Consider the following 111681-nt stretch of genomic DNA (forward strand, 5'->3'; position numbering starts at 1 on the left):
AGCAAAGTCAAACATACAATTTGTATCTTAAAGAAACTACATTATCATACGATCATTACAAAATGTTAGCAAGTGGAAAATGCTCTTTGTTAAGGATTATGATTTCACACATACAAGAAATTTGTGATTTTATAATTTTATAAGGAGACTGTTTCTACAACTCCATATGAAGACAATATCTCAAGATCTGTTAATTTGGAGAAAAGTACGAAGATATATCATATTTTTCTACAAAGTCACCGCCAATTAAAGATTTTGAGTAACTAATGTGAAAGATTATTTAAACTTCTTTGTTGTCTTTATGAGGGGGAGACAAAAATGTGTTCTGCACTTTTTTCCCTTAATCATGGTTTTATCCCACTGGGTTTTTCTGGTAAGGTTTTTAATGAGGCAGATTATGACACAAGGATGTTTTTCTATAGTAAGGTTTTAATGAGGCATATCCAGATGGACATCCAAGGGGAAGTGTTATGAATAATAAGTTTAGTGGATGTTCATCCTTAATCTTTCACCTTCCATCTTCCTATAACCACTATTAGTGAATGTATACTTAATAGTCCTTAATGACTTTGATCATTCACTTGTTCATTTGTGTCATATAAATAAGACCTATATTGTAACTTGAATTACACACTTCTGAAGAGAATAATACAAAAGCTTTCATCATCTTCTTCTTATTCTTATTTGATATTGTGTTTTGTAGTTTATTTCATTTTGAATCCCAATTTTTGTTTGACATATTTAAAATTAAAGACTTTTGAATGTATACCCTTCTTATGTATGATTATTATCCCAATGATTTTTTTTTTTTTAATTTTATTATCCCAATGATTTAAATAGGCAATTATTAACTTTAAATCTAAAGATTTCAACTTGCTTAATTGCACTTTTAGTCCCTTTATTATTAGCATTTTGCAAAATTGATCTCCTTATTTTTAAATTCGATAATTTTGGTCCTTCTATCAAATATTTTGTCTAAAATATTGTGATATGTTTTAAATGAAATTTTCAATGAAATTTTGTTACAATTTCATCAATGTTGATCTTTTTCCATCTTCAGATCATATTGCACCGCATTTAGAATTTATCTCATTCATATATTTATATTTCAAAAATATGATGGAAGGACCGAAACTGTCGAATTTTAAAATAAAGAGACTAATTTTATAACTTTAAATTGAAAGACTTTTGAAAGTATACGCTTCTTATCCCAAAGATTTCAATAAGTAATAATTAACTTTAAATCTAAAGACTTCAACTCGTTTAGTCTTTCTTTTTATCTTTTTTTTTTTTACTAATTGCAATAACTCTTCATATGGATCATGTTCATACGGAAAATGATATACAAATTTTTAATTATCTTAACAACCATAGTATGATCATAAGTCTAATCCACGATCATAAAAAATAATTATGCAATTTAAAATGATATACAATTTTTTTTCTGAGAAAAATATAAATCGTAGTTGTCGACACAACTTTACCAACTACCTTCCGCAAGTTGGCCAACACATTGGAAAGAATTTTATAAAAGCTACTCACCAAAGAGACTGGACGAAAATCAGCCACCCATTGCGGACTGTCGACCTTTTGGATCAAAGCTATAAAGGTAGAATTAAAGCCCTTAGTAAGCTTACCATTACGGAAGAAATCAGCAAAAAAATCCAGCAAATCAATCTTCAACACATCCCAAAAATCCTTAAAGAAACCCAGATTAATATCGTCTGGTCCATGGCATTTGTAGCTATCACATTCCCATATTGCAGCTTTGATTTCTTCTAGCAGAAAAGGTTTAATGAGATCAGCCCCTTCCGCTACAGATATCGAATTGAACACCAACCCACCAATATCTGGTCGAACCAGCGGTGACCTCTGGAAATGATTTTTGAAATGTTGAAAGACAGTCTACTGCACCTCTGTTACCCCTTCAATTGTAACCCCATTAACATTTAAAGAAATTAGCGCATTAGATCGCCTAGTAGAGGACATAATACCATGGAAAAATTTATAGTTTGCATCTCCTTCTTTCAACCAGGTAACTCGCGACTTCTGCCACACCATACTAGCTTGCAACTTTGAGAATGCCATGATATCAGCTGATAAACAATGCAACTCTGCCTCCTCTTCAAGCAACAAGTCGCGGCCCTCCCCAATGTTATAAAGAGCCGCCAACCTATTTTTAGCATCCTGTATTTTACTACCAATATTCGAAGTATGATTCAAATGCTAATTCCTCAACTGCTCCTTTAACATCTTCAATTTTTCCTTAATAACAAAACCGCTCCAACCATGTACATGAGTAGACTACCAATATTCTTTTACAAAATCAAAATAGCCAGGAACATCTGCCCAACAATTTAACATTCTAAGAGGTCTTGGCCCCCAATTTTGATGATCAATTGTTAAAACGATAGGACAATGATCGGACAACCCTCTCGGATGAGCCGCTTGGAACAATTAGGAAAAACATAAATCCAGACTTCTGATAATAAAAAACGATCAAGACGGCTCATTGATAAACCATCTTCGTGATACCAAGTAAAGTTTCGACCAGAGAGAGGCAAATCAATAAGATAATAACCATCAATAAAGTTGTTGAAAGGTGTGAAATTCTCATTACCATTGATTGTTGAACGACTTCTCCTCTCTTTACAAGAACGAACAACATTGGAGTCACCAAGAACACACCAAGCATCTGTACTATGCCTCTGAATCAGAACACTTAACTCATTCCACAATAACTCACAACCTCTATTATCACACGGCACATAAACATTGGCAAAAATAAAGTCAACATTATTTTTCATAAACGTCCCTTTGACAATCAAAGCATTAGATAAATTCAATGTCATGCAAATGTCCACCACACTAGTATCCCACATCGTCAAAATACCCCCTGACGCACCAACTGATGGTTTAAAAGAATAAGACACATCTTCAGACCCCCACAAAGAACGACCCAAAACATCATCCGCCACTTTCAACTTGGTTTCCTGAATATAAAAAACATCTGGTCTCCTCCCTGAAATCAACCTCTTCTTTTCTACCGATCCCAACCCGCTAATATTAAAGGAAAAAATCTTCATTGCAAACCCCCTACCCCTACCTCCTCCCAACCTCCACCCTCACACCCTACTTACCGCCTCCTCTAGCCAACTCCTGAAAACTGTTTTTACACCTAACACCAATAACCTCACCAACATCCACAATATCAACCTCCTCCCTCTTAGCATCACCATGTAAAGTAACCCAATTTGTCCAATCTTTGGAATTTGCAGAATTTCCAGAACCCGCAGACAAAGATACACATTTTTTGTTACATGATGAGGATTTGGATGTACTCACCTTCACCTTCTTCTTTTTTGAACGTTTCAGAGAACGAATCAATTCATTTCTATCTGTTGCGGATAACCTTGCAATCTTTTTAAAACAGTCAACGAAGGAGCCACCTTACTTCTTATACTAACTTGTTGAGATTTGTTAGGAACATTGCACGGCTTAACCATGGCTTTTTCTTCAATGCAATTGGTCATAGTCTTACCATCAGGACTAGTACTATTTTCCTTCTCCACAACTTGAACGGTGTCTGACCGATGCATCGTAGGATGTTGATTTATAGTATCACTCCGAACCTCCTTGTCTTCATATGGTTTTAGAACGCAATCATCATGTATTTGTTGCACAAGGGCATCTACAATTGGCTCATCCTCTTTTAAACATTCGGGAACCGAATGCTTTGAATTATTATCATCTTCACATTCAAATAAACAAGCGTCCTCAACAAAACCAAAATCTACATCCTCAATAATGCGAATTGGAATCATTTGTCCATCAATCCACACCTCTTCGGAAACATTTATTTCTTTCAACAAAGGAGTAGCAATTAGAAACCGAGGATAATCCATCCTATCTTTGTTAATAGTACAATCATTTATTTTAAGAAGTCTACCTTGTGTTGTTGCCAGCTCCAAAAAGAAGATATTGTTCCATGCTTAAAGAGGCACCCCAAAACATGTCACCCAAGCAACCCTCTAATAATTAAAAACCGTCTCCTTCGTCCAAGGTAGCGATGGCAATAGGACCCAGACCCCATGGGCACCTGCAAAAAATACCCGCTATGGGTAGGGTAAAACCCCGCTTTCCTGGGTCAGGAATTGGGTATGGATAATTACCCGCAAATTTAAATGGATATGGGCACGGGTATCGGCCTTGTTTTACCCAGCCCCACAACCTGCATATATGTATTTATATAATATGATAAATAATTTATTTATTTTTTGTGTACAATTAATTAATTAATTAATATATTTAACTATTTAAGCCTAACCCTAAAATAGCTTAATGCAACTTTATAAAAACTTTAGTAACAGTTCATTATGACTTTAACATGCAACTGGAACTTTTTAACGTATAATTGATGTAAAACATCTACTTTTTCTTTCTTTCTAGGAATATTTTGGATGTTTTTTAGTTGGCTAAATACTACGATTTATACTATTTTATTAGTTGATTTGAAATTTTTTGGATCATAATTTTATTTCAATTGTAGTGTTTTCTATTGTCTTTAATTTGCATGGTTAAAGTGCGGGTAATGGGTGCGGGTATGGGCACTTAAGTACCCATAGGGTATGTGGAAAAACAATAAAGTTGTTGCCCACAAGGGATACGGACTCGGATACGGGTATTTTATACAAACGCGGTTATGAAAATAGATACTATTGTACTATGCTCATTGGGTATCTATTACCATCTCCAATCCAAGGTCTACACTCGTCCAAAAAATTACCAATCAAATCAGCCGCCGTATTAAAGCACTCTTCCGTATATAAAAATAAAACAGAGAAATGAATATTATTGAGTTGTCATTTGAAAAAGCACTCTTCCTTATAAAAACTACTATTTCTTGTAACCAAAAAGTAAAAACAAGTATTTCTGAATGACTAATAATTGTATTATAATTAGTCATTAATTATTACATAATCGTTGTTTTTCTATGCATACTATATTATTCATATGTAAGCATGGGACGTCATGCATTAACTTTTTTAATTATAAGAACATCATGCAATTATGAAAACAAACTAGTATTAAGTCTTTTTTTTTTTTTTATAATATAAAAATAAGTCATTTGTTATGCACTACAAACGTAAATATATTTTCATTTATTTTACACATGAAAAAATAATACATTTTATTTCTCTCAGAAAATGTTAAAGATTTTACCTTGTAAGTATTTTAAAATATAATATAACATATATTTTTGATTCCATAAATTCTTTTGTTTATGATCATGGATCAGAGTTATTTTCACACTATGGTTGTTAAGAGAATTAAAAATTTCATTTATCAAAGATTGTGGAGGATGGGAAAAAGTAAAGAGTCTCGGTTGCTGCTGCTGCTGTGATGTATGAGTACAGACAGAGAAACATGAGTAGGAAAATAGGACAAAATTTGAATATTCTACATATTACAAAGTACAAAAATCAAATATGAATTAATTTTGTAAAGACTAAAACAAATAGTTATTTGAAAGGATTAAACTAAATATTTTCTTTCAATGACTAAAACCAACACGCTTGATAGTTATAGGGACCATTTGCAAATTTAAACCTAACTTTATAAGGGATTGGAGGGTAGAGGAAACCTAATGAATCTCAACCATATTTGAAGAATTCATTTTGTGGATAAATTTTTGGTTGGAAGGTATTCGTTACTAAATATAGTCGGTCAATTCTTACTTTGGAAAAAAAATATATAGTTAGTCTGATTTTCAACTTGGATCGTAATTGTAGCTTTTTATAGTAGAGAGATTGAATGTCTATAAGTAATGATTACACGGTTGTTCAAAAAGTTTATTTTGACGGAAAAAGAATATATGTAGAGGTACGAATATATAGAGTAGGTAATGAGTATTATAAGACTTTCTCATTTCAAAAGGTGGTATTCCTTACAATCTCCCATCGACTCTTGCAAATGGTCCTCACAAATATTACGCGTGTTAATTTTTGTCCTTGCATTGTTTTCGTTTTGTTTTAGTCCTTGCAAATGTAAAACAAAACGACAAGGACAAAATAAAAAAAAATATAAGTATTTGCAAAGACTAAAATAAATATTTTCTTTTAAGGACTAAAACCAACACGCTTAATGGTTGCAGAGACCATTTGGAAATTTAAGGCTAACTTATTTGAGGAGGTGTTCACACTATATAAAATAATTGAAGCAATAGTGTTATAAAAGGGAAGCAAGAGTTTGTGATAAATTCCAACCACAAACCGATCAAGCCCATAAAAGCCAATTAATTTGCATTAATCTCCCCCTCCTTTGAAATTGTGAGAATGTCTAAAATCTTCAGGGAATACATTGGTGTGAAACCATTCTCAACAAATTTAAGGGATTTTCCAGTTGAAATAATCAAAACCAATATCTCAGAATTCCACTTCATTTTGGGATTTGCCACTGAGGAGTATGACGCTCAAAATAAAGGCACAGGAGTTTTCAAGGAAACTTGGAATACTAGAGCATTCGGTCCAGAAGCAGTGAGAAATTTGAAGGGAAATAATCCAAATGTGAAGGTGGTAATAAGCATTGGAGGTAATGACACCGTTAAAACTCCATTCAATCCTGTTGAGGAAACTATCTGGATTACGCGGGCTGTGTCTTCACTCAAAGTGATCATCCAAAAATACAAGGATCAAACCGGCAACATAATTGATGGCATTGACATTAATTATCTTAACGTCTTCCATACTACAAATGACACAGGTAAGCTTCGTTTTGCCAGGTGCATAGGGGAAGTTATAACTCAACTTAAGAATGATAATTATCTACGCATCAAGATCGTGTCCATTGCTCCATCCGAGACCAATGAAATCCACTACCGCAACTTGTTTTGGCAAAATGAGGCCAATATAAATTGGGTTAACTACCAGTTCTACAACCAATCTAAAGCTGTATCCACACTTGACGACTTTCTAAAACTCTATGACCAGGTATCAAGAAACTACAAACCTAGTATAGTCCTTCCAGGAGTTAGCACCGACAAGCTTCACATTGAGCCTGTAGACAAGATGCCAAGGGAGCACTTCATTGCTGGCTGCAGACATCTCCTCCAGATAGCATCACTCCCTGGTGTTTTTCTTTGGAACGCTGATGACTCTACAATTCCTCTACCCAATGAGAATAAACCTTTCGTTTTAGAGGATATTTTGCAAAGCCTCCTCATAGGTTAATTAATCTCGTCATTTGCATCTATAATTTTATGGGTCAAATTAGACTAGAATATCGAGCTAGATCATACATACGTTCCAAGCTCTATAAGCTTTAGTCTCTTATTATATTTTAAATAAGACCTATGTGTGCAATTTCATTTTCTACTTATTTCATGTGTGTTTATTTATGTATTATGTTGTGTGTGGAGAATAAATGACTTCTCTTGTATCATTATTATATGTGCTTTTAAGTAATAAACGTTACGTTCATATATTAAGATAAGATAAGATGCATTTATTTTTATTTTTATTTTCGAAAAACTCAAAAACATATCAAAAATATACTCTAGATATATGATTAAAGGAGAATGCTAACCATTGCCCATAGGGCATTGGATAAGGGGATAAAAATAGAAATATAGCATTGAAAATAGTGAAAAATGATAAATGTAACTTTTTAAAAGTCAAAATATTGTTGAAACCAATGCAAACATGCTACTTTTGGCTTCCTTAACCATTGCCCCTCCTTAAGGAGGGAGGTTTGGGAGTGAGGAGAATGAGAGAATTTAATTTGGCCCTTCTAGGTAAATGGTGTTGGAAGTTGTTAGGAGATAGAGAGGGCTTGCGGTATAGAGTGGTGGTTGCCCAGTATGGTGAAGAACATGAGAGGTTGTGCATGTGAGCACCAATAGTGGCGGAGGTGTCAGAGATGGTTGGTTTCGCGATAATGTTTCAAAAGTGGCGGGGAACGGACGAGACACTTTTTTTGGATTGATCCATGGTTGGGTGGTATTGCGTTCTCAATTCGATTTAGACGCATGTATTACTTAAGTGTTAACAAAAATTGAACAGTGGAGGAAATGTTTGTGAAGGGCCGGGTGGGGCGAGGGCGGTGAGGAGTGGGAGTGGCGTATGAGGTTGTAGGATTGGAAGGAGGTGTTAGTGGGGGAGTGTAGGTTGTTGTTGGCTAATGTTGTTTTGCAGGATAATACTCCAGATCATTGGAGATGGTTACGTGACCCTTCAGGAAGCTATACTGTTAGATCGTCTTATGATATGCTCACTTCATATGGTAATAGTATGGTTACGGAGGCTTCAGATTTAATTTGGCACATGCATGTTCTGTTGAAGGTGTCAATCCTTGCTTGGCGTCTCCTTCGCAATCCTTGTTGTAATTATGGTCGGTCTCTTTTAGCACATCCTTGTTGTAATTAATGTTAAACACATTTTGTTCCAACATATTATATCAACAAATTTGACCAAGAGTTTATTTTAAGAACTTTTCAGAAAGCATTTGATAAGTATCATTTGTCAAATTGATATTGAATAACCGGTAGCATATGCTCATAAAAATGGACTTGAAGATCCATTCTTTAGACGTCAAAAGTTAATTGTATAATTGATACTTATCAGACCATACCTTATAAACTCTATTTTGGTTATGAGACCATGTCTTATAAACTGAATTTTGGGAATCAACAAGTTGTTGAGATATTGATTCACATCAGACAAACACAATACTATGTATAAGTTCTCCCCTTAATTTATCATTGGTTTTAGGTTAACAACCTAATATTTCTCATCTAAGTGGATGTTTGGATGTGTTGTGTATATCACAGTTGCTCCAATATAATGCACTACGATAAATCTCGAAAGAATATTGGGAAAAAATATTTGATATGAATCTCCATCTATCATTAACTGTATTAAGTCAACTTATTTATAACCTAGTAGGCTGATTATCAATTGATGGATTAGTTTTCCCAATATTAGGGGGAGATAATAAGCATCTGAAAATGTGAACCTGAAGTTCAAATAAATTATTTGAAAGGAAATATTATTGTCTCGTCTTGATCCTCAAGGTATAACTCATTTGCAAAGGTAAATAAATCAAACATCAGCTGCTAATGATCCAAATGAAATAGATGTCCTTGTCGGATAATCTAATATGCAAATGAGTCTTAACTGTGCCAGAAGTATGGTAGATCAATCTGTTCCAAATATAAAAATCCTCGAATAAGAAAAGGAGCTTAAAGGAATGATAACCGAAACGAGGATAGAAACTCAAAGTGTTTTATGACATAATTGATTTATTTGTTCCAGAAGAACTATACAGATACTTGAAACTTATTAAAGGTTAATAAATTAATTGTGTCATGAATGAAAGATCTCAATAAAATGAGATGGAACCGAAGTAAAGTCAATGTTGACGTGTCTTTGGATATAATATAGCGCTATATCTGATAAGTAATAATGAGGATCATGAATTCAAGTCTATTAAAGATTATAGAAAAAGAAATATCTGCAGATGGAAAGAGACAATTCCAGTGAAATCAAACTCGCTTTGTAAAGCTGGATTTTTTGGACCTGTAGTCCAGACACTCGAAGATGTGAAGTTAATTAGATATATATGATTTTCCATGCAAAAAGAGAATTAGAATGGTAAAATACATATATATAGATTTTGATATATTCACATGAAGTGAATTGGTAAAATTGTCTATCATTTTTTTTTTAAGAGACATATTCTTTAGACACATTTTCACCTGAAGTGAATTCAAGAACTTTTTCATACTTGATTAAGTTTAGTAGCACATGAAAGGCTCAAATTATATAAAAAATGTGCTACAATATATTTGTATGGCTCACTTGATAGTGATGATTATATCAAACTCTCTGAAGGATTTCATTTGCGTAAGACATACTATCAAAGTTATTGACAAGATGACATCATTTGTCCAGTTTAAGGATATGGAAATGAATTTTTTATAATCAATTTTATGATAATCGTAGAAATATTATTAGAACTCCTGATGAGATTCTAAAATTTGTTATATAAAGATTGATATGAACAAATTCAATTGATTATGTAATAGAATGATTTTGATGTCACTTGATATGAGTAAAGATCACGTCGTCAAGAAAAATATGAACAATTTGAATTGGTCAGATATTGCAGCAAAGTCAAACATACAATTTGTATCTTAAAGAAACTACATTATCATACGATCATTACAAAATGTTAGCAAGTGGAAAATGCTCTTTGTTAAGGATTATGATTTCACACATACAAGAAATTTGTGATTTTATAATTTTATAAGGAGACTGTTTCTACAACTCCATATGAAGACAATATCTCAAGATCTGTTAATTTGGAGAAAAGTACGAAGATATATCATATTTTTCTACAAAGTCACCGCCAATTAAAGATTTTGAGTAACTAATGTGAAAGATTATTTAAACTTCTTTGTTGTCTTTATGAGGGGGAGACAAAAATGTGTTCTGCACTTTTTTCCCTTAATCATGGTTTTATCCGACTGGGTTTTTCTGGTAAGGTTTTTAATGAGGCAGATTATGACACAAGGATGTTTTTCTATAGTAAGGTTTTAATGAGGCATATCCAGATGGACATCCAAGGGGAAGTGTTATGAATAATAAGTTTAGTGGATGTTCATCCTTAATCTTTCACCTTCCATCTTCCTATAACCACTATTAGTGAATGTATACTTAATAGTCCTTAATGACTTTGATCATTCACTTGTTCATTTGTGTCATATAAATAAGACCTATATTGTAACTTGAATTACACACTTCTGAAGAGAATAATACAAAAGCTTTCATCATCTTCTTCTTATTCTTATTTGATATTGTGTTTTGTAGTTTATTTCATTTTGAATCCCAATTTTTGTTTGACATATTTAAAATTAAAGACTTTTGAATGTATACCCTTCTTATGTATGATTATTATCCCAATGATTTTTTTTTTTTTTAATTTTATTATCCCAATGATTTAAATAGGCAATTATTAACTTTAAATCTAAAGATTTCAACTTGCTTAATTGCACTTTTAGTCCCTTTATTATTAGCATTTTGCAAAATTGATCTCCTTATTTTTAAATTCGATAATTTTGGTCCTTCTATCAAATATTTTGTCTAAAATATTGTGATATGTTTTAAATGAAATTTTCAATGAAATTTTGTTACAATTTCATCAATGTTGATCTTTTTCCATCTTCAGATCATATTGCACCGCATTTAGAATTTATCTCATTCATATATTTATATTTCAAAAATATGATGGAAGGACCGAAACTGTCGAATTTTAAAATAAAGAGACTAATTTTATAACTTTAAATTGAAAGACTTTTGAAAGTATACGCTTCTTATCCCAAAGATTTCAATAAGTAATAATTAACTTTAAATCTAAAGACTTCAACTCGTTTAGTCTTTCTTTTTATCTTTTTTTTTTTACTAATTGCAATAACTCTTCATATGGATCATGTTCATACGGAAAATGATATACAAATTTTTAATTATCTTAACAACCATAGTATGATCATAAGTCTAATCCACGATCATAAAAAATAATTATGCAATTTAAAATGATATACAATTTTTTTCTGAGAAAAATATAAATCGTAGTTGTCGACACAACTTTACCAACTACCTTCCGCAAGTTGGCCAACACATTGGAAAGAATTTTATAAAAGCTACTCACCAAAGAGACTGGACGAAAATCAGCCACCCATTGCGGACTGTCGACCTTTTGGATCAAAGCTATAAAGGTAGAATTAAAGCCCTTAGTAAGCTTACCATTACGGAAGAAATCAGCAAAAAAATCCAGCAAATCAATCTTCAACACATCCCAAAAATCCTTAAAGAAACCCAGATTAATATCGTCTGGTCCATGGCATTTGTAGCTATCACATTCCCATATTGCAGCTTTGATTTCTTCTAGCAGAAAAGGTTTAATGAGATCAGCCCCTTCCGCTACAGATATCGAATTGAACACCAACCCACCAATATCTGGTCGAACCAGCGGTGACCTCTGGAAATGATTTTTGAAATGTTGAAAGACAGTCTACTGCACCTCTGTTACCCCTTCAATTGTAACCCCATTAACATTTAAAGAAATTAGCGCATTAGATCGCCTAGTAGAGGACATAATACCATGGAAAAATTTATAGTTTGCATCTCCTTCTTTCAACCAGGTAACTCGCGACTTCTGCCACACCATACTAGCTTGCAACTTTGAGAATGCCATGATATCAGCTGATAAACAATGCAACTCTGCCTCCTCTTCAAGCAACAAGTCGCGGCCCTCCCCAATGTTATAAAGAGCCGCCAACCTATTTTTAGCATCCTGTATTTTACTACCAATATTCGAAGTATGATTCAAATGCTAATTCCTCAACTGCTCCTTTAACATCTTCAATTTTTCCTTAATAACAAAACCGCTCCAACCATGTACATGAGTAGACTACCAATATTCTTTTACAAAATCAAAATAGCCAGGAACATCTGCCCAACAATTTAACATTCTAAGAGGTCTTGGCCCCCAATTTTGATGATCAATTGTTAAAACGATAGGACAATGATCGGACAACCCTCTCGGATGAGCCGCTTGGAACAATTAGGAAAAACATAAATCCAGACTTCTGATAATAAAAAACGATCAAGACGGCTCATTGATAAACCATCTTCGTGATACCAAGTAAAGTTTCGACCAGAGAGAGGCAAATCAATAAGATAATAACCATCAATAAAGTTGTTGAAAGGTGTGAAATTCTCATTACCATTGATTGTTGAACGACTTCTCCTCTCTTTACAAGAACGAACAACATTGGAGTCACCAAGAACACACCAAGCATCTGTACTATGCCTCTGAATCAGAACACTTAACTCATTCCACAATAACTCACAACCTCTATTATCACACGGCACATAAACATTGGCAAAAATAAAGTCAACATTATTTTTCATAAACGTCCCTTTGACAATCAAAGCATTAGATAAATTCAATGTCATGCAAATGTCCACCACACTAGTATCCCACATCGTCAAAATACCCCCTGACGCACCAACTGATGGTTTAAAAGAATAAGACACATCTTCAGACCCCCACAAAGAACGACCCAAAACATCATCCGCCACTTTCAACTTGGTTTCCTGAATATAAAAAACATCTGGTCTCCTCCCTGAAATCAACCTCTTCTTTTCTACCGATCCCAACCCGCTAATATTAAAGGAAAAAATCTTCATTGCAAACCCCCTACCCCTACCTCCTCCCAACCTCCACCCTCACACCCTACTTACCGCCTCCTCTAGCCAACTCCTGAAAACTGTTTTTACACCTAACACCAATAACCTCACCAACATCCACAATATCAACCTCCTCCCTCTTAGCATCACCATGTAAAGTAACCCAATTTGTCCAATCTTTGGAATTTGCAGAATTTCCAGAACCCGCAGACAAAGATACACATTTTTTGTTACATGATGAGGATTTGGATGTACTCACCTTCACCTTCTTCTTTTTTGAACGTTTCAGAGAACGAATCAATTCATTTCTATCTGTTGCGGATAACCTTGCAATCTTTTTAAAACAGTCAACGAAGGAGCCACCTTACTTCTTATACTAACTTGTTGAGATTTGTTAGGAACATTGCACGGCTTAACCATGGCTTTTTCTTCAATGCAATTGGTCATAGTCTTACCATCAGGACTAGTACTATTTTCCTTCTCCACAACTTGAACGGTGTCTGACCGATGCATCGTAGGATGTTGATTTATAGTATCACTCCGAACCTCCTTGTCTTCATATGGTTTTAGAACGCAATCATCATGTATTTGTTGCACAAGGGCATCTACAATTGGCTCATCCTCTTTTAAACATTCGGGAACCGAATGCTTTGAATTATTATCATCTTCACATTCAAATAAACAAGCGTCCTCAACAAAACCAAAATCTACATCCTCAATAATGCGAATTGGAATCATTTGTCCATCAATCCACACCTCTTCGGAAACATTTATTTCTTTCAACAAAGGAGTAGCAATTAGAAACCGAGGATAATCCATCCTATCTTTGTTAATAGTACAATCATTTATTTTAAGAAGTCTACCTTGTGTTGTTGCCAGCTCCAAAAAGAAGATATTGTTCCATGCTTAAAGAGGCACCCCAAAACATGTCACCCAAGCAACCCTCTAATAATTAAAACCGTCTCCTTCGTCCAAGGTAGCGATGGCAATAGGACCCAGACCCCATGGGCACCTGCAAAAAATACCCGCTATGGGTAGGGTAAAACCCCGCTTTCCTGGGTCAGGAATTGGGTATGGATAATTACCCGCAAATTTAAATGGATATGGGCACGGGTATCGGCCTTGTTTTACCCAGCCCCACAACCTGCATATATGTATTTATATAATATGATAAATAATTTATTTATTTTTGTGTACAATTAATTAATTAATTAATATATTTAACTATTTAAGCCTAACCCTAAAATAGCTTAATGCAACTTTATAAAAACTTTAGTAACAGTTCATTATGACTTTAACATGCAACTGGAACTTTTTAACGTATAATTGATGTAAAACATCTACTTTTTCTTTCTTTCTAGGAATATTTTGGATGTTTTTTAGTTGGCTAAATACTACGATTTATACTATTTTATTAGTTGATTTGAAATTTTTTGGATCATAATTTTATTTCAATTGTAGTGTTTTCTATTGTCTTTAATTTGCATGGTTAAAGTGCGGGTAATGGGTGCGGGTATGGGCACTTAAGTACCCATAGGGTATGTGGAAAAACAATAAAGTTGTTGCCCACAAGGGATACGGACTCGGATACGGGTATTTTATACAAACGCGGTTATGAAAATAGATACTATTGTACTATGCTCATTGGGTATCTATTACCATCTCCAATCCAAGGTCTACACTCGTCCAAAAAATTACCAATCAAATCAGCCGCCGTATTAAAGCACTCTTCCGTATATAAAAATAAAACAGAGAAATGAATATTATTGAGTTGTCATTTGAAAAAGCACTCTTCCTTATAAAAACTACTATTTCTTGTAACCAAAAAGTAAAAACAAGTATTTCTGAATGACTAATAATTGTATTATAATTAGTCATTAATTATTACATAATCGTTGTTTTTCTATGCATACTATATTATTCATATGTAAGCATGGGACGTCATGCATTAACTTTTTTAATTATAAGAACATCATGCAATTATGAAAACAAACTAGTATTAAGTCTTTTTTTTTTTTTATAATATAAAAATAAGTCATTTGTTATGCACTACAAACGTAAATATATTTTCATTTATTTTACACATGAAAAAATAATACATTTTATTTCTCTCAGAAAATGTTAAAGATTTTACCTTGTAAGTATTTTAAAATATAATATAACATATATTTTTGATTCCATAAATTCTTTTGTTTATGATCATGGATCAGAGTTATTTTCACACTATGGTTGTTAAGAGAATTAAAAATTTCATTTATCAAAGATTGTGGAGGATGGGAAAAAGTAAAGAGTCTCGGTTGCTGCTGCTGCTGTGATGTATGAGTACAGACAGAGAAACATGAGTAGGAAAATAGGACAAAATTTGAATATTCTACATATTACAAAGTACAAAAATCAAATATGAATTAATTTTGTAAAGACTAAAACAAATAGTTATTTGAAAGGATTAAACTAAATATTTTCTTTCAATGACTAAAACCAACACGCTTGATAGTTATAGGGACCATTTGCAAATTTAAACCTAACTTTATAAGGGATTGGAGGGTAGAGGAAACCTAATGAATCTCAACCATATTTGAAGAATTCATTTTGTGGATAAATTTTTGGTTGGAAGGTATTCGTTACTAAATATAGTCGGTCAATTCTTACTTTGGAAAAAAATATATAGTTAGTCTGATTTTCAACTTGGATCGTAATTGTAGCTTTTTATAGTAGAGAGATTGAATGTCTATAAGTAATGATTACACGGTTGTTCAAAAAGTTTATTTTGACGGAAAAAGAATATATGTAGAGGTACGAATATATAGAGTAGGTAATGAGTATTATAAGACTTTCTCATTTCAAAAGGTGGTATTCCTTACAATCTCCCATCGACTCTTGCAAATGGTCCTCACAAATATTACGCGTGTTAATTTTTGTCCTTGCATTGTTTTCGTTTTGTTTTAGTCCTTGCAAATGTAAAACAAAACGACAAGGACAAAATAAAAAAAAATATAAGTATTTGCAAAGACTAAAATAAATATTTTCTTTTAAGGACTAAAACCAACACGCTTAATGGTTGCAGAGACCATTTGGAAATTTAAGGCTAACTTATTTGAGGAGGTGTTCACACTATATAAAATAATTGAAGCAATAGTGTTATAAAAGGGAAGCAAGAGTTTGTGATAAATTCCAACCACAAACCGATCAAGCCCATAAAAGCCAATTAATTTGCATTAATCTCCCCCTCCTTTGAAATTGTGAGAATGTCTAAAATCTTCAGGGAATACATTGGTGTGAAACCATTCTCAACAAATTTAAGGGATTTTCCAGTTGAAATAATCAAAACCAATATCTCAGAATTCCACTTCATTTTGGGATTTGCCACTGAGGAGTATGACGCTCAAAATAAAGGCACAGGAGTTTTCAAGGAAACTTGGAATACTAGAGCATTCGGTCCAGAAGCAGTGAGAAATTTGAAGGGAAATAATCCAAATGTGAAGGTGGTAATAAGCATTGGAGGTAATGACACCGTTAAAACTCCATTCAATCCTGTTGAGGAAACTATCTGGATTACGCGGGCTGTGTCTTCACTCAAAGTGATCATCCAAAAATACAAGGATCAAACCGGCAACATAATTGATGGCATTGACATTAATTATCTTAACGTCTTCCATACTACAAATGACACAGGTAAGCTTCGTTTTGCCAGGTGCATAGGGGAAGTTATAACTCAACTTAAGAATGATAATTATCTACGCATCAAGATCGTGTCCATTGCTCCATCCGAGACCAATGAAATCCACTACCGCAACTTGTTTTGGCAAAATGAGGCCAATATAAATTGGGTTAACTACCAGTTCTACAACCAATCTAAAGCTGTATCCACACTTGACGACTTTCTAAAACTCTATGACCAGGTATCAAGAAACTACAAACCTAGTATAGTCCTTCCAGGAGTTAGCACCGACAAGCTTCACATTGAGCCTGTAGACAAGATGCCAAGGGAGCACTTCATTGCTGGCTGCAGACATCTCCTCCAGATAGCATCACTCCCTGGTGTTTTTCTTTGGAACGCTGATGACTCTACAATTCCTCTACCCAATGAGAATAAACCTTTCGTTTTAGAGGATATTTTGCAAAGCCTCCTCATAGGTTAATTAATCTCGTCATTTGCATCTATAATTTTATGGGTCAAATTAGACTAGAATATCGAGCTAGATCATACATACGTTCCAAGCTCTATAAGCTTTAGTCTCTTATTATATTTTAAATAAGACCTATGTGTGCAATTTCATTTTCTACTTATTTCATGTGTGTTTATTTATGTATTATGTTGTGTGTGGAGAATAAATGACTTCTCTTGTATCATTATTATATGTGCTTTTAAGTAATAAACGTTACGTTCATATATTAAGATAAGATAAGATGCATTTATTTTTATTTTTATTTTCGAAAAACTCAAAAACATATCAAAAATATACTCTAGATATATGATTAAAGGAGAATGCTAACCATTGCCCATAGGGCATTGGATAAGGGGATAAAAATAGAAATATAGCATTGAAAATAGTGAAAAATGATAAATGTAACTTTTTAAAAGTCAAAATATTGTTGAAACCAATGCAAACATGCTACTTTTGGCTTCCTTAACCATTGCCCCTCCTTAAGGAGGGAGGTTTGGGAGTGAGGAGAATGAGAGAATTTAATTTGGCCCTTCTAGGTAAATGGTGTTGGAAGTTGTTAGGAGATAGAGAGGGCTTGCGGTATAGAGTGGTGGTTGCCCAGTATGGTGAAGAACATGAGAGGTTGTGCATGTGAGCACCAATAGTGGCGGAGGTGTCAGAGATGGTTGGTTTCGCGATAATGTTTCAAAAGTGGCGGGGAACGGACGAGACACTTTTTTTGGATTGATCCATGGTTGGGTGGTATTGCGTTCTCAATTCGATTTAGACGCATGTATTACTTAAGTGTTAACAAAAATTGAACAGTGGAGGAAATGTTTGTGAAGGGCCGGGTGGGGCGAGGGCGGTGAGGAGTGGGAGTGGCGTATGAGGTTGTAGGATTGGAAGGAGGTGTTAGTGGGGGAGTGTAGGTTGTTGTTGGCTAATGTTGTTTTGCAGGATAATACTCCAGATCATTGGAGATGGTTACGTGACCCTTTAGGAAGCTATACTGTTAGATCGTCTTATGATATGCTCACTTCATATGGTAATAGTATGGTTACGGAGGATTCAGATTTAATTTGGCACATGCATGTTCTGTTGAAGGTGTCAATCCTTGCTTGGCGTCTCCTTCGCAATCCTTGTTGTAATTATGGTCGGTCTCTTTTAGCACATCCTTGTTGTAATTAATGTTAAACACATTTTTTTCCAACATATTATGTCAACAAATTTGACCAAGAGTTTATTTTAAGAACTTTTCAGAAAGCATTTGATAAGTATCATTTGTCAAATTGATATTGAATAACCGGTAGCATATGCTCATAAAAATGGACTTGAAGATCCATTCTTTAGACGTCAAAAGTTAATTGTATAATTGATACTTATCAGACCATACCTTATAAACTCTATTTTGGTTATGAGACCATGTCTTATAAACTGAATTTTGGGAATCAACAAGTTGTTGAGATATTGATTCACATCAGACAAACACAATACTATGTATAAGTTCTCCCCTTAATTTATCATTGATTTTAGGTTAACAACCTAATATTTCTCATCTATTGGATGTTTGAATGTGTTGTGTATATCACAGTTGCTCCAATATAATGCACTACGATAAATCTCGAAAGAATATTGGGAAAAAATATTTGATATGAATCTCCATCTATCATTAACTGTATTAAGTCAACTTATTTATAACCTAGTAGGCTGATTATCAATTGATGGATTAGTTTTCCCAATATTAGGGGGAGATAATAAGCATCTGAAAATGTGAACCTGAAGTTCAAATAAATTATTTGAAAGGAAATATTATTGTCTCGTCTTGATCCTCAAGGTATAACTCATTTGCAAAGGTAAATAAATCAAACATCAGCTGCTAATGATCCAAATGAAATAGATGTCCTTGTCGGATAATCTAATATGCAAATGAGTCTTAACTGTGCCAGAAGTATGGTAGATCAATCTGTTCCAAATATAAAAATCCTCGAATAAGAAAAGGAGTTTAAAGGAATTATAACTGAAACGAGGATAGAAACTCAAAGTGTTTTATGACATAATTGATTTATTTGTTCCAGAAGAACTATACAGATACTTGAAACTTATTAAAGGTTAATAAATTAATTGTGTCATGAATGAAAGATCTCAATAAAATGAGATGGAACCGAAGTAAAGTCAATGTTGACGTGTCTTTGGATATAATATAGCGCTATATCTGATAAGTAATAATGAGAATTAGAATGGTAAAATACATATATATAGATTTTGATATATTCACCTGAAGTGAATTGGTAAAATTGTCTATCATTTTTTTTTAAGAGACATATTCTTTAGACACATTTTCACCTGAAGTGAATTCAAGAACTTTTTCATACTTGATTAAGTTCAGTAGCACATGAAAGGCTCAAATTATATAAAAAATGTGCTACAATATATTTGTATGACTCACTTGATAGTGATGATTATATCAAACTCTCTGAAGGATTTCATTTGCGTAAGACATACTATCAAAGTTATTGACAAGATGACATCATTTGTCCATTTTAAATATATGGAAATGAATTTTTTATAATCAATTTTATGATAATCGTAGAAATATTATTAGAACTCATGATGAGATTCTAAAATTTGTTATATAAAGATTGATATGAACAAATATAATTGATTATGTAATAGAATGATTGTGATGTCACTTGATATGAGTAAAGATCACGTCGTCAAGAAAAATATGAACAATTTGAATTGGTCAGATATTGCAGCAAAGTCATGTATTTGAAGATTCAGAGGCCAGGAGAAAAGATAATCATGTATTTGAAGCTTGAAAAATTCATATGCAAATAAATCAAAATGACAAAAATGCAATGAAAAAAAAGGTAAAAAGACTTAACAAATCAAACTTAAAGATTTTGAATCCCATTATTTGTTTGACATATTTAAAATTAAAGACTTTTGAAGGTATACGCTTCTTATGTGCTAGGAGTATGATTATTATCCCAATGAATAGGTAATTATTAACTTTAAATCTAAAGACTTCAACTGGTTTAATCTTTCTTTTTCTCTTTTTTTACTAATTGCAATAACTCTTCATGGATCATGTTCATATAAAACTCTTATTAGCCTACTATTTTTTTACGTATACTCCTAGCATTCACACGGAAAATGATGATACAAATTTTTAATTATCTTAACAACCATAGTATATGAACATAATGATAAAAGTTTTAGTGTTTAGTCATGGATAACTAGATACAAATTATAGCATATCATTAATAACAATAAAAGGAATAAGAAATTGTGTATATTTGAATTAGATTGATGAAGGATAACCGCCGACAACTATAAGAGGGATGACTACCCTCATTCCGTCTAGTTTTATGTTTTCACAATGATGTTCATAATAATTAACCGTCTGATGGGATGACGGTTAAATAGCTTAACGGCTGAGGGCAATGACCTCTCATCGGGCTTAGCTAAATGGTCCAACTCAGCACGGTCCATTTAAAAAGAATAACTCAATCACACATATTCATCAACTAATTAGTGCTTAGCACAGTAGACCATAATTTATAATATAATATTAACTTATAATAATTGATTATTGTCAATCCATAATTAATTAATTGAATAATTAATCCAACACATAAGTCTAGATATGTATGTTACCTTTCATATGCCATTAGTTTCGCTAAATTTTGAGACCTAAACTTTAGATATAATGAAAAATATCGCACAAAGGTCATGTTGCATATTACGTCTCTCTCTAACACGCCTTACGTCTCTATGGATATACACCAACAGATAACTTGATTTCTCTTTTAAAAACCATAATACGTCTGATGAGTTGTCTGCTTTGAGTGAATTCAAGAACTTGTTTGCATATTACCAAAATAATTAAGCTGGTTTCAATTTATAGTATTGTTTTTTAATGCATGGACCATGTTCACATAAAACTCTTAGTCTTATATTTTTTAGGAAATACTCCTAGCCTTTACACAAAAATTGATGATCCAAATTTTAAATTCTCCTAACAACCATAGTGCGAACATAAAAGTCTGACCAATGATCATAAAAAAAAAAAAAAAACATTATGCAATTTAAATATTTGTGTTTTCCTTGTTTTGCGATTCACAGTTCTGCGATTTTGTAAACTCAGTTTAAGTAGGTTCATGTAAACTCAGTTTAAGTAGGTTCATGTTAACTCAATTTAAGTAGGTTCATGTAAACTTAGTTTACATGAACCTACTTAAACTGAATTTAAGTTAACCTTGCCAATGTAAATTAAAACCGTAATCGTACAGTGCATCAGTGCAGTTGAAGGAAAAAAATTGAAACTAGCAAATAGAAGAAGAAATTCACTTACTTATATCCAATTGAGTATGGATGAAAGATATTTTGATTCACTCTTTAATTTTCATGGAGATTGATATTGAACATCAAATTGTTTGATCGATCGCTTTATGGGATGAAAGAGGGTGAAACTCACTGACAATGAATAAAATTAGGGTTTTAAGAAAATTTATATAAAAGGGCAATTTTGATATTATAAAAAAAAATTAAGAAAATTTGGGTGTAACCAAAAAAACATGGGGTGTAAATAGAAAAACTCATATTTTTTTAGTGGAGGTAAAATATATAAGTTGATAACGTGTAGAATATAAACCGTAGTTGTCTTTCAATTTATTATTTCTCAAATAAAGTCATGGCCTTTTAATATTTATTATTATTACAAGTTTCATTGAGTAATGAATAATAAAATTGCAAATAATTCTAAGCATAGCTGAATTGATAGATGGTGACAGATCATTTTACGTTATTCTTAACATATTTTTCAGTCTAATTTAGTAGGTTTTAACAGCAAACCGGAGGACTATTAGAGCACTTTGCATATGATTTTGGGACATTTGTAATATTTTCTATATTTGAATATTTGTAATTCGATTCTTCTCAAAACATAGCAATTTTAGGGTTTTTTGAGGTAAATCACGAAGAAATCATGCAAATCAGGCAAAGCAAGACCTCTGAAGATTATTGGGTCTTGGGAAGATAAAGAATGAAGATTCAAGAGGCCTAATAAGAATTTACAAAGGGAGGAATTTTGTTCCCAATGTCCAAGACAACTTAACTATGAAGAAAACACCTCAATAGACGAAGAACAAATGAAAACAGGAAAGTGATGAACTAAATCGCCTCGCACATGCATGTAGGCGCCTGAAAGTCTCAGGCACATGCGCTAGGTGCATGGACCTAGGCGCAAGGCGCATGTGACTTGCGAAAAAGGTAACTTTTGTGATATTTTCGCCCCTGAAAGCCCATGATTTTAACCCAAGTTAGGTGGAAACTTTTTCTATAAATACCAGCCTTCCTCACTCACAATTTCTCGTTCAAATCTGGAGCAGTTCAAGAGGAAGGCGATTCTAGGAAGCCAAAGAGGAGCTCTATCTTCTCCTATCTTTTCTAGGGTATCTTTTCATCTTTTAGTATTTTTGTCTTAGTTATCATGTGTAACTAGATATCTATAAGTTATGGTTCTACGATTAACCTCTGTTTATTTTTGTTGGGTAATTATTTAATTTAATGTCGTTTTATTTTTATTTATTTTCTGTGTGCTATTAATTTTTATTTAGGATTATTTTATTCTGGCGAAGTGCAACATTAGATTAGGTACTTAGGTTGTTACAGAGCTTAATATTGTTATTACTATCTGGTTGCTTATATCTTGATATTTATATCCTTATACTAATAACTACCTGTAGGAAGTAAATGATTATTAAACTAGACAAAAGATACCGAAAGCGAGTTGACCCTAGGAGTAAGTACTTAGAAGGTGACATTACTAATATTGAGTAAAATCTGTTGAACCTAGGATGTAACTAGTTTATTAATTAGGGCAACAAGCACCAAGGGGAATAAACCTAAGTAAGACCATTGTCCTCGACCTCTAGGTAAAGTAGACGTTGATAGGGCTGCCCGTTTGTAAAACTAGTTAGGGCGGGAAGGAGAGCGGGCTATGAGTGTCCTAAGATTCATAGATGGGTTGTCCTACAGGAACACTGGCCTTCATTTCCTTTGAAAATCTTGGAATGCCAATTTAAGTCTATGTTTCAATTACCTTTGAATTAGCAAGACCCCACACGTAAGGATCACCGTGCGATCATCAGGTGCAATTAGCCATCAGTAGATAAATCGAGATCAACCGAGATAATATAGACCCCGCACGTAAGGATCGTCATGCAATCAACAGGTGCAGTTTGACAACCAACTAGGTTAGAACTTCCCAACAGCCTCATCAGTTACATAATCTACTTAAGATAACTAAACTTGACATGAATGTTATTAATTATCCAACAATATAAACAGGGGGATTCAAAGAGTCTTAACCGCTATTTTGTTTTCTGTAACCAAAAACAGGTAACTTGCTCTGTTGCAAACAGATAAAAATTGCAATCTCTAACCCTTATCTCTTTTATTTTATATCGTCAATTTAAAATAAGTAACACGAGCTGTTTAGACGAAACGACAATCCTTGTGGATACGTTACTTTACTTATCACTTTATTACTTGATATTTCGACCATCAATAGACACCTCACATTATTATGTATGCAGTGGTTGAGCTTTAAACCTTGGATTTCTACTTATTCATTTTAAGGATGAATTTATAGTCATTAGATCATTTGATAAAAAAATTATATATATTAAATTCAGGTAAAAAAAAATGCTCATTTGTGCCGCCGGTAAAAAAAAATCAGGTGACATACAGTACTTTAAGCTTACAATTGGTTGGCCCTCATCAGTTATTGGAGGATTCAGGTTGTTTGCTACAAGTTTGATTCTTTCATTCAAATTTTAGATGTTATCATTGGGTGTGGTTCTCCGGTTGTTGTCTATTGTCTTTTGGTGAAAATTGTAAAATGTGTATGTATTGAGGTCCTTTGAGCTGCAATGGTGGCAAGTCTTTGGATTAACCTCTCAGCTGTGCGATTTGATCAGTGATAATTTGCTAATTCCTCATCTCTGCAGATAATTTTTTGTAAATTTGATGGCAAGTTTGTGTATTAGAGCTCTTGCTATTTCCTTTACTCGTGTTGCTAAGGATGCATTATTTCCCCAAGTGCCTTTGTCATCTTGATATATATTTGGTTAGTGTTTACACTACTAAAGAAACAAAAATTAATTAGTGAGGAAAATTTAGTGAGGGAAAACGTAAAATTCTTCTCTAATTCCGTTATTAAATTTTGCGACCAAAGAATTTGTGAGGAATTTCATTTTTTCCATCACTAATTTCCCTCGCTAATTTTTCTTTTTCTAGTAGTGTTACAAGCTGATAGAAAATCGAATATCTTGAGAATATTTGTATGTTATTTTGCAAGCTGACAGAGATATTATATTTTTCTTTTTGGGTTCATATTTTGAATATTATGAAAACATTTATTAAGTTGAGTTTGTAACTTATTTTCTTTTATTTTCATTAGGCTACAGAAGTTTATACTGCCCCTAACCAGAAAAATTGTCGTCTACGCACAATTTTGCTCATCTACTCTACTGTGTTCTTTGTAGATTGTTGTTGTTGTTATATAAAACCCAACTTTGTTAGTTTGATATGTTCTCAAGACTTGTTAGTTCACATCTTTGTAAGACTTGTTAATTTGAAAATTTAATTGAAATTTTCTTTTATTTGGCTTTAAATATTGTGTGGTGCATATAGAAAATAGTGTAAAACTTTTGTTATTAAAAATATATTTAATTTAGACAAAATATTATTTGTAAAAAGAAATGAGGCAGACCTATAGCAACAGATAGTCTGGTCCTATACCAACGGATTTACATGGTGGCTAAAGCTATTAAATAGGTGTAAAAATTCATTGCTATAGCTCCGGAATTTTTTCCTACGCCCTAATTTTCCATTGGTATAACCTATTGGGACGGCATTTTGCCGTTGGTATAGCGAATTATGTAGACGGCAACTAGTGTCTGTTGGTATACTAGTCCCTCCGTCTCAAAATATAAGTAAAAAAAAAAAATCACATTTATTAAGAAAACTAAAACATAATAATTTGGAGTATATTTTTTTGTGTTTTCTTTGGAAAAAGTTTTATAGGAATATTAAAAAACAATTTTCATTGGCTATTGGTTATGGAAAAAATGAAAGAGAGGGAAAATTAAATGTAATTTGCATTTAATTTTACGAGAATAAACAAAAGTTTTTCTTGAAAAAGAGATTTAAAAAAAAAAACAAGATTAAATAGAATAAAAGTTTGTAAAAATTAAATGTAATTTGCTTATATTTTGAGACAAAGAAAATGAGTTTTTTTTGTTAATTATGAAAGACGGAGGGAGTAGTTTTTATGATCTATACCAACGGTTTTTGGACCTTTACCACCATTTTTTTACCGTTGTTGTATGGCAAATTTCTTGTAATATATGTGAAAGAGGTAATCTATGTTCGACAACACTACACCTTTTAGAAAAACATCTTCCCTCCCATGATAATACTTTTATTGGTAACATTGAAAGAACGATACATGAATCTCACCTAATATATACATATATATATATATATATATATATATATATATATATATATATATTTTTTTTTTTTTTTTTTTTTTATTTTTTCGTACACTTGTGCCATTTATTTCTCTTTATCCTTTTTTCTGTTTACATATTTAAAATACCCATACGTTTCATTAATTCAAAACTACATGTTTGTTACTTTAAACCGATCAATTAAGAACCCTATCAAAAATCAGACTTAAAGTCTAGATCGATCTATCAAAGTCATTTTGTTGTATTGAAAATTTTCGACTCAACATGTATCTTATGCTTTGAATAGTATTTTTACATCCAATTATTTGGTTATCTCACAATAAAAAAAAAAAACCTATGAGAACCATAGTTCTTGCCTATAAAAAAACCATGGTTTTTCTTATATTTATTGTATGAACCCCTAACAACCATAGTGTGAGCACATATAAGCTGATGATGATATATAATATACTGCCAAGAGAAATGGTATATACTATATAGTATTATGTCAAACAAAAAAGTATATATACTTTATTAGAAGAATTTTGTCAAACAAAACAGTTAATAAGAGGAATAGGCAAGTGTATGCATACTTTATTTTGATTTATTTGGATTGCACATGATATGATAGAATGTCTGGGAAGTTATAAAAAAAAATTCTACTAGTACTGGCCTAATAAAAGAAATTAGTGTAGCCTGGAATTAACATATTTAATTTTTAAAACATTAATTGAAAAAAATGAATTTTAATCATTAAAAAAAATGAATTTAAATTAAATTGTAAGTGAAATTACAGAAAAATAAAGGCTTTATAGCAGTTTTCGCCCCCTAACTTTCACGAAGTTGCGATTTTAACCCCCTAAGAAAAGAAACTACAAAACCGCCCCCTAAGTTTTGCAACTGTAGCAGTTTTGGCCCCCTAAGGCAAAAAAAAAATAAAAAAATAACACGTAGCGTCTCACTTAGGGTGCCACGTCAGCGTAGACTGAGTCAAAATTGACCTTGGGGGCCAAAACTGTCACAGATGCAAAACTTAGAGGGCAGTTTTGTAATTTTTTTTCTTCTTAGGAGGCCAAAATTGAAACTTTAGAAAAGTTAAGGAGTTAAAACTGCTATTAAGCCAAGAACAAATATACTTCACACAAAAATAGTGTGTATTTCAATTATTCGACATGTAATTACTTTAAAGTAAATTTAGTATAAATTATAACGTTTATAGTAATAGTCTATAGATTTTGAAAAAAATAATTTTATATTGTTGTATTAAAGATATTTAGTTTCACAAATGTAAATATTATATGTGGTAAGGATGTTCAAAACTGAACCAATCCAATAGACAACCGCAAATCGAGCCAACCAAAATAAATAAATAAAAAATCGCAAAAAATTGTATTTGTTGGTTTCCATGTCACTAAACCATTTTTCACTTTAGGCAACAACACAAATCCGTGGTTAAATATCCGTTGCCTAAAGCCAAAAATGGTGTAGTGTGTGTTTCCGGGCAATTTTTCACTTCTTTTGAAGGCCGCCTCTGTTATTCGGGTCCATATCCGTCGTCGCTAGCTCTTGTTTGAGTTTTGGATTGTTAAGGTGTTTTGGATGCTTTGAGCGTGCGTGTTCTTCGAACTGAGCCTTTTCCTTTTTGATTTGATTGATGTTTGTACCATTGCAAATCATGTTATTGTCTTAAAAATTGTCTGCTGGATTCTGGTGGACCGGTTACTTTTGGTTCGAGATAGTGAGTTGGTGTCTAGAATTGCAATCTTGTTTGGCTGACTATAGTGTTTCTCTGGTGAACCGGGGGTGAGGGGTGCCCTTCTGATTAGACCCTGATGTCTGGTGAACCAATCACTTTTGATTCGAGATCGTAAATCAGTTCTTTAGTTCAAGTTCGTGCCTCTCTAAAATAAACATGGTTTTTCTTATTTTTATTGTATGAATCCGTAACAACCAAAGTATGAACACATATAAGGGGATGGTGGTATATATTATTATGTCAAACTAAAAACGTATATACTTAATACTTAATTTGAAGAATTTTGTCAAATAAAAATGTTAATTGGAAGAATAGACATAAAAAATAAAAAAGTCTACTAGACTAATTAGTTGGATCCGTTGGCTTATAAAAGGGCATAAGAGTTGGTCATTCCAACCACAACCAATCAAACACACAAAAAGCACTTATCTATCTATCTATCTATCTATCTATCATAATGTCCCATACTCATCAGATCAATGCTGTTGTGAAGCCAATCATTTTTCGCGAATACATTGGTGTGAAAGATATCCCAAAAAATTTAAAGGATTTTCCAGCTGAGATGATCAACGACGACATCGAAGAATTCCATTTTATTTTGGGCACTCTGAGGGAGGTGTATAGTGGAGATGGAAAAGGCAAGGGAGAATTCTATCGGACTTGGAATTTTAATAATTTCAGTCCAGCAAAAGTGGCGAAGCTGAAGAAAGATCATAAGAATGTTAAGGTGATAATAAGCATTGGAGGGTTTGGCGCTGAAAATCCATTCAATCCCAAAGAGATTGAATCATGGAGTACCAAGGCGAAACAATCGATCAAAAAGCTCATCAATGAATACCAAGAGTACTCAAAGGATAGCAGCAGCACCGACGAGTGCCATTGCGATGACATAATTGATGGTATTGATATTAACTATGAGTACAGCAATTGCAATCCGGATGAGTTTTCTTCCTGCATAGGAGAACTCATAAGAAAACTCAAGAAGAGTTCCAAATCCATAAAACTGGTGTCCATTGCTCCAACAGAGCTTCTCAAACCCCACTACCATAAATTGTATTGGGCCAACAAAGACATAATTAACTGGGTTGACTACAAGTTCTACAATCAGACTGTGTCCAGCGCGGATGAATTGGTAAATCTCTATAATAAGTTGCTTAATGAATACGGTACTGATGTTAAACTCTTGCCAGGAGTCAGCACTGATCCAGATAGTAACACTAACATGACACGAGATGTCTTCATTAAGGGTTGCAAATCCCTCCTCGAAAGCGAATCACTCCCTGGTATTTTTGTTTGGAACGCTAATGATTCTGCCATGCCCTCCAACGAAGACAATACTCCTTACTTCCTAGAGGAAGTCCTACAAGACCTCCTTACTGATAATTGAATGAATCACATTACAACAAACTACACTACGTTGGTACCTCCTCAAAATATATAAGACCTATTATTCCTATTGTCGTGTGCTCTATTATTATGCTATGTTGTGTGTGGATATTTAATAGCTTCTCTTGTATTGTATTAAATAATAAGAAGCAATTATATCCTTTTCCTATCTTAAAAGACTTTAATTTGTCTCATCTCATGTGTACAACTTAAATAGTCTTTCACCATGTACAAGTGTGTTTTTTCCCATTCTATTAATAAATACCATCATATTTCCTTTAATTACTATGCTGTTTATTTTCTTACTTTGCTTCACATATATTTCACAATTTTAAGTTTCAAGATTTGAGAAAGTTTAGAGCTAGAATTTTTGAAAATAATTAGAAAAGATTTGTAAATGCTCACTACTAGAGAAATTCTTTTCAAATTCAATTTTATCACAATTAAACTTCAATTAAATTTCAAATCATTTATTCATATACTTTGTGTTTCGTAGTGTTAGTTTGATTTACTGCATTTAGGTTTGGTTCAAGCTTGTCTAGTTATGTAAATTGTATTGTTGATTATTGATATTTAATGTACTTATTAAGATTCAACATTTGAACCTCTCAATTCAATATTGAATCTCGAGTGTTTTAATCATTGTCTTAATTTTTGTTATTGTTATCTTGCACTAATTCGAAAAGTCATACGTTTTCTAATCACGCTTTCACTAAACTCTTTTGAAAAATACTAATCACCCCCCCTCCTCTAACGCACCTTTTTGTTCGCCATATACACCAACCACAAAGCCCTTAAAGTATTGATGATAACAAGACAATATACGAAGCATATTTGAGAACAATTAGGATAGACTAATATGTGTCTAAGTGTGCGAGAAATTCTAAGTACAAAAGTAATATATTGCTTCTGGACAAGAAGTCAAAGCACTAGACAGAAATCCAAATATCTGGACCAAGTCAAAGCTCTGATTATGATTAGTCAAAGCCCTGCAAAAGCGGTCAAAGCTCTGGACCTTGATGAGCTTTGTGTCATAGATAAAGCAAGACTTTGCATCAAAATTAAGATCAACTTTGAGTCAATGCTAGTGTGCAAACCACTACGGTGAGATGCATGAATCATGATCACATAAAACTCTTAGAGCCTGTTTGATTCACTTCTCAAAATCTGTTTTTTAGTTTTTAAAAATTAAAAACTACAAAATTTGTTTTGCAAACAATTTTATAATTATAACATGTAATTTTTAGGCTAAAGTCCACTTTTCGCCCCTTAAGTTTTAAAATGTTGCGATTTTGGACCCCTATTAAAAAAAATGGCACAAGTGACCCCCTATGTTTCGGGAAATATGCTCTTTTGACCCCCTAACATAAGGGAAATATGTTTTTTGACCCCTTATCTTTACAAAAAGTTGCGATTATGACCCCTTTTCTGGGACACGTGGCATCTTCTGAGCAATTTTGGGATGAAAGGGGCCAAAATTGCTATTTTTTAAATAGGGGATCAAAATCGCAACATTATGAAACATAGGGGGCGAAAAGTGCACTTTAGCCTAATTTTTAAAACTAATTTCAATTTTTTTGTTTTAATTTTAGTGTTTTTGAAAAGTTTAAAAAGGCGGACTTATGTTACGTTTTCATTAATGGCACCTTTGGTAATTATAACAACATTATTTCGTTGCCTGCATTTTTTTTAAACAAGAATGTAAATCATACATACTTTAGAAAAAAATAGTCTCTGGCCATACATTTTTCTTGAATAAACAAGGCATAAACTTCATGTTACACCGTAGAAAAATATTTGGGACCAACATTTTTCAAGATTGTTTGTTTAATGATTTCCAACTTTCTCTAATTCATCTTACACTAAATTGTTTTACCATTTTGAAATAATTCATATAATAAAATTTTATTCCAATGATTTTATTTATTTGAATTATCACATAGTGTTTGAGTTCTTTTCACGTATTGCTAAACATTGGTTTTTGTTCAATTCCAGTTCCAATTCAAGCATCAAGTAACAATTTCGTGGGTTCTTCAATAATTGGGTTCTCCAATCACGTAAGCTTTCCCTCAATTTATTAATTTGTGTGCTGATTGCACTTGGAATCGTGCTATTGGAAATTCACCAATTCACGTTCTTCAAGACTTAATTGGTGTCAAGCTTAGGCATGGCATACATGTGTTTTGCAGCTGTTTTGGGAGGCAAAAATTCTACTACTAATACTGATACTGATCCGTTACCGACTCCTTGCAGCAAAGGAGATGCGCTGAGTATTCGAATTGGCCAGGATGAATATCAGCATGGTTTGGCTGATTGCTAGAATGCATTGAGAGCTAGACTGACCTTGCGCAAAGGGGACAAACCATATACAGCAAGGGACTTGAGCACAAAATTAGGCACGTTTTGGGAAACTACTGCTTAGTGGAAGATGGTACCGCGTGGCAAGGGCTACTATGATTTCCACTTTGATTTGGCGGATGATTTACGTAAAATTTGGGCAGCAGGCACCATAAACCTTAAACTAGGTTTGCTTCGTTTCTCTAAGTGGACCAAGGACTTCAATTATAACTCTCAAAAGCAGACGGACGCATTGCTTTAGATACGTTTGGTTGAGTTACCGCATGAGTATTGGCGGGAAAGAACTTTGAAAGAAATTGAAAGTGCGGTTGGCACTCCTATTGATTTAGATGGTCCGACACGCAACTGCTCTTTTGGCCATTACACAAGAATATTGGTGGATTTTGACTTATCAAAGAGGGCATATGACAAAATTCTTTTGGAAAGGGAAGGATTTGCCTTCAAGGTTGAAGTCCAGTATGAACGACGGCCTCTTTTCTACCATCATTGTTACTCTATTGGACATAATGTTACTACATGTCGATGCTTGCACCCACATGAAGCAAAGGAGAAGCAAGATCTTGGGAAACAACCAGTGGCTGCCGAAGCTGATCACCCTAGACATGCACAGGTGCGCCACGGTGATGTTGGTTCCTCCTCTTCGACCAAGGGTGGTACTTTGACTTGGGTTCCAGTTGTTGTTGCCTCTACAACAATGGTTGCTCCTACATAGATGATTGTTATCGAGCTCATTCAGACTTTGTCATACAACTCTTTCAGTTTTGTTCTTTATAATGTTAATGATCATATTCCTCAAGGAGAGTTGCCTCGTCCGGGTAGCCCGGTGTTGGGTGTTGTTTCATCATTAGCGCACGATGACATGCATTCCGATGAAGTGGAGCAATTGCATTTGATTCCGAGAGAGGTAGTAGAGAACACCAAGGTTTCTTATGCTACTGTTGCACTTTCTGATGTTGTGGAACAGGAACAATCGCAACCACGGGGCTGGTGGAGAGTCCCAAGGTTTTGGATGCGACTGCAACAAATTTATCCCCTTTAGCATAGAATGACGTTCTAGAGAGCAATTTTGATTAGGTTTCTTCCGCAGGTATGGAGTTGGCACCGGTTCATACGGATCATCATGTTGTAGAGCATGATGACGTGCATTCTAGTTCCCCAACTGGCAGTAACTGAGGAGATGTCTCAGATTGAGTCTTTTGTGCAAGATGCAGCCCCTGATAGTTTGGCGCAAACAACACATGAAGTCGTTCACAGTAATCCGAGAATTCAGTACGACATGGAATTATGGCGCCATATTCGTGAATATGATTAAAAGTCAGTTGAAGAAAACTATTGTTGGTAAGCCATACAAAACTCGCTCTAGGGGTGATGCTTCTCCAACTGATCATTGATTTAAAAAAAAAAAATTTTTGTCTCATTTGTTTTGACTGATGATAAGTTGGCTAATATGGGTCCCTCGTCCCATGTGGCGGTGTGGTTGTCAGTTCTTCCCCCTGACTTGCAGACGAATTTTTATTCAGACCGTTGTGGTATGCCTCGTTATAGGTTTCCCTACGCGGTTGTTTTCTTTCTGTTTCCGTTTTTTCTTCTGTTTTTTTGAGGGTTTTGGTCTAGTCCCCCCTCTTGTAACTTTTTCCCCCTTTTTTTAATAATATTTTGAGTTTGGCGGTAGAGGATAGGGGTTCATTGGGATGCCAACCTAGTTTGGATGTCGACGTTTCCCCTTGATATCGGTCATTTCTCCTGGTTTAGGGAAAATTTTATTTATTTATTTCAATTTAAATTAGGGATGACAATTGGACTCATACATTGAATATATACAAAATCAAAGAAATTTATTTATTTATTACTATTTAAAATCAAAGAAATTTTATGATTTATGATAGATTTTTAGCAAGTGCACTAAAACTATCGAAGTAATAAAATAAGTTCGTATCCACGAGGACTATGTTAATTTCAACTTAGCAATAAAGTTAATATCTAGGATGTGTAAATTTTAGAAGTGCCTAAGGCAGTAGGTTTGTGTGTAACAAAAGTAAGTGAAAGTTGTTTGAAAGATGATTGGTGATGAATGATTAAGCCGATGAATCCCCTATTGTTCTATATGAGTAGTTTACCTCCCTTTCTTAGTAATTACTATTTATTCTTTACGATAAATTAACTAAGTAGTTTTGATCAATCTCTTGACTCGAAACCCTTTCCTAAGTTATAACCTTTTAATCTCTTAAACCGATTGAATAACTGCGGAAGAGATGTCAGAACATTAATTCATATGTCATGATTCTCAATTTCCTATCTCTAGGTTCCCATATTGAATCAAACACTATTACTATTTCAAGATTAAAAGCTAGGGTTAATAGTCATTCAATTCCTAATATCAATTCATGTAATTTCAGGAAGTTAGGGTTAATAGTCATACAAGCAATTATATAAAAACAATGAACACAAATAATTCTAAATAAAGACTGAATAACATTAATAATAAAGAGAGTATCAACTTCTAATTCATATATTACAAAGGTTCATCATGGCTCAATGAAACTAAGAATTTAACTAGACATGATCAAATAAATAAACAACATAGTAAAGAAAATAAACCGATAGAGTTTCGTCGTTGATGACTTTGCTCCTCAATTCTTTCTCAATCGCTATTGTTGATGTTTCTTTTCATATCATGTGCCTCACTTCTTGTCCCGATCTTCGTGCCTTTTCAAAACCAAAGGGATATCGCCCCTCTGTTCCAAACCGCCAGTGTGCTTCCTTTTGTGTGTTACTTCTTTTTATATAAATCATGTTACCTTCCACTTGTTGCCAACGTACACACACACAAAGCCAATTGTTTTTTTTAATCTTTCTATTATTCACACCACCCAAAAGCAAAACACTTGTTCTCATCCAATTAATTCATATGTGGCAGTAACTTTATTTAATCATCGTGGCACGTTTCGTGGTTCATCGTGCCACAAAATTTCCAGAACGTATAAGTGAATTCTGAGTCCTTGCAACATGCCATGATCCTTGCTCAACGTAGCACGATTCTTAGGCAAATTTCTCTCTTTTCACCAATTTCTTCTTTTGAGCTCTTGTTCCGTTTTTTATCTGATCTCACCATGAATTACAAGTAATTGACTCTCTAAATGCCATAAAAATACCATAAAAAGACTATAAAAATAACGTGTTATCATGGTTTTTGGGTGCCAAGCCATTTAATTGGACTTGAACCTTTTGACCGTTGATATCTCTCTTTTTTCTTGGGAAGGGTAAACGGAGAAAAACCCTTAAAAAGTTCTAGATTCGGGGGTCGTTTTCGCTAAGGGAAGGTGTTAGGCACCCGGAGCGATTATGGTACTCCATAAGAGCCGTTCTCCTAAGTTCATTTCTACGCTTTATTTTTATTGCCTACTTGTGAAAAATGAAGGCGTGATTAGTTAAGAATGGGGGTGAGAAGAAGTAGAATTTGATTTTATTTCGGCTTGGAGGGGTTAAAGTCCCTTGCCTACGTACCGTGTTACGGGATCAAAACCGGCGTAGTTCTTGCTAAAAAGACTTGTTTTTTGGTTTTAATTGTTTGATTTTAAATTTTGAAAATGATTTGAAGAAGGGGATTGAGAGGCTTTATGAGCATTAGAATATGAAAAAGTGAGGGTTCGTTTAGTGATTTTGCAAAAAAGTCTTAATGATTAGGCTTATTTGAGAATTTGATTAAGAAAATAAAAGGGAAAAATTATTGGAGTTTTGACTCCATTTTTTTTATGAAAAATATTTGAAGTGAATTTGTTTGCATATTTTTTTGGAAAAAATTGGATTTTCTCTAAGTGTTTAAACCTAAGCATTCATCTAAACATGCAATCCTAGGCATACATCTAGGGTGAGTGTGTGCGTGCCGGTGCGTCATAGTGTCCATGGTCCATATTACAAAAATTGCCTAAATACATTCTATGGCCCCTTTGCCAAGCTACAAACCAATGATAACAAATTACATCACCAAATGAGTTAAAACTTGCAAAGAGAATAAATGCTAAGCTAAAGAAAGTGGAGGAGATAGTGGAATGCTATGAAATGTATGTCACATGAGATGAAATGGTTAGTAATCATAAAGCACGAAATAGTAGGAAATAAATAAAAAGGAAAGCATAAGAATGGCAAAAAGGAAGTAATTAAGTGGTAAAAACCTAAAAAATTGGATATGATACCTAAAGGTGCTTGTGACTCATATTATCACATCATGGCAATTTTGTAAGAGGTTTTGTTTCAAGCCATGACATGAAATTAATAGAGACACATGCAAGCAAAGTATCACACCAAATTCATAGAGAAATTTGACACTTTATTCCTTAAGACAAACACTTGTTGCTTGCAAAGCAAGAAATTCACAAAATTATATTCAAAAACAGCAAAAAAGGGCACATGACCAGAGGCATATTCATCACAATATTAGGCATCATTCATTCATGTCACATATCAAAGTGTCAAGAACAAAAACATAGCAAAAAGTATACCAAAAGTGTAAAAACACATGGGAATTAGTTCATGCCATTTTAACATTTTTTTACATGCAAAAACACCATAGAAATACCAAAAATATATCAAGAAACAACTAGGATTTTTAGGAATTTTTTGTAAAAAAAAGTGAGCAAGCAACAGGTTCAGATAGCAAGAAAAAACGGTGCAAATAGCAAGAAAAAAAACAAACGTGAAAAAAAAAACCTTAAGCCCAACCCAAAAACCCATACAGACTGGGCCTGGATCATCCAAAGGCCTCAGAGGCGTTGGATTGATCCAGACCTAGATCTGACGGTTCAAAACAAGCAGCGCATGGTAACACAGATCAAGCACATGGAAACAACGCATCACAACCATTCAAATGAAAAACCCTAGATCCTACGGTCCAAAATGAAAACAAAATGAACCGGACCGGTTCAGGCGTCTATATAAGGACATGGACACCGGTCCAGTTCATTTCTTTCATTTCCTTCTCTCTCTAAGCTTCTTCTCTCTTCTCTCACCTCCCACCTCTCACCTCTCACCGCCGGTGAGGATGAAGCTACGGCGGAGACCTTGAAGGTCCGCCGGAAACTTCATCTTCTCCGGCGAGCCTATGCACTTTCCGGTGAAAAATTTTCCAGAACTTAAAGATTTTTACATCTTTTGATTCGTCCTTTAACCCTAAACACGAATCCAGCAAAGATTTTCTCAAACGCAGCTTGAAACGACGTAGATCTGAAAATTTCGTACGGTTCTGAAATTGATTTTTTTGATTTTTTTGAAAGAAAACGTTTAGATCTTTAAAGATCTACATCGCTTCGTCGTTTTATTACTTCTCTGGTGCTTGTTCTTGCTTTCAAAACTTGGATCCTTATGGATCTAGGTTTTGTGTTTACGGTTATGGTTTCATCTTTGTGATTCTGGAAAATTTTTTGTTTATTCACGTGATTTTGCAGGTTTAAACTATGATATTATTTTTGAAGAGAAACTCTGAGTTTTACCTGAGTTTTGGTTGAAACTTTTGATAGAGAAAATCTTTGGAAAACTTGAATGTTCTTGATGATTTTTGATCTTCTCTGGACCGAAAATAAATCGGTTTACCGGTTCTGTTTATTCATCTTCTCCGATTCTTTCCCTACTTCTCTCTCTGTGATTACGTGCTTGAGCTTGCTTCTTAGATCTGCGTGAGAGAATCCCTGTGATCAGTGCTTGAGCTTGCTTCAATGTGAGCTCGCACTTAATTGGAATTGCAGGAGAATCTTCAATCCAGTGATGAAGATTCACACGAATCTCTGAGGATTGATGAGAAATTAGTTGATTTCTGATGAACTTTTTGATTTCTGGAAACGGTTAGGGTTTTGTGTTCTTGGTGTTCTTGAGAAATTCTGAGAAATTTCTCTGTTTTGATTCAATTGCTGGGAAAAAGAAAATTGAATTTGTGTTTGTGAGTTGGCGTGTGGTTATTGCTTCTGATTCTGACTTGTACAGTAAATGCGCCTTTTATAGGCTGCCATGTGTGCTTCTGAACCAATAGAATTGTGACATCTGGACCCTAACTGAAAAAACGCAAGTTTGACACTTTGAGCCCTTTTCTGCAAAATTGAAAAATTAAAGGACTAAAATGAAAATAACAAAAAGGACTAAAAAATGCAAAATAGAAAGAATTCTGGACTGAAATGCAAATTGGAAAGTATCTGGACTGAAATGCCATTTTGGGCCTCTTCGAGGACCAAAATGCAAAATAAAAATAAAATTGAAATAAAATTGGTAACCTGACAAAACGTAAAGCGAAACAAAAATAAAATTGACAAAACGGACTAAAACGAACCAATGGCTTAAATGAGGTACTTCAAAGTAACCTCTCTATGCCAAAATTTTGTGTGAAATGACCAAAATGCCCCTAGGGCTAAAAATGACCTAAACATATTCTAATTGACTTGACACTGACTCAGATGCAAGTTTGAAATGAATTTAACAAGGTTTACTGATGAAAGGTTTAAAAAAAACAATCTGAAAAAGACTCAGAGACAGTCACAAGGATGAAAATTGGTCCCACTGCAAGAAATGACCAAAATACCCTTCTGTATGACTTTTTGCAAATTTTGAAATAAACTGTAGAAAAAGCAATGCAATGATTCAGAGACACTTTTGAATGACTTACAAGACAAGTAAAGACATTTCGAAAGGTTTTATGCAAGAAAAACATAGGTAAAATTGTGATTGAAAATACTGCGAGGCAGAGACAATTTGAACTGTACAGTTGAAATCTGATAATTGACAAAGTTTGAAATGAAATTGGGCCCAGTATTTTTAGGTCCAAAAACAGGGTATAACATAACGTAATGACTACTGTCATCAATTTATGTTTAATAAAATTATTGAATTAAAAATAGTTATGAAAATGTATTCTTAATATTAAGTTTCCAAACAAGTTTTTTCATTTTTCATCTTTAAAACAGTTTTTGAAAATATAATTCCCAAATAGATTTTTTTCTTCTTCTTAAAAATAGGTTTTAAAAACAGATTTATGAAACAGTTTCCAAAAACAGAAAAGCAAAACACAACCGAACAACACCTTAGTCTTATGTTTTTTTTTTCTTTTTGGTACAAGAGAGGGCCGAAGCCCACCCTTAGTCTTATGTTTTATAGGTAATACTCCTAACCTTTATACAAAAACTGATGATTCAAATTTTAAATTCTCCTAACAACCATAGTGTGAACATAAAAGTCTAACCATTGATCATAAAAGAAAAAACATTATGCAAATTAAATATAATTGATATTAATCTTTAAAATATCTACGAAGTAAATATATAATTTTTTTAGAGTAGGTAAAATATATAATTGGATATGGATAACGTGTAAAATATATAATTGTTTTTAGAGTGGAAAATATGATGGTATATGGTATTATGTCTAAACTTTTGGGTCCCAATAATTATTAATTTACCGGTACTTAAAATATGAATTTTTTATTCTACTCGTTTGTACATATTAAGATATTTATATGTATAGATTTGTGGTAAAAATTTTTTTAGATATATACCATCCATATATAATTTTGGTCCTCCTTAACTATGTGTCTAATCCGGATAACGTTGAATAAATACACTAGTAGTTATAATTAAAGACTTTTGAAGGTAAAGGCTTCTTATTTATGATAAATCTATACCATTGATTTAAATACGCGATTATTAATTTTAAATTGAAAGACTACAACTAGTTTAGTTCTTTTTTTTTTTTTTGTACACGTGTGACTAATTGCAATAAAAGTAGTCTTGTTTTACAATGCATGGATCCTGATCACATAAAACTCTTAGTCTATTGTTTTATAGGTAATACTTCTAGCCGAGTTAAGATCATCTCCATTTATTATCCACTTCATTTTTACAATTCGGAGAGATAATGACATAATTTTTTTTAAAAAGTAATTAATGATGATGGAACCCACTTAATGGTAGGATCCACTATCTATTTTATATGTTTATCTCTCTCCAAATTGCATATTCCATTTATTTTGCTAAATCGAGAAGATTCTTACCCCTCCTAGCCTTTATACAAAAACTGATGATTCAAACTTAAATTCTCCTAACAACCATAGTGTGAACATAAAAGTCTGTCCATTGATCATAATAGAAAAAACATTATGCAATTTAAATATAATTGAAGTTTTTCTTTAAAATATCGACAAAGTAAATATATCATTTTTTTTAGAGTGGGTAAAATATATAATTGGATAACGTGTAAAATATAAATCGAAGTTGTCTTTCAAATTATTATTTCTCACATAAAATGTAAATTTTTTTAAGTATAACTGAATTGATAGACACGTCACATTAATATGTATGTACTGATTGATATTTAAACCATTAGAGGTGTTTACTTGGACTTGGCGGTGGTGGTTACAATCTTCGGTGGTCTCGACTCTCAATGAATTTTATGGGTGGAGAGTTTGTTTTTTGAGATCAGGGTGTTGACAAGGGTGTTAGTCATAATTAATGCTTGAGGGTGCTGATGAAGGGGAGGCATAACTGTATGTCAATTAGCGGTGTGACTTCTTTTGGAGGTCGCCTCCGTTATTCGGGTTCATATCCGTCGTCGCTAGCTCTTGTTTGAGTATTGGATTGTTAAGGTGTTTTGGGTGCCTTGAGCATGCGTGTCCTTCAAACTAAGCCTTTTCCTTTTTGATTTGATTGATGTTTGTACCATTGAAAATCATGTCTATTGTCTTACAAATTGTCTGCTAGATTCTGGTGGGCCAATTACTTTTGCTTTGAGATCGGGAGTTGGTGTTTAGTTGCAATCTTGTTTGGCTGACTATAGTGTTTCTCTGGTGAACCGGAGGTGAGGGGTGCCCTTCTGATTAGACCCAGATGTCTGGTGAACCAATCACTTTTGATTCGAGATCGTCAATCAGTTCTTTAGTTCAAGTTCGTGCCTCTCTTTCCTTATTTTTATTTTATGAATCCGTAACAACCAAAGTATGAACACATATAAGGGGATGATGGTATATACTATTATGTCAAACAAAAACGTATATACTATATACTTAATTAGAAGAATTTTGTCAAATAAAAATGTTAATTGGAAGAATAGACATAAAAAATAAAAAAGTCTACTAGACTAATGTAAGGAATTACCCCATTAATTAGTTGGATCCGTTGGCTTATAAAAGGGCATAAGAGTTGGTCATTCCAACCACAACCAATCAAACACACAAAAAGCACTTATCTATCTATCTATCTATCTATCTATCTATCTATCATAATGTCCCATACTCATCAGATCAATGCTGTTGTGAAGCCAATCATTTTTCGCGAATACATTGGTGTGAAAGATATCCCAAAAAATTTAAAGGATTTTCCAGCTGAGATGATCAACGACGACATCGAAGAATTCCATTTTATTTTGGGCACTCTGAGGGAGGTGTATAGTGGAGATGGAAAAGGCAAGGGAGAATTCTATCGGACTTGGAATTTTAATAATTTCAGTCCAGCAAAAGTGGCGAAGCTGAAGAAAGATCATAAGAATGTTAAGGTGATAATAAGCATTGGAGGGTTTGGCGCTGAAAATCCATTCAATCCCAAAGAGATTGAATCATGGAGTACCAAGGCGAAACAATCGATCAAAAAGCTCATCAATGAATACCAAGAGTACTCAAAGGATAGCAGCAGCACCGACGAGTGCCATTGCGATGACATAATTGATGGTATTGATATTAACTATGAGTACAGCAATTGCAATCCGGATGAGTTTTCTTCCTGCATAGGAGAACTCATAAGAAAACTCAAGAAGAGTTCCAAATCCATAAAACTGGTGTCCATTGCTCCAACAGAGCTTCTCAAACCCCACTACCATAAATTGTATTGGGCCAACAAAGACATAATTAACTGGGTTGACTACAAGTTCTACAATCAGACTGTGTCCAGCGCGGATGAATTGGTAAATCTCTATAATAAGTTGCTTAATGAATACGGTACTGATGTTAAACTCTTGCCAGGAGTCAGCACTGATCCAGATAGTAACACTAACATGACACGAGATGTCTTCATTAAGGGTTGCAAATCCCTCCTCGAAAGCGAATCACTCCCTGGTATTTTTGTTTGGAACGCTAATGATTCTGCCATGCCCTCCAACGAAGACAATACTCCTTACTTCCTAGAGGAAGTCCTACAAGACCTCCTTACTGATAATTGAATGAATCACATTACAACAAACTACACTACGTTGGTACCTCCTCAAAATATATAAGACCTATTATTCCTATTGTCGTGTGCTCTATTATTATGCTATGTTGTGTGTGGATATTTAATAGCTTCTCTTGTATTGTATTAAATAATAAGAAGCAATTATATCCTTTTCCTATCTTAAAAGACTTTAATTTGTCTCATCTCATGTGTACAACTTAAATAGTCTTTCACCATGTACAAGTGTGTTTTTTCCCATTCTATTAATAAATACCATCATATTTCCTTTAATTACTATGCTGTTTATTTTCTTACTTTGCTTCACATATATTTCACAATTTTAAGTTTCAAGATTTGAGAATGTTTAGAGCTAGAATTTTTGAAAATAATTAGAAAAGATTTGTAAATGTTCACTACTAGAGAAATTCTTTTCAAATTCAATTTTATCACAATTAAACTTCAATTAAATTTCAAATCATTTATTCATATACTTTGTGTTTCGTAGTGTTAGTTTGGTTTACTGCATTTAGGTTTGGTTCAAGCTTGTCTAGTTATGTAAATTGTATTGTTGATTATTGATATTTAATGTACTTATTAAGATTCAACATTTGAACCTCTCAATTCAATATTGAATCTCGAGTGTTTTAATCATTGTCTTAATTTTTGTTATTGTTATCTTGCACTAATTCGAAAAGTCATACGTTTTCTAATCACGCTTTCACTAAACTCTTTTGAAAAATACTAATCACCCCCCCCCCCCCCCCCCCCTCTAACGCACCTTTTTGTTCGCCATATAGACCAACCATAAAGCCCTTAAAGTTTTGATGATAACAAGACAATATACGGAGCATATTTGAGAAAAATTAGGATAAACTAATATGTGTCTAAGTGTGCGAGAAATTCTAAGTACAAAAGTAATATATTGCTTCTGGACAAGAAGTCAAAGCACTAGACAGAAATCCAAATATCTGGACCAAGTCAGAGCTCTGATTATGATTGTTATCGCGATTTCGGGTGTCAAGTCATTAATTTGGCTTGAACCTTTCAATCTTTGATATTCTCTATTTTTCTTGGGAAGGGCAAAATTGAGAAAAAACCCTTAGATTCTAAGTTCGGGGGTCGTTTTCGCTACGGGAAGGTGTTAGGCACCCGGAGCGATTATGGTACTCCATAAGAACCGTTCTCCTAAGCTTATTTCTACGCTTTATTTTTTATTGCCTACTTATTGAAAAGAAGAGATTTTATTTGAGTGAAGAATGGGGGAGAGAAGATGATTGAGGTTTTTTATTTTACTTGGAAAATGATTTTTGAAAAGGAGGAGAGAAGCCGTAAGGCATAGAAGAAAAATGTCGAATTTGATCTTTATTTTTATTTCACAAAAAGGCATTGGAGTTTTGACTCCAAAGTTTGTTTGAAAAAATTTAGCCTATTTCGAAGGAGAAATTTCACTAGGCGTCGGATTCCTAAACATACACCTAAATCGATAATCATGCAACGTGTGTGCGAGTGTCGGTGCTTGTGTCGGTGTACATTATTAGAGAGTCCATAGTCCTTTACATTGTCCTAGATACATTCTATGGTCTTGCAAAAATCTTAAAAGAAATTAAAACTATCTAAAATATTACATGCCAAAGTAACATTGAAATAAAAGAGATAAACCCTAAACTATGAGGAATAGGAATCGAATTGTGAAATGCTTATGAAATGTATGGCACATGAAATGAAATGGTTAGTAATCATAAAGCACAAAATAGTAGGAAATAAACAAAAAGAAATTGCATAAGAATGGCAAAAAGAAAGTAATAAAGTGGTAAAAACCTAAAAAATTTGATATGATACCTAAATGTGCTTGTGACCCATAATTCTCACATCATGGCAATTTTGAAAGAGATTTTGTTTCAAGCCATGACATGAAATTAATAGAGACACATGCAAGCAAAGTATCACACCAAATTCATAGAGAAATTTGACACTTTATTCCTTAAGACAAACACTTATTGTTTGCAAAACAAGAAATTTACAAAATCATATCCAAAAACAGCAAAAAGGACACATGATCAGAGGCATATTCATCACAATATTGTATATCAATCATCCATGTCACATATCAAAGTGTCAAGAACAAAAAAACATAACCAAAAGAATACCAAAAATGTAAAAACACATGGGAATTAATTCATGCCATTTTACCATTTTTTTTACATGCAAAACACCATAAAAATACCAAAAATGTATCAAGAAACACCTAGGATTTTTAGGAATTTTTTGTAAAAATATGTGAGCGAGAAACAGGTTCAGATAGCAAAAATAGGGGTGCAGACAGCAAGAAAAAACAAGAAATTCTCAGAAAACTAAGCCCAAACCTAAAGCCCAACACACAAAACTCAGATTGCACAGGAGACGTTGGATTGATCCAGGGTAGGAAACCCTAGATCCAACGGCCAGGAATGAAGGAGGTTGGACCGGTCCTGAACCGGTCCGGTTCACTGGCTTTAAAAAGGGGGAATCCGGTTTTTTCTCATTTCTCTTCCTCTCCTTCTCTCTCTTCTCTCATTCTAGTGAGAGAAGCTCCCACTTCTCTCTTCCCTCTCTCTCGCCGGAACTTCATGAGGAAGATGAATCTTCATCTTCTCCGGTGAAGCTTGCTCTTCCGGCGCGGTGGCCGGCCACCCAAGGGTGGCGGCGCCGCCGCCGGAGTTGAACAAACTTCTTCGTTTTCGAAATTTTTTTACATTTTTAAATATCCCTTTTCATCCTAAACACGAATATGGCACTGGATTTCTCATGCAAAGCGTGAATCAACGTAGATCTTAGGATCTTTTTTGCGGTTTTGAAAGAAATTTTTTTTTAAGTTTTTTTTTGCTTTTTCGGTTGGAAACTTTTGAAACTCTACAGATCTACACTTGATTCGCCTTTGTTGATGTTCTTGAAAAAAAAAAGATGAAGTTTGAGTTTTACCTGTGATTTTGGTTGGAGATTTCAAACGAGATCTTCGGAAAACTTGAATATTGGTGCGGTTTTGATTTTCTGGCTTGGATCCGAAAATAAATCGGTTCTTCTCTCCTTCTTCTTTGCTGGTCCGAACCAGTTCTTTCCCTCTTCTTCTCAAACTTTCGGATCCTTCGTGATCGTGCTTGGATTCGTTGCTAATGGCGACGGATCCGCACTGGAATTGTGAAGGATTCGGTTCAATGATGATGATTCTTTGATGAATCACTGAGAACTGTGATGAATTCGAGTTCTGGAAAATTTTCTAGGGTTTTTGTTCTTGGTGATTTTCTATGATTTTTCTGTTTTGATTTGTAACTGAATGGAGAGAGAAGAAAAAAATCTGTTTGTGATGTGTCACTGACCTTTTTTTTTTTACTGTGCATTGAATGCGCCTTTTATAGGCTGCCACTTGTATTTGAGACCCAATGGGACACTGCCACCTGGAATTGGACCTTGCTGCAAAAAGAAAAAATAAAAGGACTAAACTGCAATTAACAAAAAGGACTTAAAAATGCAATTTTTAAAAAGTATTGGACTAAAACGTAATAAAAAAATAAAATTGGACTAAAACTGGTAATTTGGACAAAACGTAAAGTGAAACCTAAAATAAAATCAACAAAAGGACTAAAACGAACCAAAAATTGACATGAGGTATTTCAAAATACCTCCCTGTCAAAATTTTGACAGGAAAAGACCAAAATGCCCCTAGGGACTAAACTGACCCAAATTGACTCAGATGCAATTTTGAAATGATTTTTTAAACAAAGACTCAACAATAATTCGTACAGACAAGTTGAAAAGACTCAGAGGCAAACACAGGGACTAAAATGGGTTCCACTGCAGGAAATGACCAAAATACCCTTTTTGTATGATTTTTGAAATAAAATGCAAGAAAAAGTAACGCGACGTTTCAGAGAGTTCTTAAATGACTTGGAATGTCAGAAAAGACAGAGGCAGTAAAATTCGTTTAAAAAGAGAGTAAAGATTCAGAGAAAAAACAACAGCGAATTGACAAATATCAGTGTTAAAAAGAAGTTTGAACGAGTATTTTTAGGTCCAAAATCAGGGTATAACAATGATTAGTCAAAGCCCTGCACTAGCGGTCAAAGCTCTGGACCTTGATGAGCTTTGTGTCATAGATAAAGCAAGACTTTGCATCAAAATTAAGATCAACTTTGTGGAAGTCAATGCTAGTGTGCAAACCACTACGGTGAGATGCATGGATCATGATCACATAAAACTCTTAGAGCCTGTTTGATTCACTTCTCAAAATCTGTTTTTTAGTTTTTAAAAATTAAAAACTACAAATTTTTTTTGCAAACTATTTTATAATTATAACATGTAATTTTTAAAACTAATTTCAGTTTTTTTGTTTTAATTTTAGAGTTTTTGAAAAGTTTAAAAAGGCGGACTAGTGTTAAGTTTTCATTAATGGCACCTTTGGTAATTATAACAACATTTTTTCGTTGCCAGCATTTTTTTTAAACAAGAATGTAAATCATACATACTTTAGAAAAAAATAGTCTCTAGCCATACATTTTTCTTGAATAAACAAGGCATAAACTTCATTTTACACCGTAGAAAAATATTTGGGACCAACATTTTTCAAAATTGTTTGTTTAATGATTTCCAACTTTCTCTAATTCATCTTACACTAAATTGTTTTACCATTTTGAAATAATTCAGATAATAAAATTTTATTCCAATAATTTTATTTATTTATCTGCTACTATTTGAATTATCACATAGTGTTTGGATTCTTTTCACGTATTGCTAAACATTGGTTTTTGTTCAATTCCAGTTCCAATTCAAGCATCAAGTAACAATTTTGTGGGTTCTCCAATCACGTAAGCTTTCCCTCAATTTATTAATTTGTGTGCTGATTGCACTTGGAATCGTGTTATTGGAAATTCACCAATTCACGTTCTTCAAGACTTAATTGGTGTCAAGCTTAGGCATGGCATACATGTGTTTTGCAGCTGTTTTGGGAGGCAAAAATTCTACTACTAATACTGAAACTGATCCGTTACCGACTCCTTGCAGCAAAGGAGATGCGCTGAGTATTCGAATTGGCCAGGATGAATATCAGCATGGTTTGGCTGATTGCTAGAATGCATTGAGAGCTAGATTGACCTTGCGCAAAGGGGACAAACCATATACAGCAAGGGACTTGAGCACAAAATTAGGCACGTTTTGGGAAACTACTGCTTAGTGGAAGATGGTACCGCGTGGCAAGGGCTACTATGATTTCCACTTTGAGTTGGCGGATGATTTACGTAAAATTTGGGCAGCAGGCACCATAAACCTTAAACTAGGTTTGCTTCGTTTCTCTAAGTGGACCAAGGACTTCAATTATAACTCTCAAAAGCAGACGGACGCATTGCTTTGGATACGTTTGGTTGAGTTACCGCATGAGTATTGACGGGAAAGAACTTTGAAAGAAATTGAAAGTGCGGTTGGCAATCCTATTGATTTAGATGGTCCGACACGCAACCGCTCTTTTGGCCATTACGCAAGAATATTGGTGGATTTTGACTTATCAAAGAGGGCATATGACGAAATTCTTGTGGAAAGGGAAGGATTTGCCTTCAAGGTTGAAGTCCAGTATGAACGACGACCTCTTTTCTACCATCATTGTTACTATATTGGACATAATGTTACTACATGTCGATGGTTGCACCCGCATGAAGCAAAGGAGAAGCAAGATCTTGGGAAACAACCAGTGGTTGCCGAAGCTGATCACCCTAGACATGCACAGGTGCGCCACGGTGATGTTGGTTCCTCCTCTTCGACCAAGGGTGGTACTTTGACTTGGGTTCCAGTTGTTGTTGCCTTTACAACAATGGTTGCTCCTACATAGATGGTTGTTATCGAGCTCATTCAGACTTTGTCATACAACTCTTTCAGTTTTGCTCTTTATAATGTTATTGATCATATTCCTCAAGGAGAGTTGCCTCGTCCGGGTAGCCCGGTGTTGGGTGTTGTTTCATCATTAGCGCACGATGACATGCATTCCGATGAAGTGGAGCAATTGCATCTGATTCCGAGAGAGGTGATAGAGAACACCAAGGTTTCTTATGCTACTGTTGCACTTTCTGATGTTGTGGAGCAGGAACATTCGCAACCACGGGGCTGGTAGAGAGTCCCAAGGTTTTGGATGCGACTGCAACACATTTATCCCCTTTAGCACACAATGACGTTCTAGAGAGCTATTTTGAATTGGTTTCTTCCGCAGGTATGGAGTTGGCACCGGTTCATACGGATCATCATGTTGTAGAGCATGATGACGTGCATTCTAGTTCCCCAACTGGCCCTTTCAGAACTTCGTTTTTGGAAACAGTAATTGAGGAGAGGTCTTAGATTGAGTCTTTTGTGCAAGATGCAGCCCCTGATAGTTTGGCGCAAACAACACATGAAGTCGTTCACAGTAATTCGAGAATTCAGCACGACATGGAATTATGGCGCCATATTCGTGAATATGATCAAAAGTCAGCTGAAGAAAATTATTGTTGGTAAGCCATACAAAACTCGCTCTAGAGGTGATGCTTCTCCAACTGATCATTGATTTAAAAAAAAAAAAATTTGTCTCATTTGTTTCGTCCCATGGGGCGGTGTGGTTGTCAGTTCTTCCCCCTGACTTGCAGACGAATTTTTATTCAGACCGTTGTGGTATGCCTCGTTATAGGTTTCCCTACGTGGTTGTTTTCTTTCTGTTTCCGTTTTTTCTTCTGTTTTTTTGAGGGTTTTGGTCTAGTCCCCTCTCTTGTAGCTTTTCCACCCTATTTTTAATAATATTTTGAGTTTGGCAGTAGAGGATGGGGGTTTATCGGGATGCCAACCTAGTTTGGATGTCGACGTTTCCCCTTGATATCGGTCATTTCTCCTGGTTTAGCGAAAATTTTATTTATTTATTTCAATTTAAAATTAGGGATGACAATTGGACTCATACATTGAATATATACAAAATCAAAGAAATTTATTTATTTATTACTATTTAAAATCAAAGAAATTTTATGATTTATGATAGATTTTTACCAAGTGTACTAAAACTATGGAAGTAATAAAATAAGTTCGTATCCACGAGGACTGTGTTAATCTCAACTTGGCAATAAAGTTAATATCTAGGATGTGTAAATTTTAGAAGTGCCTAAGGCAGTAGGTTTGTGTGTAACAAAAGTAAGTGAAAGTTGTTTGAAAGATGATTGGAGATGAATGATTAAGCCGATGAATCCCCTATTGTTCTATATGAGCAGTTTACCTCCCTTTATTACGAATTACTATTTATTCTTTACGACAAATTAACTAAGTAGTTTTGATCAATCTCTTGACTCGAAACCCTTTCCTAAGTTATAACCTTTTAATCTCTTCAACCGATTGAATAACTGCGGAAGCGATGTCAGAACGTTAATTCATATGTCATGATTCTCAATTTCCTATCTCTAGGTTCCTAGTCATTCAACTCCTAATATCAATTCATGTGATTTCAAGAAGTTAGGGTTAATAGTCATATAAGCAATTATATAAAAACAATGAACACAAGTAATTCTGAATAAAGACTGAATAACATTAATAATAAAGAGAGTATCAACTACTAATTCATATATTACAAAGGTTCATCATGGCTCAATGAAACTAATAATTTAACTAGACATGATCAAATAAATAAACAACATAGTAAAGAAAATAAACCGATAGAGTTTCGTCGTTGATGACTTTGCTCCTCAATCTTTTCTCAATCGCTATTGTTGATGTTTCTTTTCATATCATGTGCCTCACTTCTTGTCCCGATCTGCGTGCCTTTTCAAAACCAAAGGGATATCGCCCCTCTGTTCCAAACCGCCAGCGTGCTTCCTTTTGTGTGTTACTTCTTCTTATATAAATCATGTCACCTAGTTACCTTCCACTTGTTGCCAACGTACACACACAAAGCCCAGTTGTTTTTTTTAATCTTTCTATTATTCACACCACCCAAAAGCAAAACACTTGTTCTCATCCAATTAATTCATATGTGGCAGTAACTTTATTTAATCATCGTGGCACGTTTCGTGGTTCATCGTGCCACAAAATTTCCAGAACGTATAAGTGAATTCTGAGTCCTTGCAACATGCCATGATCCTTGCTCAACGTGGCACGATTCTTAGGCAAATTTCTCTCTTTTCACCAATTTCTTCTTTTGAGCTCTTGTTCCGTTATTTATCTGATCTCACCATGAATTACAAGCAAGGTAGTAAAAACCGGACCGGACCGGCCGGTTCAACCGGGAACCTGACCCCTTTCCGGTCCGGATGATCTTTAAAACCGCTGGCTCACAGAACCGGGTCAACAACCGGAAAACCGGTCAAAAGCCGGAAAAAACCAGGAAACCGCCGGTTCAGACGATTTTGCAGGTCTAACCGTTTGGAGTTATATTTTTTTCCAGAAAAAAATGTTGATTTCCATTTCCTATCGATCTGTTCCCATTTTACACAATCTTTTTGCCATTTAATCTCTCATTTTGTTTAATTGCTACAAGATTGAAAACGAAAAATAGATTGGCTGAATCAGGAACAAAGTAAAAAATATCAGTAAGAAACAAGAATTTAGAAGAAAGAACAATGAGGGATGCAAACAATCCATGCAATTCATTATGTTGAAGTTTCCATGTGAAGATGTAAGAGAAGAAAAATATGAGCTGAAGAATAGTGAACCATGCTTGTTGAGAATGGGAGATGAAAAAGGTAGGAGGTGGCTGCTTGTACGTATTCACAGTTTTAGATTGATTGTGTTGTAATTTAGGGTTAATGATGGGTTGGGCTTATTAAACAAGCCCATGAAATATGTCTTTATTATTAAAAAAAAAAGTTTTAAGAAAGAGATAAGTATGAGGAAAGCGTTGTTATTTTATTTTATGACTTTTTTTCCTTAATTTTTTACCAAATTGTAATAAAAAAACATTTATTTTACTAGAATATTATAATAAAATAATAAAAAAATATTATTTAGTTGAATCCGGTTGAACCCCGGTCCAACCCCGGTTGAACCTCAAAACCTTAAACCCATGTCTCCACCGGTTTAATGTCCGGTCCGGTTTTGATTACCTTGATTACAAGTAATTGACTCTCTAAATGCCATAAAAGTACCATAAAAAGACTATAAAAATAACGTAATGACTACTGTCATCAATTTATGTTTAATAAAATTATTGAATTAAAAATAGTTATGAAAATGTATTCTTAATATTAAGTTTCCAAACAAGTTTTTTCATTTTTCATCTTTAAAACAGTTTTTGAAAATATAATTCCCAAACAGATTTTTTTCTTCTTCTTAAAAATAGGTTTTAAAAACAGATTTATGAAACAGTTTCCAAAAACTGAAAAGCAAAACACAACCAAACAACACCTTAGTCTTATGTTTTTTTTTTTTATTTTTCTTTTTGGTACAAGAGAGGGCCGAAGCCCACCCTTAGTTTTATGTTTTATAGGTAATACTCCTAACCTTTATACAAAAACTGATGATTCAAACTTTAAATTCTCCTAACAACCATAGTGTGAACATAAAAGTCTAACCATTGATCATAAAAGAAAAAACATTATGCAAATTAAATATAATTGATATTAATCTTTAAAATATCTACAAAGTAAATATATAATTGGATATGGATAACGTGTAAAATATATAATTGATTTTAGAGTGTAAAATATGATGGTATATGCTATTATGTTTAAACTTTTGGGTCCAAATAATTATTAATTTACGGGTACTTAAAATATGAATTTTTTATTCTACTCATTTGTACATATTAAGATATTTTTATGTATAGATTTGTGGTAAATTTCATTTAGATATATACCATCCATATATAATTTTGGTCATCCTTAACTATGTGTCTAATCCGGACAACGTTGAATAAATACACTAGTAGTTATAATTAAAGACTTTTGAAGGTAAACACTTCTTATTTATGATTATTCTATACCATTGATTTAAATACGTGCTTATTAATTTTAAATCGAAAGACAACAACTAGTTTAGTCCTTTTTTTTTTGTACACGTGTGACTAATTGCAATAACAGTAGTCTTGTTTTTTAATGCATGGATCCTGATCACATAAAATTCTTAATCTATTATTTTATAGGTATACTTTTAGCCGAGTTAACATCATCTCCATTTATCATCCTCTTTATTTCTATAATTCGGAGAGATAATGACACAAATTTTTTTTTTCAAAAGTAAAAAGGAATTAATGATGGTGGAACCCATTTAATGGTAGGATAAACTATCTATTTTATATGTTTATCTCTTTCCAAATTGCATATTCCATTTATTTTTCTAAATAGAGAGGATTCTTACCCCTCCTAGCCTTTATACAAAAACTGATGATTCAAACTTTAAATTCTCCTAACAACCATAGTGTGAACATAAAAGTCTGTCCGTTGATCATAATAGAAAAAACATTATGCAATTTAAATATAATTGAAGTTAATCTTTAAAATATCAACAAAGTAAATATATCATTTTTTTTAGAGTAGGTAAAATATATAATTGGATAACGTGTAAAATATAAATCGAAGTTGTCTTTCAAATTATTATTTCTCACATAAAATGTAAAAAAGTCTAAGTATAACTGAATTGATAGACACATCACATTAATATGTATGCAGTGATTGATGTTTAAACCATTAGAGGTGTTTACTTGGACTTGGCGATGGTGGTTATAATCTTTGGTGGTCTCGACTCTCAATAAATTTTATGGGTGGAGAGTTTGTTTTTTGAGATCAGGGTGTTGACAAGGGTGTTAGTCATAATGCTTGAGGGTGCTGATGAAGGGGAGGCATAACTGTACGTCAATTGGCGGTGTGACTTCTTTTGGAGGTCGCCTCCATTATTCAGGTTGATATCCGTCGTCGCTAGCTCTTGTTTGAGTATTGGATTGTTAAGGTGTTTTGGGTGCTTTGAGCGTGCGTGTCCTTCAAACTAAGTCTTTTCCTTTTTGATTTGATTGATGTTTGTACCATTGCAAATCATGTCTATTGTCTTACAAATTGTCTGCTGGATTCTGGTGGACCGGTTACTTTTGGTTCGAGATAGGGAGTTGGTGTCTAGAATTGCAATCTTGTTTGGCGGACTATAGTGTTTCTCTGGTGAACCGGAGGTGTGGGGTGCCCTTCTGATTAGACTCTGACGTCTGATGAACCAATCACTTTTGATTCGAGATCGTCAGTTAGTTCTTTGTTTCAAGTTCGTGCCTCTAAAAAAACATGATTTTTCTTATTTTTATTGTATGAATCCGTAACAACCAAAGTATGAACACATATAAGGGGATGATGGTATATACTAATATGTCAAACAAAAAACGTATATACTATATACTTAATTAGAAGAATTTTGTCAAATAAAAATGTTAATTGGAAGAATAGACATAAAAAATAAAAAAGTCTACTAGACTAATGTAAGGAATTACCCCATTAATTAGTTGGATCCGTTGGCTTATAAAAGGGCATAAGAGTTGGTCATTCCAACCACAACCAATCAAACACACAAAAAGCACTTATCTATCTATCTATCTATCTATCTATCTATCATAATGTCCCATACTCATCAGATCAATGCTGTTGTGAAGCCAATCATTTTTCGCGAATACATTGGTGTGAAAGATATCCCAAAAAATTTAAAGGATTTTCCAGCTGAGATGATCAACGACGACATCGAAGAATTCCATTTTATTTTGGGCACTCTGAGGGAGGTGTATAGTGGAGATGGAAAAGGCAAGGGAGAATTCTATCGGACTTGGAATTTTAATAATTTCAGTCCAGCAAAAGTGGCGAAGCTGAAGAAAGATCATAAGAATGTTAAGGTGATAATAAGCATTGGAGGGTTTGGCGCTGAAAATCCATTCAATCCCAAAGAGATTGAATCATGGAGTACCAAGGCGAAACAATCGATCAAAAAGCTCATCAATGAATACCAAGAGTACTCAAAGGATAGCAGCAGCACCGACGAGTGCCATTGCGATGACATAATTGATGGTATTGATATTAACTATGAGTACAGCAATTGCAATCCGGATGAGTTTTCTTCCTGCATAGGAGAACTCATAAGAAAACTCAAGAAGAGTTCCAAATCCATAAAACTGGTGTCCATTGCTCCAACAGAGCTTCTCAAACCCCACTACCATAAATTGTATTGGGCCAACAAAGACATAATTAACTGGGTTGACTACAAGTTCTACAATCAGACTGTGTCCAGCGCGGATGAATTGGTAAATCTCTATAATAAGTTGCTTAATGAATACGGTACTGATGTTAAACTCTTGCCAGGAGTCAGCACTGATCCAGATAGTAACACTAACATGACACGAGATGTCTTCATTAAGGGTTGCAAATCCCTCCTCGAAAGCGAATCACTCCCTGGTATTTTTGTTTGGAACGCTAATGATTCTGCCATGCCCTCCAACGAAGACAATACTCCTTACTTCCTAGAGGAAGTCCTACAAGACCTCCTTACTGATAATTGAATGAATCACATTACAACAAACTACACTACGTTGGTACCTCCTCAAAATATATAAGACCTATTATTCCTATTGTCGTGTGCTCTATTATTATGCTATGTTGTGTGTGGATATTTAATAGCTTCTCTTGTATTGTATTAAATAATAAGAAGCAATTATATCCTTTTCCTATCTTAAAAGACTTTAATTTGTCTCATCTCATGTGTACAACTTAAATAGTCTTTCACCATGTACGAGTGTGTTTTTTCCCATTCTATTAATAAATACCATCATATTTCCTTTAATTACTATGCTGTTTATTTTCTTACTTTTCTTCATGATAAAGAGTATAAATCATATCATATAAGAATAAAAGTAAAATAAAAATATGGAATTGGGAAAGGAACGGTAAAGATCGAAGACGATTAGGTTAAGAGGAATCGCCACAATGGTAAGGAAGTCATTGATAAGATTCAATAAACGATTTCTATTCTAAGAACTCAGAGGAGAAAACTATCATTCAAAATACACATAGTGTAATTATCATTAAAATTTTACATGTCCTTTATTTTATGAAAATGAGTACATTTTAGAGAGCTTTTGGTCTAATGAACTCAAAAGACTTTAATAAATTAAAATAAACCAAAATAAATGACATATTAGCCTTACAATTATTCTAAAATAAAAGAAATTAAAAAAAAGCTTAAGAAATGTGAGATCACACACACGTAGTAATAAGCTGATTGTTTTCATGCCAAAGTGAATGTCCATTGTGCTTGTAGTAATCCTCATCAATTGAAGAAATAATTGCTTTGACCAATGAAAACTGAAAACCGTAGATGAGCCATTGATTCTCCATAATAGCATTTGAGCTGCTCCAATAATTAACCACTAAAAAATACCTCTTTGAAAACTACATGGATTATTAGTGCTTAAATAATTATAAAACCATGACATTATAAAAATATTAAAGCGCAGATTTGTGTTTGTAATTGCCTCTCTCGCAAGCTAGCATACTTCTTATAGCTCTTGATCACGTCAGATATAAGAACAACTTGATGTTAAAAAACATTCTTTCATGGAGACTTAAAGGAAGAAATCTATATAGAATAACCTGAAGGTTTCATTGAACCAGGCAAAGAACACCTTTATGTCGCCTGAAGATTGTCTTGTGTTAAAGAGGGAGATTGAAAGGCTTCTTAGGGAAGGATAGCTACAATGATATGTCAATGGTGGTTATGAGCATGATCAAAGGCGAGACCTGGGGGAACCTCAAAGCCCGGCCACTAAGAAGGGAAAAGAACAGGTAGGGTCCAGTCACAAGGCGGAATAATCTCCCAGGCACACCATCAACAACACTATCAGGGGGGTTCGCAGGAGGAGGCGAATCCAGTTCATCCCGAAAATGGTACGCCTGTCAAGTAATGTTTGTTGATATATCGCTCGACTAGAGAGTTCAGCTGCAGTCGACCCCGAGATTTCTTTTTCAAGTAAGGATCTTGTGGGTGTCCTTCCCCATGAGGACGACCCCATGGTGATTAGCGTACAACTATTAGGCTACAACGTAAGGAGAGTCCTCATCAACCCAAGAAGTTCGGCTGATATTTGTATTATGACGCCTTTGAACGGCTTAACATTGACTCTAAAGTTTTTCAACCATTTAAGGGGTCACTAGTAGGATTCGTAGGAGAACAGGTGCAAGTTAAGGGCTACGTCTGCATCAAGACAATATTTGGTGCATCCTACAACATAATCATTGGGCACCTATCTCCTATGAGCCGCCCTATCAACCCTCCACTTGACTATAATAATTGAATCCCTGATCATGTTTCATTCGTAAGGATCCATTGAAAGGGAAATCTTTATTGTTTTGACCACTGCGTATACTCTTTTATACGATTTCCCTTCAATTGACCTCTTTCTATTATAATGACCATTTGCATGTAAGTCTTTCAAAAGTTTATTATTTATTTTTTGAAATAATAGTTTTTATTTTTTTAAGGAAAAAAAAAATCTTTTGCTATTATTGATAAAGTTCATGTCCTATTATTTTTTCTGGAAATGATGTCACAGCTTTTGAGGAAATATAATATTTTGTACTTGCTCGGTTTTAAATTGTTTGGTGTATAAGGCAGAAACTGAAGCATTCAAGTCAATTTAATTCACTGCAATTGTTACTTAATTTAAGGAAGTCTTTGTATTTAATTTTGAAGTACGTTAAAAAGAAATGATTCTATAAAGTCTTTCAATTATTTAGACATGTCTTAATACTAATAACCTTGTATATGTTTGGTATTGTCAAATTTCTTGTAGTGCAAGGTATTCACCATACACAAATAAAAGATATCAATAGAGATCTTCTTGATGTAGCAACAAACAATCCGCAAAAAATAACTACAGTTACATATCTTAGCTCTTCGAACACATCCAAATGATCGACAAACCACCCATCAACCTGCACTAATACACAAAAGGTTCGGTGTGCTGCCTAGTTTAATGATGAAGATGAAATTTGGTGGAAGAATTTTCAAGTTTGTTGTGATCAACAAGGAAAATTTTGTGTCCAAATTCTTTCGAGTTGATCTTCAAGACAAAAAATATGCTGTTTTCTAATCCCTAAATCAAGCAACTGTGCTTGTTGGAAAGTATGCTACTAAATTTGAGGAACTGTCTCGTTTTTATCATCCTTACCGTAATGCTAACAGTGATCATTCAAAGTAATTGAAGCTCGTGAATGGACTGCGTTCAGATATCTTATATGGGGTTGTGACTTTAGACACGAAATTTTTTGGTGAAAAGAACGTTGTTGGAGGGTCTGCGAATCCAAGGGTGCCATGGAGTTCATAAAACACTTGATTTTCCTTCTCTATGAAAAAAAACTATAAATATATATGCTCCGACTTTATATAAATACAAGAAGAGATTGCAAGGTAAAACTAGCTTGTATGAATGTAAAATAAAGAGCCAAAAGAGCACCTATTGTAGAAAGTCCCACAGCCCAACTTGTTAAATAGTTATGAACAAGCGAAGCTCTGAATCTCGCACGCCAACAACCCAAATACTCATTCGCCTCATTCACCACTTTGTACAAATATGACTCATTCATATCAGGAACTATTTCTTTAGCTATGTTGTTGATCAATTCCGCGACATGTTCATCACTTCCTAAAGAATGATGAATAACCCCTTTATAATGAAGAGCAGAAACATCATTAGCTGAGTTTATGAGTCTGTTTAAGAAAAACATGTAAGTTGTCATGTCTAGATTGCATCTCTTGTGACATTTTTCAAATGCAACTATGTTGCGAAAAACAGTACCTCTGTGATCACCAATGTACAAAGGTGGAATAGTTAGTTCCTTTACCATAATTCCCCATTTTTTTCCAAAGCTTATATCCATCAATTCTCTACTCTCACATGCTTTAGTTTTCACACCCCCTTTTTTTAGTTCTGTTATTGAATGAATCATCTGGCTCTGACATCCTCTTGGTTCTTCGCCAATGAGTTTTGGCCTTATGTTGTATCTAAGAAGATCAAGAACATGTTCAATTTTGAACTTGTAAGATGTTTGACATTCAGGGGTTTTTCATGATTCGGATTGAAGCAATTGGTAGAAGAATATGAAAGAAAGATTGTAGAAACTCATTTGTGGTAGAAAGTTTGACAATACAAGCTCTAAACATAAATTGCTTTGTTGCATATTGTAGAAAACAAGCTTTTAACAAGATTACTGATCTACGAAAATTCAACAGACATTGTTGCATGCCTCTATAGAAGCGATTAGCTCTGGCACAGATTTGAGATAACAGTATATCTGTTTCACGAAAAATCATAACTCTTTGAAAATACAATATGAATATCCGCGGGAAAAACCGCAGAAATACCTAAAAGAATCAAGTTAGAGAATAAAACAAATTCAAAGGAGCCACACGAAATGTTCTATTTTCCTACGAATTTTCTTACGGTTATATTATGTGTAGGGAAACTGCAGTGATGACATGTTGTCGTTTGATGTTTTTTTAGGTAGTATTTATGCATTTTAAGAGAGTTCAAATGATTTTGGGTTGGGGCATACTCAAATATGAACAACTAAGAGGATGAGAAGAGAAACAACAAGGCAGATAGAAGAAGAAGATAACGAACAAATAAAGGGAAGATAACAAACAACATTAATATTTTTTATTTCAAAAATCTATAATAAGGTCATTTTAAAATATTTAATTTTCATTTTGATATATTAATTTTATATCTTTTAAGAAAAAATACAGTTAGATTAAGATGAAAAATATGGCTAAACAATAACATACAATTACAATTTTTTTGTTTTGTTTGCTACATGAGTTGGTTAAAATGATGTGAACAGAACAATGAATTCAATTCGGTATAAGAAACAAAGTCATAATTTCAGAACCTGCATCAAATTAGAAACAAAATTGTGAATAAAAGAAAAAAATGAAGAGTAAGTTTCAGATGACTAAGATGGCCTAAACAATGTTTAAACCATGCAGTTCATTTTTTTTTTTTTTTTTTGTGTTACACGATTTCTTTCATTAAATGGCGTGTCGCAATATCTATGACACGTCCGAGCTAAACACTAGATTCCATTCCGTATTTTGAGAAATGGGACGATAGAAACCCCCATTTCATAAATAAGAAACAAAGTCATATTTTCGATTATTGACAACACAATCTTTTTCCTCTGATTTCCATTTTGAAGTGTTACAAATTTTACAGGTCTCCCTCCCTTCATCTTCAACCCAATAAAGCATACACTCGTTGGGACATGCAGGTATCTTTATATAATTCATACCAAATTTTGTAATTTTTTTCTTTGCTTCATAGAACGAACTTGGAATACTTGCTTCATATAAAGTTAAACATGAATATGAACCCTACAACACATGACTTTTACCAAAAACTAAAGTTGTAGTTAGTCAGACCCAAGAATCTCAGAAGCTGGACTCTACTGTGGTAAAGACAAAGCACCACAAAAATCAAACTTTATCCCCTCTATTGTCGTAAGAACCATGTATGTTTTAAAGTTGTAGGTTTTGTTTTTTTTGAAGAAACAAAGTTGTAGGTTTTGTGAATGATTGATTTAGCAACGAGTGAGAGTGAGAGTGAGATGGAGATTTGATAGTTTTTTTTCCCCTTTTTGGTAGAAAGATGGAGATTTGGGGTTTTGGGAAAGTGAGAAAGGGGGGAACGAAAATTTGGTAAAGCAGGGAATGAAAATATACAATGATTTTGGGTGGTACTAGATTTGAGGCAACTTTGGGTTGGGGCATACTGAAATATGAACAACTAAGAGGATGAGAAGAGAAACAACAAGGTAGATAGAAGAAGAAGACAACGAACAAATAAAGGGAATGATAGAGAATGATGAAGAATAATATGGATGTCTCTAGAACAATAAAGAATAATGTGGAAGTCTCTAGACATAAAAGAATATTAAGGAAGTCTCTAGAATACTAAAGAATAATAAGGCTCACCACCAAGTGTGTAGAATACTCATATCATTGAATCATTCAAGTAATATAACTTTTATTTGAGAATATTAGAGAGTTTCTCTATTTTCTCTACCTTTCCTTTTGTCCCTAAGTCAGATTTTTGAGTTTGAGCGAAAAAATCAACGTTGGAGAATGATAGAGAATAGAAACATCAAGGTGGGTAGAAGAAGATAACAAACAACATTATTTCAAAAATCTTGAGATGGAAGCCCTCCACTCACAATATAATTGTAGAAGGGAAACAATTTCACAGACAATAAAGAGTTCATGATTAAACCATGCAGTTCATAATAAGATCATTTTAAAATAATTAATATTCATTTTGAACCTGTTATTTTCATTTTAAACCATGCATGGTTTATATATGGTGGAAGCCCCATTTTTAATTCGGTTTATTTTGATTATAATTATGTGTTTAAACTAAGAATACATAATGATACAAGGTTGAAATAAAATCTCCTCCACACACTCACAACATACATAATTGTAGAAGGGAAACAAAGTTCACTCATAACACAATAAATAAAAGATCGATAAAACACGCATGCAATAATTATAGAAATCAGGCCTTATTTGGTAACAGATAAACATCTATAAGCTAGCCTGGTAATCAAGCAAGCAATTATATATAGTTTATCTGTGATATATGGCCTGCCGTACGTGGATAAGATTTTTAATTACTATAGCTTGGTAGGTAGCTATAGTAATCAATAATCTCAATTATCAGAATGGGTGAGGATTTGAATGGATGGAGTTGTGATTTAATCCATGACATATCCTAGCTGATCTATATAGTTGTACACTAATTATAATCAATATTATACACGTCACACTTGTGTTCACACCATGGTTATTATGGTTGTTAGGGAAATCATGATGAGCATTATTGTTCATAATTTTCAGTCGGTGTTCGTAATAAAAATATTACTCGCAAATCCTTTATCATTGACTGTGCATAAATAGTATAATGAAGGTACATATACGTGTGGCTGAAGTCCTTATTAAGAGTTGCCAGAAAAGCATCTGTAAATGCACATAAATAGAAGTAATAATGGCCTAATGAGTAATGAGGGCTCATATAGGAAAATAATGCATGATCAAACCCTCATCTACTGACTTACTGGCTTCACCATCAAAATACATAAATGCAGTTTTAAATTGCTCTATCTCTATTATTATATGTTTCCGTGTTTCACTATCTAGCCAAGAGTAGTAAAAAAAAAGGACTAAACGCTTGGTTCCCAATCCCAGACAACAAAATCAATGTTTCATAGCAGTTTCTATCTTTTTTGTTTCCTCAGTGACTAAAAAAAAATATTGTTGGAATCCACCTATTTGGGTTAATATTGTGGTGGTTCGTTGAGACATTAGAGTCTGCACTTCTCAAGATTTTAGATTTGATTTTTCCAGTCTGATTTCTATAGGTTACTTTGACTTCTTAAAAATATTGTTGGAGTGATTGTTTCTAAATATTCATTCCCCTAACAACCATCGTGTGAACACGAGTGTGATCTATCTATATATAAGAGAAAATCTAAGTTGGTCACAAACACAAATAAAAATGATTTAGGCACATACACATAGATAAGAAAAACTTAAAGATAAAAGTAAAAAATGACGTGACTAATTTATTTTTCTTTTAATTCTTTCATTTATGTATGTGTGTCAAAATATTTTTGATTTGGGTTTGTAACTAAGTAAGAATTGCTGCACAAAGTAAAAATATTTTTGACTTGGTTTTGTAACTAAGTTGTATATAAATCATTCACTCGATGTTCTGTGAGGCTGGGTTCTATCCATTTCGGCTGCATATGCCTCTGATGTTTTAGATGATGTCTCAACATGTCATTTTTGCTTTATTTTTTAAAATTGTCTTTTTTAAAGCTCAAGTTTTCCTGTTATCTTCTTTCGTGATGAGTACTTGTGTTAAAGTGAAGAAGGTATGACTGTATGATCTCCTGCTCGTATTTATCTATGCAGGGTCTTTGGTTTTGAAGATATCTGTTGTGAAGGTTGTTTTAGCCAATATTTGTCAAATGGGAAGATTGTTAGGTTTATAAACTATAGTTGACTACATTTTTTTAAAACAAGAGCTCTAGCAAGATGTCTTATCATGGTAGTGCGACATCATAGCGAACCTTGTTCTAGTAAGATATCAGACAAGTTGTCTTGTCATTGATAACAAAAAACATTTATATTTATATTTCTAATCAAAATCAAAATTTCATTAAAAAACACACTGTTAATAATTTTTAAACATTAGCGTAATAAAAGAGGACGGTTTTTGCTAGTTATTAACAAAATATAATATTTTGTACTTGCTTGATCGGTTTTAAATTGTTTGGTGTAAAAGGCAGAAACTGAAGCATTCAAGTCTTTGTATTTAATTTTTGAAGTACGTTCAAAAGGAATGATTCTATGAAGTCTTTGAATTATTTAGACATGTCTTAATACTAATAACCTTGTATATGTTTGGTATTGTCAAATTTCTTGTAGTGCAATTCACCATACACAAATAATTGAAATCAATGGAGATCTTCTTGATGTAGCAACAAACACTCCAAAAAAAATAACTACAGTTACATATCTTAGCTCTTCGAACACATCCAAATGATCGACAAATCACCGATCAAACCTGACAACCTGGTCACTGTGCTTTTAAGGATGCCCTTGACCTTGAGGCTGCTCTAAGAAGGATGAAGAACATGGAAAATATTTTCACAAAATTATCAAGTGCACTAATACACAAAAGGTTCGGTGTGCTGCCTAGTTAAATGATGAAGATGAAAATTGGTGTGAGAATTTTCAAGTTTGTTGGGATCAACATGGAATATTTTCTGTTGTATTTTGATTTGTCCTTTTAAGACAAGAAATAAGCTGTTTTCTAATCCCTATATCAAACAACTGTGCCTGTCGGAAAATATGCTACTAAATTCGAGGAACTGTCTCGTTTTTATCATTCTTACCGTAATGCTAACAGTGATCATTCAAAGTGATTGAAGATCGTGAATGGACTGCGTTATATCAAGTTGTGACTTTAGACGCGAATTTTTGGTTATAAGAACGTTGTTGCGAATCCAAGTGTAGCATGGAATTCATAAAACACTTGATTTTCCTTCTCTATGAAAAAAAACTATAAATATATGCTCCAACTTTAAATAAATACAAGAAGAGATTGCAAGGGAAAACTAGCTCACAAACAATATCACAATGAAAGAAAATACATAGAAAGAGAAAATAAGTAGAGACATCGATCACATGTATGACAAGCATCAATCCCTGATATGTAGATATTCAATTATTAGTACCATGGTCGATTTTTTTACTGACATCGTCGAATACTGTATAGTGAGGAGGGTCACGAAATGGAATTATAATCAAACTTCTTATCACTGAACTGAACTTTGCTTTCTCCAGTTTTGTGGCCGCATCTGCGAAACCACAAATTGCTTGTATGAATGTAAAATAAAGTGCCAAAAGAGCACCTAATGTAGAAAGTCCCACAGCCCAACTTGTTAAATAGTTATGAACAAGCGAAGCTCTGAATCTCGCACGCCAACAACCCAAATACTCATTCGCCTCATTCACCACGTTGTACAAATATGACTCATTCATATCAGGAACTATTTCTTTAGCTATGTTGTTGATCAATTCCGCGACATGTTCATCACTTCCTAAAGAATGATGAATAACCCCTTTATAATGAAGAGCAGAAACATCATTAGCTGAATTTATGAGTCTGTTTAAGAAAAACATGTAAGTTGTCATGTCTGGATTGCATCTCTTGTGACATTTTTCAAATGCAACTATGTTGCGAAAAACAGTACCTCTGTGATCACCAATGTACAAAGGTGGAATAGTTAGTTCCTTTACCATAATTCCCCATTTTTTTCCAAAGCTTATATCCATCAACTCTCTACTCTCGCAGGCTTTAATTTTCACACCCCCTTCTTTTAGTTCTGTTATTGAATGAATCATCTGGCTCTGACATCCTCTTGGCTCTTCGCCAATGAGTTTCGGTCTTATGTTGTATCTAAGAAGATCAAGAACATGTTCAATTTTGAACTTGTAAGATGTTTGACATTCAGGGGTTTTTCGTGATTCGGATTGAAGCAATCGGTAGAAGAATTTGAAAGAAAGATTGTAGAAACTCATTTGTGGATGAAGACTATTGTTTTTATCGGTTAGCTCGAAAAGTTTTGTTAAAACAAACATTGGAAGTTGGTTTTCAAGCATTATCATCTCGCGACGAATGGTTGGTAACATCCATCTACTAAGAGAAGGAACATGTTTGAATTCGTTATCCGATAAATCCCTCAAGAGTTGAATGATGAAAGAACCATCAACCAACATCATCTTTAGAAACTCATCACTGCTTAATTTGATTTCACCCATGTAACAGTTTCGCGCATTGATTTCTTCTTTCTCAAGAAACTTGCAAGCCTCTTCTAATTTGGATCCATTTGCACCGTTTGGATCGAAGAGACGGTGAAAAAACTTGTTTTTCAGAACTTCCATTTCTTGCAAGTGTTGTGATCCATAATGGTAAGGACCTATTGAGATGTTGCTAGGTATGTAGGCTTTTGGTTCAACATTTAACATATTTGGTGGGACTCTATATATGCACACACTCTCATTTTTTTCTTCAGGCTTTATACTTTGTAACTCTTTCTCCACAAGACCTCTCCAAAATTTTGAACTTTTCACAGCAGTGCCATGAAATTTTCTTTTGATGAGTTTCTGAAAAGTAAAACTCATGAGCTTATTAGAACTCATAGCTGGAAAATTGAGAGCAAGAGAGGTAACAAGTTCTCTTGTCGTCTTCATAATAGAAAATTCATGGCTATTTAATTTGCAACCGGTCAATATTTAATATTCAAGTCAACTTTTGTTATACAAAGTAAAATGTACATAATATTTTACACGTTATTTTTTTTTTTAATAGTCAAGTCTCCTATTTACATTTATATAGTAAATTGTACATAACATTTTACACGTTATTTTTTTTTTAATAGTCAAGTCAACTTTTGTTATACAAAGTAACGTGTAAATTATTATAGGCTAAACTTCACTTTTCGCCCTCTAAGTTTCAAAATGTTGCGATTTTGGTCCCCTATTAAAAGAAATGGCAAAAGTGACCCCCTATGTTTTGGGAAATATGCTCTTTTGACCTCGTAACATAAGGGAAATATGTATTTTGACCCCTTATCTTTACAAAAAGTTGCGATTATGGCCCCTTTTTTGGGACACGTGGCGTCTTCTCAACAATTTTGGGATGAAAGGGGCCAAAATTGCCATTTTTTTAAAAGGGGACCAAAATTGCAACATTTTAAAACATAGGGGGCGAAAAGTGGAGTTTAGCCATTATTATAATTGTACCCCTCATATTGTCAAATAAAAATAATTGTACCCCTCAAAAAAATTATTTTAATCGTAGTCAGTAAACCAACCACATATTCCTGGAATCTTGCCAATTTTAGATTTGCAAAAGTAATTATGACAACTATCATACCGTAGACCTGGTATTTTGCTTGGTTTATTTAATAACAAAAAATTGCAGGTTTATTTCATTGGTTTGATGGTCTAGATAATATAGAAAAAATAAAAAATAAAAAATTACCAACAACTTATTTGAAGTCACGTTATTGTTTTTTATTAAATAATTTTAAGTAATAATTTTGTCTTATGTACCGATAGTCACTTTTTTCTTATGGGTTCAAAGTATTCTTGTTTTTTATATATTTGTGTTTGATAAGGGCAGTTGAGAAATAGGGGGAGATGTGAAAGACTTTCATTCGAAACAAGGGTCTTGTTGTATAAAAATAGCAAGTTGCCAATGACTTTGGAAAAAGGGGATTTTACGATGTAGATGCCTACTTTATAAGTGCCCTTCCAAGAGGTCTTAGAGCTTCCACAATGATGGATGCTACACCTATTTAGCACCAGAATTAATAAACATCTTTATTGTAGAGGGAAAATGTTTGGTGCTTATAGAGAAGGGTGGTTATATAAGCACCCTCTCTTTAATTTTCGTGGGCCATATGTATAAATTGTACACAAATCAATCAACTTTGATGAAATACAATGGCATTGAGTTATTAATATGATCTATTTATTAACTTTTTCTGAGGTGCGGGGTTGGAGAGATTGGATGTTTATTAAGTAATATCATTGAAAATTAAAAAAATAGATGATGTGTATATGCATGACCCACTTAAACATCCAAGATTGAGTGTTCTATTGTAGATGATCTTAGGAATTAGTAATAGGGTAATGCCTTGATTTATTTTATTATAATTTATTTTAAAAAATGAGTGTTATTATAAATGAAGATAAATACCAACCTTATATACGTAAACCTTCCTATTATATGATCCTCCAGTATCTTTGAACAATGCTCCTTTATCTTCATTTAAGGACATACTAGCCATCATCTTATAAAATTGTTGTTGACACATCACTGTTGCTGAAAAACACTAGTAAAGTATTAAAATATTTCTTCGGTAGTTAACTGCCGCAGAAGTTAACCGCCTGCAGTTAACTGCCGCAAAAGCTTCGGCAATTAACTATTGCAAAAACTTCGACAGTTAACTGCCGCGGAGTTTTAAACTTGATATTGTCATTATTATTATTTTTTACTGACCACTGAAATTCCATATTTTTTTTCTAGTTTTCAGCCTCAAAAATTGTGACTGCCAAATTAATTGTGTTTAAATGTTATTCACGTTTATGAATATAAAGGGAAAATGCAATAATTTACATTAATGAATGGTTGATCTTTGTGGAACGGTTACTTTTGTTTTTGGTGGTGTATTTTTTGTTATAACCGGTGCTTATTTACTACTAGGAGATATAATTTGCTATAAATTGGATAAATTGAATTTCCTCGACAGTTGACTGGTGTTTGTCAGCCAACAGTGATGTGTCAACAACAATCTTCATCATCTTAAGCATAGCGTCAGGGATAGAATTGACCCAATCATAGACCTCATCATGGGTTACTACATAATCTCGAGTATTTTCTTTATATATAATATAGATATTAAATTTGTACTCTATAATTTTAAATTTAACTCCAAATCGAAATATATGTAAATGAAATGTCAAACTATTTTTGTGCATTGCAATTTATTTTTTGAGAAAAAAATATTAAAACACAATTATTGATCAAAACAACTTAGACACCATATGATTCCTTCAAAAAAAAAAAAAAACTTAGACACCATATGTGGAATAGAACTCATCCATGTTTATTGCGCAAGATAATTTGATAATTTTATCTCTTTCATTTAAAAAGGGACAATGATGTCCTTACATATAAAAAGGGCAATTAGATCCTTAACAATAATTAGAAAAGAAAATCAAGTCCCGTACAATATTTGAAAATGGACAATTTAGTCCCTTTGATAACAATTTTTTTTTTTGAACAAGCCTTTGATAACAAAATTAATAAATCTTTGTAAAGAGTTTTAAATAAGAAAGACAGTAGTATCCAAAATCAACCACAAGGCAATTACAAAATCTAAAACTTAACTGAATGAGTCTTGACTCGTATATTTTACTAGACATTTTTCTAGAGGAATTTTACTAGGCATATTTGTATGACTAATAATAAAAAAGAAACCCTTGTACTAATTACGAGCTCATTTCCATTTTAAAATAAAGTTTAAAGGTGATAGATTGTTTGTTCAAAGCAACTTTTCACATCACAAACAATGAAAACACTAAGAAATGGAGAATGATAGTTATATAACATCACAACTTTTTCTATTTATTTTTTATTAATCTGATGTGGCAATTCTAAGAGTTTACATTTATAAAATTGATGTTCTGACTTTGAAACCTTCCTAATGAACATGGAAACTTCTAAAAAAAAATCAGCAGTAGTTAACTACCGTTGAGGAAGCCGGCAGCAGTTAACTACCGCTAAAGTCAGCAGTTGTTAACTGCCGCTGCATACTTGGTTAAATTTCCAGCCACTTTCTCCTTCCCTTTTTAAACAAAATTTTTCACTCTTTTTCATCCAATTTCAAATTCATGAATATAAAATGTATGGAATAATATTTAACATGATAAAATTAATACGCAAGAAATAATATAAAAGGTATGTACGAAAATGTCATAGAAATACTAAAATGTACGAAACATGTCATAATAATACATCACCTTCATCATAGTCAAAATGTACACAAAAAAAAAAAAGAAAAAAACCAAATGATAATCAGCCCTACTGTCTACGATGCCTCTGCCCCCTGCGATGCCTGGCAATCTGATACGTAAGGGCAGGGCGACCGGTACTGCCAATCCGAATCACCTCCTAAACAGTATCCTCTTTAGTCATCTTGCCGCTCCTAGACACAATATTATCAGCTATCTGCACCACATCCCTAATGATCGTCAGTGTGTCAGGCATCTCTCTGGCATGCTCCTCCTCTATAATCTGCTCCACGTTCGCCGGCCTATGAGGAGATCCTTCATCAGATGGGAGAATATGAGGGTTAGAGACTTTGAAGAAATTGGGCGCAAATTCGTGCAATTGAAGTTTGGAAAAATTTGGAAGAGAGTTTAGTAGTGTGTTTTAATGTTTATGTTTCTGGAAAAAGGAAAAGTGATGGTTTTGTTCTTGTTTATTCGCAGAACTCAACGGTAGTTAACTACCATTGAGGCCAGCGGCAGTTAACTGCTACTGGCTTCCTCAACGGTAGTTAACTACCGCTGAGGGCTTTTAAGGAATTTTCATGTGTTAATATCATGTTTTTGAAGTTAGAACAGCGATTTTCTTACATTTATTGTCTATGCAAAGTTGTTTTGAACTGATACTCCACCACTTTTAAATTCTAAAAAAAATTACAAGTCCATTTCCCCCTAAATATATTACAAGCCCATCATCTTTCCTTTTTATTTTTATTTTTACAAAACCCATTTTTGGTAAAAATAAATAAATTTCTCGTCTCACATTCAAAATTGTTCTCCTGCATCATTAAAAGATCATTATACCCCCATCGACAGTTAAGTGTTGTTGTACCAATGGTAGTTAAATATCGTTGGGTAACCAACAATAGTTAATTGTCGTTGTTCTCTGATATGCAAACAACAATAGTTGTAATGTCGATCAAGACACAAATCGGTCTGCCTTAGTACCTGTAACTCATAACCACAATTTCAAAAGCAGATTTAATAAGATCCATGAAATGGTTATCAATTATGGTTAAGAAACAGTTTTTGTGATAATATTTATGAAATTGAGACATTGTGTGTTCCTAGTTTGTGATAAAAAATGTAACACACTTCCTACAGATTTTCTTGTGGGAAACTATTATTTCTATTTACCTGTGGAAATAGTTTTGTGGCGGAACTAAATGCGATATGTTCACAATAAATATATTTGCGGGAAGGCATACTCCTCCAACTCTGATTAAAGGTTTCCGGTGGATATTTTTCACCTTTCCTCAAGAAACAATTACCCGTGAAGATATCACCTGAGAACCTTAATCCTTGGCAAAATATGCACGAAATATTTTTCATGCAAAATTTGTACGAAAGTTCGCAGGAAAAATTAATATTTCTAGTAGTAATATGTGATCCCACAGAAGAAGCAGAACATGGGCATGTTCTCATACTTGAAATCAACCGAATTAAACACCATCACTGGTGATGTAGATAAACATTTCAGCTCCAGTGGCCTTTCTGACATTAGTCTATATTTTAATATGTATGTTCTTTGCCTTATCTAGGAACTCATACAAGGGTTGTTTATAAATTTTCCCAAGTATTTCTCTCAAATGCGTACCCATAATAGATGTTTTATAGTGTAGTGGTGAACCCCAGATCTGGATCCACATAGGAACATGATTGAAATCTAAGGAATGTAAGTCAATGCTCTGCCCCAAGCATAAACTACGAAGGCACGAACTAAACATCATAAATGATCCATGGATTTCCTTTCAAGACTCTAAATATCAGATTCATTATTCATATGATTTAATACAATTTTCCCTTTATTTTTTATATTTTGAAACCTTGAGGGTTAAATCAAATCCCCAAAAGAGCACTTTGACACACTTGCTTAGGTATAGAGAATCTTACCAATTAAATTGTTCTTGCACTATTGAATGCAATCTTGCACAGGTTCTTCTTTATAGACAATAAAGGTTCATCATCCAAATCTTCTATTATAGGATTATTGAGATTGTTCTGTCATCATTTCTTGAACGGTTAGCCGGCCTCAACAATATATGTTGGTTTCTTAAAACCACTAGAAGACCGTTCTTCATCTGGAGCATTGTTGCATATATTTTGGAATGTGAAGGAGTGATGGAGTTCTGGTACGTACTAAAACCACCTAAATATTACATTATATTATTTAGGTGCTTATTAACTTATTTTTTAAGTAATCATATAGAGTTCCCCAAAATTCTTGTCAATTTTAGATAGCTTGTTTTTTAGTATCATCATAGCTACTGTCACATGTTTCCAATTTATCTGTATGTTTAAAGATCATGGAATGCTTGCAATATCAATTAATAAGAATTATGAGTATCAGGAAATTTAGAAGCAAGCAAGGAGAGAGAAGGTAGCAAGCCAAGTCAAAGGGTTCAAGAAAACAGAGAAAGTAGATTCTCTAAGCGAGTCAAGTCAGAGAATTGAAGATGGATTGGAAGATAAGATTCCTTAAGCGAGCATAAATTTACTTTAGCGATTTAAGGTGAAATTAGTGACCTGTTGAATGAGCCGACAATTACTTTATACCGAAGAAATCTCAATTCTCTAAGTGAGCACTTGTTTGCTTGGAGAATTTTAACTTTTCTGTGAAATATAAATAGCAACTTAGATTATAAATTTTGGTTTTCTTAAAATTTCTAATGTTACATAAAATAGAGAGTTTGGAAGGCGACCAAAAATGGTGAAGAGGCATTGGAAGATTGTATCATCAAAATTTTAAGCTATTTCGTCTCATTCTCATCTATTTGTACTTGCTACCATGAGTATATGTAAAATTGAGATTAGGTGTAGTTAGCTATGTATATTATGTAAACTCTTGATCTAGATATGTGTGTGTATTGTTTCATTAAACTATATCAATGAAGTTATTTTTGCACTTAATGGTTTTCCAACCTGAAAATCCAAGACTGAACTTTTGGTTTAGGAAGTAATAGAAATAGACTTTTTACATAAGGGATATGGAGTAGTTTTATATGCAGAGGCTAGTTTTTAGACATATAAAGCTATATTTACACTCAAAAACTACTATCCTAACTTAATGTTATTGATGAATTAATTGAGCGAGACATCTGAAGTCGATAGGTATAAAAGATATCTACGTATAGCACTCCCTTAGTCAAAAGATTAATCTCAGTCTGTACGTTGGAGAAGCATTAAGTAAATAAATAAAAACATTGATATAATGAAATATGATTTATATATAACCGGTCATATCAAGTATCTACATTATCTATACTATATGTAAAGAAAGTATACCATTAATATAACATGTTGCGCATACATAACCGCGTTGGTGGTGGTGAGAAAAGGAATAAACCTGATTCATCTTGATGTAGACTTTCACGGCGACGAGGTGGACACCAAAAACAACAAAGGTGATATTGAGGGCAGGAGTGTTGTGACACATCTGATTGTCAACATTGGGATGCTTCCTCCTCTCGTCCCTCCTTCTGTAGAACTCTGTTGTATGCATCTCTCGATCCCATTTTTTTATCGAAACAGATCTGGAGACCGACCTATTTCTCTACCAAAACCACCGAAAACAATCTGTTAGAGTTCTGGAGGATGGTAGTGCGGAGGGCCAGAGCCACTCCTTGCACCACTGCAGTGGTCGCTACGTCTTATCAGAGAATTGTTTGGATGAAAGATAGATGACAGTGCGAACTTAAGGTATAATAATTTTTTTAATACATTTCTACTAAAAATAGGGTACTTCAAGATCGATCGAGTTGTTTTTTTACATGCAGTAGTAGACTTTTTTTTTTAAGGAATGTAGTAGTAGACTTGTTGTTGCTGATAACTTTTGTATCATTGTAAACTTTCTCTCATGTGCATCCAACAAAAAAATCAAAATAAAGTAAGCATAGTTGTTAAGATTTACTTATATTTAGACAGAACTCCAAATTACTAGAAACCTTTTCTATAAGAAACAGGGGGTTACTAAAAAAACCTATGGTTTTGTAGGAATTTAATTGCAATTTTAGTCCTCCTATTTGTTCAATTTATGGATTTTGGTCCCCTAATTTTTAAACCCCGTAATTTTAATCCCATAGTTTTTTCAATTTTAGGAATTGAGGCCAACCTTTCAACTGACTCTGATATGGCACAATTTTAAATGACATGGCATGAACTCAGTACACACATGAAAGTCATGTCATGTCATATTAAACTTAAACTTTTTTTTTTTTGAGGGATAAACTTAAACTTTTTAACATCCAGAAATTGAACAAATGGGGGAGACAAACTTTAATTAAGCTTAAATTTGTTTAAAGCATAAGGTGTGTCAAGAATAGGAAAAGTGCAATAGAATTCACAAAATTAAAAATCGAAACAGCCCAAAGCTACTACAAACCAAAAGATTCAGAGATGAAATGATGTGGCTTATTTGCTGGCCTCAGATTAATGATTCTATTTTCTCAGACAAGCTTCTAAATGTGGAGCAACTCGTAGATAGGATTAAGTCCTCGTGAAAATGGTTTCTTGGCAAGAACTTCGGGAATTCTTGTTTTAATTATGAGTAGGAAGGTGGAACCTATTCTACGTTTGGGCCGATCGAGATTTGTGTAGGGGGTTCAGTATGGTGGTCTATGCTCGAAGGTGGCTTTTCTTGGCAGGGAGGTTTTCCTCCGTTCTTTTGCTTAGGTTCCTTTGTTCAGTCCATTCTTTGTTGCTCTGGTGCTTAAGATGCTTAGCTCCGGATACACGTTTTCGTTGTTTTTGCTTTTGCCTTGATTTGGTTTGTTTATCGTCTCTTCCTGTTTACCTTGTGCTCCGTGTATCTCTTGCTATCTTTAGCTTGTGTTGCTAATATTAATTTGGCATTCAAAAGAATAAAGAAACCATTACTCATGCTCCTAAACACACTTTTTTCAATTAGTAAAAATGTGCTTTGATTTAGGAACGGCTTCTAGTTCTCTGCTTGAATTTGCATGGCCAACATCGTCCCATGGCCGTTCTTGGCTTCTCAGCCACATTATTCGGTTTCTCCATGACAATTGTGGAATTCAACCCCGCTCTTAGCTTATCCTGCTCAGGATCCTCTCCACTTCTCTCACCACCATTCTCCTGCTTCATTTCCTGCCTCAAAGCAACAGCAACATCCCCATCAGATGCGGGTCTCGGCAACCCATCACCAAGCACAAAACGGATCTCCTCAGCACGACGAAGATACCCTGTGCATTTCTGAGTAATAGCTTCTCTGATTTTAGGGTTTTTCTCGTATTTGAGGTGTGTTTTGAAATACTCTAAAGTGTTCATGTATAAAGGAAACGCTTTTGCATAGTTTCCAGCATTATCTTCTTGCACAGCTTGTTTCACGTATTCTATTGCTTGTTCCTTGAAAAAAGCGGAATTAAACCCGGCTCTTACCTTACTCTTCTCAGGATCCTCTCCATCTCCCTCTCCATCTCTCTCCCCATCATTCTTCGGCTTCGTTTCTGGCCTCAAAGTAACAGCAGCATCCCCATTAGAAGCTGGTCCCGGCATACCATCATCAAGCACAAAACGGATCTCCTCAGCACGACGAAGATACTCTGAAAATTTCTGAGTAATAGCTTCTTTGATTTCAGGGTTTTTCTCGTATTTGAGATGTGTTTTGAAATACTCTAAAGCGTTCATGTATAACGGAAACGCTCTTGCGTAGTTTCCAGCATTATCTTCTTGCACAGCTTGTTTCACGTATTCTATTGCTTGCTCCTTGAAATTGCTATACATTTTCTTCTGGTTTTTGTGGGTTTGATTGGTTGTGGTTGGAATGACCAACTCTTAATTAGAATGGGATAAATCAAAATAAAGTATGCATACACTTTTGCCTATTGTTTTCTCATTAACTTTTTTGTTAGACTTCTTTACAATTTTTTTTTGTTTGACTGCCTAAAAAAAACTTTTTGTTTGACTACACTCTTCTAATTAAGCCGGCATAATAGTATATTATTTTTTTTGGTAGAACGGAATAATAGTATGTATATTTTTTTGGGTAGAAGGGAATAATAGTATATATAGCAAACCATTTTTATTTGTCAAAAAAAAAAAAAAAAGCAAACCATTTTTAAGCAATATAATATACCTAAGAAATTAAAAATAAGAAAATTAGGTGAAAGGAACTGAAAATACATTCATATTGTATAATACATTAAACATTTACGATTAGGTATCCTCAGAAAGAAAGAAAAAAAGTACGATTAGGTGAAAATCGTATAAAATAATCACATGTACCTCAACAAAAAAAAAATGCTAAATTACCTTTTTGGTCCTCTAACTATTTAGTTGGTATCGGATTGGTCCTCTAACTAAAAATTGATTTATTTCGGTCCTCTAAGTTTCTAACTGTTACTACATTTAGTCCTTTCTGTTAGTTTTATTCAAATAAACGTTAGGGTTTGTGTTATGTGGGTCCTCTAACTTTATTTATTAGCATCATTTTGGTCATATTCCTTGTTAAGGTATTATGATTAAATAGTGACGGATATTATTGGTAACTGTTATGGTTCATATGTATGTGTGAAATAGGAGGTCAGGTACCCATATAACACAAACCCTAACGTTTATTTAAATAAAACGACTAAATGTAGTAACGGTGAGAAACTTAGAGGACCAAAATAAATCAATTTTTAGTTAGAGGACCAATCTGATACCAACTAAATAGTTAGAGGACCAAAAATGTAATTAAGCCAAAAAAAACTATGAAACGGTGTGTTAACATTATTATAAACTAGCATTTAGACCGTGCCCGTTTGTCTGTCTACTTTTTCTACTGTGTTAACATGTGAAAATATTATTCTCAATTTTTCACCCACGTGTCAAACATCAAATAAGAGTAAGCGAAAGATAAATCTATCATGTGTTGGCGGTAACGGGGGTGGTAACAGCACTGAACTCCATCAACGTTAGTTTAAAGAAAACGGTAAAATTGAAAGTGATTATAAAACTTGATTGATCCTTAAAAAAAAAACTTGATTGAAACGAAAGAAGATACATACTCCTGCCACACTTTTTCGTCTCAAAGGCGTCTGTTATCAAATATGCAAAGAGGAACAATTTATCGATGTGAATGTGTGTTATTTGTTGTGTACAGTTGTATTTTGAAAACTTGTTAACTTCCCTTTTTGTTGTGCTTAGTTAAGAGAGAATTGAAAACGGTCAAAATCTATATTTCAATGTGGGAGTTAGTTTTCAACGTGTCCATAAAAAAAGAAGGATAAAATAGGAAAGAAATTAGTTTTCAAAGTCATAATTCTTTAGATCTAATGATGTTATTATTTTTTTTAAATGTGTTCAATACAATCTGGTATTTCTACTAAAATCTGGAAACTAGCTGAAGATGTGGCCTCCTTAGCTAATAATCTATGGGCTGTCTCATTTGCTTGTCTCCTTACAAATTCAACATAAGAGTTGACATAATATTGTTCAAATATAGTTTTACAATTATGGATAATCATCCCAAATTCTGTAACATCCTAACGTGCAGATGAAAAACTATCCACCACGTTTTTGGCATCAAGCTCAAAATCGATAGATCCCAAGTGTAATTGATGAACCCATTCCAAAGCTGATAACAATCTAAGAGCTTCGCCAACATGCACCTCATAGACTGGAGTAAGCCATTCAGTTTTTACCAAAACAAAAGTACCTGTATCATCTCTTATACAGACTCCTATTCCCACTCTATTAGAAAGCATAGAGAAAAAAGCATCAATATTGCACTTAAATCTCCCTTCAACTGGTTTGATCCATTTCACATTTCCTTCTTGTCGCAACTGTGCACAAGAAGTATTACGAAACCTACGTGCATCTTGCCAAGCATGAAACATAGTTTTTGCTCTCTCAACAACATAGGCTTTAATATCAATTACCTCATTCTACACGTTGTTGTTTCTTTGTTTCCATATATTCCACAACACACAACAAAATAAAGTTGCATCTTCATTAGATAAATAATCATGTACTGCTTTGAAAATAATATTCTTACTATCCATATCTTGTTGTAGCAAAATAGAAATAGAAGAAAAGAATGGAAGCATACTCCAAACATTTAAGCTACTTGAGCATTGAAAAAATAAATGAAGTGTATCCTCACTGCCCACCGTACACAGTGTACAATCCATAGGACATGTGACTCCTTTATCTTTTAGACGTACGCGAGTTGGTAAACAATTCCTACAGATTCGCCCCATAAAGTTTTTTACCTTTGGAGGAATCTTGAGCTTGCAGATTAGATTCCAAGAGCCTTGTACCTTGAAATGAGATGTATCAAGTAATTCTTGCACACAAAAGTGGTATGCACTACGAACAGAGTATTCACCATGATTTTCTTTTTTCAGATGAGTCGATCTTCAGTCACTGATGGATAGAGCGGTGTGTTCACTATATTTTCAACTACCTGGTGATCATATATTGACTGTAGGAAAGGTAGATTCCTTTCTTTGCGGTCATGTAGCATGCAATCTGAGACTCTCTTAGATCAGCTAGAGGGAAATCTCCGTTAGCATGTGGGATAAGTGTAACATCATTTGCAATCCACTTGTTATATCAAACTGAGATATCCTCACCATTACCTATCCTCCATCTACTTCCAGCTTTGAGAATAAATTTAGAATTACATATGTTTCGCCATACAAAGCTAGGCTTATGTCCCAAAGTCGACTCAAAGAAATTGCATCTAGGATAATATTTTGCCTTATAAAGTCGAGCTACCAACGAACCAGGATTTGAATGACCTAATGTTATTAAAAACATGAAAACGCTAATTTTATAACATATGTAGATTTTTTTTTGTGGAAATTGATTTTTTTTGGTGGAGATGATTCAATAATTCTAAGGTCGTATGCTCCATCTCAAATTTGATTCTTTCCGATGTTAATTTGGGAGGACTAATTTAACTTTTGTAAAAAGAAATATTCTAAGATCATAATCTAAAGAACAATTATCTTGTGTCTGATCGTATAGAGAATTTCTGCAAAAGTGCGTTTAGTACATATTATCCGATTAATTCAACCTATTTTTGGACTCACATAGAAAATCTCTTGTGGTTGTGTTTATTTCAATACTTTAAGGTTTATTTTATAGAAAATGCTAACAAATATCTAGGAATTATTGGTTAAGAAAACCAATATGATAAAAAAAATAATATCTTAAAACCTGTGTAGCCCAATGTTTAAAAATCAAAAGATATTTTTGCAATAAATTTTTTGTCATTTTTATCTTCTTTACTAGCGTTGCATGTGAACTAATTTTATTTGGATTGTCAAAATCATGGTCACTTTGTGCTGTTTTTGACATAAAATCTCGCATTTGTCTTGTACCAACTTGTTAATTGCAGCATGAATGTGGTCAATATTATGGCATGTTAATTGCAATATGAGTTTGTTCCTTCAAAAAAAAATTGCAATATGAGTTTGTTTTATTAAATATTTCGCCATATTGAATCTCTGGTTCACGGATAATGGTCTCTTTAATTTAACGGGGTGGACGGAAGGTGAAGAGGGAATGTGAAAAAATATTTTTAATTTAACATATTTGATTTAAGGGTTAATAGACCTTTACCCCCTGTAATATAGGTCACTTTTGGTTTTGTTCCCTGTAAAAACAAATTTTTCAATTCGGTCCTTGTAAAATTTTTTTGTTTTGGAAAACCCCCTAGACTAGCTGACTGTGCATTTTTGCTGATGTGGCATGTTGTGTCACCCTTTTTGGATGACGTTGCGCGCTGACTGTATAATTATTTTTTTTAATTTTTTTATGGGGTACATGTGGCATTAATGATTATTTTTTAAAAAAAATAAAAAAATTCTTAAAAAATTTAAAAAAACGAAAAAAATGAAATAAATTCTAGAAAAATAAAAAAATTAATAAAAATGATTAAAAAAACGAAAATAATTACGGAAAAATTAATAAAAATCTGGTAAATGAAAAATAATGAAAAAAATAGAAAATTTAGTAAAAAAAAATTCTGGAATAATTTAAAAAATCTGGTAAAATGAAAAAAATATAGAAAATTTAATAAAATAAAATCTGGAAAAATTAATATATTTCAAAAAATTCATATTTCCATATTATTTCAATAGAGGAAATATTTAAAAATTCTGGAAAAATAAAAAAAAAATTCATATTTTTTCGAAATTAAGAAGTTTTATTTTATAAAAAAATAAAAAATTCAGCAACTTAAAATATTTCAAAATTTATGAATCTAATAAGAATAGAATTAAAAATGAAAGTTCAGATTTTTCTTTCGAAATTAAAAAGTTTGTTTTTTTATTTTTTATACAGAAAATCAAAATATTGGAAAGTATATTAATAATTAGAAAAACATAAAATTAGGTCATGAAGAATAGAATTTCGATATATATTAATTTTTTTTATAGAATTTCGATTTTCTTTTATAATTTTAATTTAATTCAGATTTTTTTTAATAATATTTTTGAAATTTTCGATATATATTAATTTTTTTTATTAAATTTTCTAGATTTTTTAAATTTTTTCATTTTTATTTATTTTTCCATAATTATTTTTTTTAATCATTTTTATTAATATTTTTATTTTTCGAGAATTTATTTTATTTTTTATAATATTTTTTCGTTTTTTTAAGAATTTTTTATTTTTAAAAAAAATCATAAATTCCACTTGTACCCCATAAAAAATAAAAATAATTATACAGTCAGCGCGCCACGTCATCCGAAAAAGGTGACGCAGCGTGCCACATTAGCAAAAATGTACAGTCAGCTGCTCTAGGGGGGTTTTCCAAAACAAAAAAAATTTACAAGGACCGAATCCAAAAAAAAAAATTACAGGGGGCAAAACCAAAAGTGACATATATTACAGGGGATAAAAGCCTATTAACCCTTGATTTAATTATTAGAAAGGGAAGAGAGGGGAGAGAAGGGTAGTAAAATCCCTTTAAAACCCATTTGTAGAGCACTGTGTGTGTGGGGGGGGGGGGGGGTCTTTGGAAGTCGTGGTCCCCCTATATTTTTAAGGGTTTTCTATTTTGTGCAAATTTGCACATGTTAAGAAGTTTCAAATGTATAAATTTTATATGGAAACTTGTACATTTAATATTAAATATAAAATTTTTGAATAAATAATTGTTGTTTTTCAAGAAAAAATTACTACTAGTTGTTTTAGCATGTACAATGCCGTGCATGTTAGACAAACTCTATTTTTAATAATTTTTTTATATACTACAATTAAACTATATTAGAATATTTCTAAAATATATGTTAGGTTATGGTCCCCCAATTAATCTAATTAAAATGATCAGCATGTTATTAGATTAATTGACAACTAATATCATTAATTTTTTACGTTATATTATTTTTAATTAACTCATGGTCCTTTCCGCAACATATGTTAATTTGAATGAAACAAAATGATATAGCTTTGCAAAATAAAAGGCTATTTTAAAGCAAAAAAAAATGAACAAATAAAAACAGGGGAATAAAATATAATTTAGTCCTTAATTGATTTTCTTGAAACAACATATTTTCTTAAAAATAGGGGATTAAAATATGATTTAGTTCTCATATGGTCCTTTCCTTAACATATTCTTGAAACAATGATTTTCTCAATTACAATGTCAATAAAAACATCGCTCAATATAAGTAATCAAACAATTTTCTCATTTTACTATTCATCTCTTTTGCAATTTCACGTCTGATTCTTGATAATATTCATATCATAAAAAAAAATTCAACTATTATAATTGTGATAATTAATTTCAGAGACAACTCTAAAAGCAAATATACCAATATACCAACAGAATAAACACTACCAAAACGAATAATTAGAACTCATGCTCAAATAAGCATGTATTTTGTGTTATTAAATAATTAAAATAAATAGTATCTCTACCCTCTTACTTCTATCCCAGACCCACAGTTTAATTTTCTGTTTTATTTTTCAAATGCAGTGAGGTCCCAGACCCACAATTTATTTTGTCTGAGTTTGTGTCTGTAGTACTTTATCAATTTAAATGAATAAATATCATTTAATTTTTATAAAAAAAATAAATAATAATAATAATAATAATAAACTGCACCCCAACATATATATCTGATGTGCATGTAGCCCTTTACCAACCATCTAAGCAATAGTGACAAGAGGAAACCTCTATAATAAATATGTCTTACATTAAACAAATGATGGTATCATCCGATAAACTCAAAATTTATCAAAACGTCAGCTACATTTTCCTTCATCAAAGTCAGCTATTACCTTCTTATATTTTAATTATAAAATGCCAAAAAAAAAAAAAAAAAAAAAAAGAGAGACAGAGAGAATTAGGCTTATAAGCCATAGAATGAAGCTTAAAATGCATAATTAGCCTATTGTCTTTTTATTTAGTCTTCAAGGATCTGTATCTTATATTTTTTTTCTTTGGAAATTGATTGAAATAAGAAACAAAATAATGGTTGAGAATATAAAGAGAAGTAACTTTGAAGTGTTGGGAATGTGTTGTGCCACAGAAGCAACACTGGTTGAAAGAATTCTGAAGCCTCTTCATGGAGTCAAAGCTGTCTCTGTGATTGTTCCTGCTCGAACAGTTACTGTTGTTCATGATGTTCTCCTTATTTCTGAGTCAAAAATAGGTTATTTCTATGTTTTTTACATATACAACATGAATTTGTATATCTTAGGGATCAATTTGAATATCTAAAATATCTAGGAGAGTGATGTTGACTTTTTTCTGTGTGATGGATCATAACTTACTTTGTTTCTTGGATTCATGTTTGGTTTTACTGTTATTTATACTTTTACATATGTTCATGATTAATTACGTTCTAATCGTTAGAGTATTTAATCATGAACATATGTAACATATGATTAATCGCTGTAATCGTTATTTACGTGATTGTTTCAGCTGATGCACTGAATACAGCAAGGCTTGAAGCTAGTTTTAGACCACAAGGAGAGACCAATAATGAAAAGAAATGTCCAGACATACTTACAATGGCATGTGGCTTGTTACTTGCACTTTCATTTTTGAAGTATATATATCCTCCTTTGGGATGGTTGGCTCTTGGTTCTGTTGCCATTGGATTCCCTAAAGTTCTATTTAGGGCTATAGCTTCCATTAGAGCTCTTACTCTTAATATCAACATTTTGGTTTTATTGGCAGGTATACCATTTTCTACAAATGTCTGAAAAAATGATACTTATGCGCGATTTATAAAGAAAACATGTTTGCATTGGTGTAGTGTTAATGTGATTCAATGTTCTGTTTATGTCTCATCATATGTTGCAGTATGTGGTACTGCTGCTTTACAAGATTTTACAGATGGTGGAGTCATCATCTTTCTGTTCTCTATTGCTCAGTGGCTTGAGACAAGAGCAACTCATAAGGTTTTGTGATATCATTTCCCTCTTTCTCCTTGTCACTATGATTTCTTTCTTACTTCAGTAACCTTCATTACTTGATTAATACCAAATTTTATGTCGTTAATGTATTTTTGCTTCTTGCTGTATTAATGTACTCACAAGTTTAATGTTCTGGCTTCTTGCTATATTAATGTACTCATAAGGTTTAGTGTATATTAGTGTACTTTGGTTTCTTGCTTTAGGGGAAAGAGTTGGTGCAAGCATTTTTGTTTTTAGAAAATACTACCACTACTTGTGGTTCGCACTTGCGGTTCTGCTACAAACTGTAATATTGCGGAAAAATGCAGACAAATTCGACTAATGTGGCTACAATTGTGGTTGAGATGCCTTTACAAATACATCTAAAACATTTATGTTATGGCTGCAATTTCAGTTGCGGACTGCAATTTAGAACTCTAGTCGTCCCCGAGAAATGTGCTATAGCAAGTTACATGGAAAATTACAATGATTTCTTTAAACATTGTAGGGATTTATCAAGGCATTGCTAAATCTAATTTTACCTTCATAGTTCTCTCTCAACTGAAGGTGACTTGAGCCGAAAGTCTTGTCTTTACTCTTATTATCATTTGTTTTAATATTTTCATTTTCTTCTCTCATAAACACACAAATCACTATAAGAATCCACTGGACATTTAAGTTTCATGGATGATACCTTATTACACTATTACATTCATAGGCATTGGTTGCGATGTCCTCTTTAACAAACATGGCTCCTCAAATGGCCATTGTTGCCGAGACCGGGGAACGTGTTGATGTCAATGATGTTAAGATGAACACCATCCTTGCAGTCAAGGCTGGTGATGCTATTCCTCTTGATGGAATTGTTGTGGAAGGAAAGTGTGAAGTTGATGAAAAAATGTTAACTGGAGAATCATTCCCTGTTACCAAAGAATCAGATTCACTTGTGTGGGCTGGAACTATTAATATGAATGGTATAGTATCTTGACATTTTCTATCACTACTAGAAAGAAAAAATAAATAAATTAGCAATGAATAATAGTGACAAAATAAATTTCTCTCTGATTTCCCGTCACTATATTTAGTTACGGATTTAAAGAAGGATTTCATGTTTTCTCTCTAAATTTTCTTTGCTAATTTAATTTTTTTCAGTAACTCTTCTCTTTTAGTCTCGCTCTCAAAATATTACCTATCCTAAAATAATTTTTGATACATATGATTTCAGGATATATAAGTGTAAGAACTACAGTGTTGGCAAAAGACACAGTAGTGGCAAGAATGTCAAGACTTGTTGAAGAAGCTTCTAGCAGAAAGTCATTAGCACAAAGATTCATAGATAATTTCGCAAAGTACTATATTCCTGGTATGTATCATGTACATCAAATTTCTTCTGTTGGAAGTGGAGAAAATTATTCTTCACTATTTGTTGCTTTCACTGCAAACTTTTATCCTTGGATTAATAAATAAGATAGTGAACTAGATTACCTTATTAATTTTTGGAAAGTCCCCCTTAATGCCAGTATTAGTGTGGTGAGGCCGACATGTCCTTGATTCAGAACCATGCTTTGTTTTTGGTATCCATCGACTTTGTCGATGACTAATCTCCACTAGAGAACCTATAGCTAGTCACCTTTAGTGGAGTCTCTCCTCTCAACCAAATTTTTTTCTATTCGCAAGGCTTGAACCAAAACCTTATTTAAGGGATCCGAGTCTAATTCCATTGGGCCCAACGTAATGTGGAAGTCAGGACCATGATTTGATACCTAACAAGAAAACATTCTTATAAAAAAGATTAAACTTTAGAGTTCATGCACTGATATGAACATATAGATTAAGCACCAAATAATGAGTCCGGTTAATGTGTATAATAATCACATATTACAACATTAATATTTGAATTATGTTTATGTTGTATCGCAGTGGTTGTGTTGATTTCAGCTAGCATTGCAGTGGTTCCAGCTGCATTAAGTGTTCCTGATATGGAGCCATGGTTTCATCTAGCACTTGTGGTTTTATTGAGTGGATGCCCTTGTGCTCTTATCCTCTCCACACCGGTTGCAATCTTTTGTGCTCTCACAAAAGCTGCAATAAGTGGATTACTATTGAAAGGTGGAGATTATCTTGAAACACTTTCTAGAATTAAGACGGTGGCTTTTGATAAAACAGGCACCATAACAAGAGGAGAGTTCTCTGTAACAGATTTTAGTGCTGGAGATGACATCAACAATGAGACCTTATTGTACTGGTAGGTTTTCATTTATCTATCGAACGTAATAATGTTCGTAGTTTAGCCCTGCTTGAATAAACAAATTAATGGAGCAATTATAGCATACACGGTTATCATAAAAGAGCTTATGTATAAGCTATTTGGTTAATGAAAACTTTGGTAGGATTTCAAGTATTGAGAGTAAATCAAGTCATCCAGTGGCAGGTGCACTAGTGGATTATGCAAGGTTGCACTCTATCAAACCAGTCCCAGAAAATGTGGAGAATTTTCAAAATTTTCCAGGGGAAGGAATTTTTGGTACGATTGATGGTAGAGATATCTATATAGGAAACAAGAGAGTTGGTGTCAGAGCTATATGTAAAAGAGGTGATTGTATTCAGAACTTAATTCTTTAAGGATTTCTAATTAAGAATGTCTGAAAATGTGATTCATTACTCATGTTTATATGTTGATCATTGAATTTGATAGTTTATGATCTATAATTAAATTCTACTATTATATTTATAGATAACTGCGAAGTACAATTTCAAAGACCTGAGATTTCTACCAAGAAAAATAACTGTGAAGAAACTCTAGTTGGAGTTTTCAGCCTAGTTGATGCTTGTAGATCAGGTGCTTTAGAGGCAATGGAAGAGCTAAAGTTATTAGGAGTCAGATCAGTCATGCTGACAGGAGATAGCTCTCAGGTTGCTATGTATGTTCAGAGTCAGGTATGATCAATAATGCATATATTTCTAAAACTAAAATGAAGATTTTGTTATTAACCTTATAAGTTTTGACCATTAATGCTTCATTTGTTTACTTATTCTTATCAGTTAAAGAATGCTATAGACATAGTTCATGCAGAGCTTCTACCACATGAAAAGGCAAAACTCATTGAGAATTTCAAGAAAGAAGGGCCAATAGCCATGATAGGAGATGGCATAAATGATGCTCCTGCATTAGCTACAGCAGACATCGGCATATCAATGGGAATATCTGGTTCAGCTCTTGCAAATGAGACAAGCAACGCGATTCTCATGTCAAACGATATCCGAAAAGTACCTGAAGCGATTCGTTTAGCAAGAAAAACAACTAGAAAGCTCGTTGAGAATGTCATTATTTCAGTTGGTTTCAAATGTGCCATACTTGCATTAGCAATTGCAGGTTATCCATTAGTTTGGCTAGCTGTATTGACCGATGTTGGAACATGTTTACTTGTGATTCTCAATAGCATGTTAATTTTACAAGAGAATCACAAATATGAAAAAAGAGAATCAACCAAAGGTAGTAAATATGGTAAATTTTTGGAAGATAAGACCAAACCATTACTTAACAAGCAAAGTAATATTGATGAGGAAAAAGGACTTCTTAGTGGTGAAGAGTGTGGTAAAGATTGTTGTAAAAATGCTACTCATTATGTGGAAACTTCAAAGGAAAGAAATGATGAATCTTGTGGAGTTTCAAAGTTGAGTTTACTCAATGGAAATGATCATGGAATGTTTATGTTTGTTGAAGTTCATGTTGTGAAGCATTGTGTTATGATACAAGATTCTAGCATTCTTACTTTGGAATCTCAAGGCCAAAAGGACAAATCTATAACTGTTTCAGAGACAAGTGGGATTAGTGAGTGCTGCAAGAATAGATGCTGTAATGACATTTAAGGATCAATATCTGAAACACAATCATTGACTAAATTGTATTTACCTCCTAGTTGAATTTTAGAATATCAGCATCAATTTTCCTAATAAAAACATAGGGTTAATGCCAAAACAGTGTTATTTGTGTACCATAAAAATAAAAACAGTGTTATTTGAAGGCAGATGAACAATCAAATCAAACATAGCTGCATGTGTAGTGTAATAGTGTGGGCACTAGAGCCGTTAGATCTCAATATAATCAATTATTTTTGTATTTAGATCTATAAGATCCAAATTCCAAACAGACTACATTCCAGATTTGAATAGAATTAATTTGCTTAAACTTTGACAAATACAGTCATACATCTTTATCATAATCATCGAAATCAAAATTGAAAACGAGTAAATAAAAACAAAACTTTCAAATTTAAAATGGGTGTAAATAACGTAATTAAGGACATAGTAAACTTTGGTCTCAATTATTAGAAAAAAATTTACTTTTCGGATAATTCAATGATTAATGTATTTCGTTTGTAATACAGACCAAATACATTAGTTATCGAATGAAAAACTCGTTGATGTTTGTAAAACAACTTGTTACCAAAAATAATAATTCTTTGAATCAAATAAGATTATAATGGATGATAATCCCTTGAGACGAGTATGACCAATAGGTACTAAATATATTTCTCAAGATATCTTAGTACTTTTGGTTAAGCTTACACATAGATTCCATCTAAATAATATTGAGTATAAATGATCTTATATTGAACTATATATATGAAAAGCAGTCACAAGGGAAAAATGATTTTCTTATTTTGAGATTAATTAGTATGCTTATATATGTGTTGTCACGTCAATTAATGAATATGAAAACACATAAGTTCTCATATTCATTAAGCAACGTAATAACACATCATTTTTCATTTATAAAAAGAAAATGTTAACTAGTGTTCTGGAACACTGGTTAAGGTATATTACTCTTTCTCGTCACATTTTTTGTTGTCAAATAGTTTATTGGCTGAAACTCACCCATTTTAAATGTGGAGAGAAGTGGGAAGTCCAGAGTTCAAACCTCAGATTTTACGTATAATATTGTCCCTACCAACTAAATTTAGTTCAGGGGACCTTTCTCGTCACATTTATAAGTAATTATGTTTTTTTTTTTTAAAAACGAACAAATATTTTTAAATTAATTAAATAACTGATGTATCTGAACTATAAATGAAGGAAGAAAAATCAATATTTACTTATAAATATGAAAAATATGGAATATACTTTGACATAGTAAAGTAATTAAATTCTTTTAATTTTATATTAATTTTGAGGCAATCATATCATATGGGGGGGGTGGGTATCACAAGCCTTAAAAGAAAATGCCCTTTTTTATCCATAGGACCACATAAATACGATTACACTATACTTTTACCCACACTCCGAATAAACCCCAAAACAAAAACAACAATATAAACCAAAGAGTTAGAAGCAGAATTTGGATTCAGAATCTGAACAAGAAGCAACCAAACGAATACGAAACGAGAGAGAGACGATCACACATAAGTGCGTTCCGTAAACACTATCTTATCTCTTTCTTACTCACACTTTTTGCATTACGATTCATCACACACTTCATGTTTCATCTAATTTATTTATTTATTCATTCTTTTTTGTGCTTTTCTGTTTGTCTCAATGTTTTTCATTTATTGAAGAAATCATTGTTTCTTTAATAATTCTATGTTTATTCTTGTTGTTGTGCTGTTGCAATTTTTTGTGTTTTTTCCTCTTTGTCATCATCTTAGAACCTTCTATTCCATTATTATTTTGTGTTAATTAACAATTCTATGTGAGATTTTTGTTCAATAATCATGTGAATTGAATAATTCAGATATTTGTATTTATATGATCGTTTTTGCGTTTATTTTCGTCGTTGGAGTATCTTATTAGCTGCTGTATTCTGCTTCTGGAAGGGTATTTTTCTCTCTTTCTTTGTGTTAAAATTGTGGGTTCGTATTAGATTTCTCATATATTGAGTTAACAATTTCGTTTATATGGTTGTTACATTATAAAAGTACGAATTTTGCTTATTGCTCTGCTAGTTGTATTCATTTAACTGCAGTTTTGATGTTTGTTTAATGTAGTTGAACATAGAAACCCAAATATCGATTTGGGGATTGTTTGGAATGGTTTATTTGAGCTTATTTACTGGCATAAGTTTTGTGAGACTGCTTGGGAGAATTTATGAAAACTGCTTATGACAATTTTCAGAAGCTTTTTTCAGCTTATTTTCATACGTTCTCTTGTATAGCTTATAAATACAACTTATAGCATATACAAAAAACAATTTAACTTTATTTTATCATTTTCTTTAGATATAGCTTATGTGAGCTTATACATAAGCTTTTATCGCTTATCATGATAAGCGCTTGTGCTATAAGCTGAAAATAAGCTGTTTATCCAAACAGGCCATGGAAAAGAATATATCATTTGGTTTTCCTTTTCATAATCCAAAAGAATTTTTAGAAGGTGTCATTAGGTGTCTTGTCAATCAAGTTTTCGCTACTAGGTAGTAGCTGCTATTGCTTTAAATTATGATGTATTTCTGTATAGCTATATAAGGACGCTGGATTTTCTTGATGTATTTGTTTTAGAGTTGTCATCCTTTATTTGCTCTGCTGTGCTTGACTTAGTTTTAAGGTATGTGTTGATTTGAAATATGAAGTGTATTCGTGAATCATGATGGAGTGGCCTTGTCGCTATTGTACTTTGTTCCATGCTTTTGCGAATAATGCATTGGAAAAGGAAAAGATCTTTATAACACGTTCATAAGCACTTTCTTGTACTTGTGGAAAATTTGTTTTAGTGTCTATTTGCAGTACAAACGAGTCTTTATTGGAGCTTGGTAACCAATTGAATTGACTAGCTTAAACTATTCATGAAGAGGATAAGTTATCACAACATATATAAATAATCGAAGAGAGGAGAGAAGTGTTTGGTAGTTTAAGAGAACTTTGGGGCTTTTTGGCATGTGGGAGGTCGCTGAGGGTCTGCAAGGGAAAAGTTTGCTTTGTTTATAGAACAAAGGGTATGCCCCTGATTACACACCTTATGGAAAGTTTGCTTTCTGATTTGATAGACTTTTAGTCACAATATGGCCTGAGAAGTTCTTAACGTCTAATATTCGGATAGGAATTTAATTTATGGCTTATGGTTTCATAGTCCTAATCATTTGCTATGTACTTCAATTGCACTTTTGATGTTTATTTTCTATAGTTGAGTATAGAGACCCCAGTATCTAATTAATGCAAAAGAATGTATCGTAGGTTTTCCTTTAGATAATCCAAAGAAATTTCATATTTGTAGAGTGATGATTTCATTCTGTGCTTTCTTGTTATGTTTCTTTTCGCTGTCTTGCCAAAAAAAAATTCTCTTGTATGTAGTAGTTGGAAATATTTTGCTTAAACGCTGATCATATAATTGTCTTAAAGTCTTACTTAGTTGGCTCTTCACACAAGTATGTCTGACACTTTTAATCTGAAAAAGTAGCGTTTTATTCATTCATATGAAAAGGTTTTATTTGACTTGATTTTCTGGTCAAATTTCTCAAATTATTGCCTATGGTCGGATATTTTTAAAATGTTATCAGTAATTTATTTTGGTTATAGAACGCTGAAATGCTTGGTCATTTATTGAATTAGGCAAACTACATCACATGAAAATTTGTTGGTCATCCATTTCAGAGGTCTAAATGTTTTATAAAAACTACTGATGGTCTTAGATGTTGAATTGGATTAATGGTTGATGCAGCTCCTGTTAGTGGAGTCATCAGAACTTCCTGTTTCTTTTTATTTATGGCTGATTTAATATTTCTTGCTTCCATTTAATGCTTGGAACTGTACAATTCTGTTTAATGGTTTATCAACAACTCAAGAAATATTTCATTTTATTAATTTATTGCAGATGGAAGCACAAAGCGCTCACCATGGACAAATAATTGAAATCAGTGGAGAACTCCCTGATGTAGGAAGGAAAATTTGTGGGGAAGCACCATGTGAGTTCTCAGATGCAGGGTCCATTTCGAAGGATTCTGAAGAACGATCAACTTCTATGCGAAAGCTTTTCATAGCAGTGACACTTTGCGTTATTTTCATGGCCGTTGAGGTAGTTGGTGGTATTAAGGCCAACAGTCTTGCAATATTGACTGATGCAGCACATTTGCTTTCAGATGTTGCAGCATTTGCCATCTCCTTATTTTCTATTTGGGCTGGAGGATGGGAACCAAATCCTCGTCAGTCGTTTGGATTTTTTCGAATAGAGATTCTTGGTGCTTTGGTTTCTATGCAATTAATATGGCTGCTTGCTGGGATTCTTGTATATGAAGCCATTGCTAGACTCATTGCAGGTCCTCAAGAAGTGGATGGTTTTTTAATGTTTGTAGTTGCTGCATTTGGTCTTGTGGTGAACATCATTATGGCTTTGGTATTGGGCCATGATCACGGCCATGGCCATGGACATGATCACGGCCACGGACATGATCATCATGGCCACAGCCATGGTATTTCAGTTTCTACCAAGCATACAGATGAGCATCATCACACACATGGTGATCAGACTCACCATCATGACAATGAAAAGCATTCGCATGATGAACACCACCATACTCATGATGATGTGCACCATCATGACCATGACCACAAAGAGGTTACTGAACCACTTCTTGGTGAATCAAAAGGCCGATCCGAGAAGAAACGGAACATAAATGTACATGGGGCATATCTCCATGTACTTGGAGACTCTATCCAGAGTATTGGTGTAATGATTGGGGGAGCAATCATATGGTATAAACCTGAATGGAAAATAGTCGATTTGATTTGCACTCTAATCTTTTCTGTAATTGTCTTGGCCACAACTATCAACATGCTGAGAAACATCCTGGAAGTCTTGATGGAAAGCACACCACGCGAGATAGATGCTACTCAGCTTCAAAAGGGGCTATTGGAGATGGAAGAAGTAGTGGCTGTTCATGAGCTGCACATATGGGCCATTACAGTAGGGAAGGTATTACTAGCTTGTCATGTTAAAGTCATTCCTGAAGCAGACGCTGATGTGATGCTTGACAAGGTCGTAGACTACATCAGGAGGGTTCATAACATTAGTCATGTAACTATTCAGATAGAACGCTAATTTTTCATTCTGAATCTTTTTTTGTTTAGTGATGATTTGATGGGATGAATTTAGTTTAGACTATGGATTTCAACTTTCTCTATGACAATAAATATTCTGTACACTACTTGTTTCTAGAAGTTTAAGAGTGTTGATATGAGCATTGTTTATATTCATGCCAAATTTTTATGTCTGGGATATTATTGCGAACATGGGGAAGTTTGAACTCAAGGAAATATGTAACCAACAAGTCCAATTTTGGGAGTTGAAGTTCGCGATCCTTTTTGTTCTTGCGTCTGAGACAAGAGGACACAGCAAAGCAAGGATGTCATGTCAACAAAGTTAGTTGTAACAGAACGAGTGGATGATGGATGTGAGGAGAGATGCATGATGTAAGGAGTGAGTATGAAAGATATTACATTACGCAGGCAAAGGAAGAAAGTTATGATATGAATGAGTCAAATCCCTTTTTGATATTTCTTTTTCTATCTTCCATTTTATTCTTCTGGAGAGTTCTGTTTCTATTCTTCACGTGCTTTTAATCCCCTAATGTATTGTACGTGTGTGTGGATTATTGTTTTTACCCAGGATCTCTAGTACAATTACAAATCTATTTATTGAAAAATTCTGTGTGCCTAGTTCTATGTAATAGAACATTGAGTCTGTTACAACATGCCTCAAAACTCAACACATACTTATTTTGCATTACTAGTTACTATCATTGTTTCATTGTGATATTTTAAACAATGTTCAAATAAACTTCACGATAGAGCACTTCATGATTTCCTCCGCAAGGACTTCTGGACAACCACCACTAGCATTTTACGTTGTTGAATTTCCCAATAAAGTGTCAAATGCTGCAATACCTCTGCTCATTCACGCATACATAGTAAACTTTGATGATCGCATAATCATGGTTGACATCGGGGCTTTTTGCGATATGATGTATACCTACCTGTTTGAAACTCTTCAGCTGGCGGAGAAAAATCGAATTCCTTACGTTGGATTCAAACTCTATGGGTACAACAGTTCCTCAAGAAAATCTTGGGATCATATCGAGCTCCTAGTCACGTTCGGTGAATGGGAAGCAAGGAGAATAGCGAAGGTACAATTCCTGGTAGTAGGCTGCAAATCCTTTACAATTGTATCATCGGAAGGCCTGCACTGGAAGAATTGATTGCAATTTCGTCAACTGCTCACCTCATGATGAAGTATCATTCAAAGAATGGTACACTCAATATCCTGCATGGAGACATCAAGTTTGCTCGAAGATGTTTCCTCGCTGCAAACAAAATTCAAAGCTCGGTCTAAACTCCAAAAGCACCCTCTAAGGGTAAAAAAAAGAAGACTGATGCGGGCAACATTGAAGTTATTCTTGTTGAGCTCGACTGAAGGTTTAGCAAGATAGAGCTAAAAGAACATAAGAAAAGGGATCCACTCAACCAAGATATCGTGAGGTCCACCATGATGATGACTTCAAGTCGATTCCCTTATGTGAAGATATGTTGAGGAATGTCAAGATCAGGAAGGAGCTCCCTACATTCGTTCAAACTCATCTCATAGCTTGCCTATGAGAAAATACATATATGTTTGCATGGAGTGTTGTTGACATGCTCGAAATAGATTCTGATGTTGCTTGTGACCAGCTGACAGTTAGTCGTAGTGCTAGAGTTGTAGCTCCGTGGTGTAGGAAGCAGTCTTCTAAAAACTCATCTGGTAGACAACTCAATAGGGCTTCCCCCCAATATGCATATCCCTTTCCCAACATGGATAAACTAGTAGACAACTCATCTGGTTTTAAACTTTTATCATTCATTGATGATTATGAATTCAGAAACAAATCGCATAGGTGAGTATTTTTAGAAAGAAGAAAAAAAAGATTTACAATAGTTTTCAAACGCATTTAGCAGAAGATATTTTTGACTGAACATGTTTATATTCTATCTAACTATGTTCATCAAGGTTGGAGAAAATATATCTTCATTTGCATATGCCATTTTTTAGGGTACATCAATTGTGCTTATTCTTCTTATATTTTTCATGTGTGCGTGTGATTTTATCTCGATGTGGTTGTAGTTTTGTGTCATTGCTTCTTCCTAATCCTTTGTTGATGTGTAAAAACTACTTTTTGTTGTTTTATTTGGAGTAACAAAGTCCATTTTGTTTTGGGACTTTGAGATTCTATATATAATTGAACTGATATTTTACAAAGATTGTGTTATGTTACCGGGTTCTATTTGCTTTGATGCATTTTATTGACCTAATGTTCTGCTTACTCAACTAATTTCTAGGTGTTTTTTAACAATCCTGACGGGTTACTAAATTAGTCCGTATCACCGTTCATCTGCCTATCTATTATTTTTGAAGAGGTAAATTTTTAAAAGTTTCATTTAATTTGCTGCAGCTCCTATCATCATTGGATTTCTTTGCAAGGCAACTCATTGATTTTCTTTCAAGTGATCATTTCATATCTAATTACTTGCGCAGACCTAGACTAACCATCTCTAGATTGTAAACCGTGATCTAAATCTTAGCTAACTGTGTTTTGCAGATTTAGTACAGCTAATTCTTTAACTAATGGCTCAACCAATGAAGACATAATCATTATTTTTTCCTTGCAATAGTATATATGCAAGCAATCTTTGATACCATATCATCATATAAGCCTTGAAATGTAGCAAGCCTCAGTATTGTCATAATCATTGTTTCTGTTAAACATGGTGCATTGAAAGAGATGACTGATAACAATCCTATGGTGTGTGTGAGTGCGTGCGTGTGTGTGTGCGTGTGTGTGTGTGTGTGTGTGTGTTATGTGTGTGTATTTTATTTTTCTGCTAAACATTATTTTTATGTATATATACATGTGTTGGTCCTATTTTGCAGACAAAATTTTATTGATCTAATTTTCATTTAGGATGTTTTGGTAAAGTAACTATATCACTACCTCATAAACGAGTTCTCCATGGAGAGGTTGGTATTCTTGAAGGATCTGCATTGTGAAGAAAGTTATAAAGATTGATAACCTTTTGCCTAACCTTTTGCCTTATGATATGTTCGTTGAATGAAGCCTATTGTGTTCAGTTTTCTGTTATTTTTGATTAGTTTATAAGCATTGTGATGTTGTATTTAAGGCTTGAATTGTAATTGATATTGGATGCTGAATGCTTTTGAAATATATTTTTTTCTTCTGCATTTTTCAAAATAAACAGCTTATGTTTATGAATCGGGGTTGCTGATTGTATATATTCAACAATAATGTTTATAGGATTCAGTATCCCCATTGTCTATTGGTACAAAACTCAAATGTTTATTAGTATCTCTATTTTTCGTTATCTGTTTTCGTTTGCCATGACCATTAACAAGAGTCAGGGACAATCCCTTAATCATGTTGGGGTATATCTTCCGCAATCAGTATTTTCTCATGGTCAGTTAATTGTTGCCATGTCCGGAGTTATTTGGTGAAATGGGTTGAAGATATTGTTAATTGATGAAGAAGGCAATGATACAAATATAGCCTCTAACGTTGTTTACAAAGAGGTGTTCCAAAATGTTCGTTGATTAAATTTTAAATTCTTATGTTATAATGAAGTTGACATATATTTCATGTTGTTTTTATTGAATATCTTTTATTTAAAACAAAGTCCATATGTTGCTTGTAAATGAATCTCATCATTAACCCGTGCGATAGCATGGGTCGGCGACTAGTTAATGTTATAGAGGCTACATAGTATAAAAGTCTTGTTCATACACAAAGGGTCATTGGCACAACAACACAATCATTGAAGAACAAAAAACTACACAATCAGTGAAAAGGAGCCTCCCATTCTTTTTCCCTTCATTTTCTAGAGCTTTATCTTCTCTCTTTGCTCACCTCTTCCACACTTGTCTCCTTCCCTTTCTTTACCTTTGTCTTATGTTCATTCCCTTGCTTTCAGGTTCATTTCTTCATTCTTCAACCCACTAATTTTCCTTTCTTCTATTTTGTAATTTATGTGCTTAACTTGATTTTGTAGTTGAAAACTTGAAATGAGTGAAAAGGGTCATTGTAAAGTTTCAGTTTTTAATATTATAACATAAATTTCAATATTTTTTACTACGTATAACTTAATTTTGATGTTAGAGATTTTCTTGTGTTATGGGTTGATGAATTTTTGTTGATTACCTTAGGTGGCAGGGGCGGATCTGGGATTAAATTATTAGTGGGGCTAATTTTTTTTTAAAGAAGTAAGACTAAAATTTTTGGCAAAATAAATTATACAAATAATAACATTTGTATTAATGGCTCAAATCGTCAATCATTTTGTTCCTTGTGTAGTAAAGTTGTTTATATTTTAGTGAATTTAACTTTATTTAAATGACATCATCCTCGTGAGCTTAGCTCAGTTGGTAGGGATATTGCATATTATATGCAGGGGTTGGGGTTCGAATCCCAGACACCTCACTTCTCTACAATTAAATTGCGTGAGCCATAGCCACTAGGCTACTTGACAAAAAAAAATGACAACATAAAAATGATAAAATAATTTAAATGAATGTTAAGTTCGGAGTAAAAAAACTCAATCCAAAAATCTCCCCTTTGTATTTTTTTTTATAGATTATATAATGCTTGCCATAAGTTGCACAATTTATTTTTTTTGGTACAATAAGTTACACAATCTTAATATATATTTATATATAATTTATGTTGTTTATTTTATTCTTCGAAAAAATTAAGAAAAAATGCAAAAATTGAGAGTTGAACATGTGCCATTCAAGTTAATACTCAAAACACACACTACTGGGCCAAGGCTATGGTTAAATTAATTTACGAAATGAAAGATATATTACATAAGATCGGCTTTGTATAAAAATAAAAATAAATTTTGGGCTGGGCTGGTTTGTGTGGCTATTGCCACACCCAGCCTCACACAAATCCGCCCCTGTTAGGTGGTGTTATTGTTGTTGATGGTAGTGGAGGTATAGTAATGAGATGATGATAATAATGTTGTTGATGATGATAAATTTTTTATGAATATTGACGAACGTGATCTTGAAATTGATGAAGAATTGGAATGAAGAAGATGAAGAAAGCAAAAAAATAAAAATAAAAAGTCATTTATCCCTTGTGGCATGACATAAGGTTCAACCCACGTGGAGTTGTCACGTGTAGAGTTAAACTGTCACGTCACATGATTTAACAACCAAAACAAATGGATGGGTAATTGACCGAGGTTTTTTTTTTTAGTTTTTTAAAAATCAAAGATTTTTTTACGAAAGTTACAAATTCCGGAGGTGTCTATTCACTCGATTTTAATTTTAGGATTTTTCATGTTTTTTATTCTTTTTTAATTATATAGTCAGGTGTCAAAGAATTACATATGTGGAACAATTAACAAAATTAATTATATATCCAGTCATGTGTCACATCAGCGAAAATCATGAGTTAGATGAGTCGGTGTCTATTTCTAAAAAAAATTTATCTTACAAAGATGAAATTAAAAAAAAAATACAGAGAATAAATCGGAAATGACATATATGATATGTTTCGTTGGAATTTTATGGTCCATTCATTTTCAATCAAATAAGAAAATATCTCTCGAAACATCTCAGAAAAGAAAATAACAAAATAGAAACGTGTTTTGACTAACAAGCAATAATCATCCATAACTTTCGAGTGATTGGACGGTCCAATGAAATCTTATCCATTGAAAAATAAATGTATTTGAGAAATTAAATGTTAAAATCAGGAGAGAGAAGATGTTTAATGACTTAGATTTGGCACCCGAGAAAACTGCAATATTCTAACACGAGACAATCTATTCCAAATAAATTGTTAATTATCTTGGATTTGATAATTTTTGCTTTCTCTTCTTATAAAAAAGACCGGATAGAGTAGTACTATACCCGCCTAATAGCCACACACATCAATTTCAATCCTCTACCTCTCGTTTTCTTATTATTTTTTGTAAAAAAAAAAAAAAAAATCCTCGAAAAAAATCAATTTCAATCCACTAGCCTTTTTTTTTTATTTTTTTTTTTTGTGTCAAACAAATCCACTAGGCTTCTTTTTTTTTTTCGTGTCAAAAAACTCCTCTAGGCTTTTTCCTAGTAATTTCAATCAAATTTTAATAAAAGCACGTTTTGAGAATCATGCATACTGAACAAACTCACGTATTAAGAATTCCCTTTGGTACTTTGAATTATTATCATTTCCAATGTCAACTTCAGTTTCTGTTATAAATTTGTAAAAATTTCTTAAAGTCTATCATTAAATTGAAAATCCATATCCATGTAAAATTTTGCATAAATAGTAAATTATTTGATATATTATTCAGACCCGTCAAAATTAACGATGATCTATAAAAGTTTATAAAACCTTAATTTTAATAGGTTTCAATTATAAGAGAAGACCGTCAAAAGAAAGATATAAGAGAAGAACGTATCTTGTTGTATCTCTCAAAAAAAATAAAAATATATTTTGTTGTATTGATTTTTGTATAAACATGTACGCTATATATTACCTTAAAGTTCCTGCGAGCTTAGCTAACATGGACATCCAGTTTATTTTCATTGAAGTGAAAAGTGAATTTATAACCACTATACTACCTTAAAAAAAATTATTAAAAGAAAAATGTTTGGTATATACTCTTATATTATTACACGAGACAAATGAGAAAGGAAGGTGTTGCATGATTTTTGCCTAAGCTTGAGCTATAGAGACGGTAAGCTACAAGGTAGTGTAGTGTAGCACTTTAATAAAACTAATTATCAAATCAAATCTCCTTCATATCAAATCAAATATCCTTTATTATTGTTGGAGAATAGATATGTGGGCACCAAACTTGTTGCTCACGAGGGTATGAGTTCGAGTATGAGAATTTTTTATAAACGCATGTATAAGGATGGGCACTATAATACTGTGTATCCATTGTCATCCCTACAGCATTGTTTCCTTGAGAGCCATGAAATGGGGTTACCTCAAAGATATACTATATACGGAAATGTTAGGCTTATGTACAGATTGTGAATAAAGAGTTGAGTCTGTGGAAGTTGTTCCATCATTAAGTGTGAGTTTGTAATTGTGGAAGTTGTTCGATATATACGTGTGTGCGCGTGCGCGTGATAGAAGCTAAAAAACTCTCCTCTAACTGAATACTTACTTACACATTGCAGGTGTCTTCACAGCAATTTTTATTTTAAGTATTGTGGTAGGTTTACTACCTGGATGCCGAGGAAGACGCCCCCGCAGATCAGCTAGTGTACCCTCACACTTCATCACAGTCACAATGGATAAATTTCTAAATGATATGGAAAAGGAAAAACCAATAAGATTCACTGATCAGCAACTAAGGATTGCAACCGATAACTATTCCTACCGGTTGGGATCGGGAGGTTTTGGAGTTGTTTATAAAGGAAGTTTAAGTGACGGAACCATGATAGCTGTCAAGGTTCTACATGGAAGTTCCGACAAAAGAATTGATCAACAGTTTATGGCAGAAGTTGGCACAATAGGTAAAGTTCACCATTTCAATCTTGCTAGGCTATATGGTTATTGTTTTGAAAAGAACTTGATAGCACTTGTTTATGAATACATGAGGAACGGATCTCTTGATCGCTATTTGTTCCAAGAATACAATATCTTAGGATTTGAAAAGCTTTGAGAGATTGCAATTGGTACCGCAAGAGGCATTGCTTACTTACATGAAGAATGCCAACAAAGAATAATCCACTACGATATAAAACCAGGAAATATTCTCTTGGATACGAATTTCAACCCTAAAGTTGCTGATTTTGGCTTGGCCAAACTTTGCAACAGGGAAAATACTCACATAACGATGAGCGGAGGAAGGGGGACGCCCGGTTATGCAGCACCTGAGCTTTGGATGCCATTTCCTGTAACTCACAAGTGTGACGTTTATAGTTTTGGTATACTACTATTTGAAATTATAGGTAGGAGAAGAAACCATGATGTAAACCTCGCAGAAAGCCAAGAATGGTTTCCGATATGGGTTTGGAAAAAATTCGATGCTGAACAAGTGAATGAATTGGTAGCAGCTTGTGGGATAGAGGAGAAAAATATGGAGATTGTAGAGAGAATGGTTAAGGTAGCTTTGGCATGTGTTCAATATAGGCCAGAATCAAGACCTAAAATGAGTGTTGTGGTACAAATGTTGGAAGGTTTAGTTGAAATTTCAAAGCCTTTGAATCCTTTTCAATATATGATTGATGGAACTTCTTCTTATCTTTCAATGCCAATATCACAGATCAATACTGATACAAGTATTGGTTCTGGATCTTCTGTTATGGTAACTGAATCTAGTGTTGAAGGTGTTACTCCTATAATGACCAAGTACCAAGTCGAATCAGCATCTGTCTAAAATGTATTATAAATAAATAATGTCAAAGTTTACCCTATATCATTAGTTTTAATGTCATCTTAATCGGCTAAAGTGTCGAATCATCTATAATTATTTGTTTGTGTACGTCCTAGAGATCAATATATATATTTATTTTTTTTAATTTACATCTGTATCACAATGTTGATTTATATATGAGGTATTATACAGTTCATTTATATAATGTAAGCCGTGTAATGTAATTGTAGGAACCATGATTTGTTCTCCTTGATTGATGATGATTTTGAGAAAGGGAGAGGGTTTGCATGGTGAATGTTGAAATGGACATTAGGAAGGAAGAAGCGTCGGTGTGCGAAGCAATAAAGGATGTGTGCGTAGTTTTGTTTCAGTCCATAAAACTGTTGTAGACCAATAGAACCTAAGTCATAAAGGGGAGAAATCAGATAAATAGAAAAAGGGGGGTGGGTAGCCATTAGAACCTTCGAAACATTATATCTATTTATTTTCAAGCATTTTTTATGTTATTTCTTGACAAAAATGAAATATTTTTATGAAATAGTTTTAAATACTATTCTCAAAATGTTACGTACATTTACTATTTTTATACTCTCCTATTGGATTATGAGGAGTGTTCAGAAGATCATCCACAATGGACTAAAAATAACCACGCAAGTGAGTTGGCACCACATCTTTACTCAACTTTAGAATGTTGCTCTAGTCACCCCTCCAATTACCCACATGTCCCTCGAATTACAAGTAAACTAAACTTGTCGTCAAGTAATAATAAGTTTTTCTCCATAGGGATTGTGAAATTCCTACATAACTACAATGAATGTGATTAGAATTATGTGACAAGGGGGATTTTCACTTGGGAATGGTTTTTTCGACGCCAATAGAGAGAAAATGTGATTACGTCAATGATCAATTCCCCTATCTTTCACTATTCCTACTTGGTTTCACAATGTTTTATCAAAAATATATAGGCCCTGGTTAGGCATACTAGCACTTTTCTCCTGTACAACACCCTGATTTACCTAGGTATGTCGTAACACTGGATAGGATTGAATGAGTGCCAAACTATAGTAACTAAGCTGCAATATAGACACTTCCTTCTCTAGTGCTCTTAATAAGGCAAGGGTTGGTATGTGTATCAGAGATGATCAAGGGATTTTGTCTTGGCTTGTATAGAGTGGTACTCTCATATTTTGAAGTTGATACATGGGATGCTCTTTGGCTCCTACATGCCATGAAATGGGCGACGGACTTACAACTACTTGATATGGACTTTGAAGTGGAGTCAAATAAGTTTGTCGATAGTATTTATCGTGGTAAAGATAGGGTCTCGGATTTTGGGTGCAGAACTGACAAACTCAAATGTGAAGTTCATTAAAAGACAAACTAATGAAGTTGTTCATGGTTTCGCTAGAATGGCTCAATTATTTGCTAGTTTCCTTATTTTTCTCAACATTCCAACATGTACGAAATGCATTAAAATTGTTTATCTGTAATCAATAAAAATAAAAAGCTTTTAATATCATATACGCGTCTAGACATTCTAGGAGGATATTAATTTTTTAATTTTTTTTAAAGAAACATTGTCGGAGGATGTTACCTAGAAAGTGCAAATGCTAATCCTATGCATTTGTCACTATAGATTTTGCTCATATGTCATATTCAAGACCGGTTTGGAATTAAGCTACTAATCTCATCCATTTCAGTATATCCAAAGAATCATATTAATTCTTTATACCTTGGAAGACTTGTAAATGATGGAACATCTACGCGGTTTTCTGGTTTGAAATTAAGGATGTTCTGTTTGTTTGTTTGTTTTTTTTTTTTTTTAAGGGAAGAATGTTATGTTATTAATCACTTATCTAATATGACCTCGTGAGCTTAGTTCAATTGGTATGGACAATGCATAATATATGTAACGTCTGCGTTCAAACTCTGACCACCACAAAAACAAAAATCATTTATTTAGTACTATCTCCGTCCCATATTAAGTGACACAGTTGACTCTGTTACACATACCAATACATAATTTTGACTTTAAATAACTTTACTAATCTATAAGAAAAAATTATAAAAATTTGATATTTTAAAAATATTCATCGAGATGAATCAAACGACATCTTATATGATATTATTTATCTTTATATATTAATAGAAAAATACGATCAAAATATGTTAGATCAATAGTGCACATTTTCAAATAAGTCATATATTATAGGATAATATATTTTTTCATTTTGACCAATCACAAATTTAGTCTTGAGATTTACAGATGTTGGATAGCATAATTAGATAAACCCTTAATTATTTATTATTCCAAGTATCGTTCGTTGCCTTGCCTCTTTTAGTTTTGTCTCTAACGTATATAAAAATAGGACATAAAGTATATGAAATGGGCCCTTCTACGGTACACCCGTAAATTAAGGTGTACCGGTACTCTCGCTTATAATTTTTATAAATTAACTATCATTTTTTATAAAGAAAATAAGTGTTTGTTGACATATATATTTTAGAAAATATCATTTTATAAGAAAAAACATCATTTCATTTTTTATAAAAGTCATACTAATTTTTTTTTACATTTTATTGTAAAAAATAATCAAAATTTTCTATTATGACTAATAAGAATTCAGAAAAATCAAATTTTATTGCGTTGACGTTTTTGTTAAATAAGATTTAATCATTATAATTATAGGTGATAGAAAATAATTTTTTCCTACAAAAAATAACTTATTGAACTATTAATTTAATGATTGGGTGTACCAATACACTTAAATAATTGGGTGTACTATAGAATTTGCCATATGAAATATATCAAAGTAATCCTTACGATTAAGATAATGTTAGAGACTAATTGAACGAAACTTTTTTCTTCTTTCAAATAGTCTAGTAGTTAGAAATTCATCTTTATAAGCTGAATAAGTGTGGTATCCGAGTTATGACCCTGCCCCTGCATATATTATGCACTACCCCATACTTTAAATACTAAAATGATATATTTAATACACTTTAGTTATTGTGGAATTTTTTTTTATTTTAACAATCATTTAAAAAAATTCGGTAAAAAAATTATTTTAAGATATAGTTTTTTTTAAGAGAATATTTTGTTAATATGCCTCAATATGTAGAAGCTAAGTTGATGTTCCATGTATATATGATTGCTTTTCCTTGATAGTGACTTGGGATTTAATTAATTAATTTGCATATAAATTTGAATACTACACCTCTTCACTTTGCTCCTCACAAAACAATCTAGTGTTTTGAATTTTTATCTCTTGTCTAATGTCATCCTCGGAAGCTATTGCAATTGAGGCTGTTCTAGTCATAGGTAGGATTCTGATTAAACCGTTATGATCTTTTTGTTTTTCATATTTTGCTTTGTTATGTTTTTTTTCCTAATGATTTAGTAACAAGATTTCTAATAGAACATTATCAATTTTGCAGTAGTGATTGTCGCGAAGGTAGCTATTTTAATCTGTGTGTGTAGAAAAAGAAATCAAGTAAATGGTGGAACCATTAGTCCAGATTCACAATTTATAACACTCACTATGGATAAATTTTTAAACGACATGGAAAGGGAGAAGCCGATAAGATTCACCGGTCAACAACTAAGAATTGCAACAGACAACTACTCGAACTTGTTAGGGTCAGGTGGATTTGGTACAGTTTACAAAGGAATTTTCAGTAACGGAACCATGGTAGCTGTGAAGGTTTTGCGTGGTAGTTCTAACAAGAAAATTGACGAACAATTTATGGCAGAAGTTGGAACAATCGGTAGAATTCATCACTTTAATCTTGTTAGGTTATATGGATTTTGCTTTGAAAGAAACTTGATAGCGCTTGTTTATGAATACATGGGAAATGGATCACTTGATAGGTATTTGTTTCATGAAACAAAAGTGTTAGGATATGAAAAGCTTCATGAGATTGCAATTGGTACGGCAAGAGGCATTGCTTACTTGCACGAAGAGTGTCAACATAGAATAATCCACTATGATATAAAACCGGGAAATATTCTCTTGGATAAGAACTTCTATCCTAAAGTCGCTGATTTTGGTTTGGCCAAAAATTGCAACAGGGAAAATACTCACATAACAATGACCGGGGGAAGGGGGACGCCTGGTTACGCCGCACCTGAACTTTGGATGCCATTTCCTATAACTCATAAATGTGATGTTTATAGTTTTGGTATGCTATTATTTGAAATTATAGGTAGGAGAAGAAACCTTGACATTAAAAACACTGAAAGCCAAGAGTGGTTTCCAATTTGGGTTTGGAAAAAATTTGATGCTGGACTTTTGGGGGAGGCAATGATAGTTTGTGGAATAGAAGAGAAAAATAAAGAGATTGCTGAGAGAATGATTAAGGTAGCTTTATGGTGTGTTCAATATAGGCCAGAATTAAGGCCTATAATGAGTGTTGTGGTGAAAATGTTAGAAGGTTCATTAGAAATTCCAAAGACTTTTAACCCATTTCAACATTTGATTGATGGGACTGAGTTTACTACTCATTCAGTGCAAGAGTCAAATACATATACAACTAGTGTTTCTTCTGTTATGGTAAGTGATTCCAGCATTGTATGTGCTACTCCTATTATGAGGAAATATGAGATTGAATTGGCATCTAGCACAGCTTGATGGAAAGCATATGCTACATCATGAGAAGGATTGCATGTTGTAATGAAGTTGTAAATTTTTACCTTTCTACTAGTTTGATCAATAGAATCTATTTTGCTTTGGCGTCCTATTTTTATTTATTTTGTCAATAATGTTGTTTACTTTCACTTTTAATTTACTTCGAGTTAACCGTTTTGTATACCTAGATATTGGGTAGCTCAACTGGTTCGAACTAAGGGTTAAGGAGTTTGAAGTTCTAGTTTAAAATCGGACAAAAGATTAAATATTAATCGAACAATTAATTACTGACATTTATTATTAAAAAAATAATTTTGTATATTGCAACATATATATATATATATATATATATATATATATATATATATATATAGACACGTCATTTTCTCTATCTCTCTTCATATCGCATCACTAATATATCATATTTATCATATCATTTTATCTATATTTTTCTCTCTCAAGGGTGATGATGGATTTTGGGTGTCAATTGATTACTTTCCAAATAAAAATTATAATAAACATTTCCTTCTATAGAAGCAAATTATCATACAAATTGCTACATGTAAGAATTAAAATGCTATTTTACCTATGGACCAAAAAAATCTATATCATTGCTCAAAAACAATATATATATATATATATATATATAGATAGGATCCGTTGACACCTGGTGTCAACGAATTTGTTGACACCAAATCTCAACCATCAATTTTATTTAATTCAATGGTCCATAATTATTGGTTCAATTAACTTGTGTATCTTTTTTTCCTTATCTCACCTGATCCCATGCCCAATGTTCTGCTTCATCTTCTCCAACACACATCAAATAATCAACCCATTCAATATCGATCAATGCAAAACCATCCAAAATTTAGAAACACAATTTTCATGTTAATTTCACCAATCAAAGCAATTTAGAAATTGAATAACTTAATTTCAAGAATAATTCTTCTGTCTGAATTTCAAGAACACAACTAAAAGTGGTGAAACTCAAGAACTCAATTTAAAAAACAAATTTTTTGTCTGAATTTAAAGAACTCAAGAACACAATTAAAAACAATTTTTGCTTCTCACATATCTGAATTTCAAAAGTCAATTTTCACACCTAAAATTCCACCAATCAAAGTGAAGCCATCCAAAATACCATGAATTCATTAGCTTCCTCTAATTCCAATCCATTTCATGAATAATAGATAAATTATCTGAATAGGTTGCAATCTATATAAGAAATAAATCAAGGAGTGGAGGTGGTGGAGAGCAGCGCATTGTCTAGAAAAAACAATTGAGCATCATTGTGTTTTTTTTTTTTTTTTGAACAAACATCATTGTGATTTTAAAGTGCCATCAAAAGTAATTAAGTAAGGATACATTAGCGTGAGTCAATTTAGAGAATATTACTAGCCTTTGATTAAAATAGATTGACGGTTGAGATTTGGTGTCAACGGATCCTGACTCAAGGGTTAAAAGAGTTAAAAACGTTCGACATATGCATCTCAGACATCAAACTTCTCAATTTTTATCAATGTTGTTTTACATATTATTCTCGAAGTTATCAAAGACTATATCCAAATGGGTAGCTAGGAAAAAATGGAGATGGAGACAAGCATTTATTCCATTGGAAAAATACAAAGAACGTCTCTCTTTCCTTATTATTTAGTCTCATCTCATCATTTTATAGTAATTTAGTTCCTTCTCATTCGAACCAAGAGTTCTTGAAGTTACATTTTATGCTTGGCATATTTAAGAAACAATAAAGATTTTGATCATATGCTTGTTTTTATCTGTTTTGAAATTTAGTATGCTGACTCATTGAATCATACTCATCCTTTAACCAGGAATGATCTGTAATTAATACTCCATTTTATAATATCTGCCACTGTGATCTATGTCTCATTGAATGGCTTTTTTTAATGAGCAGTGCTATTCCTCGCGAGAGAAATCATCCCGAGCCGATCGCGAAAAGTGTTTAGCCAATTGAATTTGTTCATTACCGGAAAACATGGGAGGCAATGCTTACAATTTACGAAAGATATTAAGTAAACAACCATTTGTGAAATCCTCGCTAGCTTTGTTGTCGCTATACCTAGCAATTTTGCTCTTTTAATATATTTGCAATTGATGTCACATATTTGACCGTAATTCAATAATTCTCTTCGATGTCGAAGATCTCAACCTCACCTGCAATTTGAAACATTGGTAGATGGAAAGACCACATTACTCTTTGTAAAATTAAGGGGTGATTCTAATTCAATATACAGAGCTGACTTGCAAGGTAAGAGATATATCTCAACAACAACAACAACCAAGCCTTATTCCACTAAGTGGGGTCGGCTACATGGACCAAATACAGAGCTGACTTGCAAGGGAAGAGATATCTCTCATTTATAAATTTAATTTTATACCTCTAGAGCGTACGAGTGCGAAAAGCAGAAAAACTAATTTTAACATCGATTTTCATTTATATTGCTGTTAAAAGTGTATGTGTGATGATTTTATAAATAATGCAAAAAAAAAATTGTTTTGGCTGAGAAGATACGATTTGGTTTACACAAAATTCGATGTTAAAAGCACTTATGACGTCAACCGTTTTGGCAACAACTCTTGAATGCTTTTTAAAAAATTCCACAAAAGATGTTAGCTTTTGATCTCACCGTGTAAGCCCTCCCTCTCGATCTTACCTCCATTCGCCGTCACTATTACTCCATCTGTTTTCCAGCCGTTCTCTGTCCAGTAAAAGCCTCCTTCACTATGGTATCTTAGAAAATATTTCTTGCATGACTTGATCTTTCTTTGTTTCTAAAATATTCTTTATGATTTGGTTGTGATATGTGTGAAGTTCTTGTTATTCGGTGAAACCGTGACACTCTTCAAAAACTCTGGTATTTGTGGACAATTACAGAGCACTTGATTTATATTTAGCACTATTGAGAAACTCAACCACACAAAACTCCACTTCGTTTATTTTTTTTTTTCTTCTGCTATTTGAACTGTATTCAATTCTGTTTTTATCACTAACTTTTGTACAAAAGTAATTTGCATCTGACTAGAGCTTGGTTCTTTTAAATTTCCATTTTTCCTTTTCTTACACAAATTATATTAGTTGGTGCAGAGCAAGTATGCTTTGATTTTAGTATTTTTATGAGTATAAATATTGCATCATCTTAATTGTTACTTGGTTGAAATTTCTAATGTGTTCCAAAAAAAATTCGTTTTCCACATAAATATCTGTAGTTGGTTCTGCCAGACCTAATTCACTTATGGCTAATTTTAGCGACAATTATCATTGCCTTTAGTAGCAATATAAATTGCTTCTGAAACTTTTACCGGCAATTACTTACTGAACGGTAATTCCAGTGTCGCTAAAAGCTTTAGCAGCAACTCGAACAACACTACTTATAAATTTATTTTCAGGCCATATTTCAGTTGGGAGCGGAACTATTAACACCTCTAATCTATTATCTGGAAGTCAAGATCATATATGCACAATACAGGTAATGATTTTCTTTCTAAAAAAAAACAAGAAAAATCTACCTATTAGTGGCTACCACAGGTGGACGAGAAGCTATATTGAGCATAGTAGCTGTTGAAATTTAAATATGCCATATCATGATATAATGCTGATTTCTTCTTGTTCTACGTTGATTTCTTGTTGGTTTTTGTCAGTGTTTCTAACTGTGTACTTGCAGCTGTGTTTCTGTGGATGGTAACTATTTTTGTTTTTTCTTGCAACAGAAGATCTCATTCTCATATTGATAGGACTCCAAATCAAGCACATAAATTCTAAACCTCAAAAATGGATAAATTTCTGAATGATTTGGAAAGAGACAAACCTGTGAGGTTCTTTAATGAGTAATTAAGAATAGCAACAGATAACTAACTCGAGAGGTTTTGGAAGGTATATAAAGGAAGTTTCAATAATAAAACGACCGAAGCTGTGAAGGAAGTTTCAACATAGGAATTCTGACAAGATAGTTGAATAGAAAATTATGGCAGAAGTTTTTACAATTGGTAGAATTCAATATTCATCCCTTCAATTCGGTATTATTCGGCATTAACTTCAATCCTAAAGTTGCTGATTTTGGTTTGGCCAAGCTTCTTAACTAGGAAAATACTCATGACTTGCAGTTCAATCATCGCATAATCATGACACTGGTGAATTTTCTAGCTCTTTTGTGATTGTAACCGAATTCGGAATTCTATGTGCTATTCATATTATCGTTGGAAAGTAAGTGATAGAATCAGTCTCTAAATGATGTTTTGAAATATTTTCCATTTATTGAATTAGCTCTGTTGAATCCTTATATTTTTGTAAGGAAACGAAGTCGATATTTTCTTTTTGTGTAAACTAGGTAAAGTCTGTATGCGACACTGCATAGACTAACTTTCTAGGGTCGGGTATGGCTATAATGGATGACAAAGTTATGGCTCAAGAGCTTCAACGCTGCTGCATTCATAGGAATGAATTCAATATCTATTTTATATATTTTATAAACAAAGTCAATACACATTTTATAAACAAAGAAAACTATTGTACAGAAATTTGAAACCAACACTCAAACATGGAATACTCTGTTGGTAGAATTTCCAAAATTAGTATGTTGAACCCTTACATGAGGTAGTTTCATAGAACAAGCTTCTTTTTTCTCTGTACTGCCATGATACATCTAAGTGCATGTTTAGATTGGTGGTGTTTGGCGAAATCATGGTGCACCGACAATGAATGTGACACAAGCCGTACATCATAGCTTCAACTAATCCACAGTGCTTCCGTGAAACGTGATTTCGTTAAAGCCACCTTGATTCCAAACATGCACTAAGTAGGTTTTTCAATCTGAAATGATTCATGTTTGATTTTTGAGCAAGATTCGCTAAAAGATTCTGTATTCCACGATGATATAGTAGCATCAGAATCTGCAGTGCTTCCTTCTTGTGTCAAATTTTCTTTAACAGGAACCAGATTATGGAAGGGAAATGGAGGTGAAGAAATTTCAATTTCACCCTCTAACATCTTTACAACAGTACTCATTAGAGGTCTATCATTTGGTGAATACTGAACACACCATAGAGCAACCTTCAACATTCTCTCTGCTATCTCATTATCTTTCTCTTCAACTCCACAAAGCGCAAGCATAACAACCAATTCATTATTCTCAAACATTTCCCATGTCCACTTTGGAAACCATTGTTGCGATTCACTGTAACTAGAATCGAAATGCCTTCTTCTGCCAACAATTTCAAATAGAAGAATACCAAAACTATAAACATCACACTTGTGTGTAACTGGATAAGGCTTCCACATTTCAGGTGCAGCATAACCTCGCGTTCCTCTAAAGTGAGTATTCATTACAATGTTACTTTCTCTACTTCTTAACTTTGCTAATCCAAAATCAGCTATTTTTGGTACTAATTTCATGTCAAGAAGAACATTTTCTGGTTTGATATCATAATGAATTATTCTTTGCTGACAATCCTCATGTAAATAAGCAATTCCTTTCGCCGTTCCAATAGCAATCTCCTGAAACTTTCGCAACTCAACGTCACGATTCTTGCTACCAAATAAGTACTTGTCAAGAGAACCATTTTCAACATACTCATAAACAAGTGCTCTCGTGTCATGGTCAAAGCAGAATCCATAAAGTTTGACTAAATTGATATGGTAAGTTCTTCCAATAGTGCTAACTTCTGCTTTGAATTGCTCTTCCATTCCCATATCCAAACAGTTGAGAACTTTTACTGCAACATTTTCTCCATTTGGTAATTCTCCTTTAAAGACAACTCCAAAAGCACCAGAACCTAATATCGTCGAGTAGCTTTTTGTAATTTCATCGAGTTTCTCAGGCGTGAATCTTATTGGTTTCTCTCTGTTGATGTTGCTTAAGAATCTTTCCATGGTTGGAAATTCAGCTTTTGAATCATGTGGTATTATAACTTCAATTTTGCTGGCTGAAGTTAATGAGTTTGAAGATATTTGATGATCCTTTTCTGCGGTTGGAATCTGAGTGTAAGCTGGAATTGCTGTTCCTGCTTTCTTTAGGCACTCAATAATCGCATACACTATTGCTATAACGGCAATTATTACCACCACTCCATATACTGAAAAATGGAAATAAAGCATAATCCTACATTAAATTCAATTCTTCCAATCCAAGTACAAGACATTTGTTTCGTATAAAATCTACATTCATAATGAATAAACCATTAAATGCTATAATATAGATTTGCTGTACTATGTCATGTAATTATACCAATAACTAAATACACAATTAAGTATAGTTTTAATTCATGTAATTATGCCTATGGTAATTGTTATTTTGTTTTCATCCCTTCCAATATTTGATTCAAGTTAAATTAGTCATTGTAATATGTACTCACTTTTGGTTTTAGTTTAAAAAATGTGACATCTAATTGGTTTCTAAGAATCGATTCATTGATTCATATGTATATAAGAGCTTATCATATAAGTTCTTATTTATAAACAATCTCTATAACAAAAGATAAAATAAATAAACGGTTTTCATATAATCTATAAGTTGTTTTCATAAGCTATCGTGCAGAGCTTATAGAAATAAGCTAAGATGAAAGTTAAGACATGTCATTAATTGTTTCTATGAGATCTTTCAAACAATCTTACAAGGGGTTATGCTAGTCGATAAGCTCAAATAAGTAAACCCAGACATACTCTAAAAACATATCTAAAGCTTATTATATTCATGCATACATAAAAAGGATTAGTTATCTAAAGTTGTTCATACCTACAGATTCTGCTACAGCCCATTTCATAGAAGAATCAACAGTGTCACCAAATCTGTCAAAAGTTCTCTGAGCCTGTGTATCAAAATTGTCTGATGATGAAGTGTAAAAGGAAGGAGGAGAATCAGGAAACTGATAGTGAAAATTACTCATGTTTGTAGTTTATGGTTGGAATTTGGATTGAGAAATGATTCAAATGGCATGCAAGTGGTATATCAAGATATGTAGTAACCTTGCTTGTTAGTGTGAAATAAGAAAATAGTGTCTTTGACCAAATCAAGTCCATCAATTCTATAGCCAAACTAAAACGCGTTTTTGCTTAGTCAAAGGCTCTAGGAAATTATTAGAAGTTTCAAAGCTTTTTTTTTTTACTAAAAAAAGGGACAAATTCAAAGGGATGTATTTATTTTAAAAATTTAATAACCATATAGTTACAATATAAAAAATACTTTAAAACCATCCCACTATATTTCAACATGTGTATTGTCCGTCAATGGAGTTGACTGATCAGTTGGTAAGAAGTTGATTCATTTGTAAGGTTAAACTCTTTTAGGAAGGGGAATATGTGTGTTGACTATTTAGCCAAACTTGGAACAAGGTCTACTAGTGTGTTGACTTGGTGATTCCTTTTATGATGATGAATTTCTTGTCTATAAATTTGATTGTATCTATTTGAAATAATTAGATGAGAATATAAGTGAATAGTGTATGTCTGTGATGAATATGTGTCTATGTGAGAATCATGTAATTGATTATGTGAATAAATGTGATGACATGTATGAAGCTATGTGTGTTTTTTGACGATGCGTGTATAATTGTAATGATGGTGATGAAATGAGAATGATGTGATAATCCCTTGGTGATAAATTGACTATGAGATTACTTGCTTTGGCTCATGATGTTGAATTATGCTTGATTTGAAGAGATTATATGATTGATGTTAGTATTATAGGAAATGCTAAATGTATGTAAATGTGATACTTGAATCTTAGAATGGTATATTTGTGCTTATATCTTTTTAAGTCGAATATTTATCTTACCCTCAATGGTTGTTTGACCGCCTTTCCATTGCAAAATGGTGTAAATGTGCAGGTTGAGTACGCTTGAGACGTGTGAGTACCCGAGGCTTAGCTTGACACTTCCTCGTTTTTCTTGCTTGCTTTGGAGTCTGGTTGTAGGCTTTGATTAGGACCTTGGTCGGGAGTAGTTATTTATTTTACTTGTTGAATTTTGTTGAGAATCTTGTTGTTTAATTGATGTATTTTGAGATTGAGATATATTGCTGAGACCTTGAGATGTTTTTATTCTGCTGCAAAATTTTATGAAAACAGAATTATACATGTTGAGTTAATAATGAAATATCACCTTGAATATTTATGAATAATTGTTTCATTTGCATTAAATGTTGTTTTTGGGGTTCAAAGGGTGTCACAATATGAGTCTAGTTTTTTGTTTTTTTGGTGTATGGTGTTCAAACCCCGAACTTTGCATACATTATATTTTATCTCTACCAATTGAGTTAAGCTTACGAAGACAACATGAGTATAGTTTGTAACTATGGGGTGTGAAATTAGAAGTTTTCTACTAGAAGGCTAATTGGATCCACCCTCCCAACCAAAAGTTCAAAGACCTTTCACTGGTAAATAAGAAACCAAAATAATTTAGGATTTTCCTCAACAACGAAAAAAATTAGGGTTTGTCTCTCCGTCTTTTTCGCAGCAACTAGACTTTTGACCCGTGTGATGCACGGGTCTTATCGACCATAATAGAGATCAATAAATAATCTTTAACCTGTAAGATTATGGGTCAATCAATAAACGCAAATTAGATTA

At 33.2% G+C, this 111681-nt stretch overlaps 12 protein-coding genes and 1 pseudogene across 15 annotated transcripts; 9 read left to right on the plus strand and 4 right to left on the minus strand.

The window, feature by feature from the left end:
* The first annotated feature begins 6217 nt into the window (after nucleotides 1-6217).
* On the plus strand, nucleotides 6218-7486 carry LOC25480090 (uncharacterized). The gene has a single exon (XM_013587468.2). The coding sequence runs from the start codon at nucleotides 6336-6338 to the stop codon at nucleotides 7227-7229; it is 894 nt and encodes a 297-aa protein (XP_013442922.1). The 5' UTR covers nucleotides 6218-6335; the 3' UTR covers nucleotides 7230-7486.
* An 8891-nt stretch (nucleotides 7487-16377) lies between these two features.
* Nucleotides 16378-17646, plus strand: LOC25480092 (uncharacterized). The gene has a single exon (XM_013587470.2). The coding sequence runs from the start codon at nucleotides 16496-16498 to the stop codon at nucleotides 17387-17389; it is 894 nt and encodes a 297-aa protein (XP_013442924.1). The 5' UTR covers nucleotides 16378-16495; the 3' UTR covers nucleotides 17390-17646.
* A 10428-nt stretch (nucleotides 17647-28074) lies between these two features.
* Nucleotides 28075-29341, plus strand: LOC11439629 (chitinase 2). The gene has a single exon (XM_003594871.4). The coding sequence runs from the start codon at nucleotides 28131-28133 to the stop codon at nucleotides 29058-29060; it is 930 nt and encodes a 309-aa protein (XP_003594919.1). The 5' UTR covers nucleotides 28075-28130; the 3' UTR covers nucleotides 29061-29341.
* An 11260-nt stretch (nucleotides 29342-40601) lies between these two features.
* On the plus strand, nucleotides 40602-41880 carry LOC11437642 (chitinase 2). Its single transcript, XM_003594873.4, has one exon. The coding sequence runs from the start codon at nucleotides 40670-40672 to the stop codon at nucleotides 41597-41599; it is 930 nt and encodes a 309-aa protein (XP_003594921.1). The 5' UTR covers nucleotides 40602-40669; the 3' UTR covers nucleotides 41600-41880.
* An 11202-nt stretch (nucleotides 41881-53082) lies between these two features.
* LOC11440564 (chitinase 2) lies at nucleotides 53083-54266 on the plus strand. Its single transcript, XM_003594876.4, has one exon. The coding sequence runs from the start codon at nucleotides 53144-53146 to the stop codon at nucleotides 54071-54073; it is 930 nt and encodes a 309-aa protein (XP_003594924.1). The 5' UTR covers nucleotides 53083-53143; the 3' UTR covers nucleotides 54074-54266.
* A 2685-nt stretch (nucleotides 54267-56951) lies between these two features.
* Nucleotides 56952-57635, minus strand: LOC11444351 (UPF0481 protein At3g47200; the record flags this gene model as incomplete). The annotated part of the gene is made up of 1 exon (XM_003594878.3): nucleotides 56952-57635. A coding segment is annotated over one exon (684 nt), but the record flags the coding sequence as incomplete, so codon positions are not given.
* A 5018-nt stretch (nucleotides 57636-62653) lies between these two features.
* On the minus strand, nucleotides 62654-64375 carry LOC11445385 (UPF0481 protein At3g47200). Its single transcript, XM_003594879.4, has one exon. It carries the CDS (start codon nucleotides 64333-64335, stop codon nucleotides 62854-62856), a length of 1482 nt encoding a protein of 493 aa, XP_003594927.3. The 5' UTR covers nucleotides 64336-64375; the 3' UTR covers nucleotides 62654-62853.
* Nucleotides 64376-71645: 7270 nt separating this feature from the next.
* LOC11443598 (protein SUPPRESSOR OF K(+) TRANSPORT GROWTH DEFECT 1) lies at nucleotides 71646-73574 on the minus strand. The gene has a single exon (XM_003594882.4). It carries the CDS (start codon nucleotides 73492-73494, stop codon nucleotides 72676-72678), a length of 819 nt encoding a protein of 272 aa, XP_003594930.1. The 5' UTR covers nucleotides 73495-73574; the 3' UTR covers nucleotides 71646-72675.
* A 6466-nt stretch (nucleotides 73575-80040) lies between these two features.
* Nucleotides 80041-85261, plus strand: LOC11442782 (putative inactive cadmium/zinc-transporting ATPase HMA3). Of its 2 annotated transcripts, XM_003594883.4 has the most exons (9): nucleotides 80041-80363; nucleotides 80636-80893; nucleotides 81020-81117; nucleotides 81830-82085; nucleotides 82337-82474; nucleotides 83032-83356; nucleotides 83502-83704; nucleotides 83846-84048; nucleotides 84154-85261. In XM_003594883.4, the coding sequence occupies exons 1-9, from the start codon at nucleotides 80183-80185 to the stop codon at nucleotides 84979-84981; spliced, it is 2490 nt and encodes an 829-aa protein (XP_003594931.1). In that variant the 5' UTR covers nucleotides 80041-80182; the 3' UTR covers nucleotides 84982-85261. The 2 variants fall into 2 exon arrangements, with proteins under 2 accessions (XP_003594931.1, XP_024631768.1); XM_024776000.2 differs by lacking the exon at nucleotides 80041-80363 and having other exon boundaries at nucleotides 80877-80893; nucleotides 81020-81678.
* A 1099-nt stretch (nucleotides 85262-86360) lies between these two features.
* Nucleotides 86361-90306, plus strand: LOC11443599 (metal tolerance protein 1). 3 transcript variants are annotated; one of them, XM_003594884.4, is made up of 2 exons: nucleotides 86361-86517; nucleotides 88915-90306. In XM_003594884.4, the coding sequence occupies exon 2, from the start codon at nucleotides 88915-88917 to the stop codon at nucleotides 90136-90138; it is 1224 nt and encodes a 407-aa protein (XP_003594932.1). In that variant the 5' UTR covers nucleotides 86361-86517; the 3' UTR covers nucleotides 90139-90306. The 3 variants fall into 3 exon arrangements, with proteins under 3 accessions (XP_003594932.1, XP_024632380.1, XP_039686406.1); XM_024776612.2 differs by lacking the exon at nucleotides 86361-86517 and adding an exon at nucleotides 86567-86925; XM_039830472.1 differs by lacking the exon at nucleotides 86361-86517 and adding an exon at nucleotides 86943-88039.
* A 6028-nt stretch (nucleotides 90307-96334) lies between these two features.
* LOC11432539 (rust resistance kinase Lr10-like) lies at nucleotides 96335-98589 on the plus strand (annotated as a pseudogene).
* A 3099-nt stretch (nucleotides 98590-101688) lies between these two features.
* LOC11438715 (G-type lectin S-receptor-like serine/threonine-protein kinase At1g34300) lies at nucleotides 101689-103211 on the plus strand. Its single transcript, XM_003594888.4, has 2 exons — nucleotides 101689-101793; nucleotides 101910-103211. Exons 1-2 carry the CDS (start codon nucleotides 101748-101750, stop codon nucleotides 103100-103102), a joined length of 1239 nt encoding a protein of 412 aa, XP_003594936.3. The 5' UTR covers nucleotides 101689-101747; the 3' UTR covers nucleotides 103103-103211.
* Nucleotides 103212-107558: 4347 nt separating this feature from the next.
* On the minus strand, nucleotides 107559-110107 carry LOC11437664 (LEAF RUST 10 DISEASE-RESISTANCE LOCUS RECEPTOR-LIKE PROTEIN KINASE-like 2.2). Its single transcript, XM_003594890.4, has 2 exons — nucleotides 109852-110107; nucleotides 107559-109192 (listed from the first exon to the last, which is right to left on the minus strand). The coding sequence occupies exons 1-2, from the start codon at nucleotides 110000-110002 to the stop codon at nucleotides 107913-107915; spliced, it is 1431 nt and encodes a 476-aa protein (XP_003594938.2). The 5' UTR covers nucleotides 110003-110107; the 3' UTR covers nucleotides 107559-107912.
* Between the last annotated feature and the right edge of the window lie 1574 nt (nucleotides 110108-111681).

Source organism: Medicago truncatula, chromosome 2 (assembly GCF_003473485.1).
Source record: "Medicago truncatula cultivar Jemalong A17 chromosome 2, MtrunA17r5.0-ANR, whole genome shotgun sequence".
Classification (NCBI taxonomy): Eukaryota; Viridiplantae; Streptophyta; class Magnoliopsida; order Fabales; family Fabaceae; genus Medicago; species Medicago truncatula.

Excerpts from the sequence above, each read along its gene's own strand:
- LOC11440564 (XM_003594876.4), top strand. The coding sequence starts at position 53,144 with ATGTCCCATACTCATCAGATCAATGCTGTTGTGAAGCCAATCATTTTT.
- LOC11437664 (XM_003594890.4), bottom strand. The coding sequence starts at position 110,002 with ATGAGTAATTTTCACTATCAGTTTCCTGATTCTCCTCCTTCCTTTTAC. Across the intron at positions 109,193-109,851 it reads GGCTGTAGCAGAATCTGTAG|TATATGGAGTGGTGGTAATA; the intron begins GTATGAACAACT and ends TCCATTTTTCAG.
- LOC11445385 (XM_003594879.4), bottom strand. The coding sequence starts at position 64,335 with ATGAGTTCTAATAAGCTCATGAGTTTTACTTTTCAGAAACTCATCAAA.
- LOC11438715 (XM_003594888.4), top strand. The coding sequence starts at position 101,748 with ATGTCATCCTCGGAAGCTATTGCAATTGAGGCTGTTCTAGTCATAG. Across the intron at positions 101,794-101,909 it reads TGAGGCTGTTCTAGTCATAG|TAGTGATTGTCGCGAAGGTA; the intron begins GTAGGATTCTGA and ends TCAATTTTGCAG.
- LOC25480090 (XM_013587468.2), top strand. The coding sequence starts at position 6,336 with ATGTCTAAAATCTTCAGGGAATACATTGGTGTGAAACCATTCTCAACA.
- LOC11437642 (XM_003594873.4), top strand. The coding sequence starts at position 40,670 with ATGTCCCATACTCATCAGATCAATGCTGTTGTGAAGCCAATCATTTTT.
- LOC11439629 (XM_003594871.4), top strand. The coding sequence starts at position 28,131 with ATGTCCCATACTCATCAGATCAATGCTGTTGTGAAGCCAATCATTTTT.
- LOC11442782 (XM_003594883.4), top strand. The coding sequence starts at position 80,183 with ATGGTTGAGAATATAAAGAGAAGTAACTTTGAAGTGTTGGGAATGTGT. Across the intron at positions 81,118-81,829 it reads AGACAAGAGCAACTCATAAG|GCATTGGTTGCGATGTCCTC; the intron begins GTTTTGTGATAT and ends TTACATTCATAG. Across the intron at positions 82,086-82,336 it reads TGGAACTATTAATATGAATG|GATATATAAGTGTAAGAACT; the intron begins GTATAGTATCTT and ends ATATGATTTCAG.
- LOC11443599 (XM_003594884.4), top strand. The coding sequence starts at position 88,915 with ATGGAAGCACAAAGCGCTCACCATGGACAAATAATTGAAATCAGTGGA.
- LOC11443598 (XM_003594882.4), bottom strand. The coding sequence starts at position 73,494 with ATGTATAGCAATTTCAAGGAGCAAGCAATAGAATACGTGAAACAAGCT.
- LOC25480092 (XM_013587470.2), top strand. The coding sequence starts at position 16,496 with ATGTCTAAAATCTTCAGGGAATACATTGGTGTGAAACCATTCTCAACA.